Here is a 111,676-nt window from a genome sequence, read left to right on the forward strand (position 1 = left end):
CTAAAGAGGAATTAGATGTTTAACTTTTCTGGGTTTCTATGACTAATCTTGCAGCCATGCAGTTGAAACTGTATGAATGCTGAGAATTAAATATTAGTATATCAATGTCTGCACATGTTAAGCATACTTATGAATTTAATCAATTCACTAAATTGAGCACATGGAACTTACATGGTTTGTTCTGGAAACAGAAGTTTTTCCATACTGAAGGATGTGAAAACTACTTCCCTATCTAATGCAATTCAGTACATCTGTGTATGATTACATAAACACATCTCAGACCAGAGAATACCACAGCCAAGTCTCATAGCAGTTACATTCATTAAACATGTGATCTTCCCTGAACCTTCAATATTTGCCTGTTTGTAAGATTTACTGAATATTCCCTATATTTTCTATTTAGAGCAAGAGTCACTGATGGAGAATTAGTGACATTACCCTTGAATAAATGACAAGTCAGTATTTCAGGACTGAGCAAGCATGCCTGAAGTCACTAACAGAAAAAAACTGAAAAAACGCCGCTACTTTAACTACATCAGTTTGCTGAAAGTGGTCTCAAAATCAGTTTTCTTTAAAATGTTTACTGCCATTTTACCTTCATATAATTCCATCTCATGCACAGATCAGCCTTTTCCCATGAGCTCATGACTGCTATTTTCTGCTATTTTACTTCAGGGGTCAATAGCTAGAGTTGTTGCAGAGGACATACTAACCAGCAATTTTTGAGTATAGGGATGCTAAGCAGCAGTGATTTCCAATTTGCAGATGTAGTACCTCTTAGCAGCAAGCACTGTCTTACTGAAGAAGACTCTGCATGTCTTAGGTTGTAGATCTCACCCACAGAGATGTAAATCTTGTCATATCACCCTTTGCTTGAAGCTTTGATTGCTTTCAAGTTAATCTTGGTTCTTACAGTGGTATCTGGGCAACTGGCTGAGGACAGGACAGGTTTTGTAGACATGTAACAGGTAGTTTGCGTCCCCAAAAGATGAGTAAAACCTGGTTTATAATGAAGTTGTGGCAGATATACTGGCACAGGACTAAAAGAATCAATTTTGCATTCTGAAGACCTGCTCTCTAATCAGTGACTCGTGTATGTCATCCCTTTTCTGCCACCAGGGGAGGACACCTGCAGTTTGAGCACAGGGTTTCAAGACTGCCATTGTCCAGCCCGGATGTGGCCTGTGCATAGGTGAGAAAACCACTAAGACCTACCACCATAATCAGTGTATAGTTAATAAACCATCTATAAGAGCTTGTAACAGAACATGCTTTTTTGGTCACCTCCTGCAAACATTTGGTAGCTTGCTTTGAACAGGTAGAAGATGAAATCCAGGACTTTCCAAAGTTAATAGCCTACTTAATACTTAACAAAACTTTCCCACATGTTGAAGTCTAGTCTCAGAGCAAACTTACAATGCTGAGTACAAAAACAAGGTCTGTGCGGTGACAACTTCTTCCTAAAGAGAAAGCACCTCACCAGCCATGGCAGCTAGAGACCTGCTCTCAGTCATGCCAAAACCTTTGTTAATAACCATAGCTGTGGTGAGCAGATATTGCCAGCAGCTATGGTAGGCAGTGTCATTACTGTATTGATGACACACAAGCAAAGATCAGACTTGAGAATTGTCTCCGATGCTTTCTGGTTCCTTGAGAAATATGAGAGCTTAAACGTGCTTGGTGCTTCATAATAGGCTTTTGTGTTGCTGGTGGCACTGATGGAATGTATAGCTGTAGTAAATCTCCCTAGAAATCTCACTACAGGGGTTAGAAATGCTTAGCCATTTCAGCCCTGAACTCTTCAGTGTTGTGTGCAACATGTATCTTTTCACTTGATGCGTGTACACGCAAAAGTGACCTCTAGATGCTCCAGCAACTCAATTAAATCAGATTATTTCACAGTAAAAACTTATGGGGGGCAGGGGGTGGGAAAGAAGTAATTTGAACGTGGTTTTGTATAATAAAATAATTCTTCTAATCTGGAAAACTATTGTGCAACCCTGTCCCCTTCCAAGGATGAGCGCTCGACGAATCTGCAAATTCAGTATTCCCATGACTGCGGGTCTCAAAAGGCTCTTGCCGACGTCGGCTAGAGATTCGAAAGTTTCACAGGACGAGAACTGTGGCTGCTCCAGGAATACCTGCATCCCACCGCCACGCACTCGAACCCTACCGCCCTTTCCCAAGGCAGCCTCCCCGGACGGCCAAGGCGCGTCGAGCAGAGGCAGCGCCGGCCAGCGGGGCACGCGTGGGGTGCGCGGGGCGGGCGGGCACACCTGGGCCCCGCCCGGCGGAGGCGCAGGCGGAGCGGGGGCGGAAGGAGCCCGGCCCGGCCCGTCACTACCTCCCCGGCCCGTCCCGCTTCACTCCGCTCTGCTCTGTCCCTCCCCGTCCCACCCCTCATTCCTCCCTCCCTCCCTCCTTCTCTCCCCTCCTCCTCCTCCTCCTCCTCCCTCCCTCCCTCCCTCTGTGCGCGCCGGTGGCGGCGGCGGCGCCGCGCTCCCTCCAGCCGCGCCCGCGCAGCCCCCGCAGGTAAGCGCAGCGCGGCGGGCCCGGGGGCGGGGCGGGGGGTCCCACCATTCTCGCCCGCGAAAAGGTGCCCGCTTCCCATTCCCCAAGGGCTCCGTGCCCACGGCGCCCTTCTCCTCTCTTTGGCTTTTTCTCTGGTGTTTCCGAACCTGGTCGAGTCCCGCGGCGCGCAGTGGTGTGCGGGGCGGCGCCCCTTGTCGGGGCCCTCTCCGGCCGAGGGCTCCTTCGGAATGGGCTGGCGTGGGTTCGAGGCGTCGGGTCAGGCTGCTATTCCTGCTGTCCAAGGCTGGCCTGGAATAAGTGATGGGCACTTGCTTGATTAAGGAACACGAAAACACGAAGAGGACTTACGTGGAGTCTGTCCTCTTTTTTTCTTTCTCTCCATCTTTTTTTTTTTTTTTTTTTTTTTTTTTTTTTTTTTTTTTTTTTTTTTTTTTTTGTCACCCCTTCTCTCCCGAAATCTCTTTGGATTTATTTATACCAAATTAAGGCAGTGGAAAAAGTCCTAGATAAAAAAAAATGGTTGCCACCTCTGTCTCCTGTCTTCCTCCGTCCTTCGGACGAAGAGTCTGCTCAGGCCATGTGGGAGCAATGTCCGTGTATCTGTGGTGTTAGCAAAGGTAAAAGACGGGGAGAAGATGAATGACAACCATAAGGGTGTGATTTATTAAAGAAAGACCAAGAGAGGGGGAACAGGAGGGAAGCTGGAGGACAAAAGCCGTTAGCAAACTGAAGTGAGAAGAGAGAGGTGGAACTAGAGGGACCAAGTTTCTTCCTCTCACTTATTTTCCTATGTTCTTTTTAAATAGCTCCGCGGTGAGAACCATCCCAAAAAACTGCTTCCTATTGAAATATGTGAAAAGTTTTCGTTATCATAAAAATGTTGGAATGTCTGAATTTAATTTCTTTGGGATGTCTCTGTGAAACAAGCTCACACCTTCATGATTTCAGCTGTCTGTGAATGTTAGAAGCTGCCTAAATCCCCCCTTTCTTCTTCTCTCTCTCTCTTTTTTCTTTTTTCTTTTTTCTTTTTTTTTTCTTTTCTTTTTTTTTCCCATCCTTCTTTGCTCCAGGTTTGGGTTGGTTTTCTGTGTGTGGGGGCTTTCTTTAATTGTAATTGTTTGCTTTTGGATTGTTGGGGTTTTTTTGGCTGGGTTTTTTTTTTTTTTTTTTTTTTTTTTGAAGTTCCAGGGCAAAATAACTTGAGGGACACCCTGTAGGCAACTTACTTGTGTTCTCAAAATGTGGGGGAATTTGGTTAACTGCAATCTTTTTACTGCTAAGAACTGCTGCAACTCTTATCTTTTCAAAGAAAGTTTTTGCATGCCAGGTCAGGTTTGGTGTGTTGTACCGTTTGGTCTAAAACGAATTACTCTCAGGTCAGGGAGTCATGTTTCAATTTGGCGGCCAGGGCTGTGTGTTGCTCTTGTGCGAGGATGGGCCATACTGCAGTACTAAAATAATATTTCTGGCAATTTCACCAGTGAACTGAAGCAATACTCTGTGTGCACAGGCATAAGTGAAGCTCTGCCCTGCAGCTTGCTGTTACTGGCTATAGGCGTGCCACATGTTTTTCCTTAACTGATATGTGCTCAGACTTACAAAGCAACCTGATAGGTCTGTGTTTTACTGTTGTTTTTATTAAATATTAACCACACAAAATTAAATGCTGTTTTGCTCCGGAATAGATTGGCATATTCTCATCCTGTGCAGTTGTACATGAATGGTGGTTGCTTTCCTTTTTGGAAGGCAAATAACCAAGGAAATGTTACTTAGGAATACTGAGAAGCACTGCTGCATGATCACTGTGGTGTTGTCTTTATCACTCCCTATTATAGATCGCAGTAGTTAGACCACTGGCTGCTATAAACCTTGTTCTGAGAACTTAGCAGTAGCAGTGCTGGTTGAAGAGAGGAAAACATTAGCTGGTCTTCCTCCACTCTTTAAAACAAATATTGAGGGTCGAAAGGTTAAATGGCTTTTGAGACGAAACCCATGAAAAATGCAAAATTAAAGTAACGCTGCACTGTGTTCCCAGCTTTAATATGTGAACTCCACGTGTGAGTAACAGACCATCTTATCACTATGAGCAAAAAACCTTTGTGTTCATGTGGTTTTCATCAGTAGCTCTGGAAGATTTTAACTAAAATGTAATTCCTTCTCTGCTTGAAAATGCAAAAAACCAAAAATCAGTCTTTAACTTGGTCTAATAGTGTCACTCAGTTAAACTCTTTGGGGAATCCAGGAGAAGTTGTTGAAGAAAGTGTTTTGCTCTGCTTTGTACTTACATGGGATTCACTTTGATATCACTGTGATGAGCCCTTAATAACACCTTGATTGATCATTAGCTGTTTCTCAGTGGCCTCTCCATACTGAGCTTGCTTTGTCTCATATTCAGAGGTTTAAATCAAAAGGCAGGTAATTCTTCTGACCAGTTTATTACTTTGGGGAGACCACCATCATCTCCCCTTTGAGTACCCAGCAGTTTGAGCCCTCTCATAGGTGAGGTGCCGTCTCTAGATGTCAGAAGAGCTGGCTTTGAGCACCTCTAGGTGGTGGCCTGCCAGCATTTACTGAACATTGTTGCTGTGTATATGGCTTTTTTAATCAAATGGATGCAGAGGAAAATCGAGTGCAGCTCTTTTGCTGTCAGAGCTGAGTGGGGAACTCTTCACAGGCCATCACTTACGTTCTTGGAGATGCTCAAGGATACGTGGAAGAATTTGAGAGTGAGAACAGGTACTGTGTGGCAGTTGTCCATTTCACTACTGTTTCCCTCACAAAATTAGAATTTGCTATATAAGTGCAATTTCCTCCTTTTCAGAAAGAAAAGTGCTTGTAATTTAAGAGGTACCTAAAGTCAGTTTAAATTCATAAATGGCATATATGAAGAGTAGCTGCTACACATAATGCCAGGGGAAAGATTCATACAACTGTTTTACTGAAAGAAGGATAGATCAATCAATATTTGAGTCCTCCAGCATCTTTAGTAAGTGGATTAGTTCTTTATATGTTGTGCATTTCATCTGCTTCATCTTTCACAATGAGCTGTATTATTTTTTCCATCAGTTCAGTAGAGTGAAAAGAAACACTTTACTTTCTCAAAAGTTGGTTGTCTTTTGTTTTTCCATCTTCCCATGTCCTTTTCTTTAAGTTTGCTTTCAAATTGTCTATGGTCCTCATTTGTTGCCTTAGGAGTTTATATAATTTGAAGGGAGTATGCTGGTTTGTAGAAATGCTTGATCATGAGGTACTTGAGGCAGTAATGGCTTCAACTGGCAGAGGCTATGTAGCATCTGATGTGGTTTTGAGTTTTCTCTTCCAGGTGTCACAAGATGAAACTGTAGAGATGTGACATTCCTCAGCAGTGCTGCATTAGGACAGAGCTTATACACTTCATGGTTTTCTCCATGTATTTTTCTTCATAGCTAAAGCAAAAGCTGAAGGCTTCATCCATAGCCTGTAGATGTAAATGGCAAAATCTGGATTGGCACTGAATGACTTTAGGTCAGGTGTGAGGCTGATGTGTTGCTTTGACAGAAATACAAAATTATTCCCAGAGCAGAAGAAAGTTCTGTCAAGGAAATGAGAGCTGCTTTTCTACTAAGATGTAAGGGCACTTGAATTTTGGTTTTCTTAATTTATATTTCAAGCTTTGTTTCTTTACAACATGGAAGAATTGCCTGTGCATTCTTGCACTTCTGTTGATGTACTGGTGAGTATGACAGTGAACATCTGAATGTCTGGTGCCTTGGTTTGGTTTTTGTTCATAGTAGAGGAGAATTCTGAGAAGTGCCTGTCCTTCTCTCCTCCAGTGGTGTTTCTTGACTGCTTGACACTCTTTCCGTACTCCAAAGCTGATCAACAGCACACCTGGCTTGCAAAATCTTGTTAATTGTTTGGCTGAAAGTTGCGCTCTACGATCAATTTTCATTTCTTAATGACTGGTATCTAACTGTTGAAAGTACTGTTTCTATTTGTGCAACATTGAGCACTAGAAAAGAATAGAGCCTATGTACTAGTGCTGGCTTAGATAGTGTATGTGTGTCCACATCTCACATGGCAACTCCATGACCATGTCATTTCTCTTACATGCTCTTGACAAAGAACTTTGAGGTGGTTAAAGCATTGTATTTCTCTGCAGAGGGGCAATAGCCTTGCTTGGATTAGTGCAAAGTGTCCAGAATTTCCTGATAGGCACAGCCTGGAATAGTTTGTTGACCATGGTTTTTTTCAGTCCTTTATGTATTTCCTACTGGATCTGGCACCTTCTTGACACAGATACTGTAGGCAGTTATGTTAGCGCACATAAAGAGGAGAACGTGAAGTAAAGAACTATTTCTTCTGATAAAGAAAGTGAATCTTCCCCCTTTGCTTTTGGCAGGCAAAAACAGTCACAGACTCGCAGGGCTGCTGTGGTTCAAGGAGTCTGGGTAGAGCATGCCTGCCCCTGCCAGCAGCACAGCCCAAGAGGGGGAACCACATCCCTCCTCCTCCCAGGATAAATAGCCTGGACAGGGCTCTGGCCTGGGATGTGTGCAGAGTGCTTTGCTTTCCAAATGCCTTGAAGATTTGTGCAGGTGGGCTTTGTGATGGGTAATGGCTTGGCTGCTGGCTGTGCTGGGGAAACAGGAGCAAAGTGTTGTGCCTTGCTGTTTCCCACTCCCACACTGCAATGTGTTCTGCTGCTGAAATGATAGTAGGCAGTGTGGATCACTGGCACAAGAAATGCCTTCAGTTGCAAGAGTGGAGAGGCTGGATCTCTTTTAGAAGGAAATGTATTTTGGGAGTACAGATACTGTATTGCTGAGAACGGTATGTAGACTTTTGTGCCAACTGAACTATCTTTATTTGAGATTTCTTTAACTTGACAGGCATTGGAATTTTTTTTTTTTTTTTTGCTTCCCTGTGATATTTATCTAGATAAAATTTGGAGGTCCTCTCAATTTCTTTTTAAAAATACAAAGGTGATATGAGAGCCCAATATTATCTTTCTGCTTTTACTTCTGACTATGACTATGAGGAAAACACCTCCTAAAGTAGATTTTTGTAACTGCTGAAAAAAATGTCTGTGAGTTTGATAGTCATGTATGATAATCCTCAGTTAGCTGTAGGCCTCATGTTGCCATATTACAGACTGTTCTGTCTTTTCTGTAGGAATTTACATCCCACAGTGGCCTTTGGAGTAAAATGGATTTCACAGGCACTTCATGCAGTACATCCATTTCTTTGCCAGCTAGAAAATGTATTGCATATTGCAGTGCTTGCAGGAGCAAGCCTGAAAGCATTGGATTAACATCAAAGGCAAGATCTTTCTGTGCAGAACACTGGAGATTTTAAGAGTGGTAAAAATCTGGCAAAGAAAATGCATACTATTTTTCATTGCAAGCCCCTTTCCCTCCCTCCTCCCCATCTTTTTAGGATGTGTATGGCAGATATGAAATATTGCTGGTACTTTATTTATGGGAGCAGAAGTTTTTCTTAGAAGTTTTTTTACCATTTGAGGATGATTGTTTTCACCCTGGGTGGAAAAGTATAGCTACTGTAGTATCCATTTTTTATTAAGAAGTTAGCTACAGCAGTTAATGTTGGATGAGTATTGAGTGTTTACAGCATAGAGAAAATTGTATCTTTCAGTAAATGGGTGATTATTTAATAGCAGGGAGCTGAATGTGAAATCTAGCAAAGACTTACTGGAATCAAAGCAGTTGAGGGAGATGCTGTACGGGTCACACCTGTTTTTAGGATGGTTATACTTCAGGTTAGTGTTTGTAGGAAAGCAGAAAGACTAATAAGCTCTCCAGCTTTCATATCTACGTAGCTTTCAAGTGTGGCAAGTGTTGTTTTGTCTGCTGCAAAGGGATATTGATAAAGGGTCTGTAGCTGCTGCATTTCACTAAATGTTTAGTCTTTTTTTGTTTTTGACTTCTTGTGGTTGTCAGATCTGCCGGACAGTGTTCTGAAGCCTTGGGCTGCTGCTGGTGACGAGCAAGGGAACTGGGGTGGCATTGCACAGCTGCAGTGTGTGAAGGGCAGCATGCCTCCCTGAGCCAGGATGTGGGTGTCCACAGCCAGGGTGTTAGTGAAGAAAGCTCAAATTTGTTTACCACTCAATTCTGAGTCAGCTTTGCTGGCATCAAGTGAGGTGGAGGGGTGGAAGGAGGAGTGTAAGGCTCTGGGAATGCCACCAGTGCAACAGTCACTGTCCCTTCAGCTCACAGCATAGAGGCCCAGCGGGTGGTGAGCACCCATACCCTCCTGCTTTAGATCAGGAAGAGGCAAATTGTCAGGGTGGCACCAGCTGCTGCTAGTTGGATGGCTGGTGGCAGGAGACCTCGGTGGAGAACTGCAGGTTAGTACCTCAAGCCAGTGGCAGGGTCAGGAGAAGGTCAACTTGGCCCTGGACCTTCCCTTGTGCTGGGTGGTCATTATTGTGGTCAGTATTTTTTTTGGTTTGTGTGCCCGCGTTAGGTGCTCACTGAGTCTCTTGGTAAGATCTGTTTTCTTGTGGTTACTGTGTTTTTTTACCATCTCTTAGTGCAACAGTGGTGTCACTTCTTGGGTCCTAGAGCTTTCAAGGTTTCATGGTTGTGTTACTAACCGTTTTCACAGTTACTTGTAACAGAATATGAAGTAGCAAATGGTGGAAGCCTTTATGTGTGCTTGATGTTCTATCTGGACACTTCTGAGCTCTTTTGTTGATACTCCAGCTAATAGAAGTAAATTATACATTTTTGTGCATAATAGAGCTGTTGTTTAAATGCCTATTGTGACAGGTGTGTTTTAAATGATTGTAAAGACTGGACCAGTAGTTTTACAAGATGTGTACAGTCTTCTTCTGTGTTGCAGTGGGAAGGGTTTCATGTGGTAGTAAAGCTGTAATGTGGGATATAAAGGGGAAATTTGGCTCTCTTGCCTAAGGTTGTGCTTATAGGACTAAAATTCATAGCACATTTCTGTCGTTGCATGCTAACTTTGAATATATAAAACTAATTATTGAAGTAAAAAAGATTCGAGAAATTGGTAGGGCAATTTTAGATAGAAAAGCAGATGTTCAGACTGATAATGACAAGCTTGTAAGTCCCAAAGGAGAGTAAAACACAGTAAGGTCTGTATTAATACTGTGTTGCATCACTGGCTATTGCACTTGGCAGGTGTCTTTGCAGATGTGTACACAGCCCTGCTAGGGTGCTGTATGTTGTATTGGCAAATTATCAGGAGAATAACTTGAACGTTCCCTGCATCTATCTGAGAATGTCTCCAGGCATTCCTGCCTTGTCAGGTTAAACCAGACATCTAGCAAGAGCCTGCTGTCCTGTATGTCACAGTAACACTGGGATGTACTAGGAGAGGTGTTTGAGCATATGCTAACCATCCACGTAAGCATTAGATTTGGCTGAGGAGCAAAGCCTGGGCTTTCAGTGAAGAATTCATTGGGATTTTGAGCCATTTCTGTCCACATGTCTCCCTGTTTGTTGCTACATTCCTGCAGACACAAATCCAGCACATCAGTAGGTCACTGCCCTTTCATTCCTCTTGTCAAGGAAATGGAATTCAGCAGTTATTTTCCTGAGATGCTGCAGTGGGACAAACAACTTTAGGGAAATGGAAGTGTGGGTAGGTACCCAGCATTCAAGGAGTATCATCTTGAATGTGACTTGTACTTGAAAGATACCATTATAAATGGTCTCAAGTTTATTGGTCTTTCTGTCTTTCATTTTCCTTGCTGTCCCACACAGAATGTATCATACATGGAGAGCAATTCTGAGGAAATGGGCCAGGTATCTTTGAGCTGCCCTGGGCATGGTTTCTGCACAGAGCTTTCAGAGCTGTCCCAAGGTGGCTAGCAACATGTCAGGATTGTTTTGCTTCTCCTAAAGCTTTTTATGGAACTACTGAAAACTTTACCTCAGAGTATTTCCCTGCACAGAAGCCTTGCAAACAAAAGAAGACTTTTCTGAACTGGTGTTTGCTCCCCTAGTTTTTGGCTTCTTGTTTACAGTAGTTACAGTGTCCTATTTCAGAGGCCCATGGGCCCATGTTATGCCCATTTCAAAAGCCATGGGACTGGAAACTGACTGAAATTTCAGAGTATTACTATAATCACAACAATCCTAGTATTTAGTGAATAGACTAAAAATAGTTTCTGGAATTATTAATTTTTGCAAGCACTTGATAGGAATAGCATAGGTTAGTGCCTGCTTCAAGAAATACGGGGTGTTTCTGTTTCCTGCCTTGGATTGCTTAAGTTACACATCCAAAAGCATCCTAGGAGGTTCAGCCTAGAGGAGAAAATTCAGGAGGAGATGTGTAATCTGATGGCAAAAGGGAATTGCGTGATTTTAGAAAACATAAATGCCTTAAAAATAATATGCCCAAGCAAACGCTTATGCCATGATCCTATGTATTTCCATCCCCAACATCTTGTCCACGGAGTTTCTTGCAATCAGTTGCCCATACTTTTATGACAAATTTGTATTTGAGAGACTTGTTTACTGCTTTTTCAGTTCCTCTTTCTAAATTGTTCCTAATATGCTATGAATACTCTGTGAGGGGATCTTTGTTATAATTTTTGTGTGAAAACTTTTTCCCTCAGATGAGTGGCACAAAAGTGCAGGAACAGCTTTGGCAAAGAAGCTACACCCTGCTCCTTCGTGCTTCATGTGAGAAAGGAGAGGGGGAAAATCCTGACTTTTCTTGGAGCTCCCAAGATGAGGTGAATTTCTTGGTTGGTAGAAAACACGAATGTGCACTTGCCATGCATCTGCCTGCTGCAATTGGGCCGGAAGTCATTCTGTGCTCTGTATATCCTTCTGATTTTTCCTCTTGTGGTTTGACTGACTTTCCTCCCAGGACCCTGCAAGTGTCATCTCCTGCTTGTATGAGCTGTGTCTCCACTAGAGGGGGGTGGCAGTATTGCTGTAGTGGGAAACTTCAAAGATTTGCTAAGTTGAGGTGCTTTACTCTTCCTTCTTGCCTGGCAGTGTTGCTCCTTGGGTTAAGTGGAGTACCCTTGGAAGGAGGCTGCTGCAAGGCTGAAAGCAGCAGCTGACCAAGTAGTAGGCATTGGATTTCTCCAAAACAATGTCAGTTCTGCCAGCATGCCATAGTGCATTTTTGTATAGAACCATAGAATGATTTGAGTTGGAAGAGACCTTAAGGATCAGCTAGCTCCCAAACCTCTGCCACAGACAGGAACCCTTTCCACTGGACCAGTGCTCAAAGAACTGTGCAGCATAACCTCAAACAGTCCCTGGGGTTGAGGTATCCACACCTTCTTTGGGCAACCTGTTCCAGCATCTCATTACTCAGTAATGAGTACTCTCATTTACACAGTTAATTTTTTATTCCTAATATTAATCAATATATGCCCTCTTTCTAGTCAGTTACCCCCTTGTAGTGTACCCTTGTCCCTCCCTTTCCAGCTTTTTTTTATAAGCCTTCTTTAGGAAGGTGCTGTAAGGTCTTCCCTGAACCTTGACTTCTCCAAGCTGCGAAGCCCCTCTCTCTCAGCCTGTCTTCATAAGAGACGTGCTTCAGCCTTCTGGTCATTTCTATGGTCCTCTCTGCACTCGCTCCTTCTTCTGTTCAGAGATTCAGAGTTGGTTGCAGTACTCCAGGAGGGATCTCCTGAGAGTGGAGTAGAGGGAGAGTATAAGGTTGGCTGACCTAAGAGAGGTTGCTCAGTAGCAGGAAGCTGGAAATCAGACCCAGCATGCCTAAGTGGGCTGTGTCAGGGACGAGAGTAGCTGTGCATGGGCATCAAGCTTTAGTGTCATGGACACAGCTGGTGTGTGCAATTGTGGGATGCCTAAAAAATCTGGTTTGTGGGTGGATTTCAGTACGTTCTCCTTTTGTGGCCTGGATCCCTTGAACTCTTTAGTTTATTTGTGCGGTCACAAAAAAAGTCTTAGTGGTTCCCAAGTAATGCTTTATGGCTTATGCTTTTGTTACAAAACTGTCTGAAGGAGGCTTTGAAGTGTGTATGTGTTTAAAGTTTGTACCCATGCTAATGTGAACTAAGTTCCAATGGAAGAGCTGGAGGCAAGCTACCAGAGTTTTCATTTTCTTTTTTCTTGAAGAATAATCCATTTATATTCAGTTGTACTTTTGGCCAATAGAATTGGGGTTTTTTGCCTTTCTTACTCTTTTAAAAAGGTGAAAAAAAGGATGTTGTCTAAAAAATGGTGAGGCAGGCTAGATAGTGCTTGGACACTAACATTTCTGTCATCATATGTGTTAGAAGAAAGGGGTTTTGGTTTTGTTCTGTTTTTACATCAACTCCATTCTGCCTCCTGGATTTCTATTTTCACTTGAATTTGTGGCATCTCCCAAATATTCAGGTTGAAATATTTTTGTTTCTGTTGGGCATTGTATATATTGAGGACCAAGTGAGAGAAGCTGAATAATCACTGAGGTATGGTGTGGGTTTATAACAGCCTACTTAATTCATGTGACCTCTTGTATGCACCAAGAGCCTGTCTGCTAAACACAACTTAGAGTAAATCCAAGTCAATTCTTAAAGTGAATTAGTGAAGCTGTGAGCTAATCCTCTGTATTTACCTGCTTGTTCAGATAGGCAGCAACCTAAGTTGCTTTAAACTTTAAACCAGGGCATATTTCAGTAGTGCTTTGCATTTATAAATCTTGAAATTCATAGAATGATCAGCATAAGCTACCCAAGGCCAAAACCCAGTACTCCGATGCAGTTCTCTACCAAGCATCTCTGACAGCTGCTGCTGCTTTCCCTGTTCCCAGGATACTTTGGGGAGTGCGTTATTTCTTGATCACCTATAACAACTGTTACACAAAAAGTCCAACCATTTGAGTTGGCATACTGTAGACAGCAGGGGGCATGACGCAGGCTGTGAGGACTAGGAAGCTCTGTTGACCTCTGCCAAGAAAATAGTTACCAGCCCCAGTTTTACAGCAGGGATTCACAGATTCTGGGTGTATTGTTCTGAGCACATCAGATACTTGCATGATGGACAACAAATAATTACCTTTCATTTGTCCACATCAGGTTTTTTGTTGTCTTGAGCTACTGGGTTTGCTCCCCCTCCATTTTGACAAGATCAAAAGGAAGATCTTATTTCTGGGTCACTGCTGTCCATCAGATAAGTTTGTTTGTGGCCTTGGGAAAGAGCAGTGACATGAGAATAGGGAATTTAAATGATGTCATTAAGATAATTCTTTCTTATTGTTAACTCTAAGTTCTTTCAAACTACTTTTAGGATATCTTTGCAAAATACAGCACCGCAGAAAGTGTCTGGAGAACAGTCAGTTGAACCAATGCAGATGTCGCATAAGTATTTCTAAGGGAGCATGACTGTTATTTCTGGTTTGAGAGATTGATAAATAGTTCCTGTGTCTGCATTGGTGGTGGCCTGAGCCACATTAAGCTACTGGCTTCTTTTATGTATTCAAGTCTTTAATGTATTTTCAGGAGTTGGAGGAATAGGTGGCAAATTTCTATTTCAGATAAACTAAATTAAACTCCAGTTTGTGTATCACTGGTCATGGTGCATGTAGATCTATATTGAGGTGGTGCCTTTGTAATTTGGGATTTGGGGTTTGGCATGCTTGATTTTGAACTTCCTTGGCTTCAGCATTTCCAGATTATTGTATTTTGTGGTGGATTATTCTGCCTGAGGATTGAACATCTGTTTTGTGGATGTGGGGTAAAAAGGAAGTATTCATTTTAAGGCTGGCCCCCCTCAAAGCTGCTTAGAAAATTGTGACATTTTGTTATCATCCAGATGGGTTTTTTTAATCTAGCAGAAGGATATTGCCTGAATGTTTAAATACAAACTTGTTTTAGAAGAGTGCCAGCCTGTTACTGCTTTTCTGAGTTTAAAAGAAAAGGTGGAGTTTACAAATGGAGTTGCTGTTGCTGATCCATGGAACTCTTGGATTGTATCACTTTGTTATTTCTTCTTGGAAACAAATACTAAATATTTTTTCTCAGTTGTTGAGAAGATTAAATTATTGTTGTTTTTTTGTTGGTTTGTTGTTTTTTTTTTCTTTCCTGAGGAGTGATAGTTGGAGAAAAGCTTCCTGTTTTCTGATATAGTGATTTATACCTCACTAGAACCATAATCCTAAAATGGCTTGGAAAGGACCTTAAAGATCATCTATTTCCAGGCCCCCTGCCATGGATAGGGGCATTTTCCCTAGACCAGGTTACTACTAAAAGCCCCATCCAACCTGACCTTAAAGACTTCCAGTGATCCACACCTTCACTGGGCAACCTGTGCAAGGTCTTACACCTTAGCAGTAAAGGATTTATTCCTAATATGTAATCGAAATCTACTCTCTTTCATTTTGAATCTATTCTTCCTCTTCTTGTCTCTACATGTTGTTGTAAAAAGTCCGTCTCTGTCTTTCTTGAAGGCTCATGTCAGGTCCTAGGTTGCAATTAGGTCACCCTGCAGGCTTCTCTTTTCCAGGCTGAACAGTCCCAATTCTCTCAGAGTTTTCCTTATAGGAGATGTTCTCCATCCCTCTAAACTTCTTGGTGGCCTTCTCTGGACTCAGTCTAAGAGGTCCTTGTCCTTCCTGTGCTGGACCCCAGAGCTGGATGCAGGGTTCCAGGTGGAGCAGAATCCCCTCTGTCCTCTGCTGCCCACGCTGCTTTGGATACAGCTCAGGATACGTTTGGCTTTCTGGGCTGGGAGTGCTCATGGCTGGATCATGTCCAGCCTCTCATCCACCAGCATCCCCAGTCCTGCTCACAGGGCTGCTCTTGATTTGTTCATCCCCCAGCCTGTGTTGATACTGGGAGTGCCCTGACCTAGGTGCAGCACCTTGTCCCTGGTGTTGTTTAACCTAATGAGATTTCCATGGCCTCACTTCTCAAATTTGTCCAGGTCCCCCTGGATGGTATCCCTCCTTTAGGTGTGTCAACAACACCAATGAACTTGGCATCATCTGCAAATTTGCTGAGGGTGCACTCTATCCCTGTGGCTGTGTCATTAATAAAGTTGATACAAAAGTCTTTGCCCGTTGTCTTCTTTAGTGACATTAATTAATAAGCCAAATAGTCATATGAATGTATTGAGAACTAAATTCTGTCCAGTACCCTTTCAATTCCAGTGTTCAGAATAATTTTAATGAGCAGCTCCTTGCTCTCACTTTTTTTTTTTTTTTTTTTTTTTAATAACAGAAGAGGACAAAAGCACCCACCACACTTGCTTCTTTTATACACAAATTGCCCACAATGATGGCAACAGTTAATAATGTATCTTAAATTATGAGCTATCTATCCATGGTTACTTTGACCTTTTCTGCCTCTTAGTTAACTCCTTCAAATTTCATGTCTGTCAGTAGAAATAAACAAATTTAAAAGAGTTTCAGAAACTCTTTTGAAATTACTTGTTTTAGAAGTATTTGGTACTATAGATGTCAGTACGTTGAAAGTGTATGTTTTGAAAATACAGTCATATGACAGCAGCTTCATTGTGGTTGTGCCATGAGAGACCAGCCATACTGTAGTGACTTGTTTACATAAACCTGATCGAACTGGCATTATTCTCCTGGAGTTGGTGTCTAGCTGCATTTTTGCTCTTTAATTTCTGGAAGTCTACAGTAGTGAGATAATGTTGAAATTAGATGATTGCATGAATTATTAATCTAGAGTCTTCCTACATCATGTTGCTTTACTCGAAATGCAAAAATTAAAAATTCACTTTCAGGGATATCTTACTGTTTCTGTACTTACCAGTTAAAAAAAAAAATTGTAGAGCTGCTGCTGAAGTTGTTCCTTGAAGATGGTGCTATGGCTAGTAGAGATGTTTTTAAAGCAATTTTTGTGTGTTTGGTGTGATTGTTTTACACTGACCTGTTCATTGTGTTGAAGAAGCTCGTAATACGTCCCAAGAGACATGCATCTACCAGCCAACATCCCTTGCATTCAGGCAGTTGCTCACTCTTTTCCCCGAGAGAGTGGGAAGAGACTCTTAAGCCTTAATCAGTGGCAAAGCAACAATCATCTCTAAGCAATTCCTAACAAGCAAGCACTTATGGAAGTCATTAGGAAAAGCTAGATGATGACTGAAACAATTCTAGAGATGCTGGATAGTAATGGGAAGACAAACTGATGTGTTGAATTTAATGTGTTGGGCAAACAGCAGGAAAATGAGAAAATTGAGGAAGCCACGCAGAATTTTTTTGAATTTTCAGACAAAGCTCAGCTTTTCAGAGAAGTAGGAGGCTACAGAAGATGAGGTGTCATTCTGGGTTTAAAAAAGCAGCAACAAATTCTCCCCAGGAGATGGGTGTGGAATAGATAAAATATGGAAATAATCAGGAAAGGAGGTTTAGCAAGTGAGAGAATTGCACAGGATGATGCAAACTGACCTAGGCCAGGGAAGTATGGAAAGGATCCTGGAAGAGGACAACTGCATAAAATAAGTGGAAGTTTTGTCTGACTGCAAATGAGATTAAGTGCCTCAATCTGTAGCAGAGAAAAAGCTATCCTGTATGTGGTAAGGAGAAGGAGTATGATTCAGTTTTAGAGAGCACAGTCATGACAGTTTTAGCAAAAAAGAAGTTGAGATGTTAATAAAAAAATTAGGAGTGTGTATTTTTTTTTCTTTATTTTGGTAAATTTCTTTTCGTCAGTATGCAGAGAAACCTGATGTGCTGCTGCATCCATTGTGCATTACCCTGCTGCTGATGTGAGTCCAGTTTGTCTCACAACTGACATGGCTTAGCGTGAATGTGTTCATGATTTCACGTTACAATGACAAATCCTATGGGTTTGTCCTTTCAAAATATGCTTTCTGTCACTTAATAAAATGTGACATTTCTTCTCCCTCCAAAAACCCCAGATAACAAAAAAAACCACTCCCTCAAAAAACCCAAAAACAACTCCAAGACAAAAACAATTCCTGAAAGAAAGAACAGCTTGTAATTTCAGGAGCAGTCTACTCACTTAAGATCATCTGGACGTTCTTTCTGGGGCTGAACCTCAGAGCAGGTAAAGGAGAAAGGTAAATGTGTAGTTTAATTACAGACTCTTGAACAGTCTGCCCTTTGGTGGAGCCCAGTGCTTGGTGGTGGTCAGTCTGCTTTTGTCATCCTCAGAAGGCAATTTAGAGTGGCATATGGAAAAGATTTCCCTGCAAGTTAAAGGCTTGAGGATATTATATAGGATATTATATTCTCTACTTGTTTGTTTGTTTATTTTCATTGAAAATCTGGAAGAGAGGTTTTTGTCCTTTAATACATTTGGATTGCTCTTCTGCTTTTATTTGGGGGTATGGGCAGGATCTCTAACCTTCCCTTGGTGGGATCACTGTGAAGCTATCTTTGCTGAGCCATGTTCTTTCTGACAGCCGATTATTTCTCTGAGGGAGTGCAGCTGCATGATGATACTGTTTTATTGTTGTAAATTAATTCTGTGTGTGATAAACGATTAGGTGATAGATGTCTCCCTAATCTTACAGTGGGGAAAAAGGACAGTTTCACACAACACTCCCTCTGCAGAGTTTGTGAAACTATTTAGCTTGGTTAAGGGGGCTCCACTTGGGGCATCTTCACAGAACTTGCAGGCTCTTTTCTGTCATGTGAAGCCTTAGCAGCAGTCTTGTAGTACTTTTGTTAGTTAAGCCAGAACAATGATCCTCCCCAGATTAGCTACAGAGCTTCTATTTTAACAAGTATGACTGACAATTATTTTTTTTGTTTGAAGCAGAGACTGCACTGTGAATGCAAATGACTTAGATTTAAGATCCTCTGTGGAGCCTTGTGTTGTGGAAGAGTCCTGCTGAATCTGAGGGAAGTTTTTTAAATTTCTATAGAAATAAATTTCTAGCCTCAAATCACTGCTGAAATCTTCATCTTTTTTCCTTACCTAAGAAAGGCTAACAGCTGTATTTTGAAAGTAAAGACAGTAAAGACTGAAGTAATGTAAACTGGAAGTGTGTTTTAGCCCCGGGAAGTTGCAAACTTCCCTGCAGCAGTTTTTAAAAAATCTAAAAGTCTTTGAGGTGTATGGATATGATTTGATGGAAGGCAGAATGGAAGACAGGAAACATGACTTTCTTTTTTTTTGTTGTTGTTGTTGTTATTTCTTTTTTTTTTACTCCCGGGTTAGTAATATACTTTGAGAGTTCTGCATTTTAGTTTGACCTCTAAGTGAGCTCATGTTTGTTTTTTTTTTTGTTTTGGTTTGGGGTTTTTTGTTGGATGCCTTTTAGGTATTGTGAAGTTAAATTTTCCAAGGTGTTGTCTGTTATTTTGTTTTGATTTGCTTAAATAAAAGCTGAGTGCTCTGGCAAGCTGATGCTGTTTCAGTAAAGCAATCTGCAACCTGGTACACAGCTAAATATGCTGCTGTCCTGTTTTTGATGCTGTTCATGGCTAAAAAGGTGATTACACTTAATATTAAGCTGAATGTATGTTTTGGCTGACAAATTGCAATCAAAGCAGGCATCATGCCAACACAAAAGTAGATGTGTTACTTACATAGAACCACAGCAGTAATAAAATCCCTGACTCTTTGTTATATCTTTGTAACACTGAATCACTTCCAAGACAATTGTTCAGGGCATGCTAATTCTGAAGGGGCAGCAGTGGTGTAGGCATTACCTGTTTTGACATGTTCAGTGGTTGGATTTGATCTGTAATTGGGACAGTTTTTTGTCCGGTTTTTCTGGTTGTCAAAGTCCTGAGTGTTTGGATTGCTGAAAACAAAGAAAAAAATCCTACAAAAACACATAAACACATACACAGGAAAAAAACCCAAATCCAAAACAAACAAAAACCAGCCAAAACAACACACACACACACACACACACACACACTCACACACACACACACAAAAAAAAAAAAAAAAAAAAAAAAAAAAAAAAAAAAAAAGCGCATAAAAACAAATGGAAAAAACCCACCAAACAACAACAGCCACAACACCAAAAAAACCTACCCAGAGAAAAGCCAGAAAACAGATTATATGCATGGGATGATAAAAGGAAGGTGGTTGTCAATGACTGGAAGAGCATACTGACATTTTTGTGGTTTGTTCTGATCTTGGCTGTCCCTGCCGTTTGACCCGGGTCTCCCCTGAGATTTTGAGGTGAGTCAGATAGCATGCTGGAGATCAGGTGGTGGGTAGTGATGGCACTTGTTGTCCTGTTCTCTCAGTGCCTAGGCAGGAGGCTGTCCCACTGGCCTCACTGACTTCCCTCCTGTGACCCAACCCCAGTGCACAGGACATCCTGTGAATGCAGCTCAGGCAGTGCTTCTGCAGATCTGCTACAAAATATTGTTATGCTACACAGAGTGCAAGAGTGAGGCTTAGTACCAATCAGTTCTGGGGTTTGGGCCAGCCAACTATCCATTGTAGTTTCCAGGTTATTTATTTATTATTGATATGTCATTTTTTGGTGACAGTGAAACATTTAAAATACTACATTATTTTTGTTGCAGGTCTCCTTCCCTCTCCTTCAGTCCCTTCTAAGCCTTGATTATATTTTGTTTAGCCAGTTTCTGTGTTGTTCATTTTTTGTGTCAGGTTGGAAAATGATCCTTTTTAATAATTGCTCTGTATATATTTGTGCTGAAACAGTGCAATGCTTCATCAACAGCAGGAGTTCTGTGAGCAGAAGCAGACTGAATTGAAATTGATGCTGTTGGATTAACGTTCTCAGATTGTGAAAGAAAATTCTGATCTCTTGAACAATACCTGCAAGGAATTGACATTTAATGTCAAAGTGAACTGAACTGTGGACAACTGTGATGAAATTCCCAGGTCCGTAGGGATTTCCTCCACAGGGACAGACATTTGATGAAGAAATGTTTCTAGATATAAATTGATTTCCAGTTGTGATTTTGGTAAGTATATGCACTGTGTTTTAGGGATGAAGTAGTATTTATATAAGCATCTTCTATTTTGTAGAGTTATTCCCTATCTTCAGTGCATATGTAAGAGCTTTTGCCCCTGTATATCATGCTAGTCCAACAGCAGCATGAAAAATCCATCTTGTTTCCTGTGAGGATCTCAGTTTCTTCTGCAGAAGTGAACAAATAAGCTCAGTTTTACTGTACCTTCAATCTGTCTTTGTTCTTTATTCTTAAGCCTTAAAATCTGGCCAATTTTTTAGGGCTGGTTGTAACTTTTGTTAGTTTTGTAACTTTTATCACTCTTGATACTGGGAAAGGGCAGCATCAGCTATGTTTTACTCTGGGTTTTGGTTTTGTTTTTATTTCAGTATTTGCAAGGTAGCGATTTCATATTGTTGGGTCTGAACCTTTTCATATGTTAGCAAATTCCATTCTATTTCTCTAGACAGTGAAGCAAGACTCAATAAATGTCTGGCTTTACTGACAGGGACTGTTCCCAGGCAGGTTGATGGTGCAGCCAGCACAGGAAGCGTGGTGAACTTGTCCCTTGTTTTTGGCACTCCCAGACTTCCACGACCTCTCAGTAATATTTCACAAATCCATTTTCACAGTGAATTTATTTATTCTTATGAAGAGTTTCCAGATGGGCAAGAAGGTATAGCTCTGAAGGTTTTTAAAGTGGTTTGGCCAGCGATTAGAAACAGCAGGCAGGAAGGCTTTGCAGGTGGACATACCTGTAGAACTGGTCTTCACTGGGACAATGGAGGTGTTGCATGTGCTGCAAGAACAGGTGTAACTTGGCATTTTGTTGGTAGCTGTACCAGTTTGATAGCAAACCACTGATTTTCCAATTCAGAACTACATTTTAGTAGGAAAATTGAAATAAAGGCAGAAAACACTAGCTTTGACTAGAGTCAGAATACAACCTGACACCTGGTTGGTCAGGGGGGCGATAGCAGTCAAATTAAATCGTGGATGTGGTTCTGTTGAAGTGGTAATCCTGTAGTAAAGTCTGGTCCTTCTCCAGTGGTGATTGTCAAGCTCTTTTCCTCTGGGAATCCAGTGGTAGATGCTCTGGTGTTCTACACCTCAGATTATATCCAGGTGGCAATGTTTGGTTCCTCCCCATGGGCAGAGGGTCTCACAATGGGATGATGTAATTTTGAGTCATGCCTTGTTGGCCCATGAGCAGAAGATATCCCTTGGAGGAGTTGTCAGGGATGTGTCTTGAAAGAGATAAAGAACACTGCCGCACCTGGTTTTAACAGCTTATGAAAATGGTGATAGAATACTTACTTTTGGTTGCATCTTACACTGTAACTTAAGACAGTAGTTGGTCTGAAGGTGTGCTGATTACTTGCAGTCACCACTATTAAACACATTTAGTCAATGTCATATACAAGATCTCTTTCAGTACTTATTGCCATGGTAATAAGATAGTGGATGCGATGATGCTCTTTATCCTGCCTTTTGGAGAGGGGTATCAGGTAATAGAGCTGGGCTGATACCAACCAGTGTGCAGAATTTGCTCTGTTAAACATGTGCATTCAAACACACTCTATCAGCAAAGTTTGACCAGGACTGTTAAGTTTATGCTAACTTCCAAACTGTTAGTGCATTTACTGAGGCAGGAGTAATGGTAGTCTCTTTGCTGAGACATCAGAAGTTTAATGGGGAGATAGATGGAGGGGAGTCTCATTCCATGGAAAAAAATTGCTCACTGTCATTCAGAAGAACTTTAGGGCAAGGGTACAACAATGGTCTGCACCATCTCTCAGGAATTCTTTTTTATTTCTTTCCAGCTTCTTTTGCCCAATACTGAATCACAGCTATTACCTTCTTGCAGTTCTTTTAAGTACTGAACAGAATGCACAGAGTTATCCTCATTTGCATATACAACACCCCATGGAACAGAGAGAGGGGAGAATTAGAAGGAAATTGTAAAGATCACAACCACTTCCACTAAGGAACACACTAAAGGCAGGTAGCTCAGCTTGCAACCTGTGCACACCGAGCTACTTGTATTAACTATATTCCTTAAAACAATTTAAATTAATGTGGCTTGTCCTTATGTTTTGGTGGTGTCTTGGTTTTAGTGAAGTAAGATCAAGGGATCTACCCAGGAAATTCAGTTTTTAGGAGTAAAATGACAAGACGGACATTGTCAGTTTCCAGTGGATGAAATCAGCAAAATAGCAGCTATGTACCCACCAGCCAGTAAGAAGAAAACACAGACTTTCTTAGGAATTGTGGGTTTTTTGGAGGATCCGTATTTTAGAGTAGAGTCAGATTGGAAGCCCTCTCTATCAGGTGACATGGAAGAAGGATGATTTTAAGGGGGATGCTGAACAGCAACAAGTTTTTGGGCAAATTAAGCAGTAGATTGTTCATGCAGCCCTTGGGCCAGTCAGGATGGAAGAAGATGTAAAAGTGTGCTCTACACCACAACCAGGGAGAATGGACCTTTCTGGAGTCTCTCATGAGAAGTATCTGGGGAGACTCAAGGACAACCCCTGGGGTTCTGAAGTCAGCAATGCAAAGGATTCAAGGCATCCTACATCCTGGCTGAAAAAGCATATCTGGTAGCTTATGAAGGGGATCCTTCTGCTTCAGAAGTGATTGGCACCAAGGTATAGATCCTCCTGGCATCATGGCTCCCCAGTGCTGGGCTGGATATTCAAAGGAAAAGTCCCTTCCACACTTCATGCCACTGATGTTATGTGAAGTAAGTGGGTTGCGTTTGATCACAAAGCAAGCTCAAATAGGAAATCCAAATCACCAGAAGTCATCATGGACTGGTACAAAAGCAAAAATTTCAGATTATTATAAGAGAGGTAGAGGTTATGTGGCATGGGCTGAGGAGGCCTTACCATATAATCAGCCACCTGAAAATGCGAAGCTATATTCTCTCTTTACTGACAGTTTGTGCCATATCTCATGGATATATCAAAAATGGAGAGCTGCTGTATGGAGTCCTATATGACAAGTTGCAAAGCTGTTGAGGGAAAAGTTAGATCAAGTCAGGTTGCAGAGCTTAAAGCCATCCAGCTGGCTTTGAATATTGCTGAATGAGAGAAGTGGCCAGCACTCTACCTCTGCACTGTCTTGTGGGTGGTGGCAAACACTCTGTGGGGATGGCTGGAATGATGGAAAAAAGACAATTGGCATCACAGAGGGAAACACATCTGGACTTCTGAATTGTGGCAAGACAGGTCTGTCTGTGTAGATGAGTTGCTGTAAAAGTGTGTGCTGTAGATGCACATGCACGCAAGAGTCAGGCTTTTGAAGAGCATTGCAACAGCAGACAGATGGAAGAACTGCCAAGGTTGAAGAGTCTTGAGTGGATCTGGTCTGGCAATAGGAATTACTTCTGGCTCAGTGGGCCCATGATGCCTCTGATCATCAGAGAAGAGATGCAACACATAGATGGGCTTGTGATCTAGGGGTGGATCTAACCATGGAAGTATCTCTCAGGTTATCCATGACTGTGAAATGTGTGCTGAGATAAAGCAGGCCAAGAGGGTGAAACCCTTATGGTATGGTGGGAGGTGGTGGTCTAAATGCAAGTAGGAAGGCCTGGCAGATTGACTACATCACCCTTCCCCACACACACCAAGGCATGTACTATGTGCTGACCATGGTGGAAGTCACCACTGGATGGCTGGAAACCTACCCTGTGTCTCATGCCACTGCCCGGAACACCATCCTGGGCCTGAAAAAGCAAGTCCTGTGGAGGCACAATAACCCTGAGAGGATCTGACAATGAGACTCATTTCAAAAATAGACACCTGGCCCAGAGAGCACAGGATTGAGTGGTTTTATAATAGTCCATGCACCAGTCTGCAAAAACTGAACAGTGCAATGGACTGCCAAAAACCAAATTGAAACCAATTGGTAGTGGGACCTTCAAACACTGGGATCTACATTTAGGGAAGACCGCCTGTTAGTTAACACTAGAGGCTCTAGTATTAGAGATTCTGCAGTTTGAGCTGGCCCTGCCCAATTCAAACCTCCACGTACTGCAGAAGGGGATAAAGTCACTGTAGTGCATATGAGAAATGTGTAAGGGAAGACAGTTTGGATTAGTGATGCCTCAAGAAAAGGCAGACCCATCCATGGGATTGTTTTTGTTCAAGGACCTGAGTGCACTTGGTGGGTAATGCAGAGGGATGGGGAAACGTGGTGTATTTGCTTTTTGGGTGAGAAGAGTCTGTAACGTTAAATTAAGTAATGCTGGTTGCTGAATGACACTACCACTGTATGCCATAACTACCAAGGACAATGAGTATGGATGCTCCAGATACACCAGTTGTGAGTTCCTCGTAGAGCCCACAGTCATGGACTAAATGAACACAATGGACATCTTGGAGAGATGGCCACTGGTTCTGGAAATTATACCTGTGTTTATGTGTATGTGTATATATGTATGTGTGTAAAGCTGGAAGGTGTGGGATTAGGGCATGATGTAGATGGCATAGAATAAGGGGTGCATAATGCTTGTTTTTGGGCTAGGACAGAGTTAATTTTCTCATAGTAGCCATGAGAAGTCAGCGCCTGGAGCCCTGTGCCTAGGTGGTTGTTCTATGCCATGCACATCACCACAGGGGCATGGAAGTAAGGGAATCTTGCTTCCAAGAAGGAGGGAGGGCTTACAGTTGGGAAGAAAAACATGGGCACAGAGGTCTGTGCATGGTTCATTGTCTCAGGGGCAGCATGGCACCAGGTCAGTCTTTGAGCACTTCTGCATGTAAATCACCTTCTTTATGTATACTTAATGTTATTAATATTGTTGCTGTTACTGTTCATATTCTTATAGCATTGCGGTTTCCAGTAAATTGTTCTTATCTCAATTTGGAACAGCAGAAAAACATTTGTTATGCTCACTATCACTTCAACAAATATTAAAATGAAATTCTAGGCAGGACAAGCCGTTGCTGTTGCTCTTCCCTGGATGGCGTTAATTTTTCTTTGTGACTGGTAAGGCTGCCATGGTGGGGTGATGCATTTTTTTTGTGAGCTGAATGAATTAATTGCAAGCAGGATTGTTTAGTAAAGGCTGCCAGAGGTGAGTGATGCCAAATGAATACTTTCAGATGGCAAAAAATTCAGATGTGACATCTGGAAGTGTGACATTTTTATGAGATCTTTTTCTTATTTTCTCACCTTTTTTACATGGTATTCAAAAGTTTTATTTTCTTTGATGACTTTACAGGACATGCCCATCTGGGATCAATTAGTACTTTACACTGTAAGATGAATAGATTTCAGAGTTTTTTTTTTCTTTATGATGCTCCCTATTAAGAAATGTTTGTTTTCTCTCTTTGTATGACAGACAGGATTCTAAGCATACTTTTGGTTTTGATTTAAACAGTATTCCCTAAAGTCAGGTTCAATTGTAATTTTTTCCCACCTTCATTCTCCAAAAGTTGCAGCATATCAGGATTAAGAGAAAATACTTTAAAAGAAACTAAAAATGACTTGCTGTAAAGTTGATGCAGTGAAACTGCTGCTTTTAAGCATGTCATGAGAAGAACGGGAAAAAAAGTCTTCTGGGATCTTATTTAAGTTACAGTTGCAACAGATCACAAGACATTAATGAGTTTTTGGTTGAGGATTTTTAGGCTGTTCATAGAGTTTTACTGAAAATCACTGTCAAGTTGCAGAAGCTTCCCTCAGTCGGAGTTCCAAGTTGATGCTATCTGTTTCCCTCATCTGGCCATAATAAAACCGGTGGATTTCAGAAAATTAGTTCAACTCTCATTTTTGAAAGAAAACAGGAAACCTGAAAGTTGCATTTTTTCTTTCACTTTGTGAAGACTATCGTGGCAAGATGCTACATCTCCATTTTGTGCCCTCCCCATGAGTAGAGAAGAAGAAATTTGGAGCAGGGAGTGGAAAGAATGAAAGGCTACTAGCAAGAACTGAGTAGGAAAGAATAGGGGTCACTGGAAAGCTATATAAAGATGGAAAATGTGATCCTAGAGCTTGGAAAATGAGACAGCTACACGTGACGTAAGGCATGTGGGGATGTGTTGAAATGTGAAGCAGGCATTTCAAGATGATGCTTTTTAAGAAGGAGGAATAATTTCCACAGTGGCGTGCAAAGGTTGAGTTTAAATTAACAAGACAGGAAAAAAAAAAGACATAACTGAATCAGAAAAGCATGTGGAGCATAACTTTGCTACAGCAGTTATCTGTTCTTTCTTGGCCTGCTAAATGTTGCCTTTGAAAAAAGGAACTTATGGCCAGGAAAGTTACTGGTGTTGTCTGTGTAGCTATAGCATGGCCTAAGTTTGAAAAATACTACTGAAGTTTGGAGTAATTTTTGGTATGTTTATTAGATGCTGATTACACTTTGCATGAGTAGATTTCTGCCATGACTTGCAGAATAGGAAGGGATAGATGAAGACAGCAATAGATGTCTGTCCAAAATCCTTTATATGGTTATTAATTGTGAGTTGTGTTGTATATATCTAGTCTCACTAAGGGAAAAAGCCAGCAGTAGTCTTAGTCTAGAATTTTTTTATGAGGTTTACACAGGTTTCCCCCTCCACCTTTTTCTTTTTGTTTTCTTTGCACACAAGAGTAGAAAAAGAAAAGAACATATCTGTGGAAGCTGGATTGACCTTGATAACCATGGTAGCTATGGAGATAACTTTATTCAATTGAATCAATTTAAGCAATTCTACTGATTAAATTTTACAATTCAGTATATTAATTTGCTGCAAATCTATGACTACTTGGAAAAAAGGAGTGTCATATTTTTAAGTGTAAGTCGTTTTTCTTAACAAAGAAGAAAAGTTCATTTGATCACTGAACTGAGGGAATAAATGTATCCAGAATTCCAGCAAGTAATTCTATGATTGTTCTTTTATGGGGATTTTCTTTTTTCTTTTGTTGTGGAGGGAACACAGTTTCAATGTTCTGGAGGTGACCATACTTCTTTGCAAAAGCAAAGCAAGCCTGTGCATAGCCTTCTCGCTGATTTCAGTTTATGTGAGTCTAGTCTGTGTTGTCGGGTAAATTTTTTTCTGGTTCTGGATCAAATTCCTGTATGCCTTTTGAAACTTCTGCAAATCTGTTCTGAGTGGCTATGTCAGCAAGTGGGGCTGTACAAACTCAGACTGGTTTTTCAGCAGCCCAGGGTCTTGGTTGTTGGCTGCCAACTCAGTTCTCTTGTTGTTCTCACCGTTTTTTTTCTCTCCTGTTAGGAGTAAATATCAGTATGACCAGAGTCTGAGGAAGGGCTTCTGTGTTCCTACCAAGGGCTTGCTGGTGCAGAGGAGCAGTGCAAGGACAACAGTGGCATTTTGAGCTACCATGGATATCCCCACCGATTTGGTGCCGTCGTCCATGATGTCCCAACCTGAGATGATTGAGGTGAGTAGACCACAATGAAACTCTAGCCGGTAACTGATTAAACCTCTTTTCTATTTCCTCTTTGAATCTTAGCTTTTTCTCCTTTCTCATTTTAAGTCATCAGGGGAATTTTCTGGAAATACTATATTAAAACCACTCATCACTTACTGAGAGTGTTATACTTTGACACATAACATTGATGTGTTGTAGTACTATTTGTAGAAGAAAATGTATGGCAGAATATGATCTTTATTGACTCCATGTAGGTGATCACTGCACTATAGCTTGATTTTTTTTCTGTGTTTAATAAATTCAAAATAGAGGCTGTAATGAGGATAAGTTGGAATAATACCAAAGGAAATTTCAGGTTCAGTGTTCTTATCAGGAAAGTTTTAAGTAGTAAAATTAATAACGCATTTAACATTACTAACACACTAATCTTGCTTTCATGAAACCACTGTGTTTCAGACTCATTTATAAAAGTGATTTCTTAGCTTCATGTGCTGAACACCAAGTACTTGAGTATTCTGGTAAAGTAAAAACTACAAACAGAAAAGGAGATGCTCATAACAGTCAAGATTTCATTTCAGAAAAGCATTTTCAAAGTCCTTTTGACTTCGCAGAGACCCAAGTGCCTGTTATAACTTAAAACATTTAAGGATGTATCTTTTACTAAAGAAGGCACCACAATAATTAAGGTAGATATCAGAAAAATTTGACATTCAGTGTTTATTTTGCTTGGTTTTTTGCTATTCTTCTTTGCTGTAGATTATTTGGCTCAGGAGACTATAGCTCTCAGCAGTAAGCACTGAGAAGTGCCGTTTTTCAAAGATCCCTTAGACTCTGTGAATTTAGGAAAAAACATGTCCACTACTGGGTGATGATGTGATTTGAGCTAAATCCAGAGTCTGCCTTTGAGAGACTTCCTAGCACTACTCTTCCTTCTGTGTTTCAACTAGAAAACTAGTGTATTTTTGTTACCTTTTGAGTCTCCATTAAGGTTCCAGAAGGATTTTGGTTTTTTACAGCACAGCAGAACACCTGGTAGGAGGTGAATGCTGCACACTTGTGTCCCTGGCTGCATAGCTACTGCCAGACTCCACTCCCTTTGTGGGAAAGGTTCCTGCAGGCCATCACCACACATTTGCCCTCCTGTCTTTGTGGGTTGCCTCTTCCGAGCCTTCTTTATGTATGAGTGTAGTGGATTGACCTTGGCTGTGCAGGAGCTGCCCATCAAACTGCTCTGTCAATCCCTTTCCCAGTGGAACAGAGAAGAGAAAAATAATATGGAAAACAACGTGAAGGTTGACATAAGGTTGACTAAAGCAAAAAAAAAAAAAAAAAAAAAAAGGCAAAAGTTTGTGTGTCTGTATAAGTGAAGGGAAAAATAAATTAATCTCCTTGCTGTCAGTGAGTGATGCTCAGCCACTTCCTGGGAAGCAGGGCTTCAGCATCTGGAGTGGCTGCTCTGGAAAGAAAACACTGTAAAATAACTAACGCCTCCCATTCCTTCTCCTGCCCTCCCTCAGCTTTTGTATGTGACCTGACACCATATGCCATGGAATTTTGCTTGGGTCAGTTTGGCTCAGCTGGCCTGGTTGTGCCCCTCCCAGGATCTTTCCCACCCCCAGTCCCCTTGATGGAGGGAGGAATGTTGGAGAGAGAGCCCTGATTCTGGGCCAGTGGTGCTCAGCAATAGCCAAAACAGTGGTGGGTTACCAGCACCTTTCCAACTATCGATGCAAAGTGCTGCAGCACTGTGGGGGCTTTTATGGGGGAATGAACTCCTGCTCAGCCAGACCCAATATAATCTCCACCCCTTATTCTATACCATTTATGTCACACTCAGCTGCGACATAATTCACGTATCTTCTGACTGCTCCTTTGTATTTATTTCTCATTACTAGAACCCCTTCTTACCGACACATACAACTCAAACTACATCCTTAAACCATCTCTCTACCAAACATACATTTTCATTAACTACTGTCCCCTGCTCTTTCCCGGATAGATATTATTTTCTAGTTTCATGGACTTCCTTCATCCCTCCAGATCTCCAGTCTGGACTGGAGAAGTGGTATACTTGTTCATTGGGTACTAGCGCCAGCCTGGCCTGGGTTGCCATCCCATTCTTCTTGCTCCTCATAAAATTCATTCTTAATCAGTTCATGTCGCTCCTGCTACTTCGTTTCCTGCAACATATAACTTACACCACAATATATTTTTCCCCCAGGATTAAATCTCCTTGAGGCACACACCATGTCTCCCCATCCCTCTCCATGAGCAAAGACAGTCCTACAAATCGGTTTGCTTTAGTAGGAGGAAAAACCCACACTGACTGTCCCAGCCACTTCCCTGTGTAGTGCACGGAATGTATCTCCTTCCACAGTCCAAAGGGATTTTGTTTGGGCAGGACCAGGGCATCCAGCAGATCTCCTAGTGTTTACCAGCCAAATGGCTTCTGCTAAATTTTGCATCCCAGTGCTTCCGTGCCCCATTATCTAATGCTCTTAACATGGTCTTCAGCAGTCCATGATACTTCTGAATCTTCCCAGAGGCTCATGGGTGATAAGGGATGTGATACATCCACACAATGTGGTGTTTCTTTGCCCAAGACTTCATGAGGCTATTTTGAAAACTAGTCCCATCCATTGTCTGATTCAATTCCTTCTGGTATACCATGTCACTTCAAAATGTGTCTCTCAAGGCCTGAGATGGTGTTCCAAGCAGTGGCAATGGTTTACAGGGTATGTTTCCAGACAGACAGACAGTTGTTGCCTCTACTATAGTAGCTCTTGCTTTGGTGTATTTGTGGCAGTGGTCCAATGCAGTCAATTTGCCAGCCCTCACCATATTGGAAACCCAGCCACCACCCTCTATTCCAAGGAGATTTCACTCATGTAGTTTGCTTGATTGCAGCATGTTTCATATTTGTTTGTGTCTAGGGATTGTTCAAGACAAATGCCTTCTCAAAAGGAGAATAAGAGCAGCTGTAGTGTGAGAATGTGCTGAAGAAAAGCTGTCCCTTGTAAAGGACTTGATGATCAGCATGATCACCTTTTCTGTTGTGTTGAATAAATGCACCTATCCTGGGTCTGCAGGGCTTTTTTGCTGAATAAATTCTGCCTGGACTTATATCACTAGGCCAAAGACTAGAAATAAATATATGATTCTGGTCATTGATTAGTAATCTAGAGGTCTCTCTCCACACTTAAGTTTTAGAAACTGTGCTTCAATGAGATTTGACTTGAGAGCCAAAAAGAAATTACAAGAAGCAAAGGAAAGACTGGTATCTCAGTGTAGGAGATTATGGTAGAAAAAAAAAAAAAAAACAATTTCTCATCCTCATGTTGTAAAAGTAGCCTCAAAATTTGTATGTCTATGAGAAGACTTAAATGCTTGCATGAATTCCCCAGATTTCAGTAAATCATTGTGGATATGACAGTTGATGAAAGTCTTCAGTCATATACAAAAGAATATCATCCTCATACAATCTGGTGGGCATCCATATATTTCTGAGAGTAAAGAAGACTTTTTAACAGACAAGGACATAGTCAGATATGTACATAAAGAGATAATTGCTAGATTAAGCACTGAAGTAAAGCACTTTCACACTGGGGCTGGATGGGCTTTTGCCTTTCATGTTTGGAATGAATTTTTGGATACAGTTTAGAAAACAACATTGATTAAAATATTCTTTTCCCCAGAGGACATTATTTTGCCTTTTGAAACTGAGGAGATGCCAATTGTTGTGCTGCAGAAGTAATTTAGGGACTAGTGTTTTAAGGAAGGACTTTTACTTTTTAAACTTGGAAGTAACCTTGCGTGCCTTTTGCATGAGCTAGATGGCATCTTAGTTATAAAAAGAAGAGTTTTGCTACTATACCTTAAATTTTCTTTATTTTTTTTAAATCCTTATCTTTAAACTTTCCTTTGGCATTGCCAGCATATTTGGCTTACTTCACATTTGGTCAATTTATACTCAGAAGTAAATACTACCTGTTTTGTATACCTATGAATGTATATGCATTCATGTTTATACATTGCAGTAATAAATAGTCCTCTGCTTATCATCAGTCCTTTAACTGCAGCAGGCAAACAAGTTTATTTCCCCTGGGAGGGAATCTCAGAGACCTAAACAAGACCTTTTTTTATGCCAGAGCTCCTTCTGATAGGTTTTTGCTTAGACTTCAATCTTACAGCTGTTCATTGTAGCACCACAATTAGAGAAGTTCCTGTTAATTTAGTGGCAAATGGTATTTTCCCAAGATTTATACTCTGAGTCAGTCAGCAAAAGCTCACACTTTGAAAAAGTTTTTGAAAGTCACTCCTGAGTACCAGATGTGAAATTGCTCATACTGTCTTAAATATTCTTACAGCTAGTGTGTCAGCATAGGGCCTGCTTCTTCTGGTGCTTCTCTACAACCCTCTATCGAAGCAACACATTTGCCACAGTCGTGTTTCTTCATACCCTCCCAACACACTAGTTTATTCAAATCTCCCCTCTTCTTTTCCATCCCCAGTATCTTGTTATCAGGCACAAGAAGTGGTGACTAGGAGCACAGGCATCCTGGTCATGTGTGAAAGTGAAGGATAAGTAAAGTTTCAAGGTAGATTGCCTGTTTGTAGTGATATGAAATAGAAAATAGTTGGGGGACAGCATTCACAACATGAAGTGAATGAAGTTGAAGTCAATGCAACAAAAAAATTCTCAAATATGCTTTGAGCTTTTTGCCACAGGACTTCATTGCAAGGCAAAACAGTTCTCAGATAAATCACAGTCTAATGGTTTCTGTTTAGATAAGCTTTTCTGTTCTTAAAGAGAAAGAAATAAAACATAACAGATCTTTTTGATTTTTAGTTTGGAGATATTTTGTATGCATGGTATGACTTCATGCCTCAAATATGGATAAGTAAAATGATCTCGTAGAAACCTGACTAGTCTGATAATGCATTAAATAAAGTTAAATAATTCTGTTAGAAGTATTTAGCATCCCAGAGGGCTTTGCTGTTTGCAAAAAAAAAAAAAAACCATCACAAGTGGTGACCGTACTGATGAAAGTACTCTCTGAAGTGACTAGTAGTTTCTCTCTTTGTGAATGGCATGAGATGAATTCTGTTGTAAAATCTTTGAAGAAGTAATGATTTGAGCTCCAGTTACTTAATGAACTTCCAACAGTGCCTCAGAAATGCTTAAAACAAGAAAACAACAAAAATTCATCATTCTCTCTTTGCTTTTGCCAGCAGCGGATCTTGCCAGCCAAATGCTAGTAGCAAATGAGTATGTTTAAATAACTGATTTGCAGTGTTCCAAAGAGAAATCCAGAGTAGTTTCCATTAGAATGGCCTTTCATGGCCAGAGCCAAAAAACCACTTCTCCCACTCTGTGCAATTGAATACATCTCTAATTTCTCCTCATTTTGTTTGAATTGGAGTGGAAGAGATTTAAACTATCATTGCCACGGAATGGTTATCCTTCTCATAATATGCTTGAGAACAGGCTGCTGTGGGCTGGCATAGCTGTTGTCACCCCTTTCCCCAGTGAAGTGCAACACAATTTGCATTTTGGATTTGGTGCCCAAGTTTCTGCAATCAACAAGTGTGTGGATTTTTTTGTCCCCCCTCTCGAGCTGAATAAACAAATTAGCCTTGTTACCAAAACAGGCCTCTGTTTGTGGTAAATTCAGCAAACAAGAGAAAAAAAGGAAATGGTGAGTCTGGAAAAAACAATGTGTGATTAGAAGTATATCCACCCAGTTACAGATATCATAGGTAAAGCTAAAAATACCAGTAGACATTTTTAAAAGTTATTTTACTAGATGAGATTACTGAAGGTTCAAAATCTCCATTTTTTTTAAAGTAGACCAATACTGTCTTAAATGCATGAACAAATTAGTTATAGAGACCCCATTGTTTCTAAAGCACTGAGACAAAGATTTTTCTGTATTCTGTTTATATATTTCACAAATATTTCAATATATCAAATCAAAAGAAACCCAAATCGTCTAACATATATTTAATGAAAAAAAATGTATATACAATAACAATAGTCTTCTTACTTCCATCTGTAAATCTCTATTTCCAGTTCCAAAATGAAACTTGCTATGCTTATTGACATAAGCAGTTTTGCTTGTAGGCTGAACTCTCCCAAGTGCTCGCCCTGCTGGTTTGCTTGGTGGGGAACGATGGGAGGTGTGTCTCGGAGGTGGAAGCAGCCCTAGTGTAGCCCACAGCATTTTTTCAGCATAAAATTGCAATCTTTGAGTGGCTGTAGCCAATAATTAACTCCCATCTGGGTTTACTAACTGGGCCTAAAGGCCATTGTAAATCATTAATGCACAGAACTCATTTGGGAGGTTATAGGTCAGATTTTTTCCCCCTCTGACTGCTTCCACTCTGGCTTTTGAAGTATGCAGATAGGACTATATGTGCTGCACGTCTCTCCAGAAAACCGCTCCCAAGGTGAGGGTACTCGATAAAGACCTATCCTGCACTGCACTCATCCTCACAGCAGCATTCAGGGACTCACAGCAATTGGGATGTCTGTCTGTGATGTTCAGGTTGAGGGTAGAGGCAGGTGGGCAATTCAGGCTGAACTGAGCAATATATTGAAGCAGCCCAATCAGCATCATAGCAAAGACATTTTCTGAAGGCATAAGAGGTGGAATAATTCAGTCACTAAATGAGATGATGAAGTATAATTGTCTTCCCCTATCTCCCATAAAGCCACAAAGTGTTGAGCTTGGGCCTATGTTTGGCTAGTGTTTGTGAAACTCAGCTTGGCATGAAAGCTCCTCCAAAGGAAAAGAAGTTTTAAGAGCTTGCAGAAGCCCTTTCTATACTTTGGGCGTAGGTACCCAGTTTGGGCTACCTGCACCACAGCCAATTGCTTTAGTTTTGCAATATCCTCACATTACAATGGGGATCTCCCTTTGAAAGGAGCTGGGAAGGCAGAGATGAGATGGCAGAGAAAAAAAAAAATCCTTAGTAATCAACAGATAGAAGCCATTCTGGGAATGTTGATGAGGGTCTGATGATGTAGAATTATGCCCTGATTCAAACAGTCTTCATTTCCTCCTCTATTGGGAAACTGCTATGAATATTTACGTAGTACTTGTGAGGGACGCAGCTTATATGGAAATGCTGGACCTGTGGAAAAGGAGCAACAATACAACAGTGTGTGAATTGCTGGCTAGGATGAAGTCACTCTGGCTTCTGGCTTCTTTTTTTTTTTTTTTTTTTTTTTTTTTTTTTTTTTTTTTTTTTTTCCCTCTCAAATTCTCCTAGCTTTTAATTTCTTAAATCCTCTGTTGCCTGCAGAATTTTGGAAGCCAGTCTGTGAAGTCTGTGAAGTTCATAATCATAGTTAATCAATGGGATGTGTGACACTTGTGAATTATACCTTCTAAGAGTAAAGCTGTCTCCTTCCACAGTATTGCTGGTGACTGAGTCTCTTTAGTACGAGTGCCTAGATATTTTGAGCTGCATTCCCAGGTATAAACTGTAGAAACAGAGAAATTAAATTCTCAGTTCAGTTTCTAGTCATTGTGACATTTGTCAGCTCTGAGACTCTGTGGTCTGCTACAAAAGCATCCTAAAAATTATTGGGTGCACTAACTGTTGCCACATGATCCTTAAGTAACTTTATGCTTGAGGATGTTTTAATAGCATTAAAGAGTTCCCCTTGCAGAGATATTAATTTCCTCCAGTCTTGTCAGCTTTGAGAAGGGCAAAATTAATCTAGTGAAATGAAGTAACCTGCTGTGAAAAAAAATCCCATCTTATTATACAGGTTTATCCTTAAGTCTGTTGAATGGTTACTTTGGGAGATGCAATTCTGAAGAGGAGGAGCCATTCCATGTTGGTGATAGGGTTCCATACTTTCATTGTGCAGATGAAAAATATGTCTGTGCATAAGGCTGTAATGGATCAGAACCCTTGTCTTGTGAGTTCATGATGTTTTTTACTTCTAGTTTTATCTTTAAAGGAAGCACATCTTTTCCACTTTATTTTTAAAGCTTTTCTTTTATGTTTTGCAGCTTGAAAAGTAGTCTGTGTTTTTCGTTAGGTAATGGACAACTGTTTTTGCAAATTGGATTTTTTTTTTCTCATGTGTTACAACTTTACATTTGTAAACGCCATGTTTAGCAGTTGTGGGTTGGTGAAGTATTTGCATATTGATTGAATTATGCCTATACTTTCTTGCTTATCCTTCTTTTAAAAATACTCTTAATTTATACCCTTGTTTGGGGACTTTGAAGTTGGTAGTTCCCTAAAGTTTTTTAGCTTGACTCCTGGGATGTTGGTGAACTTAAGGTATTTACCTAAGCTGAGAGCAATGGCACTGATTTCCACTCACTACTGCATTAAGTGTAAAGATGTGAGACAGTTATTACGATTTTGTAGTCTTGGTTTATCGCACCAATTTTAGAAAAATTAATTGCTTTTCATTTCCTCTGTGTTCTGGGTAAGAAAACAGTGGCATGTGGAGGTTAAGTCAGCAAAAGACAAAAAAGAGAGGAGCAGATTGTGTTTGGAGAGTTTAGGGTTAAGATATTTTTAAGAGATTTCCTGGATATGGACTCTCTTTTCTGGTTTACAAGTTTGAAAAGTGCTGCAAAATCAGACCTTAGTATTCAAAGAATGTTCCACTCTGTTTCTCTCGACAAGAGATAGATGCACCCATGGGTACTGGGGGTGAGGAGATGGTGACCTGGCTCTTTTTGTTTTGTGGATCAAGGAATTCTACAAACTCTGAGACTGCAGAGGGGTCTGTAAAGTGATCGTCTTCTTCTCACGCACCTTGTGCTAATTGATGCTTTGTTTACGCGAGCTCAATCTATGGTATTTTAAAACTTTCTGATTGTTGTTTTTCCCACCCCAAGCATCTCTCCATTCACAGTCCTTTCCCGGTGAGCAGCCCTCACCAGGTGATCTGTCATTCACCAGGGAGCTGGCAGGCTCCAGAAATGCCCTCTCACCTTCTGCTCCAGGCAGACAGTGTGTTCTCCAATCCTGTCTCTGCCCCGGGAGGGGCAGATAGTAGTGGGCTGCTCTCCCAAAGACATCCAATGGTCAAGATGCTGTGGATCCAAACCCTCACCCTATTGTTTTGAGTGTGATGCAGAGGTGGGGCAGAAGCAAGATGAAACAAGCACAAAACTTGGGAAAGCTTACATGGGCTCTTCTTCCCAGTGTTCCCACTGGTGCCCTTGTGGTGTGGTCCCATATAACCAGAGGAGAGGAGACAACCAGGCAAATAATGCCTGGAAAGGCCAGTGCCCACGTGAATTGAATGACTAATTGCTGAAGGAGAGTGAGTTTTGTTTATTAAGTCCTGGTGACAAATTTCCTGTTCTGTGTGCACCATGCTGTGGTTATAACTATGTCTCATGATATTAAGAGATTTAATTCCATGTACTTGTGATTTTCTTCTTCTTTGATTTGGGACAACTGTGTCTTGGGTCATCTTCATATGGTGAGAGGAGACTTTGCTTTTAGTCTGCTTTTGCTCCATTTTTCTTTATCTGTCTTGTTGGTTTATAAGACAATGTTTACTTCTTCCACACAGATGCATCCTAGAGGTTTAGTTAACATGGGCAATTTGCAGCTCAGTATGTTTTAAATTTCTACTGAGATATACTGAATGGTTGAGGTAAATCTCCGGGCACCACACATCTGGCTTACACAGGCAGTGAAACACACTGAGTGGAACTTCAGGAAATTATAATGTAAACTTCCCTGCCCCTTTTCCTGCAGGGGCAGGAGAGGGGATGGGGTCTGCCTGCTTGCATATGCCTTTGTGGTATGTTAACACTTTGAGAACTGAGAGATACAGTGATACTCTCTCCTGCTTGAGCCTTTCCAGTCAGTATCACAGCTAAATGGGATGCCTTGGGATTTTTATGTTTGTGACCTGGGAGGTCAAAATCTTCCTTTAAGATACACACTGGCATCTGAGAAACTGATCATCTGGAAGTCTCCTGTATGAACTTTTGCCTGTAAACTACCTCATCTTCTTATCTTCTTTCCCTTGGCAGAGAACAGAGCAGGAGGTGTGTCTGAAAAGATTACTTTTCCAGGAATTCCCAGGTTTTAGATTAGAATACCTTAAAAACAAAACTTCTCCAAAATCCCTTTCATTCTGATGAATGAACACAGCATTTTGTTTTGCTGTCTTCAAAATGAAAGAAGCAGCAAGTGAGCCTCATGCTAACTTCTCAGAGATTGCTCAAGTGCTTTCCTGCTTTTAAATTGAACAAGTCTGGCTCTGTGGCATTTTATGTACTGATATGTGTGTACATACATTCTACCTTGGCTTGATATTTAGTGAATAAGTCATATTTTGTTGTCAAATTTTGTTTCAGATTTCAAACAAAAAGGTAGGGAAGAATATTTTAAAATCAGGGTATGTTTCACATTTTAAGCCCACGTGCAAAACAAAAATACAAAGAAAAAAAGGAAGGAAAAAGAAAGTAAAAGCATAATACCTGCCACATTTTAAATTTCTGAATTAAAAATATATGTTTTTCCAGGTGTAGCAGGCCTCTTTCCACAGGAGCAACAGTGGAGCAGGAATCATTATGTGGGCAGCAGACATCTCAAATAAAAAAAGAGTGACAACTACATAGGCAAAGAGAATTTATTCAAGATCACAAATATCCATTAGATCCTGCATCCAGATATTCCTACAGAGACTAAAAATCCTGTGCATTACATAATTAATGCAGACGTTGGCAGTCTTTATAAGGGCCACTAATTCATTCATATGACTTCCTCTCTCCCTCAAGGGTTCTTACACTTGACCTGTTATTACTACGAGGTCTTTAACCAAAGAATTAAAGCCAGATGTCTTGCAGCTAGGTCTCCTTTTGTTAAATGTCCTTTATAAATATTTTTTTTTAATACGCAACAGATCCTACATAAAAACTTTTAAAAAATTTTAAATAATTAAAGCTAAAAGGCTTCAAACCCAAGGGTTGATGTATCCTCAAGGAACAATAAAAGTATTATACTTACTGTGCTGAGAAATATTATTTACTCTAACCTTTTATTATCCTCGGCCTGCAAATGTTTCTGGTCAATGTTTAGGCTAGAGGTAAAATCTTTCTTAAAAGCCCTTTTTCTTTAACATAAATTTAAATGTCATGTAGTCCATTTGGGATATAGGTGGAAAGTTTTGTATATTGCTTTATTGGAATTGGCTTAATTGCACTGACAAATGTAGAAATGAAAAGAAACAGAAACAGCTTTGGGTAATTCTAAGGAGATCTTTATCAGATACTATTTTCACTTGAGTCAAGTTATGAATTCTGTTTCCCAGTTCTGTACATTTTTGTTTTCAACAAGAAGGTTAAGTTACCTGTAGCACTTCCTGCAGACTAGCTGTAGCTGTCCAAAACATATGGTTTACTTTGTATGTTTTAATAGGAAGAAATTACTATCTTATAGTATTGTTGATCTGTTCCTTGATTTGGCTTCTTACTTGCACTGCTAGAACTGGTCCTGTTTTTGTAAAAATTCAGGTTTAGTTGATAGAGTTCCAGAGCAATAAAAGTAGAGAGGCAAAGGCAGGTCTTACAGAAAGAGAATTTTTTGTTATGTGTTTCTTGGTTTGATTTTTTTTAATTATTATTTTTACATCTTTACATTTTTTAATTAGTATTTTTACATCTTTTTACATCTTTTAGCTGTTTACCCATGCTATTCAGAAGGGTTTCTTTTCTTAAGGTTTGCCTTTTGTGAATTGCTCCTTGAGTAATTGAATGGAACTGAGACAAGGAAACTCATTAGGCATTTTCTTATAAGCCAACAGTTTTATCCAAAACTTCCACATTCTGGTGGAATATGGGCTTGTTTGTTGCCCCCCTAGTTGTTCTCTGGAGTACTCTGCAAAGAAAATTAGTCATGTGTTCTCTGACATAGCCATGGCAACATTTAATGAAGGAAATAAGGTTGGATGCTTTTAACACTAGTTAAGCCAAATATTACTTTTCTTATTTCTTGGCTCACTCCTATTTCAGATTGGAATAAGTCAGTTCTGGTGAGTTATATTTAAAGGCACTGTGTATTTCAAATCATTTCTAGAAATGTGGCTGGTGCTCATAGAAATGCTATGTCATGCTTCCTTTATTGTTCATAAAAGCACTTTTTATGGACATACATCCCTGGTAATTTATGGTCTCAGAGCATACTGGCCGTCTTTATTTAGAGCGTTCTTCCCACGTTTTAAGACAGGACAAGAAGGAATACCCATAATGTAAAACGGAATGAGTTAAAACCTGCTTAGAAATGTAATGCACATTTCCTTCTCTTTGAAGAGCTATTCATCTGCTACAGTACAACAGTTTTGTGCACTGATAACATAAATAAGGTGTCTAGCAGAGTTAATTTTTCTTAATTATTAATTGCATGCCCTTCCCTTTAACTCAATCTCTCAGCAGGTCTGCTTGGCCAGAAGCTCATTTTCTATGCAATTTACAGCTACATCAGAAATCATGCTGGCTCCCAGAGCAGATGAAACTGTTTCTGGTTGTTTCTAATCTGGTTGCTGTTACTAGATTCCTCAGAGCAATTGTTTGTGAATTGTGGAATGCCATTTGGTCTGAAAAATAAATTTCTTCTGGAGCATGTTCCTTTCCTGTCCCCTCCTCGCTCTTTGTGTATGTCTCATCCATGAAGGCAATCATATGTTTTCAGTTCTGATGTCATTCTGGTTTTTTTTTCTCTTTTTTTTTTTTTCCCTCTTCTTTCAGTCCACAGCCATGAGCGAACCACAATGCTACTACAATGAAACCATTGCCTTCTTTTATAACCGAAGTGGAAAATATCTAGCCACTGAATGGAACACTGTCAGCAAGCTTGTAATGGGACTGGGGATTACTGTCTGCATCTTCATAATGCTGGCCAACCTCTTGGTTATGGTGGCTATTTATGTCAATCGCAGATTCCACTTTCCTATTTATTACTTAATGGCCAACTTAGCTGCTGCGGACTTTTTTGCAGGGCTGGCCTACTTTTACTTAATGTTCAACACAGGACCCAACACTAGAAGACTGACTGTAAGCACCTGGCTTCTCCGTCAGGGCCTCATTGACACCAGTCTGACAGCCTCTGTGGCCAATTTGTTGGCCATTGCCATTGAGCGGCACATTACAGTTTTCCGAATGCAGCTGCACACTCGGATGAGCAACCGCCGGGTGGTCGTTGTGATTGTTGTTATCTGGACTATGGCCATCGTCATGGGTGCCATTCCAAGTGTCGGATGGAACTGTATCTGTGATATCACTCACTGCTCCAACATGGCACCGCTCTATAGTGACTCCTACCTGGTCTTCTGGGCTATTTTCAACCTGGTCACTTTTGTGGTCATGGTGGTCCTATATGCTCACATCTTTGGGTACGTTCGCCAAAGGACTATGAGAATGTCCAGACACAGTTCTGGACCCCGCAGGAATCGGGACACCATGATGAGCCTCCTCAAGACTGTGGTCATTGTGCTTGGTAAGTGCTTACTTTGCCCACCCTGTTCTCCCTACTGTGTTTCTTATCAGGTGATTTTGGTAATGCATGGTCAGCTCTTGGGGGTCAGCAGAATTTGGAAGACACTAGAAGAGGTGCAGACAATAAGAACACCCAGAGTTCACTACTATGACCACTGGGACTATCAAGCTTATTTATGGAAGTTGATGTAAATGGTCACTCAGCCCTATAAAACTAGTGAAAAACTAGCCCATGAAACTAGTGAACGTCAGATAAAATGTGCTGGTTTTTTGCAGCAACACATGTTTAAAACCTTTTGTAGCAACCTATTATATGCAGTGTTTGTCCTTTTGCCTTTGAAGATGCTGAACTTAAAAAAGTACAGGGAAGGTTCAGTTTTCCACTGAAGGACCTGTTGTCTCCTTTTTGCCACCTGATATGTGGTATGTGTATTCATGCAGTGTTCCAGTATATGGAGAACAATGAGGGGCTACAGGCTATTCACAAAAACACTGAGTGTTAAGCGGGACTGCATGTACTCAGTCCCATCATGTTTGGTACCTATCACTATCTGACCATGTGCTAATACAGGAAAGTAGCGTGTGAGATGCTGGTGTGCTTCAGCACATTGCTCAGGAGGTGCATAGGTGCTCTGCTTCAGAGCTTGACATGAGGGAAATAATGTAACACACTTTGGATTCAGGAGGTTCTTGCCATTTTGTGAATAGTTTTACTTGGGCTTTAGTCTGGGGCTCCCAGTTTCCTTATGCAGAAGCACAGCCTAAATGCTGAGTACCACTCCCTGGTGATCGTCTTTGCTGTTTGTTCTGTTTTTTGTTGCTGAAGATGATAGTGAGCTGAAGGCAGCAAGGATGGTGCAGGTTTTCTCCTTGTCCAGTATGTGTTCTCATCAATTAGGGCCTCCAGTACAGTACGTGGGTCTTTAGGTATCTCAGTAACCTGTTGCATCAGATGGTTGCCCCAATATCCATTAATGCAATTAACAAATGCAAAGCCCAAAACTTAGCCCCATTTCTCTCCTTGACATTATGGTTCCCACAGGTTTACGCTGCAGCTTGTGCTTTCTATCACAAACATGGCAGAATGGTTGCAGAAATTCAGTGGGAGTCACTGTGTCAACTCACTTGTTAGTTTAAGAATTTATATGTTTACTCTGACCTAGTGATTTGCTTTTTAACCAGAATATGAATTGTGCAGTTAACTAACCTGTTAAGCTATTGATAAGTTGTGTTTCTTCATGTCCTGATCTTCTCTTCAGGAAAAGAGCTTCTACGAGTTTTGCAAGGGAGACTGTAGCAGTTGGTATGACCTCTCCTGACTTCTTGGTGGTTCAAAAATCTATCCGTCACCATCTCCATGATTTTCGTGTCAGAAGGCAAGATGAGGTTAAGAATACAAAGGAAAATTAGTTTTTGCAGTCCTCTTTTAGAAAACAGTTCTCTATTTTCCTTCTTGAAGACAGTGTTGTTGATACAGCAGTGTAGTATTTCCTACGAGGTGAAAGACTGGTTCAGACTTTAAAAAAAAAAAGAGGCAAAAGACCCCCAAAACAACTACCAAATAAAAGTGGATGGAAAATAGTAGGCACTTCTACCAATGCAATGTCAAGTTGTAGCAATAAACAGTCATTGAATAAATAGCAAATGTCAGCTAATCCCAAGCATGTATGTGATATGTGTAGAGGTATGTGTATGCATGCAGCAGAAAGAACAGGTGGTGACCACAGTGTCCTTCCTTCTCCTGTGAGAAGAGGTCAGAGGGAAGATGTAGAGGCCACTCACTGTGGCCACAACAGTAGTGGTGTACAAGGAACATAAAGTGATTCTTTTTTTCCTAATAAGTATATTTTTTCAGGTATTGTTCTAGAAAGAGTGAAACAACTCCAGGGGTTAAGGGGCATTAGCTAAACCAAAGGTGAGTTCAGTTTAGCTGCAGATGTAGTTCAGCAATTCCTCATTAAGGTGATTCCTCATTAAGGTGAGATTTTTTAGGACTGTGCAAGTGGCACATGTTGAAATTTTCTTCAAAATTCAAACAGGATCCTATTTCTTGTTACTGCTGCACTTCATTCAGTGTTTTGCACACACTGTACTTAAGCATCTCTTCTAATCTGCTTAAAATACCATTTAGAGAAAACAATTACTTACTATTTCATTAAATCTGTTTAAAGGAAACAAAGGCACTTGTAGGTTCTGACACTCTTCATCTCTTTTGCAGTTCCCACTTTGGTATTATATTGCAAAAGGTTTGGGGTTTGGTTCAGTTTGGGTTTTTTCCTAAGCAATGCAGTTTCTAGAGGAAAGCTGGAGATGTCAGTCATAGGCCTGTAGTGTAAAGAAGCAGCAATGCTTTCACCTGCTTACAACCTGTGAGGCACAGTTGCAAGACAAAGTGGTTGGGAAACAGCTGTGGGTTGTTGTGTAAATTCTTTTAATTTAAGAAATGAATAAATAAATATTAGACTGAAGTCAAGATGTAGGCTTTGGGGTAACCACAGAGACTTTTGAGGAGCTAAATATTTGTGTATCAAGGTGTTATCAGACTGCTAGGTGCACTGCGAGAAATGTTCATTAGTTGCCATCAGCTGAGGAGAACCATCCCATATTGCTGAATTTGCACTTCTGGGCAACACATATCTCAGGCATGAGCAGATATCTCTCAATCAAACAGTGTGGTCAGCATGTTGATCAGACAGGTGTGCTGATGCTCTATCACTGTTGGCAGTCTACTTGTAAGTCTGGCTTAAAGTTTTCTTAAGCAGAAGATTTAATTTTAAGGGCCATACTTCCTGAGTGCCTTGGTGAAAAGGTAGTGCTGAAAGTCTACTGGAGCTTTGGGAAGAGCAGAAAAGCTGAATGTCTTAGGCTGCATGGAACAATTTGCTGAACGTTTATCTCATGTTATCTGGCTTTTTCTACATCTGTGAACCTCAAAAACATGGGGGAAAAGAACCTCTGCCTTTCTCAAAGGTGCAGATCAGGGTAATAATACTAATAATTAGTCCATACATTGATTTCAGGCAGAAGCCAACTTTTTGCAGGAAGTGAAGGTGAGAAAGAAAGCAGACCTGAAGCTCCCTCTCCCTCCTCTCTTCTCCCCCAGTTGACTGGGGAAGGGAGCTGGTTTGTGTCAGCCTGCTCTACCCATGAGAAGACAATTCATTTTGGAGGAGAGAGAGGGTGCCCTGGGATTGAAAGGAAAACAGAACTGAGGCTCTGGGTAAACCTGTGAGCATTGGCATAGAGAGGCAAACCATTCCTCATCTTAGAATATTTGCTAAAATGCTGCTCAGCCATAAGTAACCCCATTGTGAATTGGGCAGCAGTGAACCGTTCATTTGACTTTAAAACTTCCATAAACGGGTGTCCTGGAGTTGTCCTGCTGGCTTTACTCCCAGGCAAAGCCATGCTGCTGCTGCAAGCAGAAGAGCATCTTTTCTCCTGTCTGCATTCTCACTGTGTTCGGTGGGCAGGAGGGGGAGGGAATAGCACAAGAGGTTCTTGTTTGTTAGATGCCTAATGCGGCCTGTCCTCCTCGTGCCTTGCTGCCTTGCTCCAAGAGGATAAGAGCTGGCCCAAAGGGGTGCAGTCCTGCAGGCAATGATGCTGTCAGCATGTGCAGGGAGGGTGCCAGCTGCCTCTGACAAGGGGGTGATTGTGTGGGGAGGGCTCTCACTGCTTGACGCACTGACTGGAGCGGTCGGGATCTGGCACACTGCGTCATCCCACAGAGCGTGTGGGATGCTGAATCCTAGGAACAAGTCAAAAACAGAGAACAGATTTTTTTCTTTTTTTTTTCATGCCCTCTTGTTTTTTTCCTTGAGTAAAATAGTTTTTAAACAGAAGGAAGTGATTTCATAGCTGAGCTCTTTTCTTCTTTTAACAAGGCTGCTTTTGAAATCTTTCGAAAGTAACAAGAAACATAAAGCTCTTTCTCTAAACCATGCCTTTCCTTTGTACTGGAACTAAGGAAGGACTGTGTATTGCACATAGCCATAAAATCATGTCTGGTTTGGCTTGCAGTTCAGTGACACTTTGCCTTTCCCCACCACCATGTGTTCCCTTTAAATGAGCAATCAGGGAACAGGCAGAAACTGAGTAGATACATCAGCTGGAACTTGGCATCCTCTCTTCTTTTCTCCATTTTTTCTCATGTTACATTTTAAGACAAAGCTAAACTGTTTTTCTGCTGAGGATCATAGTTAGGCTCTGAAAGCATTTGTCTGGGCCAGTTGTAAGTTTGGCCCAAAAATGAGTGGCAATATCTATGGTTCCAAGAAGTAATGAAAGCACCAAGTTAAGGATTTCAGAGCCTAAGCCTGGATAAACTAGTTCTGGTCTGGATATCCTTAGCCTGGAATCAGTCATGAAAGACTAGGGTCTTTCAGGTATTTTCAGGTGCATACCTGTATTTGTAGAGAAGTACTGGCTTAAAAGGTTACTGTTGGAAAGTCAGCCTATATTTCTCCTGCCTGAAAGCTGATGAAATATCCATTCTAATTTGTCACCATTTGTTTTTACAGTGCGGATACCTCTGCCATATACCTCCATATTCATCTTTAGGGATTCCTCTCTATTTAGAATTCAGACTGTGAGATTGTGATACTGAAGGTTTATAACTGAATTTCAAATAAGCACAATACCAACAACCCTTTTATTTGTATTTTATTAATCCTGATGATTAGTCTTCTATGTTGGGTGAGTTCTCAGTATTGTTTGGCCAAAATTAGGCATGCCTTTTGAGCCAAGAACCACAGCTAACCCCCAGGATGTAGGAAGACCAAACAATGAGTTCCTAATTGTTTACCCTTTATATTCCTAGGAAGTAAAAAGACACTTAGGACTTTCCTGCCTGTAGAATCATTTGTTTGCAGGAATGTGGTTTACGCTGTAAGATTGGGAATGTTGGCACAGATAAAAAAGATGAAGGTTCTTTTTTCTCAAAGTATAAACTTTGAGTTTGTATGACTTTTGATTTAAAGGAGTCTTTAAAGGAGTGTTTGAAGACAGTTCTTTACTTACTCTAACAAAGAAATAAATGTAATGAAAAAATCTGTAAGTTCAATATAAACATCTGGAAGGGCAGAAGTGCTCAGCAACAGCTTTTTTCCTGCCCTCTCTGCTGCAGTTACGAATTTCATGAAACTCATTTTTGTATTTTGTAGCTTTTCTTTCACATCTAGGTACCAAACAGGGTTGGAAAACAGCAAAAAACTGTGAATGCACATGAGTGTTCACATATGCTGTAGCTATACCATTGAAGCAAATAAAGTGCATTATTGATAACTTTAACCTTTCTGACTGGTTATTTTGACATGCAGTCTGCATCTTCACTACCTTTTTTCTTCTTATGCAGTAAAAGCACTTGATTATCAGTAGAATAGAAAAAGACTATGAAATAGTGCTACAACCTGACATGGTGTCTCAATAGAGGCATGTCTTTATTTCCATATCCCTTGTGCAGTGTCAAGTAATTTGCTGGAATGGTTAATCTTTGTTGGCCTTAAGGCTCAAACAATATGAAATATATTTCATCAGTTAACAAGGATGTGGTCCTGGACTGAGATGAAGATGATCATGTCTAGATAGACCTTGGTTATGGTACCATTCAAATTTTGGCAGATTTTCCCTGCCTGTGGAACATTATTCCTGCAGGTCAAAGAGAGCATCCCTCTTAGCACAATGCAGCTTTTAAGATGATCTTCTGGAGAAGCCAGGGTTTAACTGAACCCAGTGACTGTAAGAAGACAACTTCACCTGTTTACCTCCTTCTTGAGGAGTCCTGCTGCTGTTGAGAGATATGACCTTTGCAGCAGCATTTTTCCTGAGATGAGAAATTGAGAATGTTGTTTTAGCCTGGGGATGTCCTTCCATCAGGTAGCAGTGGCCTCATGGGGAGAAGAGCAGCATCCAGTCAGGTGTTTTTCCTTGTAATTATAACATTTTCCATAGGGAGTTGGACTGAGCAGTAACATCAGGCTGGAGTTCAGGTGAGAGCAGCATTTTTCACAGGTTCTTCTCTGGAAGTGGTGCAATGTGAAGTCATAAATACCATGTTACCCTGTGTTCTGCACAGGGAGCCAGTTCAGAGTCACCAACCCTGCCTGACCCCCACGTCAGAGAAATGACACTTCTGTATTGATTTAATCCTGACAGAAAAACAGGACAATAAACTCTGTAATTGGTGCAGGCAGTACAAGTCTGAGCATCAATGACTTTCTGTTCTAGCACACAGGTTGCAGTTATGTGCAGTTCCAGTGTTTTTAGATAAGTATGTTTTAAATGTACGTTTTAAAAGTATGTCTCTAAATGAAGAGCTCAAAGAGTTTAATGGATAAGATCTTATTACATTGTTTGGAGAATAAAGGTTTGTAATACATGCCTTCAGAAATGCAGTGTGGCAGCAATACTTTCAAGCTATATCATCAAATATTTGCACAGAAAAGTGAAATCTTGATTAAAATTATTATTTATAGCATACCTTATCTATCCTACTGGATTTTTGATGACTTGGGGTCCCCCCTCTCCCCTCTCTCTCTCTCTCTCTTCTCTTTTCCCTTGGCCTTAGGAGTAGTTCTGATTGCTCTTCAGAAGCTTCCTTGCAGGAAAAAAAGATGCAGTTTAGGGAGTCGGTGGTTTCCAGGCCTTGCCATGTCCACTTATTGTGTATTATGTATTATCTTCTTAGTTTTGTTGTTTTGGGGGTTTTTTATTTCCCCATGCATCTTAATAACATTTTAATATTGACTTAAGTAATGTCAGTGTGCTTTTGGTTTGCAATAGATGAAGGGGAGTTAAAGTCTTCATATTACTGCATATATTTGTTAGAAGGTTTAATTCAGATTTGATCTGGAATCCTTCAGATTTAATAACAAGAACTTTTAGTCAATGATTCATAACAAGTGTAATAATATTTCTATGTTTGTAAAAGTAAATGTCTGTATTCTATTTTCTTGATAAATACAGCTTGATCACTATATAATACAGGTCTAGAACTTACTAATGGAAGACAAATTTTCACAAAGAATTATTATAAGTCAGTCAGGTTTTCTTTTTCCAGTTAAAATAATGGAGGGAAGGAAGCTTGCCAAGGATCTATGTATATAATTATGCACTGATTGTAGTGTGTTTTACATTTAACACCCTTTGTAAGATGTTTCTTGATTGCTTGTTGTATTTCATGCTGCTAATAAAAGCAGTACTATGTGTGCTCTGTCTCAAAATCTCAGTCGCTGATCATTTTTATTATTTATACTCCTGCAAATGAATTCTGGTGGATTTTCTTGACTTTTTTCTAGCAGTCCCAAACCAAGTCTTTTCCTGTTACTGGTTGGTTGGTGAGGATGCCAAAAGAAAAAGTAATAAGAAAGCACAGTCTGGAAATTACAGTGTGGTCAGTTTGTGTGATAAACTTCATAAGTAGCTTTCTTTTCCAAAACAAGCCCGTGCAAGCTCCACTTGATGAGGCAAAAGTTACTGGTGCCTTGTATCCAGGCAAATCTCTCTGAACCCAGAGTATGCCTGGATGTGTAGAAACTCTCATTCCAAGTGTTTTGCTTAATTTCTTCACCAACTCTCTCAGTTGATTTTGTTGCATCCACAGTTAAAGCTGATGCAGCCTGGTGACTGTCTTTTCTCTAAAGTATTCCAGGTATCTCTACGGCACTCAATGCTTCACCCTGGGGAATCCATTTAGAAGTTTTCTCATTCTTTCCCCTTTCAGTTAAGAATAATAATTATTGATTTTCATTCAGGATCCTTTGAAAATGCACTTTGAGGACCTTCCATCATTTCCCAAGACAGGAATGTAGTTTTATTTTATTCTTGAGAGGGAAAAATGTCTCAAGTAAATACATTCCTTTAAGTATGATGAAAATGATGCCTTGTTTAATAAAAGCCTTTCCCCTGACTTCAGTATAATTTATTACCTTTTCAGGGGAAAAATAAATTTAAAGGGCAGCTGAAAGCACTCTTCATTTTTCCAGGAATGGCCTGAAAGGAGTAAAACTTAACTAGATCTTGCACTTCACCTTTTGATTAAAATTATAAACCAAAAATTAATTCCTGTTGCTTGCATATGTTTTGGTCTTCTACCAAGAAGCTTCTAAAAATTATTTGCAATGGCAAAAATAGGTATATTTCTCAACAGGCCCTGAGAATTGATTTTTATTTTCCTTTAATTTAATAATAGGATTTGGAAATCACACCTTGACCTTGAAAAATAGAATCCAAGATTTTCACTTGGATTTGCTAACTAAGGAGTGATGTCAGTTACTGAAAATCCACACCAAATTAATATTAATTGGTAACCCATCTTGCTCTAAGACTCCACTTAGCAGTGCTACATCCATGAGTGAGTACTCATCAACCTAGGCTTCTCCAAAATGGAGATGGGCATGTTTTGTGGGACTTTTGCTCTAAAACAGAGGCCTTGGTAAACTTTGCTGAATGCCCAGGGCAGAAATTGTTACCAAGAAGTTTCAAAAATCAGCATGTACAAGAAGGTTAGTAGAGGCAACAATAGTGCTTTTACAGAATGGCTGCTCACAACGTAACATTTTTGTCCTCTAGAAAGCACATAGTTGTGTGGAGAATTTGGTTCTAAATGTTTTGCTTATTTTGTTCACTGACTTTCCAGATTTTATTTCTTGCCCCCTCAGCTAAAACTAATATATCCTTGGCAACTCTTAAAGGAAAGCATTTGCAGTGTGAAGGTAAAGGTTAAGGTCCATGTCCGGCCACTGGCTTCTGTTTTCACCCTTGTGATAGATACCATTTGTCTTTCCAGTGTTTCAGTAAACACCACTCAAGTGCTAAGTCAAATTTACACCTAGACCTCAACTTCAGAAATTAGGTGAACAAAAAAGCCAGCTGTTAACTTGTCTCATTGTAAAACTGCATTCAGTGAGGCAATGAACTGTTTTTTGTTTCCACCAGTTGAAAGCACTGACAACAACAGACTTTTGTGCAAGAGAAGCAGTGGTGCTCCTTCTGCATTGCTTCATTGCACATGAGCAGTGTGATTAAGTATTCTGGGTTTGTTTTTTCTGAGATAATCCATGAAAACAGAAGAATAACAATTTTCAATATCAAATTCTTTTTTTCCTTTATAGTTTCAATGAAACTATGGCTCTTAACATCAAATCACAGAGTTACTGCTGATGGCAAAACTTGCTGAGATATCTGAGGTATGGCAGCCAGTCAGTGTTGTGGGAAATGGTCAGCAGCGATTGACAGCTTTCAGACAGCAGCCATGCTTCTATCCTAGCCTCAGCATGAAAAAAATGTTCCTCAAAAAGGTTTAGTTTCTGTATTTTTTTTTATTTAAAAGTATTTAGGGTCTGAATGTGAAAGCAAAATAGGGTTCTGAGTTCTTCTGGTGGGAGCATAATAACTTCCTGTTTTCATATTTCATACTCACGGGATGCTGTCACTGAGCTCACTTGATGGACTGTTTTTACTTTCTTTTTTTCTTTCAAAGATCTTTTTAGGTGTTTCTCCTTCCCATTCTTTTTTTCCCCAGCCAGTCCACTATAAGTTTCTCTCACAGACTTAAACATTTGATACCATTCTTTAAAACTGGAAGCAGGAACAACAGCAGAAGATCCCCATCCTTTCTGCAGTTCTCATTTGGGAAAACTTTGTGTCACACTTCTACTTTCCTCAGCATAAGAAAATTACTCTGAAGTTCATTTTCCTGGATCCATATGGAGAAGCACTGATATTATGTTCAAGTGTGCTGCTTTTGTAATGTGACAGGTCCACTGCTGGACATTGATCCTTTTCCCATCAATGCCTAGAGAACAGCAAGGCATCACAGCTTGTATGGAAGGTCATGAGACTTCCAAAGCTGTGGCATCATTTGTAAGTCTAAGGTATTTAATTTCCATGCTCTGGTGTTGTCCATCACTCTGCACTATTTAGTGGCTTACTGGAGCAAAGGGAATTGCTCCAAGTGAAAATCCTTGATTTCCAAACCCGCCAGCAAACAGGAGGAATTTGAATAGGGATGAGTGCTTTGAAGTTTGTGGATAGAGGGATCTAAAGTTTTGCAACTGGGAAAGTGAGAACTTGGTCTGTAAAACTGCCCCAGACATACCTGCTATGGAGGTGCCATGTACTGTTGTTGGGAGAATAGCCTCTTGTGTGTTGCAGAGGTTGAAGTAATTAATTTCTTGATGTTGGTGTTAAAAGCCTATGAGGTTACTGTAAAGAAAAAAGGTTGAAACATGTTTGAGAGGAGTGAGAGAGTATAATTCTGTTGCATTTTTTTGTGTTTGAGTAAGAGCAATCTGCCCGGGTCTTTCTGTTTTAATAAAGTACTTGGTATCTGATTACAAGTTTGTTAATATAACCATAGATATTTGAGAACAGTTAAGATTTTTGAAATATCTTCCTTCATGAAAGAAGTCATCTCCTGAAGAAAAGGGAGGGGATCTAGCTGTTTAAAGGAGGAAAAGCTGCCAAACTCCCCTGGATTCAGTACCTTCCATGTTCTTCTAAAAGCTGTTTTACATCTTCTGGTATTGATATAACCTCATAAAGAACTTGTTCTGACATATGGCATTGATAATTCTCATCTTCCCTTGTTTTAAGTTGCTTTAAAATGCTCATTTTTTACTTTTCTAGATAAGTACAAGTAGTAATTTAGAGATGAATTTCTTAATTAAAGCTCAGTATATAGAGAGTAAAAAAAAATTATGTAAACCATAGTGAAGAATGGTTGCCACTTCCTTTGTTTAAACAGACTAAAATTGAAAACTAGACAGATGCTGTGTTATAGGACATAGCTGCAAGGGCACTGGGTGCCCAGGGAATCATTGCTTGCAGCCTGCTTCCTGCTCAATACTCAGCCTTGTGAACACACTTGGCCTTCCAGTTGCATTTTGTGTTTACCCTCCTTCAACAAGGGGAGAGTAATACCAGAGTATGTTTGTTGTAGCTTAACCTCTTTCCTGTTGTTGTCACACCCATGCACACACCCAAAAAAAAGTAAATACATATTGGTTAATAAACTGTAATGCCCCTGTAGACCATGAAAATGGTCCTTTTTTTGTGGGTGATCTGCATCTAGTCCTTGCCTGTTTAGTTAGAGTTCTGCACAAAATGAGTGCTGTGGGTTCCTGTCTTTCCAGCAGAAAAGCTTGGCTTGCTTCACTCTGTGGGGAGGAGGGATCAATTTAAGTAAACAAACCAAACCCCAGTACTTGAAATAAGTAGTGTAGCAATCTTTAGATGAACTTTCAGCCAATTTACGTATCAAATACCTGAGTACTGCGCTCACCATATGCAGTCCTGTTATAAAGCAGAAGGCTTTCAGGTACGCTGGCCTTGCCACAGCAAGTAGGGTGAGAAATGTGGATAAAGCCCCATATGAACTCCAGAAATACAAGATTTAAGCACATTCCAAAGAACACAGTACTAATTGATGCTGTTTCCTATGAGGGGGCTTTTTTTGGTGGGTTTGTTTGTTTGTTTTGGCTTGTTTGTTTGGTGGTGGTTTTGTGTTTTGGGTTTTTGGGGTCGGTTGGTTGGTTGGGTTTTTTTTTTTTGGTGGTGGTGGTTGTTTTGATTCTTTACCCTCCTGCCTCTCCTTTTCCTCTGTTCCCATCTCCCCGCTCTCTCTCTTTATTTGTAATTTTTTCTATGTGGTCTTGTCCCTGTTTGGCTGGCAGGCAGCCAAACTGCTGAGATAATTTATGGGAGCCTGAGCTGTGAAAGGATGTTCTGGGGCCTTCACAATAGAGACCATCCTGTCCTGGAGCACCAGTGGCCCCATCTCACATGCTTCTGAGCTAGATTGGACTGCCAGGCTATCCTGGCTTGTGGCATGGCATAGAAAAGCAATTCCAGGCCTATTTCCAGAAAGCAAAGTGTAGCCTTCTTTCTTGCAAAACACTATCATAAGTATAAATATCTAGTGTATAGGGATTTACTCTTAGAAATAGAGTAAATTTTTTTTTCCTGAATTATTGGAAAACGAGGCTGTGAAATGACAGGCCCATCTTTTTCATTTTTACCCCTCCAGTTCACCACTTAGTCTTCTGATTGATTTATCTCTCTGATTGAAGGAAAGAAGTACCTCAGCAGAAAGAGCATTGAGTACTTTGCCTACTGGGTAGACAGCCATTTGCTTCCCAGCTTCCCTGACTATGCTGATCCAAGAAAGAGAGGCACAATGATGCAAAAGAGCCTGCTGTCTTTGGCCACTGGCCAGGCACAGGTCAATTTACTATTGCAGCTGAGATTTTGGACATCTAAGGGTTGAGTTTCTTTCCTTGGGTAGCTCCCTCTGCATCCACAGGAGCTCACAGAAACCAGCCAGGGCTAGGACACATCCTCTGGTTGAAGATGCAGAGGATACATGACTTTCCAAGGCTGTAACTGCTCCTCAGTGCTCTGGGAAACTCAGCATCAAAAATATACTTTTTTAGACTTTATTTTATTTTATTTTAGTAGTTGTCTTGTACTTCCAGTTCCAAAGTCCAAGACTTCATTGATCATCAGTAATTGAAAAAGTAGATTGTACAGAAATAATAGCCAGTTAAGGTTTGATCCATAAGAAAATTACACCTGTTTGAATTTACTGTTGGGAGGGATGTACAGCCACAGATGTAACAATTTTCTGGGATGCAGTGCATACAACAGTGCCTCAAATTCCAAAATCTCCTGCATTTAAAATTAGTTGAAAGAGCTGGCAGAAGCAGAAGTTCTGCATTTGTCTGTATAAACATAAGGATTTCTCCACAAGTACTGTTGAAATCTTAGCAGGGACATGAACCAGATTTCAAACCTGGCCTTGACCACGAGGTATTCATAGGCTTTGTACTTTATGCACTTCAGTTTAAAACAATTAATCTTTCTCCTCAAAGTCTGCAGAGTGGTTTTCTGCATCCACAGGCTTTCAAGAATTACCCTTGGACTCCTACAGTACAGGGGATCTTGCAAAGTGTCTCTTATGGGATGTCTTCATGGCACTATTGCACTGTTGACTGCAGATTTCTCCCAAAATAACAGAGAAAATATTGCACTTGCTAAAGGCTGTGTTAGAGAAACCTGACTACCTTTTCATTTGAAATTTAAGTTCACTGCCTCTTTTTGCTGCAGTTCCTTTCAAACAGAAGAGATAAATATCCAACAGATGTGGCAGTTTCACTGAGCAGCTTCTCAGATGTATGTAAGAAAAAGCAGAAAGAACAAATAAAAATGCCAGCACAAGCAGAAAGCTTCTGATACTGTTGTAAAGAGTTAAGTTGGATTTTTTTAATAGAAGGTAGTGTCAGTACAGTGCACAGCTCTAGCACCCTGAAGAATTGCCTAAATATCTGCAGGTATGGAATTTTGAAGGCAGCATTTTTCAGAGGTGTATTATAGTGGACTTGTGTGTGTGCTGAAATATGTGATAGCAAGAGATGTTTGTTACCACAAACATTATCTCTTATCCTTCACTTCTGTGACACAGACTGACCACTTTAAAAAAAAAAAAAAAAAAAAAAAAACAAAAAAAAAAAAAAAAAAAACAAGAAAAATCCACATACTTGGAAGTTTTTAAAGACTACTGAAAGGAGTTGTTAGGCTAGCAGTAGGTTTGGAAACTTTATGAGGCAACATGAGAGGTATCAGTAAGAGAAATATCTGGAAATATATAATGATTCAGTAGCTCAGTTCATGTATGAATTGTTTGTTAATTTAGATAGAGGACTTGTATTAAAATATTTTCATCCTTTTTGATTAAAGGGTGTTGTATGCATATAGCAGTTTGTGCCCTTGGTATGAGGATTTTCCAGAAGACCCCTTACTGCTGTGACCACAGCTGCCCTCATTGTGGCACTCTCTTCTGGCTCCAGGGCTTGCTTAGCATTCAGAGCACTCAAGAGCTGATAAAGACACCTCTGTGATGTCCTCACATTAAGAGTAAGGCAAATCTTCCTGACACAAGAAGAGTAAGGAAATTTAACAGGAAGATAAATGCTCTTGTGTTTCAGCTGGTCCTCAGATATCAAAGGGGCTGTGCTTAGATTCTGGGTCATAGAAAATTCCACACTAAGTGACAGAAATACAGAGGCAATGAAGCACTTTAAATCCAGCCGTGTTCAATGGGAACTACTCTGATTACAGACTCACAGGTAGAACAATACCATACAATACACTGTAAGCCTAGTCATTGCCCAGTGAACCCTCACCGCACGAATGAAAAGATCTGATAGCGTTCAATAGCTCTCACAGCCAGGTACAGAATAATGTCATTTCATCAGCACCAAAGATGAGGGCTCTTCTTGGATTGCTCATTTTCAATACACTCTCTGTGAAAGCATGTGTGAATACTTCAAATACGAATAAATACAAATGGCAATAAATGCATTAAGTTGCAGGATGAGTATATATACTGAAAGCATGACAACATAAGCTAGCTTTCTGAATTTCCCTTCATTTAACACTTAGTATAGCCGAGTCTGACCCAGTAGGTGTTCCTACAGGTAAGGAGATGTGTACATCTCATTCACCATCCCTGGATACATTGGGAAAGGACAGCTAGAGATAAAGGTGGAGAGGTGGCAAGTTACATATGGTTCTCTTCTGCCATAAAGCAGCTCTTGGTGTTGTCTCTTTCTACCTGGCTGACAGATCTCAACACAACATTTCTCTGAAAAAGATTAAATTTTAAGTTGCATCCATGAACTTTCACGTGTGTCTGTTGCAGTGATATGCAGTGCTCTTGCAAGGCATTGCTACCTCTGTCTCTCCCTTTCTCTGTGCTCATGGACAGTGCTCACAAGGTGACCCCTGTATATTGTCATCTCACTGCTTCTCTTAAAGCCTCCTGACAATGTCTACTGCAATTAGCAAGCTAACTCATTTCCTTACTTATTGATGAGTTTGCTCTTGCCTATGAACTGCACTATCCACTGTGAACATCTGAATTTTCCACTCAAAAAAGCTTGCATTGCGGTAACATTGAAGCTTAGACTTCACAACTAGCAGCAGGGTTTTACAGCCACAACTGAAGCTTGGGACATCTCTGCATTCAGCCCTTTCCCATCAACCCTGAACTCCTGCACAAAGTAACCCTTATGAATATGGGAATTAGTCTGTCATGCAGAATAAAAAGGAAGAGATGAAGAACATCCAGGCTGTGGATCAGTTACAGGTGCCTTTTCTGCGTTGGTTTGTTTCTTTCATTCTTTTTTTATGAATGAAACATATAGCCATAACTGCAGTAAACATGCTGCCATAGTTACACAAGCATGGAACACATCAAAGCCAGTGAACATCAGAAAGTGTATTTCAACAGTTGGAGTTTTAATCTCAGTGGAGCTCCCCTGGCCCACAGAGAAAACATGAGATCCAGTACTGTCTGAGAGAACACTGTTTATAACTTACCGCAGCAAAAATCTCCTGTTTGGGGAGGGTAAGAGAGGTCCAGCAATACTGCTTCTCCCATTCTCATTCATTCCCTTCCCCAGGCACACACAGCTTGGGTTTTATAAAACCCCATGACTCACTGATACTGGTAGGTACTGATGAAAGTTTCTCCACCCATGGGTCAGGTAGGAGGAGAGCAAAGTTCACATGAAAGCTATGTCAGTAAGAGGGAAAGGCAGCTGGGTTGTAACCAGGATGATATCTTGTACAGTGGAGCATGGAACTCACCAACCCAAGAGACTCATATGGCATCCCAACACAGCAGGCTTTGCAAAATGCTCAGCCAGCTTCACACATGAGCTCCACAAAAAGTGGGTTAAAGTAGCAGGGAAAGAAAACTGTCCTGCACAGACCATGTTACTTGCCCCACACCTGTAGCTTAGCCACTGATGCTGCATTCTTTAAGAGATTCAAGCTGGTGAAACTTGAATAAGCCTTCTCTAATAAATGCAATTAAAAACAAGAGGACAGACAACAAAAAATATGAGTGCTTGTTTTCAGAAAAATATTTGCTGAAAATACTGTGAAATCAACAAATGTGCAGTAGGTCAATCTGTTCGTAGCTGCATATTCTCATGCTCATAGATAATGAGCATGATTACAATATCGGGGTTTGGATGGCAGTACAACAGCAAGAACACCAATGCCAGTGAAATACTTGTGGTGTCACTGGGTGCTTAAGGGAATTGAATGCTCATTATTTTGGAGGGCAAATAAGTGGGCTCATACCTCATTGCTTGCCTCTCCTAGAAAATACCAGGGACAGTGACATTTCTGCTCTTTTTTTCCACTTGTAGTTTGCAGAACAGTTAAAGCCCAGCAGATAGAAAGCTTGCAGTTGTGGTTGGTTTAGCTCCTTGTTATTTAAGGCACAGCTGTGATCAGTCTCCAGGCCATTAAGTTATAAAGAGAATGAGCTGGAAGCATGGGCTTTTCCTGCAGCACTGAAATGGCCCCTCTGTTCTGCATTTGTCCCTCATGTAGCTACCCTGACTTTGGTATGGCCAGTGCTCTGAGCTCTGTAGAAAAATGAGGAGAAGCCAGCAGGTATTACCAGGAACTTCAAATGAAGTCCAGCAAAAGCTTATCTGAGTTTGCCTCAGGGCTTTTGCTTTATGCGCCTTCCCTACTGCTGCTGTGTTGGAGTTTACCTCAGTTGCTTGGATATTACATTGCTAAAACATTTTAAAAGAAAGTAAAGTCATCTTTAAGTGATGCCGTTCAGTGCATTGCTGAGTAGTTAGGAGAGTTTCCGTTTTTTCTGAAAAAGGAAAAAACCTTTGTATTTCATTCTGAACAGCAGAGGTACTTTTTAGAAGCAAATAATTTGCTGAGTAGAAGGGGTTTGCAAGCAATTTTCTTACCATGTACTAATTGCTTGTTTATCTCTTTTTTTTTAAATCAAAAAATTCCTCAGTGGAGGGCATTTTTGCCTGGAAGGTCTCATTTTATCTCAAGCAGTTTCCTGTTTGCTTTAGGCACAAGCCTACAAGCATCTGCCAAAACAAAATAAGAAAACACAATCCTGGAGAAATCTTTCAGATTCATATATCAGCAGGTCTGTCCCAAAATAATCTGACTTGAACTACTGTGAGCAATGATGAACTAAAACATCAGAATGGTCCCACAGGTACTATTTTAGGAGGTGCTGGAGGAGGACTAGCCAGCGGAAGTGCTTTGATTAGTTAGTGTTGCAATAAAACATATTTCCTGTGTCTCCAGGTTCTACCTCCTGGGCATATGCTGGTGGGCACAGCCTTTCTGCTTGGTGTGGTACATTTTTTTAACATGGTGTTCCATACAAAAGCTGGGAGCAGGGGATTTGAGGAGGTGTCCTTTTTTTGATCAGCTGTTAGTCTGTCAATTTACTGCCTCCTCAGCCCTGTAGGTGAGCTGCAGACATGTGCAGCTGCTGAGTGTAATGCAAGCGGAAATTGTCTTTGTGGTTTGGTAGCAGTCTTGGTCCTTTGGTTCCTCTTCCATCAGGCAGCCACAGCTGCTCTTGTGCTAGTTTAGTTTTCTATTTCACAATCCTGCGTCCACTGTATTGTTTAAAGCATAGGGACAAGATACAGTAGATGGCCTAGGCATACTAACACCTTCTTCTGAGGACTGATAACTTTGCCAAGATTTCTTGTGGGTTTCCACAGAGTGTGGAGGATTCTTTTGTTTTCCTTTCAGAGGCTAGCTTTCAATGCAGCTGTACCGATTGCAACTGTTTGTTTTTGCAATTGCTTGTGGGAGTTAGTGGAGTTAAAGTTTCTTTGATGGCTGACTCCCTGCTTGTATGCTGTCCCTTCCCTTGGAGCAGGCATCCCAGCCCTGCACCCAGAGCCTGTTCACACGGAGAGGTCAGGGCAGCGTGCTCTACAGACATGCCTGGTGATGGCACAGGATCAGTCAGAGGAGATTAGACAGCTATAAGGGCCGTCAGATGAGACAGAACAAATTAGGCTTGCATTCTGGATGCTTCATCACTGTCTGCAGGAAGTCTCAGGCATTCCAAATGTGAAGCAAATGCTTTCACAAGTATTTTCTCTCTCTGGCAGCCATTGGTGTGATCTGCATTGTACATTGCTATCTGCCACATCTGGTGGAACTGTTATTAGGGGTTATTTTTAAAAGTAGAGTTCTACCCTGCTGTACATAATGGTGATGTGCATTTTTACCAGATCACCTTAGTCCACATCTTAAATAATTGTTTAAGCTGTCTTCTGCTTTGAAAAATTCTAAATTGTTTAATTTTCAGCCGGCAAAGATTTTACATTGGATGGCATATAAATTCCTTATCACTTAAGGACTGAAGTCCATGGCAGACAGAGAGTGCTAAAAGGGAAGAGTTTTCAAGTTCTTGCCCTGCGGAAGCAGCACATTCACTGGGCAGCCCCTGTGTGAGCACAGCTACGAGCTCTGCCCTGGCAGCAGCTTCTCTTCTCTGTGTCACTGTGAGAAACAAGTTGGCATCACCCTTAGGCTGAAGACAGGTGGCAGAAGAGAATGATCAGTGCTGTCTTTGACAGTCTCATTAGAGAGGCCAAGAATTCAGTGGGGACTCATGCTCGTGCCCAGCAGCAGAAAGCCCAGCACAAAGCCAAGCATTAGGCAAGGCACTGCTACAGAGAAAGCAGCAATGTTAACACCTCTGCTTTCCTTGCATGGTAGATAGGAGCTAGATCTAAATGACCTTTGTCTGGCACTTCTCATTAACACCTCTGAAAGAGATGAAGGTGGCTGGGAGTCAGCCCAGTTTTCGTAGAGCCAGTTATTTCAGTTTTCTGCTGCTATTCAATTGCTCTTTCATGAGAAGGTGGGAGTAAGGGAACTAGAAGTTAAGAGACTTGTCACCTCTTTTTTTAAACTTCATCATTGTTTTCCCTTGTTATACATATAGCCAAAACCTATAATCTTTTATAGGAAGATCAGAGCAAACTGCCAGAGGTCAAAGGAGTCACTCTCTCAGAAACATGCAGATTGAGCAACCTTCAAAATAGCATGATAGTGTGCTTTTTTGTGGTTTATATGGCAATCTTTAAGCCAAGTGACCAAGGATGTGGTGCTAACACAGTCCAAGCACTATTCTTGGGTGCTTTTAGGTGCCATACTTTTCTTAGCAGAGGTTAAATTTAGAACAGGAGAGCAGACTGCCAAAGGTAGAAGACTCTGTAAGCCAATGGAATCTGTTCTGGATGCTGAATCAAGCTCACATCGCCAATAAATGCAGTGATTTTGGGGAAGGCTAGTTGTAGGGAGAAGTCACAGGGGGAAGGCATATCACTTGTCTAACCCAGGAGCAGTTTTAATGACTAATCCTCTGAGTGGATGAGACTGGGATGCCCTCATTTGTAGTCATGAGATTGTAGCTACATTTCCAAGGTTTTACACCAGTGTGTACTGCTGAGAGAAGCAGCTAGCTGAAGATGCACCTTTTTCCCCCCAAATAATGCATGATTTGGCAATATGATTCTTGATGGTATGACTTGAAAGAGAGGTTAGATTTTATTAGAGCTCTCTTCTGTGTTTGCTTGAAAATTTTAAATCCATCTAGATTCTGCTATGGCAAATTAAAAATATTACACAGAAGCTGCCCCTGGAATCCATCAGCAGCATGAAACATTTCCAGTGTGATTCACTGAATTTCTTGTTTGAAGTATGGGAAATACTGTTGTTAGCACACTGAAATGATATGCAGCAGGACAGCAAGCATCCTAATGGGGAATCCAGAGGAATCTGTGAGAGCCAAAAGGTAGCTGCATCCCTTTAAACAATGTTTCATCTTTACTGAATGGAAATGCAGAATAAAACCTGTATTTCCTGCCCTAGATACCAACCTCATCTAGATAATTTTAAGATATATATGTAGAATTAACTGCAAACACCTAGAATTTACCCTTTTGATAATCTGTAAGTATGTTCTCAAAACATGGGTGGTTCTTCACTCAGTGCTTCTCCTGTGATGTACAGTGCCACATCTGTCAGCTCCCCTCTGTTCTAGCAGTGCCATTTGTAGGTGCCTCCCTGATGGGCTCATAGCCTGGGTAATGTCTGAATTACCTTAACACTTCTTCGGTGGTGAGGTGTGCAGGCAACTTGGTACAGTGCCACTCATGTGCAGACTGTCCAAGGCTACTTCTGCTTTAAGGCAGTAATTAGACTTGGTATATTCAGATGAGGAGTAGAAAGACTTTTCTAACTTGTCTAAACTAAATCGTCCAAAGAGAGGCAGATCTTTCCAAGCAGACTTGTCCTAGAGTGGCATTCCCTTATCCATAGGGGCTTACTCTGTTGCCCACTTCACTCTGGAGCTTGTGCTCTTTGTTTCCTCAGAGAGGCACAGCTGTCAGCATGGATTCTGCATCTTGGGTTTTGTGTGAGTGATCTTATTAATGCAATTCCCTCAAATGATGTCACAGTTTACCCAGATAGCTGTAATCAGATAGATCTTAGTATGGCTATGTACATTAAAAGCACACACAATTTTCTTGCAGTTGAGGTAGAGCTGGTAACACTTTGTAACACTTTCTCCTACTCAGAGTTTGGTATTAGCATGAGAGAAAAAAGTTTTATTCCTATTAAGGAAACCAACAGAGGCTAATATTTTTCTTCTAATATTATTAGTGCAATCTTATGTGAGAATCAAGGCAGTCCTTTACATATTAAATTGCATCCACCCAGGCTTCATTTGGAATCTTGTGTTGCAACTGGAGCTTATCCAAACATAATACCAGTAACACTTAATATCCTTAACAACAAAGGAAAATACAATTAAACAATCTCATGTAGCAGTTGTTCGATATCTGCTAAACATGCTGTGTTGTTTGAGCCTAGCATTCTGACCCTGTCTGGGAAAGCAGTAGAGTACTGCAAAAGGTGTATGGATTTCTGTAGGAAAGGTGGGCAGAACTGGGCTTTTTCAACATGTCCATGAATTACTTTTCTGTGATTGGAAACTGCAGCTACTAGAAAAGCAGCAAAACACCCAAGCCCCAAGCACACTAAAGCACCTTGCAGAAGCAGGCAGAGGAGAGTCCAGTCTGCCAGCCTGGCTTGTAGGGTGCCCGCTGTCCTACTCCTGCCTCCAATGTGCTCTTGCAGTGAGCTTTCACTTCTGCAGAGGCATGTTCATGTTTCAGAAGACCTGGTGACCTCCAGCTGCCCCACATCCGGGACCTGAAAGCCTTACCCAGACCCTTCAGACAGGGAGAGGTCTTGCAGTTCAGGGAGAGGTCTGTCCCCCACCTGAAGTCCCAAGTCATTCCCATGAGCAATTTAGGGCCCCTAAAGAGAATCCTAGCTGTTTGGACTAGAGGGTGAAAACACATTGCCAGGTATGAACTGAAGGTTGTTTCTTGAACCCATTAGAGCAGATTCAGAGGGCCAAGGTGATAAGAGAGCTGGAGAGGTTGAGACCATCTGGCTTGTTCAGCCTGAAGGAAAGAAGGCTCTGAGAATAACTTGCAGCAGTTCTCAGTACCAGAATGGGGTCTTTAAAAACACTGAAGAGGGACTTTTCACAAGGGCATAGAGTGATAGAACAAGTGGGAATGGCTTTAAATGGAAAAAGAATAGATTAAGATTAGAAATTAAGAAGAAATTCTTCACTGTGAGGGTGATGAGGTGCTGGAAAGGTCGCCCAGTGTTGTGGCTGTCCCATCATGGAAGTGTTCAAGGGCAGGGCCCTGAGCAGGCTAATGAAGTGAGTGGCATCCCTTCTCATAGTGAGGGGTTAGAACTAGATGATGTTTAAGGTCCCTTCCAACCCAAGAGTTTCTAGGATTCTATGATTCTTGCTTCTAGTTTTCCCCAGACATCTCTTGCCTGCCTTTCTTTGTCCTGTGAGCCGGGGAGACCAGTATCAGGAACCCTTTATCAGCTGGGCTTGCGTGTTCATTTTCCAGCTGAGCTACCAGAACTAATTTTGGACTGTAGGAGTATTTGTTTTCAAGTTAGAGCATAAAGGCTTGCCTAGACCTCCCCAAAATCGAAAAAGACACCAAAATTTCCTCTGTGTGTCAGGTTTTTTGTCAACAGAGAAACTCCACAATGCCTACTGTTTGTCTTTACACAGACATTAATAATCAGATTGCTTTGGCAACAGCCAAGCTTTTATTCAAACAAGAGCTTCACGTATCTGTATGAATTTAGAAATCAGTCAGAATGCTGACCACTGGCATTTAATGACTTCCTGTTTTTGTCTAAAATGCTTTCTATAGATAAAAGCCTTAGTTTCTCCCTTTGCAGAGGGGCAATGCACCATCTCTCTCCTGCAGTTTCTAGATCAGGAGTAAATTCCAATTTTCTTGTTCTGAGGGATTCAAATGGATATAGTTAAATTGCAACAGGATTAAGCTTTTTTTATTTTTGGAATGCATTTTGCACATTCCTCTTTTCAAGTTGTTTTTTAAGACCATTACAAGTATATTCTAAAATAGGACTATTCAAACACCTTTGGTTTGCAGATGTCAGTTGAGAAACCCTCCTAGCCTCCTCCATTTGCATTAGCACTGGAATTCTCCTTCAGAGATGTCAGCTGTGGAATACTTGTGGAATACTGGTTCAGCTGGCCAAAAGCCAGTACATTCTTTTGCAAGACTGCAAGCATCAGGCAGGGAGTTGCATCAAGTGTTAACCTGAGCTATAGTTTGGAGATCACCCATGAAATAAGCAGATCAGTTCTGGTGGCTTGTTATTGCCCAGTTTCATTTTCTCTTCAGTTAGTTTTGTTATTGGTCCTCCCCAGCTTTTCTGTCAGTTTGCTGTTTCAAACTTCCAAAGGTTTAGATACTCCAGGATACAGGGATACAGTGCTTGGAGCCCATGTGGTATGGGAAACACCCACCTCTGTTGCCAAGCTCTGTGGGAAGTCCACCTGATGATGTCCAGGTGGGAAGACATGCAGCTGATCGGATCTCCAGAAGGAAAGCCAGGAGTCCCTAGTGTCAGCATGCCCTGCCTCCAGCACTGGGCAGTAAGCACAAGGTCCTGCAGAGAGCAAGCTCACAAAGATTCCCACAGCTGCCACTGGTGAGTCTGGCTGAAGGAAACCTGCTCTTCATCACCTCTGGTCTTAACTTGCAAAGTTAAGCAGGAAGAGAAGATGATAGATGTTGGCCCACCCTGAGACAAGGGAAGATGTGGTCATTGTATATGCAGCCCTACTGACCACAGGCATTTTGTGTCTGAGTATCTCCATGCTCAGAGACAGTGGTCATGCAGCTAGTAGTGCCAGTGGAATTGTTGGCTAATGGTTGTTGTCAGCTCCCTGTGAAACACCATGATAGGTCAGATGTTTCTTCAGTTGACCCTTTGTATAGCAGGTGTAGGTGCCAAAGTGTGTCTGGTTTCAAAGAAAGGCTTTGACCTAAAGATTACACCAAGATGCTAGTGTGTTTTTAATGATAAATTGTCAGCGGCAATGTGATGCCCTGAGTATTGGAAGAGAACACGTGGAGCAGAGGCCAGGATGTAGCAAAGGAGTCTGGGTGCCAGCAGAATTATCATTTGTAGTCAAGATGGTGTGTCCCCTTAGAAAGAGTTTTACTTTTTTTCTGAAATGAAAGAAGGTGATGAGGATTGGATGGATGAACAGATGTGCATGAAATATTAGATATTAAAGCCCAGAAACAGGTGATGCTGTCATACACAGGACTTCATTCTCTGGGGTCAAGGCTTGCTACTCCTCCCACCCCAGCCAGAGCACAGGCAGAGCCCCAAGGTGTTGAGTCATTAACATGTTTTAAACCAGACAAATGTGTGAAGATGGAAGCAGATGGGTTTCTCAGAGAAGGAATGGCTTGTTGACAAAGATAGCCATGCTTTAAACACCAAAAAAATTCTGTGCACCTTCAAAGGTGAAGACAGATGTTTGAAGCAGACACATTCTGAATTCCTGCTGAGAAGACGAAACATATTTTTGAGCAAGACATGGTTTTTCTGTTCATATGCAATCCAGCCATTATTTTGTGCAAAGTCTGGGCAAACTCACTAGCTGAAATTCCCAGATCAGGATTCAGGAAGAGGTTGGATTGTGTGTGTGCAGGTAGCTGTGGAAAAGGTAGGAAATCAGGGATCTGATGCAATACTAGCAGAACCAATTTATTCCAAAACTCCTTTACATACTATGGGTACAGTAGACTGAAAAATCTCCCAAACCTGTCAGTTACAGAATTCATGTAGAGTTAAGATATTTGATAAAGCTGAGGACAGGGTTTTATCTAAAACTTGCACATTTGGAGCTGCTCAGCTCTCAGCAGACTAGAACACGTATCCCTAGGGATAAGGCTATGACAGACAATCTGATGGCTTATATCACTCAGATCCTTTCATATGCTCTCTAGTTGTGTATTCTCTCTTATGTGCTCACATCCTCTTGGTTCAAGTCATCTCAGAGAAGTATATGAAGGATAGTGTTGCATGAATATGAACGTAGATTTTATTTACCTTTGCATTGTTTCTCATTTCCTGTTCTACACTGCTATCCTCTCTTTCTTTCTGGAGATATCTCCTTTTTCTTTTACACACAGCCCCACCAGATAAATGTTTGGCTTGAAACACAAAGGCACATCAGAGTAGGTAGCATTTTACAATCAATCAAAAACTGCAGAAGGGGTGTGCTATGAATCTCTCACTCTTTCAGAATTCAAACAGCTTCCTTAAATAAAGGCACCTTGAATTAATGAAGCTGTTCTTATAGCACCTTTTTCAAAATGGACATTCTAACTGGTACCCTGTAGGCAGCTCTCCCCTGCCTGCTTTTAGCCTGCACCAAGCACAGAAGAAGTCTTCTCCCTCTTGGTAGTTCTGATAACAGTGATAGCAGTGACGTTCAACGTCTTTTCCCCTCTCGGTCGCAGTCGTCCAAGGGGAAGGCAGCTGCCTGTCACAAGTGCCATTCTGATGGCAGGACAGGATTTGGAGAGCCCAGCTGGTGGACAAGAGTAGGAGGGCAACAGCAGCAGGTTATAAATGTTCCTGCAGTTCAGCTGGAATGGTTCTTTTTTGTCTTTAGTATGCTAGTTCCTTATCCTATTCCTGTAATCTTAAAAAAACTGCAAACACGGGAGATTTTAAAGAGGCCCTTTCAATGTTTTTCCTCTCCACACAGACTGAGGAATTTGAAGGGTGAGTGTGAGCCCATGCCAGATATCAGGGTTAACACATAAGATGAATAGAAGAGAGTACATGAAAGGGACACAGTGTGGTTAAGGCAGAGAAAAAGGGTGTTTTAGAATAGGTGTGCATTGACAAGAGCTACATCCATTTGGAGCATCTGAAGGACAGCAGTGTGTGACTTGGCAGAAGAAGTGCTTCTTTTATTTTCCTCTTTTGAGTTGGTGGAAAACAAATGTTCACAGAATAAACACAGACATAGGCTCTCCAAGGAAACACTTTGCTTGCTAACACAAGAAGTTTCATGAGTAGCCATCCAGTCTGGTATCCTAGTAATGAGTGACTAGTTCATCAGTGTTTATTCTTGTGAGGGTTATTTCTTTTTTGCTGCTGATTTTAGGAGTTGTTTTCTCTATTGTTCTTATACTCACTGATTTTTGTGTGATTTATCATGGCTGGTTCCATATGCCTACTGCCTACAACAGTTTTTACTCTCTTGCAATCAAACCTTGCTGTGAGGCCTTGTCTCATTTTACCAAGGGTTTCCAACATCCAGCTACCATGGAAACATAATCTGCACTGATGCACCAGACAAGGGTTCAAGACAGATGTGATGTAGTCATACCAGGGTCATTGGAAAGCCTCCAATGGACTTCTACAACAGCTCTGCTAGACAGACCATGCACAAGGAGTTGGAGTTTCATTTCTCATTGGGATGAGAGATATCACACAGCAGCAGAAAACTACATTAGGTCATAAATGCTTTTTTGTAACTCATATTTCTTGCTGTAAAACATGCTTATGTCCATAGGGACCTTTCAATCTTTCAAGAAGATGTGCTATTTCTCTGGTTCCCTCAAGTTTTCCTGTCTAATGGCTGGCAACTAATCTCTCAGCCTGGTGGGCATTTCTTCTCACCCAGCCCTCTGTGGCCTGACTCTCAGGACAGACCTTGGCAGTGCTCCATGGGAATGTTCCTTCTGCTGCAACTGAGGAGCTCATTTAGCTTCTTGCAGTGCCATTGCCTTCGAAGAACTTCCAGGCCTGGAGGTAATATCACAAAGTGCTCTCTATCCAGGCAACAGGGCCTCTTCAGCCTTTATGCAGACATAAAGTGTGCACTTTTTTCCAAGTACATTGGGCTCTCCTAGTGCCATGGTATGACTATGGTATATCCACAAAGGTTCAAACTGCTGAATGCAATAGATCTGCTTTGTAATGTCATTGTAATTTAGGTTTGACCGAGTTTGTAACATGTCAAGACGCGCCTGGAAATTACTAATGTTGTACTTTAGACTGCGCTCAGCCTTGATTCTGAGCAGAAAACCATCAGTATTTTGGTGTATGCTTAAGGCTTTCCAGTATATGGCAGCAGGAAGCTTTTGGATGTCGCTGTTTTATTAAATGTGATATTTTTAGGTCTTCATTCTTGGTGAAGTCAATTCACAACAGATTTCTGGGACGGGAAGAACTTAATCTCACTTTCAGCTTACTTCAACAAATATTTTAAGTAAGAGGGAAAAAAAATTCCAATCCTTGTTTCCCTTCCAGAAAAAGAATTCCATGTTTAACAGATGAATTTTCCTAAATCTGAAGTATTAAGGGCCTCATATTTATGTTTTCCTTTGTATGTAACTCAAATACATCCTTACCATCAGAGGTGCTTCTCAGTATTTCCCAGTGTACCAACAGTTAAATAAAAAGTGAGCAAATCTGAGCCATTTTTGTGTCACCATTTACAAGCGCTTAATAAGCTGCCAGAGCCATTAGCATGGGGGTAAGTTTTGCTAGGAGCAGAAAGGTGACAACTTGCACAATAGTTACTTCCTTCCAGACCTGGGTGGCAAGGCAACCTTTGTTTTTATCATTTGTCAGTGTAGCTTGAGCTGCACAGAGCAGCTAGTTGGTTGCTCAACCACAGTCCACTTTTTCTGAGTGCAGCCTATCGAGCCTCAGTACATAGGTTATCAGGCCTGTCTGAGATACTGAGGAGCCCAGAGAGGCTCAGGAACTCCATCTGAGACAAGTGCTCAGTGCAGTGGGCTTCATGTGGATTTTTCTGGATGTCTTTGGGGCTTTCTCAGGATCAAATTTCTATCTGCCTCACTGTAGAGCTTCTTGTTGTTGTTTCTAACATATCAAAAATAATGCCAACAGAATGTTCTGCTGTTCCTCAGCAACAAATTAAAAAAAATGGAAAAATTGGAAGCTTTCAATTGCACTTTGGACAATGCTATGAGAGTTTTCCTGCTAGCTCCATTGTTTCCACCTTGGACTTTTCTGCTACAGGCCTAGTGAGAATGCTGTCATTGTCTTTTGTCCTGCACTGTAGATCCCATGACTTGCAGTGCTCCCCTCTCTGATGTTCTCCCAAGGCAGTCTATAGTGAAGAAAATACATGCTTAAGCTAGAACAAAGTCCACTGCTGCTTTACTAACTAGGAGGCTGAACACATCATCCACAACATCTACAATTTCAGCAGTGAGTGGTTGAGTTTGAATTATTGACTTGGTATCTGCAAAAATCGGCTCAGCACAGCTTTTGTGTGCAGGAGGAAGATTCTATCAGCATGGACAATACTGCAAATAAGGAGATGCAGTTTTCTACTCTTACAGGAACAGGTACAAGGAAGAGATAGAAAGAAGCCTGTAGTCTTTTCCATGGGTTTCAAATACTCTTTTCTAGGACTGCTGGAATCCAAGTGAGCTGCAGACAAAAGCTATAGAGTGGGTTCATGTGTTTGATTCCGACTCAGTGTGGGAGAGTTTCATGCTCATGCTGTCAAATTGCTGCCAGAGAACCTAACAAAGTCATCTGGTGACAGGGCTTGATGCTTTGTACTGGCAATTCACCCACTTAGCTTCATCCTTTTGGTGAGCTTTGTTGGTCTGCACCATTAGTTGCAAGCAAACTCAGTTTTGGGATGATTTTTCATGTGTGAAAAGCCTGTGTAGTGGGGTTCTTGGTTGGTAACCAGCATCTGTCACCTGGTGTATGTATATTGCAGGCTTGCAGACCTCTTCGGAAAATCTTCTATTCAGTCTAGGTAGGTTTGTTGTCCAAACAGAAAGGTGTCCAACAGAAAGCTTACAGTTGCCACTGCCCAAGCTGGAAATTGCTGACGCCTTCTTGGCAGCCATGGCAAAAAGTCTGGATGCTGTGGGAACTGACTTAGCTGCTAGTCCTGCAAGAGACCATCACTCAAGAAAAAACAGAAACAGTATGTAAACAAATAAATACTACGGTGGCAGGAGAACCAGTTTGAAAACAGCCCTCTCTGAGCAGTGCTGGGAAGCCCTTATTGCTGCTGCTGGTGCTAATCCTTCTCAGTGATGAAAAGAGTTGGTTTCCACCTCAGTAAAGGAGCCTGGAAAATCTCAGGAGCCCTGTCTTTGTTCTGACTGATTGGTGTGTAAGGGTTTCCCCAGCAGTGATTATATTTAAAGCCTCTCTAACTCTGCAAGGAGTTACAATTTTCGTTTAGCTCAGTACTCCCAATACAGTACAGGGCATTTGATGTAATTTCTGCATTGGGCTCTGAATTTTGTTCTGGCCTTTGTTCTACTCAGACCTTTGGAAAACAGAGAAGGGAGGGGAGAAGCATTTTAATCGGTGTAAAACTCTTTGGCTTTGACACTATTGAGGCCTGATGAGCCTCTGAATTTCGATTGAATAGAGCCCTAAGAAAAGAAGTAGATCCCTTGAAGGCTGGCATTTGTGTGCAAGAAGGATGTGTGTTTAGGACTTTCCGTTACATAATGGGGCTGAAATGGGTTAACAAGACCCAGGCTTTCTTTTTCTTGAGAATTGCTGCCTGCTCCACTCTTTTTCTATTATTGATGCTTCAGTCACAGCACTCATAGAAGGGGTTTTTTTGTTGTTATTCATTTGAGAAGTAAATTGCAGTATTGTTTCTCCTGATCAAGAGATTGATTAGTCAGAGGTCTCTCTAGCTGAAGGAAAAAATGTTCCTCATTATCAGCTTTAAATGTAAATGCATTTTCCAAGCAGAGTTTCAGATGGTGGGGGGCTGGGGCTTGGGGGTTTGTTTTGCTCTTTTGATGTGCTGCCCATAACCATTTACAGATCTTTGAAAGGCATCCCTCTCATTGGGTCAGTGAAAAGAGAGTATGGGAACAATGCTCTTGAAAGAGAAAATTAACCATTGCTGCTTCTGTCTGGATGGTTCTTGTGGTGTTTTGATGAGTGATGGTGCATTAGTATATTTGTGGACTTTGTGTTTTGTCCATTCTTTCTCTTTCTAGGTGCTTTCATAATCTGCTGGACCCCAGGGTTAGTCTTGCTGCTCCTCGATGTTTGCTGTCCCCAGTGCAATGTCCTGGCCTACGAAAAATTCTTCCTGCTCCTGGCAGAGTTCAACTCTGCCATGAACCCCATCATCTATTCCTACCGAGACAAGGAAATGAGCGCGACGTTCAAGCAGATCCTGTGCTGCCAGCGCAGCGAGAGCACCAACGGCCCCACCGAAGGCTCGGATCGGTCAGCGTCCTCCCTGAACCACACCATCCTGGCTGGCGTGCACAGCAATGACCACTCCGTGGTGTGACACCGTGGCCACCGCCGCACCGACACAGAGCGGCCGCAACACTGTGGGGTGGGCGCGGGGCCCTGGGGAAGGTAACCCACTCACGTTTTCTCAAACACTAATGGACTACAAGTGCCTCTTTTCCAGGGGGCCTGACGTGCCAGTGCAGACTGCCCTGTCCACAGGATTGGCCATGCTGCAAAGCCTTTGATTTCTACTTTGAGAAAGTAGAACGTAGTTGCTTTGCGGAGGAGGTCATCAATAGCCCATGGAAAGCCTTGCTGAGACTCTGTTGGACTTTGCTGCATCTTGGTGCCAGTCTGAATCAACTCTGATTAATTAAGCTTATACCTGCTTCACTGCATTTACATGTAGCCACTTAGTATTTTTAAAAAGGGAGTAAAGGGGATAAAAATATGCCTATCATTTAATAGACATGTAATATGTATCACCATCAGCATGCTTGTGATGAACATTTTCTGTGCAGGGAGTAAAACTGTCCTCTAGTCTTTGTATCCTTAGACACACTGTCATAACTACAGTAAAATGAAAAGGGTTTTTTCTAACACAGGCAACAGGAACATGAGGGAAATTGACTCTTCTTACCTTCTTTACTGGTGTTAGAGAATGCATGTTCTGTGTGTATGCAGATTGTTTTAATTATGAAAAAAAAAAGCTCTTTGTAAAGTCTGCTGGAAAGTAGAAAAGCATAGACTGTATTCCAGTGTTTGTTTAGATTATGAAATAAACAGTACTTTAGTCACAATGTATATAAGGTTCTTCTTTGACGTGCAGAAGGAAATTTGTAACATGAGGGGTACCAAGTTTTTTATGGATAAGTTCTTAAAGTAGGACACATCCCTAAGGTGCTTAAAGGGCTACAGTCAGGTTGGTAGATTGCGAAAATTTTATCTATGGCATATTTTTGGAATGCTTTTCTTGTTAATGGCAAAAAGCATATGCATTTTTAATGGGAAAAAGGTATGTTTTTATGGAACTTTTCTTGTAACTGGATGCAAAACACCTGCATTTTTGCACTGAGAAGTATATATAGAGTACCACTCAAATGATGCCCCCTCCATTTCAAAAGCATTGGGCTACTAAGAACCAATTTAATTTTGTAAAGTCAGCACTTTACAAGGTGGTCATCCATTGCAAGTGACTGAACCGTATGACAGGTAGTAGCCACACATGTACACCATTATAAATACCTAAGGTAACAGGTGTTTTTTTTCATGTGAGACTCTTTTGAAGAAAAATGTCATTCATGTGAATATCAGTTGCCAAGAATCACTGATAGTAAACAAAACTCATTAACAGGAGTAAATGCAAGCAAAGGTAGGATCTTGCTGATAAAAAACTTCGGACCTCTTTCCAGGAAATTATGTGTTCCCTAACAATGTTAAAGATATCAACAGTAAATTCCTGCCGTTGTTTTCGTAATTGTAATTTGTCTCTATAGCCAAAAGAAAAAAACAAACAAAACAAAACAAAAAAAAAGGAGAAAAAACACAAAAAATCCCCCCCCCAAAAACAACAATGGGGAGAAAAAAAAAAAAAAAAAAAAAAAAAAAAAAAAAAAAAAAAAAAAAGCAGAGATCCAGAGATACATATCCTTCATTGTACCATACTGGAATGTAACATAACATATGTTGGGCAGGATAAAAAATGGAGGGTAGAGGGTCAGCCCAGCAAAATCCAGTGTTTTCAGCATCCCTTGCTTTGAGGAGATGCTTGGATTTTATGCTTCCAAGCATAAAATTGCTTGGAATAGGCAGTTTCTTGCTGAGAGAGAGAAAAGAAACAAGTGAACAAAACCTGCCTCCGCTCAATAAAGTGAGAGTTTTGACACTGCTTTCAGTAGAACTGAAATCCACCTGAACTGTCCAGCTAGTTTTGTGTGAACAGTGGAAGGTGGAGTAGACAAAGAGAATAAACATAACATTGTCTTCCAGCTGACCTAGGTTTTGTTCACTTGCTTTGAACAAAACCAGTCTTCTTTTCTGACTCTATTTGAGAGCAAGTGAATGTGCAGGTTGATTTGGTTTTATTCACAGAACTATACTGAGAAACAGAAGACCAGGCTGTATGAATTTTTTCATTTAAAAGCATCTGCTTGCTAATCCACTCATAACTTCTCTCTAGTTCCTGCTTGATACTTGAACTAGTGCAGGTAAGCAGAAGAAAGGAGAGGGTAAAGCTGCCTCCAAAGACGGGGGACACCTGACAGAAAAACAATATCCTTTTCTCAACAGTGCTTGGACTTCTTTTCTTCCTTGGGTCCAGCAAGAGCACTTTTTCATAACATCTCCACAAAAGCAGAAGGTCATAGACACTTTTTTCTAGGGCTTGGGAGTTCTTGGGCTGGGGAGCTGCCCTTTCCAAGTATTCTTTTCAATGCTGTTTGCATGCTTTTATTGAACCTCATCTGGATAGGGTGGGAGGATGATGTTACTAAACAGCAGCAAATCATTCACCCTAGTTTAACCTGCTAGAAGTCTGCTGGGTTTTGAGAAGCCGTGGATGAATAACTTGAAAACAGGGTTGGTGTGGTTGTTTGAGACATGGGTGGGTCCAGAGGCCTTTTGTGAAGACAGATGCCCAAGGGGATTTTCTGTTGTCCTTGTGATTGTGATAGATGGCAGTTCCTGTCCAGGTACTTTGATCCATCCAAGGAAGAATTCAACTATTTAAGAAGCTGAACCTTTTGAACTCTTAGGAGCAATTAAATTTCAGTTATCAGGTATGTTATTCCAGGAGCATGTCTAACAACAGGTGGCCTTTCTTCTAAAAGATGAAGTGCAATGTTTTAGACCAAATGAAACAGGAAGAGCATTGCTTGGAATTCTGCTAGAGGAACTCACTGAGCAAATATCTGCTGTATAAAAATTTGATTAGTGCTTTGCGTTGTTGATGTGTTGTTCCTATATCCTTAAGAAATCTGATCTGTGAATTGAGTAGTTCTTTGCAAGCTAATGAAATTAAAGCTCCAGTGAACAAAGAGAATATAAACCAGAGCCTGGAACAGAAGGATTCATTTGCTGTGTTCCTTCAAATTGTTCCAGCCATTTGTTTTCATCTCAGAATTGTTTTAAGTTTTGCTCTTCTATTCAGGTTCTCCAGCCTCATTGTGCAGTTGAAGAACTCACTTCTGCTGTGTGAAAACATGGTGCGAAGTACTTAGGGAAAAAGATTGTCCCACTTATTTTTACTTATCTCAAATTCTTCAAAAGGTTTTAGAAGACTTCTTAAAATACCAACGATCCTTCCACAGTCATTAAAATTCTTTTGTTGCTGATTGCTTCTGATCCAAGTAAATCCTACTGAAGTTCAAATGTGATATGTTTTTGTCAGCAATTGTAGTGATGGGGAGTTGTGTATTAAAAGAAATTTTATTTGCAGATCAAGGAAAATGTGTTTTTATACTTCACGTATCTTCAATATAAATATGAAAACTAATTAAAAAGATGGCCTTTAAATTTTAATTCCCTGTTGTTGTGAGAGGCAAGGTAACTCACTGGTCAGAAAAAGCACAGCCTTTTTATAAAAGATTGAAAATATATTCTATGTATTTTGACACATTAATTTTCTTGTGAGCACCAGTTTTTGGTCTGAGTTTTCTGGGATCCCTCGGCAGCTTCAGGTTGGCTTCTGACAGAGATACTAAAAGCTGGACAGATAGAAGAGAGGGTGGACCAAAAAAAGGCTTTTTCAGTGATTCCTAAAACTAAGCATAGCTCTCTGTCCACAGTGCACCAGTAATGGTGTTTTTTTAAATAGTTGCCACAAGATTCACTTTTTTCGGGGTTTTTTTGTGTGTTTGTTTGGTTTTTTGTTTGTTTGTTTGTTTGTGTTTTTGTTTTTGCTCTACCTTTGCCAAATAGTCACAGCTGTAGCAGTATTTAAACAAGCGGGCAGCAAAGGTTCAGAGCAGGCTACTTGGCACAAAGGGCAGGCCTGCTGTCTTCATGGGGCAAACTAAGCCTGGGTAACTTGGATGTCAAAGAGAAAAGGATGTCTTATGTCCAGTGAATTAGTTCTCCTTCCTCTGCTAAGAACATTCTCAATATCGGTATAGATTTGTCTCAGTATGGGATTGCACTGAAATGAAACTTTTCAGGTCACTCCATGGACTATCTTTTGATCTGTACTGGTGTGGTGGGCTGGGGTTTAACCATGGCCAGTCTGGGTCTCAGGAGCAATGTGTCTGGGGAAACTCAAGTGGGTTCTGCTTCTGAAGCAGGTTTTGTAGTTTTTTCTGACCTTTTTGTTGCCTCAGAAGTATGCTGCCAGATACCACACTTAACTGCTGTAAAGCCGTCTGGGGTTTCTGTCTCTGACACTGCTACAGCCAGATCTGCTGCAGTGGGTTTCCACAGACAAAAAACACGCAGATTTTTCTGTGAAAGAAATAAAAATCCACCCTGCAAATTTAATACCAGGTGGGATTAAAGAGAGCACCACCAGATGGGGAGGCTTTGATATCAGCAAACATCCTTAGTCTGTTTCCCAGACTGTGTGAATCAAGGTGATACAAAGCAAAGTGAGCAAAGGCATTTCTCTAGGGCATTGTCTGCACCCCATTCCTGGCCCGATCCCATTCCTGGTGTCCCTGTCATTGTTCTGGGTCCCTTCTGACTGGGAGACTGGATGTAGCTGGCAGAAGTCAGTCTTGGCAAACTGGCTGTTTTTTTCCACTTGCTGCAGAGGTGAGTACAGGCTTTTCCTTTTTCTGGTCCTGTTAAAGCTTTCCTGTTATTCCAAGTGTACCTGTCACGTCCTTTCAAACCAGTTCTTGCTGTGAGGCATCAATCTGTGCTATACACTGATGTCTTTAAGGAGGGGATTTGCAACTGCAGTCTCATTTGTTCAGACAAATTGCTTGGGCTTTACCATTTGGGGAAAAGCCACTACTAATAGAGTTACATAGTGGGAAAGGCCACTACCAATAGAGAGAGCTTAAAAAGTACTGATGCCCACAGCTGCCCAGCCACAACTCCTTAAGAAAGATGACTTAAGAAAATGTGCCCTTATCTTTTCTTCCATTTTCCTCTCTTAGAGGATTTTCTAAGAAGATATTCACCCAGCTCCTCCTTTCTAAATCTATCAAGGAGGAAAAAAAAAAAAAAAAAAAAAAAAAAAAAAAAAAAAAAAAAAAAAAAGAGGTTTATATGCAAAAAAAACCAAACAAAACACGCAAACCAAAACAAAAAAATTACAACAAAAACCTCACAAAACAAAACAAAAAAAAACCAGAGCACAAGGATATTAAACTATGCTGCTGTCTTCTGTGGTACATGGATATCCAACACACTGATAACTGCCAGCATTATAACAAGAGCCTCCATGAAATGTTCCCATTTGCCTGTGATAAAATTCTGATAACCAGAAGTGTATGTAGGAGACTCAGGAATCTGTTAATTTTTCCTGTTTAAATAAAGCCGTGTTTGTAATTCAAAAGTTTTGAGAGAGCCAATGAGCTTTGGCAAACAATTTTGTTACTAAGTGCACTTACTGTAAATGTTTAGAAGCTGTATCTAGTACAATAAAGTATTTGGCATGTGTAATATGGAGTGTGAAAAAAATACCCTTTTTCGGGAGAGCTGGTATTTTTGGATGTGGAGGGGAATTTATCATAGACTGTATGGAGGGACAGATTTGTCTCTCCAGGAGATAGCATAGGACTAAAACACAGGGACAGCAAGGGGACAGGTTATTTCCAGTAAATCATTTAATCCGTTCTGTTTGTGATTCTTATATGCGCCCCTTCTTTTCTTTGAACGTTTGCACCATTTAACCTCAGACTTTATTTTGTTGCTATAGAAAAAACATTTTCTGCACAGAGAAAACAAACTTACTGCTTCTTTTCCCACTTCCTATTTCTTCTTTTCTGCTTTCTTCCTTTTCCTTTTGCTCTTCACCTTCCTTTCATTCTTTTTGTGCATTGACATGTTTCTCCTACAGTGTGTCCCCAGCTTTGATTTAACCGTAGAGGGTTAACTAAACCAAATCTGGTTGGCTTATGTATAGAAATGGATGTGTCCACACATAGATCTGCCATAGGAAGGGGACAGAAGTGAAATAAAATTATCCTTTCAGTGCTGTTTGAGTATAGTTCTTTAAGACTCAATTTTACTGCTAAATCCTATTTCACATTTTGAAGAAAAGAGGACTTATGTAAAGGGCTCATTAGCCTCCTGCCTTTTGTTATGGGAGCCAATCACACACTGATGGAAGCCAAGTGTCTACTTCAGCAAAATGACAGAAAAAGAAGTTGGTGCTCCTAATCACTCTAAGCATTGTTAAGTACAAAGATAAAAAATGAGAAGAGTTCAAGTTTTTTCATCTCCCCATATCCTGGTGATTCATGACTAATGCCTTGGTGCTGGGCTTTCCGTGGCGTGGCATGTGTAATGTAAAGCAGCCCCACAGAGCTTGATTGCTGGACATAATGAGCAGAAAGCCAAAACATACAATTGCAAAATAAATGACGTCTCGTGAAAATGCACTGCAACGCCTTTGGGATTTTCTGCTTAAGCCCTGGATCACCATTTGCTGGGAAAGCCAGACTGTCTGTTAACATTAAATACACAACACGTGCAGCGCCACAGCTCGCAGCCTCAGCGCACAGTAAGAGAGGCACAGGGCAGGAGATCTGAGAGCAGAGAGCCAGCACATCTGGTATTACAATGCCCAGAGCCTGCACTGCACTTACCTGCTCCACCTGGGCCAACACTCCCTTCCTGCTTTGTGCCTTTTTGTGCCTCTTCAGAGCAGGTGTGTCTGGGTGGGCAGCACTGCCTCTCATGAGCTGGACCCAGTAGTAGCAGATGGAAGTCAGCCTCCTTCGTGCTTATCTAAGGCGTTTCTCCCCTTAACTGCTTAGGCTTCACATGGTTACAAATCTACTGCTCCCTCCTCTAGCCCTTGCATGCCCAACCTCTTGCTGAATTTGTTGCATAACCCTTTCAAAGGCATTCTGGCAAGTTCAGGAAAGAATTCTTGGTTGTGGCTTTTGTCCAAGAGGAAAGAATAATGCCTCTTCCATGGCACTACTTTTTTTTATTTCTGATGAAAATCTTTGCTGTTTTAAGTGTATCTAATTTATTAAGACATCAAAAGGCCAGTTGAAACAAGGAGAAGCCTTCCCATTTACCACCCAGACTGAGCACAAAATTAAACTTTTTTTATATAGATGATGTTTTACCACTCAAAAGATTAAAGGATTCTTTAAGGATCACTTGTATAGGTTGGAGTTTCTCTATTTCTCTGTTTTTCCAAAGTTCATGATATCTGGATATTTTGCTGCTTGTTCTGCCTCAGATTTTTAAGTTTGTACATTCTTCTTGTCCTCAAGTGTCTCTTTGCAATCCTGCTTTTCAAAATATGTAAACACTCCTTAGTTCAAGGGAGTTACTCAAAAATGTGCCTGATTTGAGCTACTCCAGCTGCTACTGCCTTCCAGACCCCTCTCCTGTCTGACACAGTGATGTCTGATTCTGCGCCACAAATATATGCCAACAAATGACAGTTATTTTGTTTAGAAATTCTTGTGTCAGGGAAAATGTCAGTATCATATATAGGTCTGTACAGCTAATGAGATGTTCTTCAGGCAAGCTGACTGCCCATATGTTGTTTCTTAAAGAGACTCATCAGGAAAACAGACCATCCTGAGCTGGAACAGGGTAAGGGTTTGAAAAAGGTGGCTGAACTTTCTTTTATTTTTGAAACATCATTCCTACATCTTTGCATGAACATACTTAGAGGTGAGCTGTTGTTTAGTCTTGAGATCATCTGTCCTTTTTCCTGCAATTCAGACATATGCACACTCCTGTTTTTACTCCTGAAAAAGCCTGCATACTTTCTATAAAGAGGAAAACCTGCTTTTCAGTCCACATGCTCAAAAGCACAAGGCATCCACACCTGATCTACCAGACAGAGTGAACAGAAGAGTGGAAACTGAGACTTTGACTGTCAGACCTCTTTTCTTGACATCTGGGCACATACACAGTCTGTGTTTTGATGTCTGTTTTGGTCTGAGAACACCAGACATGTTCAATGACTTATTCTAAGGGCACACATAAAACACAGTCGTGACACAGGCAATGATTTTGCTTAGCCAAACTCCGTGAAAACTTGCAGGATTGGAAAACTTTCACTTGAAAGGTGTATTTTTTGATTTCTATTTTTTACTTTTGTGCAGAAAGCTGGAAAACAGTGGGCAGCATTTTTTTTCTTTATTTTTTCTTTTTTTTTAACTTTTTTTTTTTTTATTTTTGTAAGCAGAACATACCCTGAATCCAAGTAAGAGTTCCAAAATCCTGGGAATGCACAAAGAGCAAGACTAAAGGGAGAAACTACTGGTTTTTTAACAGCAATCCATAGATGACAACTTCCTTTTTCAAACAAACCATGTTTAACCTAGGTGCTGTAGGAAGATTACTATGCTTGAAAACTGTGAAGCTGCCAGGTTCTGAACCTGACCTGCCCCCTGTGAGTTCAGGGAAGGGGGCGCAGTCAGGGAGATTCTGTTTACCCTCCTGCCGTGGCTGCATGGTGTAGAGGGCAGCAGGGACCAAAGGGGCTGTGGAGGGGGAGTCACTTGTCTCTCTGAGGTGTGAAGTCAGCCCTGGCGTGGGCAGCCGTGCCAGGGCAGCCCCACCAGGAGCAGCAGCCACAAGTGAGCCACAGGGCCTTATTGTAAGAGGGACATGGCAAAAAACGTTTGCAATAGTTACATGAAATGGAGACAAGCTAGACTACCCTCTTGTCTGCCTCTACAACTTTACAAAGAGGTGGAATCTTTGGGGGGGTACAGCAGAACTACTAAATTGGGATTGAAGGAACTATATGTTTTTAATAAACCCATAAAATGGATTGTAAGGATTCAAGACCTGGCCCAGAGAGCAAGGATATACATTTGTCTGGGATAAGACTTGTTGTCAGGAGGTACTGCAGTGCTCCACAGTGAACTCAGGATGGGATCCTCTGCCTTGTTCTTAAATTGTGCTCCATAGCTATAACTCAGCCAAAAAGCACAGGTCAAATAACATATATGGCTTTGAAAATATGAGAGGGTCCTTCCAGGTGTGTGTTAAAAATAGCAGCCTGCTGGCCTCTCTGCCTCTCCAGTGAGTACTCAACAACAGACAACTCTGGCTTGCATTCCCTGGCCCAAAGGCTGTGCTGTGACAGCAGAATCCATCCCACAGCAGGTACTGCCAGCAGGATGCATGTACCCTGCACATGCAGAAACAGGGTGTGGGATTTTCTTTCTGTCTAGAATTTGAATAGCATTTGTAAAGTTTCTTGCAGCACAGTAACAGCCACAGTAGGCATTTTATTCATTAGTGAGCACCAGGCAGTGGTGAAAGAAAAAAGGTCTAATTCATCTATGCAAAATTCAAGTGCTTGCTTTTTGTACTCATATTCTAATGAACAGTGGTATAAACAGAAGTCTTTATAGCCTTTTTGGGTTTGTTTCTTAATGTGTGTGCTCTGTTCTTTTACTTGCAAGGCTAGCATTTTCAAAAAACATTTGCATAGCTGAAGAAGCATTAAGTTTTATTAGAGTAATTTGGCTCTTAAAAATTCTAAAACAGTTTTCTTCACAAGTGCCTAAAATATGTTCAAAGGTGGCTGCATCCTTTTTATTGAGTTTGATGGAAGAGATGCAACCCAGCTTGTGTCAATATATCTGTGTTAGTCTCGTACTGCTTGTGTCAGTCCAGGTAAATCTGGTTAGGAACTGTGCCAGTAAAAGGCACCTTTGTTCCAGTGTCTTGTATTTCTGTCTGAAGGTACAACATTGAAGGAAAAACATCACATCCAGTCTACCATGTGCCAGTGAAATTTTTCTGGTGTAAGCCATGGACTCCTATGTTGCCCAGACACTTTTGAAAATATTGCTCTCCATCCAAATAAAGTAAAAGAGCAGCCAATATTCAGAGTAAGTGACTTTACTAGTAGTGTTGCTTAAAGCAACCTCCCACATGCTTCACCTTCAGTGAGTAACTCCATAACTGAAACGTCTGGAGATCGTCCAAATGAAACAGTGTGTTTTCCATTAAGAGTGGAAAAAAAAAATTACACAGTGTATAAATTTACAATGAAGCCATGTTGTTTGCTATGAACTAGCAGTGACATACATGTGATTTTAGTAAGAAACCCCATAATTTCATTAGTTAACTGTGTGAATTTCAAACATACAATGAAACAGAGCAGATCCAGTCGTTCATCAAATAATTGTCCATCAATAAAACTCCTGAGCCTTTGCAATCCCGCCACCGATCTGGGTGGGCTTCCATCTCTTCCTCCTTCTTCTCTAATCCTGCCCAGCCCATTTGTGGCTGGATTTGCCCCCACAGTCAGCAGTGGAGCACTGCTCTGAGGAGGGCTGTGGCTCTGGTCCCAGTGTCTGCCTCTCTCCTGGGGCTCAGTGCTGATGCATGAGGCTATCACATGGTAGGATGCAGCAGTCCAGACACTGTGCCACCCCATGTTTTCTCCTCTGGTCTGCCTCTAATCCAGAGACCCAGGGCACAGTCAACAAATGCAAAGAATAATCAAAAGAAAGAGGAAATAAAACCAAATTAATAAAATATTGTGCCAAGAATCTGAACATAGAAATTAGACCTGGCTCTGCAACACATTATATACAACTAGACAATTAGCCCTCAGTTTTCCATTTCAGTAAGGGGTATTAGGTTTATGCCCTCTGCTCCCTTTCCACCACGTGTTCTACAGTATGGGAAATACCTCTTTGTAATGTGTTTTTGCAGAACCCAGAGCCATAAATGAATGTGTTCATGGGAAAACATTTCCAACAGCAAATGAGACCATTTCTACATCAGGACTCGACTAACTCTGTTAAACAACTGTCACCCAGCTGAGTCTCAACTCGGGTGTGAGCTGGTTGGTAATCTTTTTACCTCATTCTTGGAGGAGAGTTTGGACAAGAGAGAATTACATAAGAATGCAGTTGGACTCCAAAAAGTAGTAATGAAGGAAGAAAGCAAAAGATATTTTCACTGATTATAAACTAAAATTGTAGAAAAAAAATTAATGGATTAAATGTAAAGGTGGAAAACGCCTTAAGGCTTTGCTGAACCACAGACAGAAAACTAATGGGCTGTTAAGTTTGAGTTTTTGCAGGCCTGGAAATGAGGAAGCCATCAAAGGACCTGCTGAAAAGTAGGATGCTGAAGTAGAGTCCATCAGGAAATGGCTGTGTTTCCTGAAAACCTGGAAGGGTTGAGTTAGCCAGCAGGTTTATCATTTAAACAAACCCAGACCCTTAGAGCTGCTGAGGAGGGTTATGGAAAATCAAGGGGATCGTGTAGGCCTGTGGAGTGGTGTTGAAGGGAAGCCTGTGGTGCTTGGGAAGAGAAAAATAAAGGAATGGGCTTTTAAAACAGGGAGCAGAGACATCAGCTCCAAAATATGACTAAAAAACAGAGCAGCATTTGTTAGAGCAGACATAGGTAACAAAAGATCCATTATGGATGATCTTGGCTGGAACCTACAGCATCAAACTCACTAGTGAGTGAGATGGCTGCTGGATGGGAACATGAATCCACAACTCTATGAAAAAACATGACCTGAATTTTCCCAGGTTTTCTCCCGTGGTTTATGGTGCTTTCAGGCATGGTAATTCTCCAGAGGCAACCAAGAATTTTCATTCATAAAAACTAAGACGAAATGGGAAAAAAGGGCTCTGGTGACCATGTCAAAGTGACCCTCTGTGTGCCAGCTGCAAGTTCACTGGGACTGATTTCCACCACACTATTTGTGGGATGGAGACCAAGCTATCCAGCTGCCAACCTGTTTCCTGTTGTGTTTAGTTCAGTTGGGCTTATTTCTTTCCTCCCCTTTTTGATGGCTGGAAACATGTTCCTGGTTTCCCACACCAGAGCAAAGGCCATGGCCACAGCTATATTTTGCTGAAACAATCAACCTGACACTCTCCTCCTGAATTTTGTTGTAACAATTAAGTTGCTCAAAATATGCCTCATCACAGAGTGCTTATGTCTCTCTGTAGAGACAGACCAAAAGGCAGAAAGGATTTTCCCCTACAAGTGCAAACATAACTGAATGTGAACAAGGCATCCAAGGCAGACCAATTTGAAGGGATTTCCTTCTAGCATAACTGAAATTATGAAATCCTGATGGTCTCAGGGCACAGGAAAGCCTTCTCATTTAAATTGTTTTGCAAGACCATTGAGTTCAGAGGTCTGCTAACTTCTTCCAGGACAAGTTAAAAGTGATACAAGAAAAGACTCACTGACTTCGGGGACTTTCGGGTGGGAACATCCCTGCCATGGAAGGAATGTCAGTATCACTTCCACTCACCAATGGTTCCAGGGGCTGAAGCCACCAGAGAGTTTCCCATATTTTCCAGCACCAAGCATCTGCATGGGATGTTCAGAATGCTCAGGATGTCAGTACCCACTCAGTCCTTGGACATCTCCCTAGAAGCAGAAAAGAAGGTAACACACCAGGGATTTAACTGGAATGCACAATACCGAGTCATGTCTGCTTTATTAGCACATTTTTCCATTAGGTCAAACAAAAGCTCTTTAGGCAGGCCAGTGGCCCTTTTTAGAAAGAAAAATAGTATTCCTTTTTTATGAATTCTCCATCAAATTTGCTGCACTGTTCAGCACATGGGTGGGAACTACTTATTCAACAAGATCATTGACTTATTTGCATGGTTTTGCAGATGGCGTACCCTGGAAAAATCAATTTATAGCTTTATATTCCTACTTTAAATAAATATTTTAAGCTGTTTGCAGAACCATATGAGAAAAAATACAGGAAGTCGTGTTACTATCTGCCACACAGTCATGGTCTTTTCTCATTTCTCTGGAAATGCCAGATGATCCTATTGCAATCAGAAAATCAAATCCAGGTGTATGTCTCTAAGACCAAGATCAAAACCTGGGCACTGCCTTCTACCTTTTTTTTAAGTAGGAGTTATATCTGTCTTTCATATAATCTCTGAAAACTCATAAAAATAAAAACAAAGGCTAAAGTCCATACAAATATTCAGAGCAAGGGCAAAGTTTTTCTGTACGAAGGACTGGAATTAAGATTCTGAGCTGTCTCTGTGACAGCAAATGATCAGGCTGTGGAAGGTACAAGTGTGGCTGTGGGTCACTCAGAATAACTGGGTGAGTGTTGGCCTGGATCTTGGATTTCCTACTGTCCTAATCATTATCCTCATAATATTTTTGAAGTTTTATTAAGGTAAAGATGAAATCTGTAGTTTGAAATAATGCCAATGCAGTGGCTGAGATTTCCAAAGAAAACCTTTCCACATTTTTTTAGATAGAATTAGTGCTAACTTTGTCACAACCAGTGAGAATCTTAAACCAACAATGCAAATGTGTTTCAGAGAAACCCTTCCACCCTACTTCATAATCTCCTGCTGCCACTACAAATTGTGGATCATTCATAGCGTACATATTTTGGAGACTTTTCAGAGGCAGGAGTGGTTGTCAAAAAACTGGAGCTCTGAAGTCAGGTAGTGATCAACATCCAGTGGGGATAATGCCTGTCCCCTGCTACATTATCCTCTTTGGGGAGCAAGTGTGTGTTTGAAGACCCAGTAACACAGTGGCACCCTTGGCAAGAGACAGAGGCACTGTCGATATTATCAAAGGTAGGTTTCAAAGTGGAACAACCTGCTTTTCCTGTAGTTGTTTTTATATATTGTAGACATTTAAAACCTTGCGGTCGTAGAACCTGACTGTAGAAATGTATTTACTTTTCAGTTTTTCAAAGGTGTTTGTCTACTCACTGTACTTCAAGAAAACTAAAAAATACCTGAAGATAAAACTATTAGCCATTTTGTTTGATAGCCACTGTTTTAATCTGCTACATAGTCAGATAGCCACCTACAATAAATTTTGCACTGGTATACAGTGATTTTCTTTAAGGTATTTATTATTCAGCAAATAAGTCAGCATCCAAAAGTAAGCTGAAGAGAAGAACAACCAGAAATACAAATGCAATATTTGGCATGCAAGTTCCTTCTTCAGCTCAGATCAACCACGTGATGAGCTGTTCTCAGGAGGAATTTCCAAAGTTTGTACATCTGCTGAGGGGCGACTCACTCCCTCATGTGAAAATCTCACTGTGTTGTGAGTTGATTACTGTGTTGATTATAAACAGGGGTCATGGGAGGGTGTGGAGAGAGGAAAGCTTTGGGAATGTATAGGAGACTGGGTGAAGGAAGGATACTTTTGGTGTATGCTTTATTTGCCAAAATGATGGTCTTAATCAGCTGAAGAATGCTCACAGCTTCAGGCATAAAGATGGGCTATCTTTAGAAAATACCTAGAATTTATGGCCTCCAAGAATTATTTGTGGGAATTAGAAGGCTGTACATAACCAGTACATAACCAGCCCTTGCAAATCCCAGAACGTGCCTCTCCCATCTCCAGCTGCAGCAGAAGGGCTGAGGAGCCAGAGCTTCTCTGTAATGACTTGCCTTCAGCAAACTCTGAAGTAAAAACCAGCAAACTCTGACAGAGTAAACAGAAATAATGCAGTTGAATGAGGAGGGGCTGCTGGAGGTCTTTCCAGAAATGATCCATCATACATTGGCACAGACATGTCAGGAACACTGGCTGCATTTCCTACGATTTTGTGAATGAGCACTTGGAGTTGTTGTGGTAAGGAGAGAACTTAGCTGAATGACGACTCTAGGAAAGAGATGTCATGACAACATTCACGGTATGGAGAGGTGTTAACAGCAGGAAGGGAGAAATTTTTGGAGAAAGGAAGCATGGGAGCTATAAAGAGGAAATGGAAACAAATCACAGCCTGCACAGGTGGAGGGGTTTCTGTCTGATCCAGGCAGTAGTGTCACCACAAAGTAGTTTGAGAACTACTGCCTTGGATATTCCAATCCAGCGCACACTGTTTTCACTCAGGAAAATGTGTCTTTAATATAGTTTTTTAAAACAACTTCCCTGTGATTTCAGAAGTGCCTTTTTCCATAAATTGTGGCACTACCTTGTTTCTGAAATTGGTGCTAGAATACCACTAGAGGTGAGGAAAACAGCAAAACCAGTACAAAGAATTTGTTTGCTTAGGGTATTATTCATCAACTCTTGTGGGATGGAAATAGCTTTTAACTCATATGCTTATGAGTTAAACCAACCCAACAACAGCAGCCAGGAAATGCTTATGAACACAACTGAAATCTGAGCTACCAGCAGACCTGAGAGAGGGAAGGCAGGCAGACATCTGTCCTGAGACACCTGAGAGGAACAAAGAAACATTGCTGCAGCAAGAAGAAAATGTCACTGTCTTCCACCAAGTGGTCCTTGCGTGCCAGAGGGCCTAAAAGCACTTTACAGAGCATCTGTATTGATGCCAGCCCCCAGGATGACTGTGGAATTCTGGAGAAACAGATCAAACCTTGTGGGTTGGCACAGGAAGATCTCTTCATCCACAGCTGTCATCTCTCTCCGTGGTGAAATGGGAATATGAAAATCCATTGACATTGCATACCATAGCTCTGCATCCAGAACAGGCAGATTAATCATCTAGTCTGTCTTCTAAATTATCTTAAAGTGAATCAAAACATGTGCTCCTGAAGAAACTGTGCAAAACACTATAGGCATATGAGCTGAGCTGTAAAAAACTATCCCAGTACTTGGGGCTGCTCATATTGACAGGTCTCTTCCTGCAGCTGGAAAATATATGTTTCAGCAATGTGATGGCCAAGGGATAAGTGGAAATTCTTGTGGGATGGATTTTTGCAAGAAAGGTTGTTATTAAGTGGCCTTTCTTCTATAAAAGTCTAGAGGTGGTCTGGAAAAATCTAACTGTCTGTAATAACTCCAGACTGTAAAAACTTCATTTGACCACTGCAGAAACAAAGTGTCTTCCTTAAACACAGAGGAGAATTCCTCATTTTCCACCACCTGGAGATGTTGATTCCTTCAGCTCTGCTGCCACATACCAGGGCTCTTCCCTCTTTATCTCTCCATCTCTTCATCTTTTTTTGCCCATGCTCCTCATCTTCCAAGTGCTTCTTGACTCAGCGATGATCTGCCAGTCAGTTCTACTTTCTGTTGATTGCTTTCTTTGACTAGGGCTCCTTGAGTTTACTTTCCATTAAAAGATTTCTTCTATTTCTGGGTCATACTATCTGCAATAGCAGAACCTGAAGATGAACTAAATCTTTCTATCTTTCAGAAGTTTCATTTAAGGTACATATCTTTCTGGTTTGAGCTCAACTCATAGTCTTATGAAAAAACCTCTCATCTGGAGCCCTGGCTGTCCCAAGGACAGTTCTTCAGGAATATTCAATCTCAGCATTTCTTTATGTCCAGGTGCTGTAAGAAGAGCAAAAGCAATTTACACAATTTAGGAAGAAACAGCTCCAGAAGGTGGTCCTCCAATAACAGCTCTCAACAAATTAGCTGCACTTGTCTATCTGAAAATACGCATATATTGCTACTTTACTCTCTCCTCTCTCTCTCCTTGGCCTCTTGTTTCCCACATCTCTTGCATGTTTTCATAAATACAGGACAAAATTATTCTATTTCCTGAATGCTTTTGCCTTACCTAGCACCATAAAGTCCTAAGTTTACAGACAGCCCTTGGATACCACCAAGATTTTTGCAGCGTATTTAGACCCTTTAAGTTAGGGTCAAAGGATATGTTTTGAGTATTCGTTCCAGCAGGAAGAAATAAAAGGTTTAGCATTTTACACATGAAATGATCATTACAAAATAATACTGGTTATTATCTTAAATGAGCCTGCCCAACAAAAAAGAAGTATCTGAGAAGCTCTTTTCTGCCTATCCTTGCATGTTAAAGCAAGAGAAAATTTGTGCTGTCAGAGAAATGGCATGCTAAACTCATAAGCTGCATACTTGGTGGTGTGGAGTGTCACATTTGAGATTCTGTCTCACTCTGTTGCTAAGCCCTTTAAAATGCTTTCAAACAAATAGACAGTTACTCCTCCAAGGACTCTGATTCAATCATAAGACTGTCTTTTGGATCAGTGAAGATATGAATCAGGCAAGATATTTTCTGGTGCTCTCTGGATTCCACAATTTGAAATAATCTTGCTGGAGAAAACGAAGTAGTGACTTTAGGGAGCAGTTAACATGATTTTGGAAAAATACAGGATAGATTTGAGTTTCCTGGTTTTTTTTTCCCCTTTTTTCACATTACTTTATTTTGGTTTTTTTATGAATTATAATTTCTCCCTTTTGTATTCCATAAGCATTCCTCTTCTATAGCTGCAAAGGTGCTGCAGCAGGAATAAAAATAGATGCATAAATGGTAATATAAGTATCTTCCCATTTATTAGACCCATTGATCTGTGACCACAATTTGTACTGATTTTTGAGGGACTGAAAGAATAGTTGAGTGTGACATGGGCTAGGGGTCCCAGCTTTTCCCTGTTGCAGGACTGAGGTCACTCCTGTAGTCACACACAGAAGATGAGTGGCTGTGGGCACACAGAGACTGTTCAAATCATAGGGAAAGTCTGAGGATTACTTCATACAACTAATTCAAGACTATTCCCAGCCCAGTTCCTATCAGCAGTCTGGTTAATAAATCAAAATTCTTTGAGCTGGAAACTGTTTTCCATGAAACCGTCCTGAGATGAATTTTTGGCTAGCCACAGAGGCCTATTAGTAAGAAATAAATTTTACAAGTAAAGAATTGGTATGGGATTTTTATCATGTTGCAGTGGTACAATCATATGCAAAGATGAAAAATTATTCCCAAAGTGACTCTAAAGAAGGGGGAAAAATAAAATTACCTCATGCTAAATCTCTCCTTGCAGTCACATGATTTGAAATTAAAACTATGGGAAATCATTAGCAGGTTTGGTAATGACTCCTATTACTTTTAATGAAAAACTGCTACAGAGCTACAAATACAATTCCTGTTAATTAGCACAGTCCCATCAAAATGACTCTTCAGTTTCTGAAACCTAAAGTTTTATCCTGAAGATTACAGGAAAGGCGAGTAACTCTAGTAGCATAGACCTCTTCTACAGGACTCTGAATATCCACCCACCAGACAGGAAAGGACGTGGACTGCAGATCAACTTCAGTTACAACTTGGATGGAAATTATGTTGGAAAATATTTATAATACTTTAATTCAAGATTTCAAATGTTTTCTGTTTCATGTGTGTCATGAAGGATTTTAAGTAACTCTGAAATGAATAAAGGCTAGAGGCTTGACTCCTTAAATTTCGATTACCAGTCACTAAGGCAATCTATTAAACACCTATCAATAAACTTTTTTAAGCCATTTTTATAAAGCTGCCATGAAAACTATGATCTATGTTTAATTTCTAACCCTTCATCTACAAAAGCCCCTCTAATGCAACACATAATCACTGCCCCTACTTCACTGGAGCTCATGACATTTGCTGATTTCTGATTTCAAAGGAGATGTTCTGCAAGTAAAGTACAACTTACACTGATCAAAGAAGGCAGAATCGATCTCACACCGTCTTATTCTAGAAGTGGGATTTTTTTTCTATAAAGAAGGAAAATGGGTGCAGATTCATGGAGAGATAGCAAGTATGAGATATTTTCAGACAGTTGCAATGCAGAAGTCAGAGCCAGGATGGGTGAGGCACTGTATCTGCCAGGAACATAGGAGCAGCAGATAATACACTCCTCCAGATGGCAAAACCACCTGCCCTGGCCCTGGAAAATGCATCTGTATCTAACTTGTTAAACTTACCCTGCCTTGTCCTTACTGTTCTGCAGTAAAGTAAGAACTGCCTGTTTGCTTTTGCAGAAGGAAAGAGCATAAAAGTAGGCAACAAGGTACTTTTAATAGCTTGGCTCATAAAGCTAGGAAAAACCCCATCACACAATTAGAAAGTCAGATTTTCTGCACGCCAGTTGAGATTATTAGAAAACATTCTGTGGAAACCTCATGAAGAGGTGTTTGGGGGTAAACTAGTTTCCCCTTTTTTTCTCTGTATAGCTGGGTAGAGTTTTTGAAGACTAACCATCCTGAATTAGCACAGCAGAGTACTAAGGACACAGCTGGCAAGAGAGGATCTTCAGAAACTCACTTTGGACAGGGAGAGGTTAATAGCAAAGATTGGTACAAGGGCTGAAACTTGGAAGAAGTACTTGATGCTCTCAGAGGAACATGAAAGAGAAGGTTTATTCCTCCAGCTTGCCTTGGGTTCAACTGTAGGGCAAGGAGAGGAGCATCTATTTTATTATATTGTTTTTTTCTTAGCTGAAATTTTCCTTGAGAAAGATTTGGGGTTTTCTTCCCTTCCTGTTTCCTTTGTCTTTATTTACAGACCCCTTATGAAAGCCCAGGAGCACTATGTGGCTTCATGGCCATGTTTTTCTCTAGTTTTGCATGCTTTTCTGCTTTTTTTTCAGCTGCATCCCCTCTCTGCTCACAGACCCCTCCACTGTGTGTCACTCATGATCCATAGCTGGGCCATCTGTACACTGAGACCTTGAAAAATGAGCCTCTGATGTGTTGGCTTCACATTGTCCCTGACATTTCCCACAGCCCCAGCTGGTTTCATATCACCCTGTAGTCTTCATGGGCATTTTATGGATCAGCACTTGGAAATCATAGGGATACATGAGACATCTCCTTTCCCCATAGATGCTGCTCCATCCACATCAGCATGAAAATGATGCAGATTAGTATGATGTATGTTTTGAGAAAGCTGGTATTTTGCCAACAAGCCACTTTCTAAATCTTTTGGGTGGAGATCTAGCTTGCACCATGGTTAAATGCTATGTACTATCATGTTTCCTCTTGCTGTCAGAAACTGAACTAGACCAGCAAAAGCAAAAGTCGGAACCCTGAAGAGGAGTAAAAAAAGATTTTTAAAAAAAAAGACCAAAAAGCATGAAGCAGTAGAGTGCCCCAGACAGATGATCCAGCCCTTTGCATGTCATCTGCTTGTAATAAAATAATAGAAATCCTGAGCCATATGACTTGTTACAGTGCCCAGTGGAACAGGACAGCCCTGCTATTTGCCCTTTCATAGTCTTTTTGTTCCATGCATTTTCAATATGTTGCCTTTTTTTTTGATTTTTATCTCTGAATTTCACTTTTCTCCTCTTGTTTCATTGTTGCATTGCTCAGGAGAAGCACAGTGCAAAGCAAAGGGAGGAGATGAGTGGCTGTGATTCATTCCCATGAAGAGTTGGTGCAATGCAGACAGGTGGCCATAAAGCTGCTGGCTTTCATGAAGGAAGATATGTGTACTTTTTGTTGGGGTTTTTTTTGCCTTTGAAATCATATGCCAAGGGCCTGTGTGAGGTTTGCCAGTTCTGAGTTTTCTTAAGGTGTTTAATACATTAATTTGATTATTTTGCAATACCATTTCCAAAAACTGTCCCTGGTTGACTTCTTTCAAGCCAGACCATTTGGATAAAGACATGTGTGGGTTTTGTCACTGTAAGACAGCAAGGATCCACTTGCTGTTTGGATCATTGTATTCTTTTGGCCTTAGGCAAGAGGCAGAGAAGAGAAAAAAGAAGATATCCATTTGATATGTGCACACAGACTTTCAGCCATTTTCCATTTTCATCAGGAACTTACCCTGTTACTTTTCACCACTCTTGGCACGCCTGCCATGAAGTTACCTATTTGCACTTGAAAAATATTAGACACTTTCTTTCTAACTGGCAACAGGTTTGGACCCAAAGGCCTTAAAGTCAGATCTTGACCAGTCCCTTTTGCTGCAATAAGGACCCTCCCATCACTTAACTAAGATTCTCAGCACTTCCAGGTCTTCATTACATTCAGGATAAAAAATAGTTTCCTTTTTTTTTTTTTTTCACCAACAGAATGAAATAAACTGAAACAGTAGGTCTCTGTGATATTCCTAGCTTGCATGAAGCCAAAAATTACACACATACCCGAGACAGAGCACACTCTTTTCTGTACCATTCTGGGAAGAGCAAAGTTTTTGCCCTTCAGGGATTTCTGCAATAGCCCTAAGGACTTCTTTCATACTTTCTGCTTTTTACTTTTGTTTCATTTTAACACAATCATCCAGCAATTCAGATTGCCTTTGAGCATGTGACCCTGTTACATCTTTTTAAATCATATATAATATTAAATGTCAACAATTAACTTAATATCATTTCTGATTCACTTAATCATCGGATAAGAAAACAAATGCATACATAAGTGCTTTTTCTGTTCTGTCACAAAGTAATTGTGTCACCCCTTTTTTTTTTGGATCTTTGGCAGCCTCTTTCTTCAGCATTTTGTTAATTCATCTGGATGGCTGGTTTGACATAACTCTTTGTGTGCAATGACCTGTTGTGTAACAGTATACCCAAAGCATGAGATTGACTGAGGGAATATATGGAGACATTAAAAATCCATGGTGTGAAACGGCATTAGAACCATGCAGTGTACAACTGTGTCTCTGTTTATGTCAGCGGTTTGATGCAGAGCTCGACCTCTGAGCAACTGAGACCATGCTTGCTACAGATGGTACCTGTGCATTGCTTTGGTACAACAGCTTAGCAGTAACTCTAAATTCAAACATCCAAAAGTTGTGGAATGGCATTAGAAGCCATTCTTAGTTTAAAACTATGTCTTTAGGGCACTTCTGCTTGTCCCTCCTCTAGAATTTTTCCAGCATATTCCTATCAGCTACAGAAAGGTTCAGAGAGTATGTCCAGATTCAGACTTGAAACCAGCATTTGCAGAACTTGTTATCTGAAATTGTATAAATTGTCATGATTGTGTTTGAAACTAGATGGGGAGGTTTACTTTGTGTTACTCTTTCACCTGCTTTTTACCCTACCCCAATTAATCCCTGATCACTCCGGTCCCCCATAGCCTGCAGAGAACTGAATGGCCAGGTTTTGCAAGCTGCCTTAAAAGGCTCAGTCTGTGGTTTTAAACTGACTTCTTTCACTTTCCTGCATCAATGGCACCTCTGTGGTAGTCTACAGATAGATAGAAGTCCTCCTGACCCAACTCATACCTTTGCAGACCTGTTTGTGAACAGATTGTCTTTACCCTCATATTGAGGGGATTTGCAGTGGAATAGCAGAGAGTTTCATAAAGAGTACTGGCTTGGGGCAGTTTCTACAGCTTGCAGAGGGGGAATTTACCACTTATTTTCTTAAGGTAATAGCAGCAAAGCCTTGAAGTTTGTAGCTTGCAGCATCGCCAAAGTTTCCTCTCGTCTCTTTGGAGGCATGCCCATAACTTCCAGTAGTGTGTGGTCCAGAACACTGTGAGAGGTAAAGAGGTGTCTACGACTTTTGTAGAATATTTTCTGACCTCTGGTCTCAGAAAATGCTTTCTTCAGGACCTCGACACTAAAAGCACTAGTGATACAGGAGTGGATAATCTGAAGGAAATTCTTGTTTGGAATGGAGGTTGCTGACTTGTTGTTGCTCCTTGGGATTTATTTTGGCTCAGCTCAAGTTCAATCCTCCAAAGTCCTGGACATCTGCCAGGGATTGGGCCTTGTTTTGTTTTCAACTGACCACAGTGTTTTATGGAACTCCTGGAAAACTCACCCCCACAATATTAATTGTCTATTTGTATGTTTCCCTTGGCTAGGGAGTTGAGGAACAGAGGACATCCAGAGCTGCAAACACGAGCACTCCCAGAGCCAAAGCTCTGTAACAGCTTCCATCTTCTACAGCATGAAACAGAGTATGTGTTCCCCTCTGGGAGATCTACTTCCTCTGCTCAAAAAGCATTGCCCCATTGTTTGAGGCATGTAATATCACAAAGGCAATGACCCTTCTCTTGCATGAGAGCCACCACTTGGCCACAGATGGACCTGCCAAGCAAGGACTGCAAGACCAGGTTCTTCTCACAGTCCTGACTGTAGGAGCTCCCATCCTTTACACACTGTACAAGGAAAGGCACATTTTTTGCACTGAATAATGTAGGAAGATCACGTCTTTAAGGAAGAGTTTCTTTCCCACCTGCTGTGGGACCTCAGCTAGAAATTTTTGTGGCACCTTCACTGAGAAAAGAAGATTTGGAAAGAACCTGATCAGGTACATGTGAATGAAAGGGTAAGCAGGGCACATGTACCTTCCTGAGTTTTTAGCTATTGACAAAATGGGAGACTTTATAAATTACATACACACAGATGTAATTACATACACACAGACCTGTAATGAAAACGTTTCAGAAATCCGACACTGGCCTTTGGAGATTATTGTTCTGAAAAAAATCCTACAGTGCCTCTACACTCTGTAGATTTAATTAGGAGACAAACTGGCTGAAGACCAGTTTATTCTGTTTTGGGAAGTCAGCACACATTATTGATGCCTACCTATATGGTGTGCATATAGGTGAGTGACATCACATAACTTGAGTGACATCAAGTTATTCTCCAAGGACCCTTACCTCTACCCATTCTTTCTTCAGTTCTTTCATAAAAAGTAATCTGTTACCAATACAGGCTTAAATAGAATATATATTGCAATACCTGACACTTGCTGCTTCCTGTAAAAGTTTTACATTCCCCCTACAGCTTGCAATCTTCCTCCTGACAATTGGGCAAAGAAGCAAAGTCCAAGGATGTAACATCACTGAGAGGTTCATGGACCTACAGCTTTTCTGAGGGAAAATAAGATCTGGCAAATGATACATAGAAAAGATACACAAAAGTTTCCTGGGAGTGTTCAGGAATCAAACAGGCAGAGAGCCACATCTCAGCTCCCATTTTCAATTAAAGAGAGGAGCTTGACTCCTCACATTACAGGGAGATTCCCATGGGGTAATTGAGCAAATTCCTAGCTCTGCAAAAGCCTGTGGGGTAAAACTTGCTTGCTTCCCAAGTACTGGGGTATCACAACAGCCCCTGCAAAGGTCAGCTTCTACCATGAGGTAAGGGTCTGTTCTTCTCCAGCAAAGCAGATGGTTGAAATTAAACATGCATTTATTTGTTTTGCTGAGTAGGATAAAGGAGTAGAATTGAGGCCAGTTATAAGGAAAAGGTGATATTTTGAAGTATAATTTAAAGGAAGAGTTAAGTCATTGAGTTAGACACCTTTTGCAGATATATATACCTTTACCTGTCAGAAAAGAACTTAGAAAAATTATTTTCTGTGTCTTGAAGAAAGTGCGTATCTTGCTTACAGATACTACTTATTTTTGCAAAATATCTGTTGCATTCACTGTCGCTTTTTCTCAGACATCTACTTTTATTCTTCACAAATATGGCTTTATATTTCTTTGCCACTGCAAGAACTCTGCAAATGAAGTATAGATGTGATTTTTATCCAGAAAAAAATTCTACAGTGCCTCTATCTCTATTTCAGAAGACTGAGTTCCACTAAAACTGGTAGTATTTTTTTCTTCTGTTCCTTAGCAAAGAAGGTGTAGCACTCTAGTGAATCCTTTCATACTGTGGCATTGATTTAAAAAACAAAACAAAACAAAACAAAAAACAAAAAAAAAAAAAAAAAAAAAAACCACACACACAAAAAAACACAGGGTTTTTTAATCATTACAATTTTTCATTAGTTGTTCCACTTGAACATTTATCTCCAAAATCTGTTCTCAGATTTGTGGTCTCAGTTCCCCACAGTTTGTCTTTTATAGTATAAGGCAAATCAAGAGATTTCTGAAAGTGAAAAGAACATGCTGGAGTCTGTTTCATTATTCAGCATCTTAATGGAACCTCCTGACCACACATCGAACAGTCATGAGTAGTCTCTATAATTTTGCAGGAGATCAGAATACACAGAGTGTGCACACAGATTTGAAACCAAAGATTTCAGTGGAGATACCAGAAACTGTCACATTCTCGGGACACACATCCAGGCTGGAGGATTTAATACCATGGGAGATAGGGAACTGCATGCTGTTACTTCAGGTGTGTTATGAATTGGCCCTGCAGGTGTTCATCTCTGCAGCATCTGGTAGGATAACAGAGCTGCCAGTGCCATGCTTTTTTGAGAGTAGGCTCAGGGGAAGACAGCATGGGCAGTCATCTTTGGCAAAAACGTGAGATTTTGTGATGACTGCCACACACTTCCATTGTGATGACTGTCACATGACTTCCATTCCTGCTGTATGAAAGGCTCTGGAAAACACCTGGCCTGTCTCTCATCTTGTCTCATCTCACTGGACATGAGAATGTATCATGTGGTCACTGGTGAAACAAATGGGTGTGTTGGTCTCTCACAACAGGTTGGAGATAGGAAGTGTAGTGAGGTTTCAAGAATTTCCCCAGAGTGGATGTGGCAGGAAAAATTAAGCAGGACTCCTGATTTTCAGCCTCTACAGGCATAGTTCATTTGTTCCCAGTACATATTAAAAGCTATCCAACACCTTGAACTTCTGTGCCTTGCAAGAGCCACAGAAAAGTTAACAAATTTGCTTCTTTTCCACATTTTCATGTGCCTATGAAGAGAAGTGAGAGCCAAACCAACCAGCAAAAAGAGTGGAATTTCAGAATCTTTCCACACTGATCCAGTGATGTGCAGAAATACAGACCAAAAAACTCCTTGAACGTGATCCATGGCTTAAGACGTGTAATTTCTTTACTGAGTGCCTAATAGATAAAATATACCAAGAGGCTGCTGCTCTCATGCCATTGCTTTTTGACTGCTGTTCCCAGACTTCACTGGGGTCACAGATACATGAAGCTGAGTGCTGGGATAACATAAAAAAAGAGGCAGGCTCTCTCAAAAAAAACTTGCCTTTAAGACATAATCCTAAAGTTAAATCTATGTGCATAGAGCTTTTATCTTATTTCCAGTTAATTTTTTGCAGTAGCTAAAAAATTAAAGCATGAGGCATGGATAGGACCTGGAGATTATTCTATACCACTTCATGTCATTGCCAGTCAAAAGGGTTTAGGGGTCTGTTCCCAGGAAAAGAAGTCCCTGCCAGGTTGGCATAGTTTGGTGCAGGGAGTGGTCGAGTATTTTTGAGAGGTTTCCTGGTGAATTATTTGCCTCTTTCTTGCACTCTGTGTCATTAGTATTGTTATCATTGTGGTTCCTTTTTCTATCTCATTGCTGTTTCCAGTAAATTTTTCTTATCTCAACCTGTTACCTTTACCTTTTGTGCCTCCAGTTCTCAATTCCAGACACCTGTAGAGGAAGGGAGAAGGGGAGGAAGAACAAGCAAGCAGCTCATGATTTGGAGAGTCTGAGTAAGAGTGCTTAATTGGCATTTCTAAAGGATACCATTTCTAAAGCATGAGAGCCTTCTGTGCTCCAGAGATATACTTGGAGTATTGCCCCAAAATACACCAGATAGAACAAGACCTAAGTCAATGCCACATACTGGGGTGAAAGGAAGAAGCAAAAGGAATAACTGGAAATGGAGCAATATACTTTATCTCTGTGCATTATACAGAGGCTTCAGGCTTTTCATTTTCATCTTCAGGCTTTTCAGTCTCACAAAGCTTGGTGGACTTCTCACCAAACTGGAAGCTCCAAGTTTCATTCAGTCTCTGCTGTTGAGCTTGCTGCAGGCCAATCTAGCCTATACTCCCAGACTATTTGGGTTCTATTTGTGTCTCTGATTTGGATCAGGGAAAAAATGATCATCCATATCAACCTTCTCATTTCCTCATATGGTACAGTCTCACACCTATCCACTGTGGCTCATCTTTTCCTTTCTATCCCCTTATGGTGTAGTGTTGCTCAAAACACTGTGCTAAGCCTTCAGGTCTTTTTCCATGGTCTGTTTAAAAAAGAAAAAACCTAACCAAAAAAACACCCAAACACCAACAGCTTCCTATTTATAGACACTATGCTACTACCAAAAAATCCTTTATCTTGTAAAAAAAGTCTATTTAAATTTTTAGGAAGACATTACATTTTCCAAGGGCTGTCTTCCAAGAGTGCCAATTGGTTCCTTCAGACAAGGATGGCTCCCAGTTTGCAGCAGAGAATTACGTTTTTGCAAATGCCAGCATAGCCTTCAGAGGTTTGATTTAGTGCCTTGCAGATGTGATCCAGCTGCAGGAGGTCCAAAGGAGATTAGGACCATGCCCTTATCCACAGGCAGAGGCACCTTGCTGGTGTGTCCCTGGAGTTTGCTATCAAGAGAAGGGTGAGAGCAGCACGTATCCCTGCAGGAGACCCTAGAAAAGGCTGCCATCTCATTAGGAACAGGTCAGTGAGTCAGGACACTGGGGTGACATTTGGCTCTCTCCTGTTGGCCTTGGCCCGAGTGGGGTCAGGACTGTGTGAACTGGGAGTCTGGGTCACAATCAAGTTGATGTATTCAGGCTTGATTTCCAGCAACATGTGAGATTATGGGGAGAAGTTATTTAATCTCTATAAAAAGAAAGATATACTTGCTTATGGAGTAAAAAATATAGCCTCAAGGGTCATGTTTTGAGCAGTACTGGATTTTGCAGCCATCCTGCAATGTATGCTCTTACTTTGTCTGTGAGGCAGAGGGAGGAAAACTGCTTTCCTTGTGTTCAAAAATGGTTTACTGGGCAACTACCAGACTAGATTAGTCAAGCATGCTGAAGCCCCATCTCCCCTATTCTGGTCAGAGCTGTCTTGCTAATAGTTGTCTGTCCCTGTAACTGACAGTCTTGTAAATATTTATGAGCTAATTCCCTGCCCTGAAATGCAACGGCTGTTGTTTCTAAGAGTCCATAGATGTTGTGTGTGGCCTGAGACTGTTTGAGTTGGCAGACATTGCCACAAGTTTGAGAGCACACAAAAAGACACTCGAAATGTGCTGACAAAGAGAACTGTGGTCCAGAAACAAAGCCTGAAACAAAAGCTGTAAACCTTTTCTGTTCCCTTCTGGAAGCAATATCAGCTAGCCAAGAGTCAGTTTTATCTCCCTCACAGGGCGTGCAAGGAGAACTGAACCAAAGAAGCTATTAACAGACCTTCATCCAGCCCTTCCTCATGGCTTGCTTTTCACAGAATGCTGATTTGGAAGGGAGACACATAAGGATCATTGAGTCCAGTTCCTGGCCCTGCACAGCAGCATCCCCAAGAGTCACACAGTACACCCAAGTGCATTGTCCAAACACCACTGTGACCAATTCCTTGGGGACCTTGTTCCAGTGCCAAACCACCCTCTGGGAAAAGAATTTTTTTTAATATCCAACCTAAACCTTCCCTAATATGCCACTGCCTCAGATCTCATCCCTGGTCACCAGAGAAGATATCTGCCCCTCCTGCCTGCCCCTCCTCTTCCCCTCACAAGGAAGGTGTAACTGCAGTGAGGTCTCCCCTCAGTCTCCTCCAGGCTGAACACACCAAGTGACCTCAGCCACTCCTCCCATGGCTTCCCCTCAGGGCCTTCACCATCCTCATGGCCCTCCTTTGGATACTCTCCAACAGCTCAATGTCTTTTTTGAGTACCCCCAGCACTCAAGGCGAGGCCACCCAGTGCAGAGCAGAGCAGGACAATCCCCTCCCTTGCCCAGCTGTGATGCTGTGCCTGATACACCCCAGGACACGGGGGTCCTTCTGGCTGCCAGGGCACTGCTGGCTCATGTTCAACCTGCCCTTGACCAGGACTCCCAGAGTTCTTTCTGGAACACTGGTCTCCAGCTTCTCATTCCCTATTCTCTCTGCAGATACAGGATTGCCTTTTCCAGGTGCAGAATGCAAGACTGTCTCTTGTTGAACTTAACATGGTTGGTGAATACCCAGCCTTCTAATTTCTCAAGGTCTCTCTGGAAAGCCTACCTGCCTTCAAGGGAGTCAAGAGATTTTCAGATTTCATTCTCCTCCCAAAAATATGTTCTGAGATGTTATGTCTGTTGTGGCTGCATATTCTGTGGCCGTGATTTGTATGTGCATCATATTTTGGCAGTCCATCATCCCCTAAAAAATAGACATATACTTCCAACAAAGCATCTGAACTCCACAACCCTGTGTACCACTTTCCCAGCCCTTTACTCTTTACACCCATATAGCTTGCTCTTGTGTGACCCCTCCTCACACTACGGTACAAGCCATGGAACTCAGCAGTTATAGCTCTTCTTTGGGTTTTATTTGGGAGGGAGAAACTTACTTCTTCCTGAAATTTCTTAATTCTGTGTAGATAGAAGACCACAGGTGATTTTCATTTCGGCTTTTTTTTCCATCCATGAGTTTCTAATTTTCTGTGTTTCCATTTGCTGCAGATGCAACCTGTAGCTTTTTTAGGCAGCCAAGACTTAGTCACTACTCATGTCTCCACAAACCTCAGCGCTACTGAGTGCAATGCTTACCCTTATCTTGTCCTCAATTTACTGCTTTATTGACAGGGAGGAGAGTAAAGCAGCCTGACTTGAAGAGTCATGTGAGCTATTGCCTTGTTTTCTCAGGATTAGAAGGGAGGACAGGGAAGAAGATCTCCATTAGTCAGGACGGTTAATATTTTGGGCAATCACTGTGAGTTGATTCTTCCAGCTCTTCTCTTTCCTTTGTACAACTAACACTGAAACAGAGACAGCACAAAGGTACCCAGCCAGGGCCACTCTTAGTGATGATGAAACCTCTGTGATCCAAACCATTTCCAATTCTGTGGCACTATTAAGGATTTGCATTAGTGCTTCATGCCCCAGAACAACTGCAGAAATTTGTCACTGCTTTGTCAAAGAAAGTCGGGGAACAGGCAATAAAGTGATATATGTTAGAATGAAAGAAAGGAATGGGTATCTTCACCCTGTGCCTCAGTTTCTCAAATACTGTTTTAGTACAGTTTCAGTTTAACTCATTTATAAAGTATGCCTCTGGAAGAAGTCTGTTCATTGCTGGATAAAGGAATACATGAAAGGGTTTTCGAAGGGCTTGGCTTTTTGTAAAATAAATTCTCAAAGAAAAGTTCAGGTACGTTTACTATCTTGAAGCTCAGGGATGCCAATACCAGGGAAAAACAACCATTGCAACTCTCCTTATTCCATTCAGATTGTTTGGATTTGTGTTTAACTTAACTACAGTTGGCTGTGAAGTGTAGCCATCTCCTAAGTGAGGTCAATGGGAATTATCAGTGCGAATGGTCTTCAATGAAATCTGGATCAGACCCTGTTATGCCAAATGTAACAGCTGTAGTGATATATAACATATTTTTGTCTGTATTTTACCCAAAGCAGGGTGAAGAACATGGCTGAGCCTGTTTCAGAGAACTATCCTGTTTGGCAATAAGTTTTTGCTTGCTAGTCAGATGTTTATAGGCAAGTCAGTGTCAAATACTGAACTTTTGTGCTCAGAAAGGGATAAACTGCACACACCCTTAGGGCAAACTTGCTTAAGTATTCTCACCTATTGACTTCATGGCAGCTCTCAGAAGCTCATACAAAATACACAATAGTGATTAATTTCTATCTTGATCTCAGTCCATTCACAGTAGGAGCAGAGAGTCTCTCCTTGCTCACCAACAGGCAGACAATCTCATTTTGTATGAGCCTCAAAAAATGAGGCCTGGTAGGTCTCACAAAAATTCCATTATGATACTGTTGCTGTACATTGACGCCTTTGTTTGGACAGACTTAGGAAAATGATTTTTTGACAAAAGCATGCTTCACTGGACATTGCTGAGCAAGTCACCATGGCTCTAGGGCCACCCATTTGCTTGTTCAGGAATGTAGATAAAACTAAGGGTAAAGTAAATGAGACTCAATTATCTTAGAGGTCTTTTCCAACCCTGACAATTGTATTATCTCAATGGCCCCAGCACCTATTGTCAGCTGGGTCTCCCATGAGTCTGGCATTATGCCTCTGGCTACCCTTGGACTGGCCTTCATTTAAGTCCTGGGGCTCATGGTTTGCCTGATTGGAGCCAGAAGTTACAGCAGTTCTCTTCCCACCACTGCAGGTTTAGGTGACAACCATGGAACCTAGCAAGGTGTTTTATGTCTCCTTGTCTTTCCCCCTTCCTCTCCCTCTGCTGCATTGATCTACACTGTGTTGCAAGCATTAGGAGGCAGGGGACTTCCAGTCCCTCCTATCATTTTGACTTGGGAGACTCACAGCACGAAATCGTACTGCAGTAGGTGGCAAATGACCAAATTTTGGCCTTATTTAAACATGCATTTAATTTTTAAAAAGACCAACCTCATAGGAAGGGCAGAAAGAACACTTCCCCAGAGCTTGCTGTAACCTATTAATTCAGCCAGGGGTGACCAGAAGGCTCCTCTTTACGAAAGTATCTCTGAAGCAAGGGGAAAGAGGAAAGAGGAAGAGAAGAAATTTTCCTTGTTCATCTGCCACCAAAACTGTACATCTGGAAGATATGCGTGAGGCAGCATCAGGCTATTTGGAGTCCAGCTTACCATAAATTTCTGTATCTGGAATTTGCAAAAATGTTTGGAGGCAGCCATAAATTTGTCACCAGAAGACCTCTAATTGCATGCGGGAAACTGCCAGGGGAGGCCAAGTGCAGGTCATTCTTATATAACTCCCACATGAATTTGCAGCAACTCAAGAAACTGTGATATGTTATCAAAACTGTCTCTATTTACAGCAGTATAGGTGTTATAAATCTTTGCCTTGCATAACTGTTCATATTACAAAAACTTTGCTGTCAACAGTGAGGCTGGCATTTTCAAGCATGTTCTGAGCAAGCCAGTTTCTTGTGGTAGTGCCAAAATCATGGGAAGTTCAACAGCCAGCAAGTAGCAGTAACAATGCAGGGGAGGGTGAAGGATGGGTGTCTTACTACTGCCTCACTTTCCCTTGCCCAGGAAATGAAGTAGATCAGGATAATCCCTGTTGTATCAAACCTTGTCTGTTACTTGGTAACAGCATCAACACGCTTGCTGCTGCTTGGCTAGGACAAATTGTGTTCCTCATGACAGAAAAGCCATCCTGAAAGTAGTCACACCCATCCTGGGGTGCCTTGTAGGTGTTGTCCTGCAGTATCACAATGTCTCTGCAAAACAAATTCCCACCATGGTGAACAGTGTATCCCACAAGTCTTTCTCCTTCCTACCACCCAGCCAAGCATTGAGCCTGAAACAAATGCTCTTTCTGAGCAAGAAGTTTCTGAAAATGCAGAGAGCATTTCAGAATGCTCTGGGTTCACATCCTTGCTGGGACAGCAAGAACTGGGGTTGTCAATTTTCTTGGCTGTGGGTGGAGCTGCCTGGTGATTCAGAGAGCCATCTGCAGATGAATCACAAGTTTTTTTGGAAAAAGACTGACCCAGGAGACACAAGGCAGCCAGCTGCTTAGACCAATGGTTCCAGGGTTTGGAACTGAAAGAACTGCATTTGGCTGCAATCATTTGAAGTCAGGGACTGAGGGCTGCTAGTGAAAAGAGCTCTTGCTAAGAAATACTGCTGATGATACTGTGCTGGTGTTTTACAAGTTATGACATTGCCAAATCTTCAGGAAGAATATTACATGATCCTGTGATGTATGTGACCAAATCAGTTCAGTGCAGGGGTTGCTTTAGTGACACAGATGGATTTCAGAATCCAGTGGAGTGTGCATTCTCTTGTTAGCACACATTTCCCTATGGCTTGCCCAGAGACAAGGGCTCCAAATGCACGTGTTTGTGATTTTAACTTGGAAAATGTCTGTATGAAATCCCAACTGCCACAGTGGGATCACAGGACTAGCTACCAGCTGAAGTGTAGGTACCATGTGCAGCTGTAGGAGTTTCAGTCTCTAGAGACTTCCTCTGCAGAAACTTTGGCTTCTTACTCTGTATTACTTGGTCTGTTTTTCCTTATGCTTTTTAGTTATTTCCCTTCAATGTTTGATACTGTTACATCTCTATCAGCTGGAAACATGGTCAAAAGCCATTGACACAGCCAGTGGGTAGCAACACTTTGAGTTGCACCAGGAGTTTATTCTGATTATTTTAGCCGTGCAGGTGTGCACAGGGCAATTGCCCATCGAAGGATGTTCAGGTCTTGATTCAGAAGGTGTTATAAGCATTGTACAGGAGAAACTAAAACACAGTACAAGAAAACAGAAAGTTAACGTTTTTTCATCCAGCTACATGCCAATGCCAAGGCCAGACCAACCAGGTAGGAGACAGCTGTGATCTGAGCCCAGATTTTAGAACCCAGGCCCTTCTGTGAAGGAATCTCAGAATAGGACCAGCAAACCAGGTCTCTGAAGGACAGATATTTGATATCATTATTCCAGCTGTTGCCAGCAGATAGTTTAGGAAAAGCATCAGTTCAGGTCATATTTACACCCATAAAGTAGGTTTTTTGATCTTTGTTCCTCCAAATTGCTCTAGAAAACAGCACTCTAAAGTATTGAAGCCATTAAATGTAATGCAAATTCACAGGCCTCTCCCATACAAATTTGTGTAAGCTGTTTTGTTTTCTTTTTCTTTAAATCTGTTCATACTTTGGCATCTGTATCCTTGTGTGCATATAATTGTGCCTTGTGTATGAAGTTTTGCATACTTGTTTTGAAGATCATTGGAAGTCCCTTCATTTTAGTGTTGGCAGAAGCAGTGAATCAGCCCCACTAATCTCTGAGCAAAGGTAGAATTGCCAGTGAAGGCAAAGAGTTCCAAAAGAATGAATGGTGCAGATTTTTTTATTGTAGACAGAGATATTTTATCTCATGTGTAAAAATTTAATCTAACATTTTATCTCAAGCTATTTTTAAAAAATTCTTGCTAATAGATAATGCTTTGTCTGGATTGGCATAAAAGGGCAAATGTGTAGCAGCTATTTGACTGCATGGTAGCTGTCCAAGAAAAATATTTGTGCAAGTCTTGCTGAATCAGGGTATGTTTCCAAATAGGCAGTGTCCCTCTCATTGACAGGATTTATTTCATGAAAGCTAAGTCAAATACCCTTCTGTCCTGTAGACTCAGGGTAGTATTGCATATTGTTAGCAAAAGAGACAGCAATTCCATTCAGCACAGTGTATAAGTATCCTAGTGTTGTGTCTGTATGTGGTGTGGTACACAGTAAAATAGATTAGCCACAAAATTTATTGTTTTGTCTAGACAGGCGTCACCTGGTGCCCAGACAGTCACAGTTTTTCACATCTGAGATTAATGAGAGGGCAGATCATTAAAATGCTTTTAGGTTGACTTGAAGATCTCACATGTAAGACATACCAATACCAAGTCATCTTGTCCATTCCCCTGCCAGCCCAAACTGTTGGACTGCAATGTGCTACTGACACCAAGCTATAAATCAGAGCAGTTTCTCTTGAAATGCAGCCGTTCAGCAGCCTGGCGGCATGCAGATCCTCCTGGCAAACTTCATCAAGGCCAATAATGACACCCAAACCTGGGTGACTTTTCATTGCTGGAAGTTTTGATCTGAACATCTTGTACAGTCCTCTCCAAGAGCTCTTCCCAAACAAAATGCAGCCTCCTAGCCCCATACAGACTTGCACCTGTGTTGCAGGTCAGGTACCCACCTGGGATAGGTGAGTTCTGCTGGTCAGGTATCCACCTGGGATAGTGCTGCTTTATGCAGGGGCCAAACAGCCACACCACTACTGTAGGAGGTGTAGAAATGCTCTTGTTTACTGGTGCTGCCCTGCTCCACAAACAGACACCTGTCTGGATCCTGTGGTCAGCCAAAAGTCATGCATTGCTGGGAAGAGGCGAAAGGGAGCAGGGCTGTCCTGCCTTGAGAAGAGCACAAGGTGTGGAGAGTTCAGGGTCTTAGACCATGACCATCAAGAGATCTCATTGTGTTCCAGAAAATAAGAAAATGTAACAAAAGCACTGCAAATAAATCTCAACCAAATCTGAGTGATTCTGGCATAGGACTGACTGTATTGTATCCCGCAGGAAAATGGTGTTCTCCTTGGTTTAGGAATGCCCTGGTCCTTACTGCACTTTCCATGTAGTGATCTCACATTATCCTATTTGTTCTCAGCCAGCCACGGGAAGTTCTCCATTTTCATGATAACCAAAGCCATCCTGTTCTTCAGTGTCACTGCTTTGAAGTTAGCACTACTTCAAATAAGAAGTCAAAATTAGCACAGCTTGATCTCAACCTCCAGAGGGTGAATAACCCCCATTCATTCATCTGGCACTCCTAATTTCTGCACAGATCTCTTCTTCCATTAAGCTTTTTGTTTACATGAAAGTTACCTAGCCTATATAAGTTCCCAAAGTGTAACAACTCTTTTAAGTAAGTGCCGTGGGGCAGGGCAGATAAATATACAAGTGCTTCAACATGTTCACTCATGCCCAGCAGAAACATGTGGTGTGGTTATCTCACAGTCAAAGTAAGCACACTGGCCTATAAATGGCACAAGATTGAAAGGATCCTTCTAGACAGAAGAAAAATATTTCTGTAATAAGTATAAGAAAATAATTATTAATTAATTGATAAAATTGATTAATTGATAAAATTAATTAATTTATAGCTTCTTGGTCCAAATTTATCAAAAAACATTCTGTCTATCAGTTGCTGGTGAAAATCTTATTTATTCAATACTAAATTTGTGGGATATTATAAGATGCTCTGTTTGAACAGGAATATGTTAGTGGTATAAAGTATGACCTTTGCTAAGGGCTACCACTCCAGCACTGAATAAAATTGCTAGTTCTGGTTTTAAAGGCAACTTTGAACTTCTCATATGTTCCCCTTTCTACAGTTACAACTGTAACTGTCTAGTCTACCACTAAGTATGGACAGAGGCCTCCAGGGTCTGGAGACAACTTGGCTGTGCACAGCAAGACTGTATAAAAAAGTGAGTCTTTTATCAAATCCTCAAATTTGTCAATGAACGAGTACATAATTTCTCTCCCAATGCTGAGAAACTTGTAAAACACTCGTGACATTATTACAACAGGCTCTCTGGTATTGGTGGAATGGGTAAACTGGTAGGGGTTTTTTTCTTCTTTTCCTTCTTTTTGATAATAAAATTATCCTAGTCCTGCATTTGAATACCACTGACAGCCTCTGAATTCTTTACAAAATATGAAAAGCTGCTTCATGTTACTTGAGAGCTTCACACCAGCAGCAGAGGAGCAGCAATTCCCATATCACTGCAATGACAGAAACTTAGGAAAGGCCAGACCTCAAGTCTCCTTTGAGGAAGTGAGATGTCATTACATTCAGCTGAAGATGCTAAGTATTAGAGTGAATGGAAAGGCACAACAAGGAATTTGTATAGAGGGCTGAGTGAAACCTCTTTTGCCATCCCTACAAAGCAAGCTTCCTCACTCTTTTCTCATAGACACATACACAAACACAAGGATATGCATTTACAAAATCACATATAAAAGCCAAGGAAAAACAAAATATGTATTACATGCTTCTGCTTTTCCCAGCCTCAAGTTACTCTCATTGTTTCATGCAGGATGGCTGAATTACCCAAAATATTCAGGGATACTCAAGGCACTGAGGATATCTCATTGTGCTGTCTGGTTCAGTTGACCTCAGAAGAGGGTTGGAAGGAGGGAAGCCTAGCAGAGATTGTACTGCTGAAGACAACAGGTTCTGTCTTAGGGTCAACTTTTTTGGCAGACTAGAAGAATATTTCCCTACGGATTCAAAATCTGTGCATTTTGTAATGGAAAAGTGAGTGCACCACTTATTGTGCCTTGAAAAACTTGTCATGTAACAGTCAGCCCTCTAATATGATTCAGTCTGATTGAGAGGAGGAAAAAATAACTCCTTTCCTAATTCATTAATGACTTTCTCAGCAAGGACAACATTTACAAAACACTTTTCCCCCCCTAAGATTTCTAGCAAGAAGATTTGCAAAAAACACTTTAGATTGTTGGGGGTGGTGGAGGCGGAGAGCAAGGAAGAAATAATGTACTTCCTGGTTTGCCTGACTAATTGTGGTCAGAAAGTTTTGTTTGATTCCCCATTTCTGATTGTTAAGGATTTGCAATTAGTTTTGAAATAGTTAAAATTCCAATAGACTTACTGAGTGAGATCATCTTCAAGATCATGTGCAGAAAACAGTTATAGCCTTTTAGATAAACCCATCAGCATGAAAGTTTGCTCAGCTATGTTCTACAGACAGCAAACTCATTTCCCTTTTGATTCTATATCACATTTCAATTCCACACATCTATGTGAGAGACCAGAAACCAGGCCCAAATACTAGCAGATATTGGGAAGGAGACAGATGTCATTCCCATCTGTGTGAGGCATCTTACACCTTGGGATAGTGGTCAAGGGACTCCAATCCAATTGCTGTAAAAACATTCTCCTTTCTCTTGTCCAGCCCTTATTGTGTTTTCCTAATGCAAAGTTTCTTAATGTGTTCATACAGTATCAAATTTAGCCCACCTAAACTACATGCCTTTGAGCACATACAATAAACTTAACATTACTGCAATTTCCTCCAGTATAACTAACGCAATTTTAAAGCTGCAAAAAGATATTTTAATAAAATTATATACGTCCATTTTCAGCAGAAAAACCCATGAACCAAACCAAACAAAACCCATCAAACATAAGAAAAAAAAAACCAAAAAACCAACAAACAAACAAACAAAAAGCCACCCACACAAAAAACCCAAAGCAAACAAAAGCAAAGCAAACCAAAAACAAACAAACAAACAAACCCACACAAATGAAAAAAGTCACCATGCTGGAGAAGGAAGAGAACAAAGAGAATAGAATTAGTATTATCCTTTTCAATGTCTCTTTATTTTATAAAATATTGCACACATGAGTTACACAGGTTACGAAAATGAGAAATGTACATCTCTGCTACGGATGTCTTTCAAAGCCATCATTCATGAAGGTATAACAAACAATTGCAGAATAATAACTAGTGTATTTACTAGGGTGAATGAGACAAGACAGTTATGTTTAGCCCATAAAATGTTTGAGAGGAAGTTCCTTCGAACCAAATTTGATCATGTTGCAAACAGTGTCAAACCAATTATGGAATTTATTCTTATAAAAGTGCATTTAAAATGCAACTGTCAAGTATAGGCAAAGGAGCATGAGAGGATTTCGGTGCTGTTTGGTCAGTCAGATTTCACAACACACCCAGGATAAAGATGTATATGTGCTCAAGGCAGCACACGTGCAAAGGGAATGAATACATCAAATGTGCTGCAAATCCTCTTCTTGTGGTTCTCATCCAGTGCCACAGGTTGCTGGTTCCCTCTGCTATAAGCGGGAATGGGAACTGAAGCACCAAAAAGGTTCATTTTAAATTCGTGTATTTGTATGGTCCCTGCACAAGGGTGACATGTGAATTCATGAAGCATTCCATATTTTTTGGGCCAGTATGGACAGAACTAAATGTGGAAAAGCGCTCTACTTTGCAGCACACAAATGTTCTAAAATGAACACAAAAATGATCATTTTTTGGTTCATCCTCTCTCTCTACAAGAAGTATAAATCCAAACTAGAGAAGCAAAATATTTTTGCTTCCAAGCAACTGTTTTTGAGTAACAAACTTTTCTTGCTCTTCTACTCTCTCATAATCCCTTTGTTTACTCCCATTCAAAATAATTCGTGTTACATGATAATTGTACACAAAGTCTAGAAGAATCTGGCATAGCACATTGTAGAACATAGAATAAAGACAGCAGAATCTTAAACATAAGGAGGAGAAAAAACATCTTTGAAAGAAGACATGTCATGAAAACAGTCAACCTCCAGCTCCTAGCAAGCTGAAAAGCATACAGCAGAAGGAAATGGTAAAATCCAGCTACACACTAAGGCAAAAGAAGTCTTACTACAATTTAATCCTCAAAGGACAGCACCCTTTAGGTGCTAAGCCCTCCTGCTGGATCGGTACGGAGGAGAGATTACCATTCCTGGAGAGCAGGTTGCTGACTCAGGAGAGCTTCTCTAAGTCTGCCTTGAAATGATCTCTTTCCTCCTGCAGGAAAGGAAGCTTTTTCCCTCCTGACCTGCAGACACTGACTACCTCACACTTCAGTACATGCTTATAATGCAAAGGCTGGAATGCTGGACAAGGAGGACCGAATTTTCCACTGTCGTCCAAAATATAAGCCCACTGAGAGAGAAGCGTTTGGGTTGGGAAAATGAGATGAAAAAGCTACACTTCCAAGTCTGTGGGAGTCCTTCTTTCACAAAGGCAGTGAGTGAAAATTCCAAGCATGTGACATTACAGGCAGCTAACAAGAAGAAAACTGTGATTATGGTTTTAAAATCATTTTCCTGGGGGAATGAGAGAATGAAAAACTGAAGCCTAGGATCCTAGAAGGCAGAACGGCAGACTGTAAAAGTGGTGTTTGTTTATACTTAACACATGGTGCAGGTTTTGCACCTCTAGCTGTGTGCTTTGCTTAGCATAAGAATCATTCTGGCTTCAGAGGAAATGCTGGGTACCTGGACTCACACCACTACCCCCACACAGTTTCTGACCCTGCCCTCTTCAGGGAGAGTGACAAAAAAAATGCCTGATGCCTTGAACACTGCAAGGATCTTGAATGTACATCCTCCCTTACAGAGATGATGCAAGTCCTGGGCTCCGTATTTGGGCTCAGTTCAGAAACACTCCCCTTCCCTCCAGGCCTGCCTCCTCACTTCTGCCTCCTCCGAACAGGGAAGACAGAGAGGGAGCTGATACAAGCTAACAGAAATTTAATAATGCACACTGCAAGGTGGTCATAATGCAATAACAAGAGCTATATAATGAACTCCAGTATAATTTTTTTATTGAAACTGAGGGCTTTGGGAATTCCTGGGAGTATTTGTCTTTGGCATCCAAACCTCAATAAAGTGTTGTGTCATAGCAGCACGATGGCAGGACTACTAAATGAGTAAAACAGCAATGGCCACTTTGTGCTCACTGTGAAGATATCATTTTAGGACTTCAATATTTTACAGCGCAAACCTCTTTTCTTGTCACTGTCTTTGGTAATTGCAAGCTCTTTGCTCCAAGTGAAAGTGACACCAGTGGTCTGAAAACATTAAATTATGCTATTCTGGCCACAATTAAAAAGAACTATAGTTATATGAAAAAAACAAAACCAACAAAATGAAAACCCAAACAAACTGGAGAGCAGCAAAGGAAAGTATGATCTTTCTAATTCTGTTCTTTATAATGGTTCACAGACCATATCAAGCTTACTTTTCAGTAACCATGGATAGCTGCTCTTCACTGCTGCTTTCTAGGTAGGCTAAACCAGTGTGTCCCAGTTACAGAAGCCACACCAAACCCACATTCACTTGCACTCCTCTCTTCAGTCACAATGCACGTCCCCGCCCCAGGCTACATTTTATATCATCCATGAGGGTCTGGGACAACTGCTTCTCACTCCACAAGGAGCTAAAAGATTACACCTGTCACCACATTAATAAAATTTTCTCTAGCACTTCTCTGAAGTATTCATTACAATTTGGAGAACTTTTAGTGGAGAAACATTTGGTGTTTGGAGATGGGCTGTGGGCGATGTGTCACTGAGGCAGTCTCATCTTTGCCCTCCAGACGGACAGTTTGCAATTCTCCTTGTTTGCACCCACTTTCTCCACCTTCTCCTAACTTACAGGTTGTCTCTGAAGGACACTGGTGCCAGACGTCCACCTTCCTTACTTCTCTGTCTCTAAACGGTAGCACAAGGAAAGTTGGTCAGCAAATACTATAGGGGGACTTAGGAGAGTGTGTCAGGAAAGGAAAACCAGAAATAGGAGGCAAAGATTGTAAAATAAAAGGAAAAAAAAAACATTAATGCAACCTGTCACCTTCTGCAAGAGGCGATACATTTCTCCCTGCTTTCAGCATGGTGAGGGCCGTGCAGTGGCAAATAAATACACCTTGGATTCCCACGAGATGCAGCACCAGGCCTTTGGGATGAACTTCTCCCGTAGCACCAAATAGCTTTGTTGTTTCAGGGGACGGCAGGAAAGATGTGCTGCAATACTTAAGGAAAGCTTTTAGGTGAGACTTCAACAAACATGAAATGAAGGTGACTGAATTTCCCACACTGGAAAATGGAAAGTGTCACACTTGACAGGCATTTGCCTGTCTTGGTAACATAAGATGTAGGTGGCTGCCAGTCGTCCAGCAGGCTCCTGT

The 111,676-nt window shown here is 41.0% G+C and overlaps 1 protein-coding gene across 1 annotated transcript; it reads left to right on the forward strand.

Moving 5' to 3' along the window:
• Positions 1-2,465: 2,465 nt before the first annotated feature.
• LPAR1 (lysophosphatidic acid receptor 1) lies at positions 2,466-71,821 on the forward strand. The gene is made up of 4 exons (XM_066338471.1): positions 2,466-2,532; positions 27,585-27,753; positions 40,488-41,235; positions 70,529-71,821. Exons 2-4 carry the CDS (start codon positions 27,694-27,696, stop codon positions 70,828-70,830), a joined length of 1,110 nt encoding a protein of 369 aa, XP_066194568.1. The 5' UTR covers positions 2,466-2,532; positions 27,585-27,693; the 3' UTR covers positions 70,831-71,821.
• Positions 71,822-111,676: the final 39,855 nt, after the last annotated feature.

This window comes from Sylvia atricapilla, chromosome Z (assembly GCF_009819655.1).
Source record: "Sylvia atricapilla isolate bSylAtr1 chromosome Z, bSylAtr1.pri, whole genome shotgun sequence".
Taxonomy (NCBI): Eukaryota; Metazoa; Chordata; class Aves; order Passeriformes; family Sylviidae; genus Sylvia; species Sylvia atricapilla.

Bases quoted from the DNA above. Each gene is read 5' to 3' on its own strand.
- LPAR1 (XM_066338471.1), top strand. From the start codon at position 27,694: ATGGATATCCCCACCGATTTGGTGCCGTCGTCCATGATGTCCCAACCT. The intron at 27,754-40,487 runs GTGAGTAGACCA...CTCTTCTTTCAG, and splicing joins CCCAACCTGAGATGATTGAG to TCCACAGCCATGAGCGAACC. The intron at 41,236-70,528 runs GTAAGTGCTTAC...TTCTCTTTCTAG, and splicing joins GACTGTGGTCATTGTGCTTG to GTGCTTTCATAATCTGCTGG.